At 41.7% G+C, this 144,179-nt stretch overlaps 1 protein-coding gene across 1 annotated transcript; it reads left to right on the top strand.

Annotated features, from left to right (window-relative positions):
* The first annotated feature begins 26,121 nt into the window (after positions 1 to 26,121).
* ercc6l2 (excision repair cross-complementation group 6-like 2) lies at positions 26,122 to 119,539 on the top strand. Its single transcript, XM_087997350.1, has 20 exons — positions 26,122 to 26,168; positions 32,549 to 32,628; positions 32,754 to 33,181; positions 35,534 to 35,653; positions 38,030 to 38,223; positions 39,458 to 39,619; positions 40,617 to 40,824; positions 41,415 to 41,555; positions 44,021 to 44,137; positions 48,304 to 48,423; positions 67,013 to 67,084; positions 81,038 to 81,183; positions 81,318 to 81,413; positions 82,599 to 82,698; positions 87,183 to 87,335; positions 89,036 to 89,116; positions 92,232 to 93,450; positions 98,474 to 98,628; positions 106,382 to 106,566; positions 114,759 to 119,539. Exons 2-20 carry the CDS (start codon positions 32,580 to 32,582, stop codon positions 115,702 to 115,704), a joined length of 4,692 nt encoding a protein of 1,563 aa, XP_087853476.1. The 5' UTR covers positions 26,122 to 26,168; positions 32,549 to 32,579; the 3' UTR covers positions 115,705 to 119,539.
* The last annotated feature ends 24,640 nt before the right edge of the window (positions 119,540 to 144,179 follow it).

The following is a 144,179-nucleotide window of genomic DNA, read 5'->3' as shown; positions in this document are numbered from 1 at the left end:
ATCAATGACTGTTCTATAACAGTCATAGAGTCATAAAGCAAGGAAATAGACCCTTCAAATTGATCATTTTTCTTCTTTTTCTTCTCTCTCAAGTTCAAGTTTTTATATTTCCAATTCTCTTTCTTGCTTTTTCTTTTCCTTTCTATTTCACACTTGCTTGCAAATCAACTTTTTGCCAACTGAAATAAATACACATTTTGAGTTGGTTCTTCTAATTTCAAATGTTGTGTTATTCTCTCAATTATGCATCCTTACTAACCCCCTACTCTAATGCTAACCCACAAGTCAATACATGATGTGGAGGTGCCAGTGTTGGACTGGGGTTGATACAGTTAAAAATCACACAACACCAGGTTATAGTCCAACAGGTTTATTTGGAAGTACAAGCTTTCAGGACACTGCTCCTTCATCAGGCAGCTAATAGGGCAAGATCATAAGACACATATCCTATAATCCTGCCCCACTAGCTACCTGACAAATGAGCAGTGCTCTGAAAGCTTGTATTTCCAAATAGACCTTGGACTATAACCTGGTGTTGTGTCATTTTAAACAGGCCAATAAAATTAGCCTAAGCTTGGTTATGTTTTGCAAATAACACCGGGATTAAGCTTCCAACTCATCGGAAATTCTTAGCAATTCCTTAAGCCCTCATAATAATGCATATTTCCTCCTACCCCTTTCCAATTATTAGCACTCAAATTCCAAGGGAGCAATGTCCTCATTAATCATCTCAAACAAGCCCATACTTTGTAATATGACCATGGCTGAAGTAGTGCCCATCACTCCAGTCGAAATTGTGGTGCTGGAAAAGCAGAGCAGGTCAGGCAGCATCCGAGGAACAGGAGAATCGATGTTTCCGTCATATGCCTTTCATCATTCCTGACCTGCTGTGATTTTCCAACTGCACACTCTCGATTCTGATCTCCAGCATCTGCAGTCCTCACTTTCTCCCATCACTCTAGTCTCATTACTCCATGAGTTACAACATAAAATAAAAATAATTCTTTGGCTGTCAAAGTCTCCAATTAAAGACCTTATCCAAATCAGGTTTTAAACAAATAAGTTTACTGATCAGATTATGTTTATCATCAAAACAAAAACACATTTTAAAAAGTTGAATATTTAGCTGACACATACTTGTATATGACTGACTGTGTTACTGCTTACGTTGCTAAGTAGCCCCAAAGCACATGCTCTTCCGAAAAACAATTGCTGTGCAAAGATTACAGTTAAAAATCACACAACAGGTTATAGTCCAACAGGTTTATTTGGAAGCACTAGCTTTCGGAGTGCCACTCCTTCATCAGGCGGTTGTGGAGGTTAAAATCATGGTTACAGAATTTATAGCTAAAGGAGTCATGAAGATGTGATACAGTAAAGATTAGCTTACTGGAAAAAAAACATTTTGACCAAGGGCTATTCTGAAAGGCAAAAGGGTAAAGTACAGAATTTTCTAGAGTCTGTTGCTCTGAAAAATGTGATCAAGTCACTAATCATGCACAGTTTTCCCTTAAATCTTGCAAATACAACTTGCTCAGGAAACGCAATTTTGAGTGATCTTCCATTCATCCTCTCAAAAGAAAAAATAACCTTCACTTAAACTTATGTAAAAAGGTTTTATTTTCAGAATGGTGGCGTTCATTTGGGCAGATTGTTCTTAGCAGGCTTCCCTCCAATTCAGCCAAATTAATCAAGAACCTCACAAAGCCAGTCACTAGTGAAAGACCGCCAAGCAGAGTCTATAGCAAAGCAAGCAGTTGTCACCAGCTATAAGATTTCTAGGAAGCCTTGTTTAAAACAAAGTCTCCAATTTCTACTGTGAACTTGCAATGACCTATTAAAGGTACATATAAAAAATTCTGAAATAAATTTATAATCCTTCAAACATTAAATCCTCCAAACAATATTAAAGATAAAGCGTTTTGTAACAGTATATGGTTTTTTTTTTAGTAAATTGAAGCTACAAATAGATATTTATATCTGGAGTTGACTGGACTGGCAGAACAGAAACCTAAACAGTACTATTAGAGAAAAAATGCTTACAAATGCAGCTCTTCAAAGGACTTCAGAGTATAGAGGAGAATTTGGATTTCTCTGGAGTACTTCAACTTGATGCATCGATTAAACCAGATTACTGTGGATTAGCTTATTCAACAGACATTGGGCAGCCTTATCCACTTTATCATCATCGTTTCTGCTTGAACTTATCACCTCCTACTCAGATCTTACTCAATTCAGTTGCAGATGCTTCAATTGTTTTGAATGGGGTATCCTGTTTGGGATTTCCACTTGTCACAGATCTCCACTCTTACAGTGCAGGGAGAGCAAGACCACATGTGGAAAGCCCATTGCATGGAGAGACTGCAGGCTATTGAAGGACTGTAATGTTTATCTTTTAACTTTATTTCTTTATCTTCCTAATTTATTTGATGAAGAACTGTAATGTAGAATTTTTAGCTTTTCTCTACATTTCCCTATTTCAGTACTTCAGGCTGAGAGACTTCACTGAGGAGCATTCTGGGAGAAATTGGCTCAGTCACCATGACTGATCAGTGGAGTGGATGGAGTGGAAAGAACCCGGTGTCAAGGAACAGGAAGCCCCAAACATTACATTATTGTAGTGTTTCCATCCTCCCTCCTTCTCTAGCCAAGAAGAGGAACGAGAGTGAGAGTGAGAGAGAGAGAGGGGCAGGCTGTTGGGAAACTTGTTGTATTGTAGTTTACGGAACCAAATAGTGCTGCTTGTTGGTATAAGTGTGGGCTTAGGAGAATACTTAGGAGAACAAAGGGGTTCAGTGAGTAGGGCAAGTGAGGTAAGATTCTTAGTATAAAGTTGCAGAGATGATAGTTAGGATAGTGGTGTTCTCCTCCTGCCAGAAGTGGAAGATCAAGGAGTAGTCTCATGTCCCAGATGACTATGTCCACAGTAAGTGTGACCAACTGCAGATCCTCATGGACTGCGTTGTTTGGTTGGAGTAGCAGTTGAATACACTGAGAAGAATACAGGAGGCAGAGAGTGTGATAGACACTAGCTAGAAGGATGAAAAGTGTGGTGTTGGAAAAATATAGCAGGTCAGGCAGCATCCAAGTTACAGGGAGATGATCACTCCATGGGTTCTGTTAAGTAGATGTGTGACCGCCAGGACAAGCAGGCAGGTAGCGGAATCTCCTGTGGCTATTCCCCTCTCTAACAGGTATACTGTTTGGATACTGTTACGGGGGACAGCCTTTCAGGGGAGTATAACAGCAGTAACCTTGCCTGTGGCACCACAACTGGCTGTAGAGCCAGGTTGGGAAAGTTGGTAGGAGACTCGCTAGGGGCACAGGTGTTTCTGTGGCCTCATATGAGACTCTAGGATGGTGTACTGCATCCCTGGTGTCAGGCTCGAGGACATCTCTGAGCAGCTGCATGAAATTCTCAAAGGGGAGGGTGAGCAGCCAGAAGTCATTGTGCACATTGATACCAATGACATGGGTAGAAAAACGGATGAGGTACTGCAGAATGAGTACAGAGAGTTAGGAAATAAGCTGGAAAGCTGGACCTCGAGGGTAATGATCCCTGGGTTACTACCAATGCTAATGAGGCAAGGAATAGAAAGAGAGGAGAGATGAATGCTTGGCTAAGGAACTGGTGCAGGTGGCAGGGTTTCAGGTTCTTGGATCATTGGGACCTCTTCTGGGGCAGGGGTGACCTGTACAAGAGAGACGGGTCGCACCTAAGCTGGAGGGGAACCAATATTCTCACAAGAGGGTTCACTAGTGCTACTCTGGAGGGTTTAAACAGCATGGCAGGGGGCTGGGAAACAGAGCAGTAGATTAAGGGGAAGGTACATGTTAGGACCCAGTAAATCAGAAAGAAAGGACAGGCAGACGGTACTAATGGGCTCAAGTGTGTTTATTTCAATACAAGGAGAATTAAATGCAAGGCAGAAAAAGTTACAGCCTGGTCAGTACAGGGAAATACAATGTTGTGGCCATTACAGAGACTTAGTTGAAAGAGGGGCAAGACTGGCTGCTCAGCGTTCCAGGGTTTCATTGTTATGGATGAAATAGACAGGAAGATAAAAGAGGTAGAGGAGTTACATTACTAATCGGGGAAAATGTCACATCTGCACTCGGAAAGGATATACTGGCAATAGGGATAGAGCTCGAAAATAAGATGATAGGATTATACAACTGGCCCCGCAAACAGCCACCAAACCACTGAGAAACAAGTATGCAGAAAGATGCAATAAAAACAGAGTATTCATAGTAGGTGACTTAACTTCTCTGTGACTCCATTACAGCAAGAGGCTTTGATGGGGCAGAATTTGTAAGTGCATCAAAGAAGGTTTCTTGAAACAATATGTGGATAGTCCAACTGGAGGGGTGGCATAGTGGCTGTGGTTAGCAATGCTGCCTCACAGCACCAGGGACCCATGTTCGATTCCAGCCTTGGGCGACTGTCTGTGTGGAGTTTGCACATTCTCCCCGCGTCTGCATGGGTTTCCTCCCACAGTCCAAAAATGTGCAGGTCAGGTGAATTGGCCAAGCTAAATTGCCCATAGCATTAAGTGCATTAGCCAGAGAGAAATTGGTCTGGGTGGGTTACTCTTCGGAGGGTCAGTGTGGTCTTGTTGGGCCGAAGGACTTGTTTCCACATTGTAGGGAATCTAACCTAGAGGAGGGATCATACTGGACCTTGTACTGGCTAATGAACCTGGTCAGGTGATTGCAGTGGGAGAGCATTTTGAAAACAGTGATCACAATTCCTTAAGTTTTAAGATAGCTAGGAATAGGAAAACTCAGGACCTTGTGGCAAGGTACTAAATTTATGGGCTGCACGGTAGCACAGTGGTTAGCACTGCTGCCTCACAGCGCCGGAGACCCGGGTTCAATTCCCGTTTCAGGCGACTGACTGTGTGGAGTTTGCACGTTCTCCCTGTGTCTGCGTGAGTTTCCTCCGGGTGCTCCGGTTTCCTCCCACAGTCCAAAGAGGTGCAGGTCAGGTGAATTGGCCATGCTTAATTGCCCGTAGAGTTAGGTAAGGGGTAAATGTAGGGGTATGGGTGGGTTGCGCTTCGGCGGGTCGGTGTGGACTTGTTGGGCCGAAGGGCCTGTTTCTACACTGTAAGTAATCTAATCTAAAAAAAAATTCGGGGAGGGCAAATTACATCAGTGTTAGGCAGTAACTACAGAGTGTTAATTAGGAGGAGCTGTTATCAGGCAAGCCCACATTTGACACGTGGGAATTGTTTAAAGACATGCTGATGAGAGTTCAGTACCGGCATGTTCTAGTAAGGAGTAAGGACAAGGATTGCAAGGGAAGGGACCTTTGGATAAAAAGGATGGTTATGAATTTGGTCAAAAGGAAAAAAGAAGCATATGTAAGGTTTAAGAAGCTAAAATCAGAGAGGGCCTATGAGAAATATAAAGAAAGCAGGAAAGAATTCAAGCAGGGAATTAGGAGAGCAAGAAGTGGCAATGAGGTGACCTTGGCAAGTACAATTAAAGACAATTCAAAGGCTTTCTATAAACATATTTTTAAAAAGACAATTAACTAGAAGGTAGGACTACTCAAGGATAAAGGGGGACCTTGTTCTTGGAGACAGAGGATGTGGGTGAAATCCTAAATGAGTACTTAATGTCATTGTTCGCTCAGGAGAAGGACATGGAGTATAGTGAGATTAGTGTGGAGCATGCCAATATGCTGGGGCATTTTGAGATCAAGACAGAGGTGTTGGGTCTCTTGAGGGCATTAAGGTGCATGAACTTGATTTAGTTTTTTGAAGAAATAACAAAAAGGATTGATGAGAGCAGAGGAGTTGACATGATCTATATGGACTTCAGTAAGGCGTTCAACAAGATTCCTCGTGGGAGATTGGTTAGCAAGGTTAGATCTCCTGGAATACAGGAAGAACTAGCCATTTGGATACAGAACTAGCTCAAAGGTAGAAGGCAGAGCGTGGTGGTGGAGGGTTACTTTTCAGACTGGGGGCCTGTGACCAGTGGTGTACCACAAGGATCGGTGCTGGGTCCACTGCTTTCATCATTTATATAAATGATTTGGATGTGAACATAGGAGTTGTAGTTAGTAAGTTTGCAGATGACACCAAAATTGGAGGTGTAGTGGACAGTGAAGAAGGTTACCTCAGAGAACAATGGGATCTTGATCAGATGGACCAATGGGCTGAGGAGTGGCAGATGGAGTTTAATTCAGATAAATGTATGGTCCTGCATTTTGCAAAAGCAAATCAGAACAGGACTAATACACTTAATGGTAAGATCCTATGGAGTGTTGCTGACCAAAGAGACCTTGGAGTGCAGGTTTACAGTACCTTGAAAGTAGAGTCGCAGGTAGATAGGATAGTGAAGAAGTCATTTGGCATGCTTTCCTTTACTGGTCAGAGCATTGAGTATCGGAGTTGGGAGGTCATGTTGCAGCCTGTACAGTACATTGTTTAGGCTGTTTTTGGAATATTATGTGCAATTCTGGTCTTCTTCCTATCGGAAGAATGTTGTGAAACTTGAAAGGATTCAGAAAAGATTTACAAGGGTGTTGCCAAATTTGAGCTATAGGGAGAGGCTGAATACGCTGGGGCTGTTATCCCTGGAGCATCGGAGGTGACCTTTACAGATGTTTATAAAATCATGAAGGGCATGGATAGGATAAAGTGACAAGGTCTTTTCCCTGGGGTGGGGCAGTCCAGAACTAGAGGGCATACATTCAGGGTGAGAGGAAAGAAATAAAAGGGACCTAAGGGGCAGTTTTTTTCATGCAGAGGGTGGTGCGTGTAGGGAATGAGCTGCCAGAGGAAGTGGTGGAGACCGATATAATTACACCATTTAAAAGGCATCTGGATAGGTAATATGAATAGGAAGGGTTTGGAGGGATATGGGCCAAGTGCTGGCAAATGGGACTAGATTAGGTTATAATATCTGAGTGGCATGGACAGGTTGAACTGAAGGGTCTGTTTACATGCTGTACATCTCTATGACTCAATGACTCTAAGGTGGATAGGTCCCCAGGGCCTGATGGTTTCTACCCCAGATTATTGAGACAGGCAAGACAGGAGATCGCTGTGGCCTTGACCAAGATCTTTGCAACGTCATTAGGTATTGGAGATATCCTGGAGGACTAGCGAGTAGCTAATATTGTTCCTCTGTTCAAGAGGAGAAACAGGGACAATCAGGAAACTATAGACTGGTGACTCTCACATCAGTGAGCTACTGGGAAGCTACTGGAAAGGATTCTTCGGGATAGAATTTACACACATTTAGGAAACATGGCCTAATTTAGAGACAGTCATTGAGTCTTAGAGATGTACAGCATGGAAACAGACCCTTCGGTCCAACCCGTCCATGCCAACCAGATATCCCAAACCAATCTAGTCCCTCCTGCCATCACCTGGCCCATATCTCTCGAAACCTTTCCTATTCATATACCCATCCAAATGCCTCTTAAATGTTGCATTTGTACCAGCCTCCACCACTTCCTCTGGCAGCTCATTCCATACATGTACTACACTCTGTGTGAAAATGTTGCCCCGTAGATTTCTTTTATATCTTTCCCCTCTCACCCTAAACCTATGCCTCATGTGACTTTAAAGAATTGGTTTGTCTAAAATTGGATTGTCCAAAATCTGGAGAAACTCAAGTAAGACAATATTTTAAGTGATACAAAAGTAAGATGCTGGTGCAGGTGGTTACAAATATATTACAAGCAGTGCTAGAGCTAAGAGCAAACTGAATTTATGTGTTGCAAGTATCACAGATCACTTTTATTAACTTATGAATTTTCTGTTATAAATTATTACTGATCCGCCAAACAAATAATTCACTAAACTACTCACATTTGATCTTTGATTCCAGGAAAAGGTCCCCACTACCAGTGAAGTGTCTGTGCAGCATAAGATGTGGTAGAGCTTAGTAAAAAACATAATAGGGTGATCTCATTGGTGCTCCAACCATTTATCACCTTGGAAAGATGGTCCATGTGCCAGGAGTGAAGAAGTTGCAATGTAGTCATCTCTCTACCCAACTTTGTTAGAAATTATTGTGGCTTTGTGCAGATCAGGTCATATCTTACTAACTTGATTGAATTTTTCGAGGAGAAAGTGAGGTCTGCAGATGCTAGAGATCAGAGCTGAAAATGTGTTGCTGGAAAAGTGCAGCAAGTCAGGCAGCATCCAGGGAACAGGAGACTCGACGTTTCGGGCATACTTGCCTGACCTGCTGCGCTTTTCCAGCAACACATTATCAGCTCTGAATTTTTCAAGGATGTGACAAAGGTGATTGATGAGGGTAGAGCAGTGGGTGTTGTCAACATGGATTTTAGTAAGGTTTTTGACAAGCTCCCTCATGGTAGGCTCACCCAGAAGATGAAAATGATGGGATCCAGGTGAATTGGCTGCATGGATTCAGACTTGGCTTGGCTATAGAAGGCAGAGGTAATGGTGGAACGTTATTTTTCTGGCTCGAGGTCCATAACTGTTGGTGTTCCTCAGGTATCCATAGATTAGATTAGATTACTTACAGTGTGGAAACAGGCCCTTCGGCCCAACAAGTCCACACCGACCCGCCGAAGCGTAACCCACCCAGACCCATTCTCCTACATTTACCCCTTCACCTAACACTACGGGCAATTTAGCATGGCCAATTCACCTAACCCCTGCACATTTTTGGATTGTGGGAGGAAACCGGAGCACCCGGAGGAAACCCACGCAGACACGGGGAGAATGTGCAAACTCCACACAGAGAGTCGCCTGAGGCGGGAATTGAACCCGGGTCTCTGGCGCTGTGAAGCAGCAGTGCTAACCACTGTGCTACCGTGCCGCCCATACTGGGGCCTCTACTGTATGTGATATATATAAATGACTTGGATGAAAATGTAGATGGGTGGGTTACTAAGTTTGCAGATGCTACAAAGATCGGTGGAGTTGTGGATAGTATAGAAGGTTGTCAAAGGATACAGCGGGATATAGATCAGTTGCAGATATGGGCAGAGAAATGACAGTTGGAGATTAATCTGGGTAAGGCAAAGTATACAATTGATGTCAGGACCCTGAATAGCATTGACATACAGAGGGATTTTGGTATTCAAGTCCATAACTCCCTGAAAGTGGCCATGCAAGTTGGTTAAGAAGGTGTATGGCATGCTTGTCTTTATTGGTTGGGGAATTGAGTGCAAGAGTCAGGATGTAATGCTACAGCTTTATAAGACATGGTTAGGCCACATATAGAGTACTGTGATCAATTCTGGTCACCACATTACAGGAAGGATGTGGAGGCATCGGAGTGGGTGCAGAAGAGGTTTATCTGGATGCTACTTATAAAAGTTTATAAAACTATGAGACGCATAGATAGGGTTGACAGTCAGAATCTTTTTCCCACAGTTGAAATGCCTAATACTAGGGGGCATGCATTTAAGGAGAAAGTGAGGTCTGCAGATGCTGGAAATCAGAGCTGAAAATGTGTTGCTGGAAAAGCGAAGCAGGTCAGGCAGCATCCAGGGAACAGGAGAATCGACGTTTCGGGCATAAGCCCTTCTTCCTGAAGAAGGGCTTATGCCTGAAACGTCGATTCTCCTGTTCCCCGGATGCTGCCTGACCTGCTGTGCTTTTCCAGCAACACATTTTCAGCGGCATGCATTTAAGGTGACAAGGGGAACGTTTAAAGGACATGTGAAGAGCAAGCTTTTTACACAGAATGATAAGAGTGTAGAAAACACTGCCAGGGTAGTGGTGGAGGCAAATATGATAGGGGCATTTAAGAAACTTTTAAATAAGCAAGTGAATATGCAAGAAATGGAGGGATATGGGCCAAGGGCAGGCAGAAAGGATTAGTTTAATTTAGTGGCCTGTTCCTATGCTGTACAGTTCTACGCTCTAAGATTTGTTTTTAAGATAGCACCTTGTGGGGCGACATCGAACACATTTCATTGTATTCCTGTACTTTGTACTTGAGTTCACGTGACAATAAACCTAATTCTATTCTATTGCAGCAATGAGATTTTCCTAACTTTCACAGCATTCATGGAGGATTTCCAGCCTTTTGCAGATATAACGGAGTCTCCCAAGAAATTTTGGTGTTAGAACAGAATCATTCACTTCTTTAAATTACCCAATGCTTATCTGCTTTAAATGAATGAGTTCATGATTTCCACGGTGCTCTGCTCTCATGTTATGGTGAATTTCTCTCTTGACCCTGCTAACTTTGTTTCTCTTAGTTGTGCCTCTTGATATCTGTGCGCAATAGCAGAGACACCCAATCTGAACAGCCATTCATTTTTAAAACTCTCATACGTTCATTCTGAACTGTTTAACATTTCCTCTTTGTATCAGCGATTTTAGTTTTGACTCATTTAATTTCTGATGTCTGTTTACACACTGGCTGAATTCAGACTATTAGGTCACTGCTTCGTGATACAGCCTGCACCTCTGCCTTGGATCTGCAGATGTCTTGTTTTCCAGTATATCTCTTGAGATCTGAAATGTTTTCTGTTACTCTATGAAGTATTCTTCAGTTTTGAGTATTGAAATATGGCCTTTTAGGATTCACTGGCCTCAGAAATAAGCAGTATTTGTTTTCCTTGAAATTCTGGGTTACCAGCATGTTCGCCTTATTGGGTACTGCTGAATTAAATCTTCAGATTCCATGCTGATCAACACACTGCGAGTCACTATTTGTATCTTCTAAATTGGTGAGTTCATTATGGGGCTTACATACTCTTGTGTACATGAGGGTAGCCACTTTCTGGTCTAACAAGATGTTATAAGAATGGCTTCCACATTACTACAAATCCTGTTTTTACAACATCACACATGCTCAAGTACCTTGCTGATGTGGCTGTGACACGTAAGAGCCATGCAGTGACCTGTATTAGGCTATTCAAAATTGCCCTTAATGAATATTTATGTAAGTCACTCTAAGAAAGGATTACTGAATAACAGTCAGCAGTTTGAAACTTTGCAATTAACACTATACAGTACTACAACATTGTAAATTGAAGCTAATTATAGTGCCTCTACTATCAGCCTGATTAGGGCTGTGATTAGAGTCAAGATTAGAGTGGTGCTGGAAATGCACAGCAGGTCAGGCAGCATCCAAGAAGCAGGAAAATCGATGTTTCGGGCAGGAGCTGTTCATCAGGAATGAGACTGGAATCTTCGGGGGTCGAGAGATAAATGGGAGGGGCTGAGGAGAAGCTGGGTGTGCAACAGATGGATGGAGGAAGGTCAGAGAGGAGGTTGGAGCGGATAGGTGGAAAGGAAGATTGACAGGTGGGACAGGTCATGAGGATGGTGCTGAGCTGGAGGTTTGGAACTGGGCTAAGGTGAGGGGAGGGGAAATGAGGAAACTGGTGAAGTCCACATTGATGCCCTGGGGCTGAAGGGTTCCTAAGCGGAAGATGAGGCGTTCTTCCTCCAGGTGTTGGGTGGTGAGGGAGTGGCGGTGGAGGACCCCCAGGACCTGCATGTCCTCGGTAGAGAGGGAGGGAGAGTTGAAACGTTCCGCCACAGGGTGGTGGGGTTGATTGGTGTGGGTGTCACAGAGATGTTCCCTGAAGCGCTCTGCAAGAAGGCGTCCAGTCTCCCCAAAGTAAAGGAGACCGCATTGTGAGCTACGGATTCAATAAATGACATTTGTGGAAGGATAGATGTGGAAGGCTCCTTTGGGGCCTTGGATGGAGGTGAGGAGGGAGTTGTGGGCGCAGGTTTTGCGATACCTGCGGTGGGAGGGGAAGGTGTGGGAGGGGAGGGTAGGTTGTTGATGGGCGTGGACCTGACCAGGTAGTCACGGAGGAATCGGTCTTTGCGGAAAGCAGATAGGGGTGGGGAGGGAAATATATCCCTGGTGGTGGGGTCCATTTGTAGGTGGCAGAAATATCAGCGGATGATGTGGTTTATGCGGAGGTTGGTGGGGTGGAAAGTGAGGACCGGGGGTTCCGTCCTTGTTGCGGTTGGAGGGGTGGGGTTTGAGGGCGGAGGTGCGAAACGTAGATGGAGGACATCTTCGACCATGTGGATGGGGAAATTATGGTCTTTAAAGAAGGAGGCCATCTTTTGTGTTCTGTGGTGGAATTGGTCCTCCTGGGAGCAGATATGGCGCAGGCGAAGGAATTGGGAATAGGGGATAGTATTTTTGCAGGAGGTAGGGTGGGAGGAGGTGTAATCCAGGTAGCTGTGGGAGTCGGTGGTTTTGTAAAAAATGTCAGTGTTGAGTTGGTCGTCATTGACGGAGATGGAGAAGTCCAGGAAGGGGAGGGAGGTGTCAGAAATGGTCCATGTGAATTTAAGGTCGGGGTGGAATGTGTTGGCGAAATTGATGAACTGCTCAACCTGCATGAGGTGGCACCGATGCAGTCATCAATGTAGCGGAGGAAAAGGTGGGGAGTGGTGCGGGTGTAACTACGGAAGACATGGCTGGGGCCCATGCGGAGGAAGTGGGAGGATTCGAAAGAGAAATTGTTGGAGGGTGAGGACCAGTTCAGCCAAACGAATGAGAGTGTTAGTGGAAGGGTACTGGTGGAGACATCGGGAGAGAACGAAACAGAGGGCTTGAAGGCCCTGGTCATGGTGGATGGAGGTGTAGAGGGACTGGATGTCCTTGGTGAAGATGAGGCATTGGGGGCCGGGGAAACAGAAGTCTTGGAAGAGGTGGAGGGTGTGGGTGGTGTCCCGAACGTATGTGGGAGTTCCTGGACTAGGGACTGGCTGTGATTAGCTAATCCATCTAGAATATGGATTGAACCTATGACTCGCCTATCTGATGATTCAGCTATTTACAAGACAAACCGAACCATGCTCAGTGGTGTTCATGAGTACTGTGTTAAACAGCAACATGTGTGAGTATTATAAAACTATTTATACCACCTTCTAGGTGATTGAATCTAAAGCTCTGCACTTGTATTGCACAGAACTTACCATATAGGGGTCCTCCACCTGCTGATGAGATTCTAATGACAAGTTAAGGTCAGTTGTAGCACTTTCATTCTGAAGAAGGCTCACTGGACCCAAAACAATAACTCTGTTTTCTCTCCACAGATGCTACCAGATCTGCTAAGTTTCTCCAGCAATTTGTTTTTGTTTCTTTACTTTTTGTTATTGTATCAAGTCCACAGTTGTTCTGACTAGCACAACATAAACCAGGGGTCAAACTGTGAACTGCCTAGTCTTTGTGCTTCGTGTTCCAGCATATATGTATTTACCTGCTAGAAGTCCATTATGAAGTTTCTACAACAAGCATCAAATTATAGAAAGTGCTTGAGAAATTCAACAGTATTGATAGCATCTGTAGAGAGAGAAATAATTACTATTTTGAACTCAATGTGGCTTCTTCAAATCAATTCAGAAGAAGAGTCATTGGACTCAAAACATTGACTCTGTTTCTCTCTAAGATGGCAATAATGGGTGACTTCTTCTCAGCCTTTATCCAAATATGGATAAAAGAACTGAACTCAAGGGATGAGGTGAATCTGACTGCCATCAAAGTGGCATTTGATCAGGTACAGCATCAGGGAGTCCTGGCAAAACTAAAATTAATGGGAACAGGGGGGCAGCTCCCCACTTGTTAAAGCTGTAACACAAAGGAAAATAGTTATTTTTTTGGTGGTCAAACATCTAAACCCCAGGACATCACCACAAGAATTCTTCACTGTTGTGCCATAGACCCGGACACTTTCATTTGCTTTATCAATTATTCTTTTCCGATCATGAGATATACCTCTAAGTCTTTAATTTGATTCATGTGTTTCAAAAGGTATATCAGGAAGGTATTGAAAAGTTTGAGATAAAGTTAGCGATTGTGTATTTTCTCTGCTGCCTTTCATTAGATCAGAAATTCACTTTATTTGTCTGAAAGAACTTATGGTGATATAACTGCAGGGATGCGTGGGAAACTTCGATTGCCTCTACCTCTCCGTCTTTCACATCTGGATAGGTGACAGTATTAATTCTCTGAGAGAACAGTAATGTTATTTATCCATATGTCACTTCTCTTCCTATAGAAAAAATTTCTTCTTTTGCAGTATTGACATGTTCTTCAAGATTCTATTCCCAGTCATGAAAGTACAAGACAAGATCACAGCAAATAGACTGGATGAGAATATAGAAGGCATGGTTAGGACATTTGATGATGACACCAAAATTGGTGGCATAGTAGATAGTGAAGAAGGTTATCTAAGATTTTAATCAAATGGGTCAATGAGCTGAAAAATGGCAGATGGAGTTCAATCTGGAGAAAAGCAAGGTAATGTATTTTGGTATAACAAACAAAGGGTTATACAATTAATGGTAGGGCCTTGGGTAGTGTTTTACAACAGAGTGACCTAGGTATATAATTCTTTGAAGTTAGTGACACTGAAGATCTGGACCCCCGGGTGGTTGGGGAATGGGGTGGTTCTATCTGTTCTGTGATTGTTCAATAAGCACTCACAATCAATCTGGTTCTTTAAGACTTCGTTCTTTATTTCTTCATATGGCCAAGTACAGAGTATCCAGAAACACAGTGGTTGTGTACATCTGTATTCCTTGGAGGAGCTGCACACATGGCTTAAAACAAAGACATTTTTATACTTTTCTTAAAAAAAGGCTATGCCCGCATGGCACATTCAGACAATTACCAATCAATACATGATTCTGCTTTATTTGAAGTTATTTGGTCCAATGATATTTCCTGGGAACCAACTTTGTTTTCAAACACTCAGGCCACCCTTATCTCACTAACCGAGTCTTTGCACCTGCATCTGAAGGTCAGTTAGGATGGCCAATAATGTCTTATCCAGTCTAGTTATTTCAATGCTGTAAAGGGAGCATTGTCTGCTAACCTCTATTGAAGCAGACCGTGGTTAGTTAATTATACAGCAATAGCAGAATTAAAAGCCATTTTATGCAGCTTTCAGCAGAATTGTCAATTTGCAGCCTAGAAGCCATTTTGTCTTTTTTTTGCATCAAGAAGCCATTTTATTGCCACTTAAGTTATTAAGAACATCTGTTAAACGGTTGTTCTTGACAACAACTAGTTACCTCAGCCTGTATTCAGGTTTCAGATCCTCAACATGTATGGACAAGATGGTTAAAAAGGCGTTTGGTACACTTGCCTTCATTGTTCAATCCTTTTGATAAGTCATGTTGAGGTTGTATAGGATATTGGTGAAGTCTCTTCTGGAGCACTGTGCCCAGTTCTGGTCGCCCAGTTATAGAAAGGATATTATTAAGAAGATTATTAGGATGTTGATGGGTTTGAGTTATAAAAAAAGGCGGGATAGGCTAGGACTTATTTCACTGGAGTGAAGGAATTGACAGATGACCTGATAGAAGTTTATAAAATAATGAGTGGTGTAGATATAGTTAATGCTGGTTATCTTTTCCCTAGGATGGTGGATTTCAAGACTAGGGGGCACATTTTTTAGGGGAGAGGACAGACATTTAAAAAAGACATGAGGGGCAAATGTTTTACACAAAAGGTGGTGCGCGTGTGAAATGAACATCCTGAGCAAGTAGTCGGTGTGGGAACAATTACAATGTTTAAAAGACATTTGGATAGGGACATGAATAAGAAAGGTCTGGAGGGATATGGGGCAGGAGCAGGCAGGTGGGATTATGCTTGGTATGGAGTGATTGGACTGAAGGGTCTGTTTCCATGCTGTATGACTCTATGACACTGTAAGTAAACCATTGCTGCATTGTGACATTATTGGTAGAATGCTGGACAGTTTTGATTTCACAGACATGGGGCTTTGGAACCTGTGATAAAGATTGATTAGGATTTCATGATTAAAGTTTTTACAGTACATTGCTCAGATGAGAGGTATGTTTTCTCTGGTCAAATGGTTCCTTACAGTTTAAGTAGTCAACACACTGTAGAATGTTCTGAATTAAATGAAACTTTTGCTGTGCAATGTTTTTGAACAATTTTCTAAACTCTGTGTACACTGCTATTTGGACTGGATTAGAGTGGTGCTGGAAAAGCACAGCAAGTGAGACTGCATCCAAGGAGTAGGAAAATCGACATTTCGGGCAAAAGCCTTTGCCCAAAACATTGATTTTCCTGCTCCTCAGGTGCTGCCTGACCTGCTGTGCTTTTCCAGCACCACTCTAATCTTGACTCTAATCTCCAGCATTTGCAGTACCCACCTCCGCCTGCTATTTGGACTGTTCATTCCAGAGTTAGATTATCTTTCAATTGAAGAAGTTCAGTGCCTGATCCTTCTAAGAGACCAAATTTATTGTTGCTTCCATTGAAACATGGTTTAGTAAGTTGACACAATCTATAGGCTCTTCTTGGAGTTAATAAAAGCAATTGAAGCATGATCTCACCAGTGTCTTATTTGTTCTTGAAGTAAAGTATTGATCAAAAACTGTTAAAAGGTTGTCAGATATAATTTGTTTCTCATGATCTCTTGTTGTCTGTGTGACTCATGGTCTGATGTTCTTTCTATATAGCAGAAAAGCATACTGACTTTCGTATTTAATCACAAAGTTATTTGAAATCTTGGGAATTGTGCTTTTCACATCTGCCAATTCATTGAGCTGTCAAATTGACTTGAAAGCTTAAATGTTTTGCAGTGGATAGATTGGTATTGGTAAATTTTGTTGTGTGGTTTGATTGTTGATAGGAAATTCAAGTAGATGAGTATTTTCTTGATTTGGAAGATCATTGTTTGGATTTTGATCTTCATGTACTGCCCTCATTTTATTGACTTGTGGCATTCTTGTTGGTTAAAGCTTGTAAAACTAAAACTGAAAGCTGTTAAAATTTCTGCTGTTCTAGATGCAATGTAGAGTATGGTTGTCCTTAACCAATATGGTATCTTCACCGCAATGAATGAAACTAATTCCTTTTTGAAGCTGGCTGAAGGATTTCCAAAAGACTTTCTCAAAATATCTTCCCAGAATACAATTCAATGATATTTTGACTGTATCTAACTGGTATCATGATGTCATTTGCGCCAATTCTCTTTTCTGCGTGAGATTATATACCTAATTTGAGGTGTACAAAGTTATGTGAGACATAGATAGGGTAGGAAAGGAGAAACTTTTCCTCTTAGCAGAGGGGTCAAAAATCAGGAGTCACAGTTTCAAGGTAAGGCGTCGGATGTTTGAGCAGATTTGAGGAAATATTTTTTCACCCAGACAGCAGTAGGTATTTGGAACTCACTGTCTAAAAGGATGATAGAGGCAGGAACCCTCAAGATATTACAAAGTATTTAGATGAGCATTGGAAATGCCATATGTCTATGGGCCAAATGGTGAAAAGTAGGGTTAGGATAGATGCTTGATGTCCAGTGCAGATATGACAAATCAAAGAGTCATTTTCAATGCTGTATAAACTCTGTGGCTCAATTTTAATGACCCTTGGAAATGCCACTGTATTCCTCCATTTTCAGAAAAAGAAAAATGATGATTATTTCCTTTTTTTGAATTGACAGTGCCTCAGTTTTATTTCAGTTATTTCATGTGCTTCAGTTTTATTAACTAGCTGTTTATATAGCACATTATCAAAGACATTATTTAAATCATGAAGAGAACTCAAAGTTAACATTTTGGGGCCGGTGAACCTTCCTCAATTCTGAGGAAGGATCACTGGCCCTGAATCGTTAACTCTGATTTTTCTTTACAGATGCTGCCAGACCTGCTGAGCTTTTCCAGCAACTTCTGTTTTTGTTTCTGATTTACAGCTCCACAGTTCTTTCGGGTTTTACATTATTTAAATCCATGTGGGTAACATCCATTGCATTCCTTTCAACAATTTCCTTTCTACGTCATCAAAACATTTGATTAGATATGTCTAAACTGATCTGTTTTTTACAATTCAGTCTTGATTAGCACAAACTTCTTCAAGTGTCTGTTGCAATTTCATTGATAATTTCTAAAATTTTACCCACCATTGATGTTAAACAGACCAACCTGCAGTTGCTAGAACTTTTCTTATACCCTTGAATAAAACTGTCACATTTGCCAGTGTCCAATTGTTCTGATATATTAGGGAAGATTGAAGCTTATGGTAAGTCCTTCCATTCTCACTTCGTTTAGCAACCTGGAATAAATCCAACCTGACCTGATGACTTATCTACTTTTCGCACAGTCAGCTTTTCCAGTACATCCTGCAATAATTTTCATCCCATCCATAAGCTTTATGTCCACTTCTATGATGTTGGGATGAAGTTTCCTAAGCTGTGCTACTGCTGGCATCTATAGTTATCTGCTGAGCCTGTGTGATTCAATGGCGGGACTCTGGGTGGGATAATGACAGCGCTGGTCAATTAAGAGGCCGATACTACACTGCTACCCAATTATGGACAGTGGTCATCTCTCAGGGGTGTTGGCCTTATTAGAGGGCAGGTATACCTTTAGTCTCAGGGTCAATCAGGCACGGTGCAGGAATCTAAGGGTAAACCCTCAGCTGGAAGCATCGCAGCTAAACAGGAAGTCGTTGCTGTAATATCCCCTCGAGGGCCATGAAGTAACCCTGAAGGAAAGCTTCTCTTTCTCTGCCAGAAGCCCAATGATAAACAGCCAGTTTAACTAGCAAGAATCTGTCTTAAGGCTGGTAAAATAGCTTAAGAATGGGGTGTGGTCATTAATGAGCTACAGATTGAGTTGGCTATTCTCCTCCAGTTGATCGTGGGCCTTGCCACTGTCATTCTCATGGTTGGGAATATCCCACGTTCAAGGTTTGTGTAAAGATTTGTAGCTCGTTTGCAGTTGTTGCACGTATGCTCGCTGAGGTGGGAATTTGGTTTCTAGGTGACAGCCTCAGTGCTGTGGTGCCTCTTGTGAAGCGCTGCTGTACTGTGCCGGTTGAAAACCAGATTCCCAGCTCAGCAAACATATCCACAGCATATTCCATGGTGGCAGAAGACAACGCCATGTAACAAGGTTTCCACCTCCCAACCCATCTCCAGAGAATTTTGATATGACTCTGGACAAAAAGGTGTGCAGAGAAAAATTACAGAGATGCCAACCGTAGAGTGGTTACAAATAGGGATGTCAACTACTCAAAAATAGACTGGAAAGGTAGTGGCATAAAGGGCAGATAGCACAAATGTTCCAAGACCAGGGTCAGGAAAATTTCCTACACCAGTATGTGTCCAGTCCAACTCTTCGATCTGATTCTTGGGAATGAGGTGCAGCAAGTAAAGTTGTGAATATTCAGGATATAGTGATTGTTGTATAATAAAGTTTTGGATATTGATTAAAAAGGACAATAGCAACCAGAACAAGAATAATTAACTGCAGAAAAGCTGATTTCAAAAAGGCAATGGCAGAGCTGACCCACTGAGCCTGGAACAAAAGGTTGATGGGAAAAACAAAGGGCTACCTTCAATGAGATAGTTCATGTACAGTCAGGGTAAAGGTAAGGCTGCCATAATCCCAGAGGACCATAGAGCTGGTCTCTCACTAGGAAGAGATGACTGGTGGTGGTTTAACCTGAGGGTCACCATGCCTCAGGTAAGGGGCAAGGTTGGGAAACATAGTCCTTCATGGTGATCTCAGTCAGTACAGGAATTGAAACTGTGCTGTTGGTGTCACTCTGCATTACAAATCAGCCATCCAGCCAACTGAGCTAACCTGGAAGCTTAACAATTTGGGCTATTCCATTCTAAATCATAACAAACTGACAACCCTTAAGCAAAATCTGGGTGCAACAACTCTCTGCATCCTGTTAACCAGCCAATCTTCTATCCATGACCATCTGTTGCCTCCATCACCATGACTATTTTTTCCCACAATAATCTTGATGTGGCAGCTTGTCAAATGCCTTCTGGAATACCTTCATTAACATCTAGTGGTGAGTTTCTGAGAAATGCATAGATCTATCTCGATTATTTTTGTTATACTAATGTGCAGTAAGGTGTTCAATTACAGTCTGTTATCCATATTTAGTACATTAATCCCAAACACTGGAAATAAGTCGCACATGTATCGTAGATTATATCACTGTTCTAACAATATAAAATCTCCCTATTTGTTCAAAAGTTAGGGAATCTCGCAGCTTTATTCTCTTTGTAATTCTCCTGAATCTCACTCTTCATCTGCATTGAAAGAAATAATACTGGTCCCTAGCCAGATCGTAACAAATTTGGGTGGCCTTCTGAGTCGATAATAGTATCTTCTTGAGCTATAACAATGGCATGATGACATTACATTTCATCATTATATGCAATGGAATAGAAAATAATATTATGATGTTAAATGAAAAAGCTTTTTTGGTATTATAATACCTGAAGTCTGTTGAATTTGAAGTATTTTTCTAATGGATTTTATACTTTAAACCTTCAATGTATTAATTTTATGTGGTTCGGGTAATAGTGTTGTTGTTGAGGCACAGGTTGTGTGTTCAAGTCCCACTGCAGAAACTGAATACAGAAATAAAGCCTGACATACCAGTGCAAGCCTGAAGGACTGCCAGACTGCTGCACTATCGGACTGCTAACCTTCAGATTAAATAGTAAACTGAAACTCTGTCTGATCTGTCAGGTGGATGCGAAAAATTTCATGATATTCTTACAAAGAAAACTAGGGAAGTTATCCCTAGCATTGCAGCTACCATTTATAGAGTCATAGAAATGTACAGCATGGAAACAGACCCTTCGGTCCAATCTGTCCATGCTGACCAGATATCTCAACCCAATCTAGTCCCACCTGTCAGTACCTGGCCCATATCCCTCCAAACCCTTCCTATTCATATACTCATCCAAATGCCTCTTAAATGTTGCAATTGTACCAGCCTCCACCACTTCCTCTGGCAGCTTATTCCATACCTGTATCACCCTCTGTGTGAAAAAGTTGCCCCTTAGGTCTCTTTTATATCTTTCCCCTCTCACCCTAAACCTATGCCCTCTATTTCTGGACTCCCCAACCCCAGGGAAAAGACTATTTACCCTACCATCCCCCTCATAATTTTGTAAACCTCTATAAGGTCACCCCTTAGCTTCCGGCGCTCCAGGGAAAACAGCCCCAAGTCTGTTCAGCCTCTCCCTATATCTCAAACCCTCCAACCCAGGCAACATCCTTGTAAATCTTTTCTGAACCCTTTCATGTTTCACGACATCTTTCCAATATGAAGGAGACCAGAATTGCATGCAATATTCCAACAGTGACCTAACCAATATCCTTACAGCTGCAACATGATGTCTAACAATAAAAGTTCTGCTTGGTAATTATCACATTACTGTCCATGGAAGCTTGCTATGTGAAAACTGATGTCCTACATGCCCTATACAACAGTATACTATCTTCACTACTCCATTTGCTGTGAAATGCTTTGGGACAACAGGTAGGAATCAATGGATCTCTTTCTTTTATGGTCTTGTTGCCACCTTTCAATGGAAGTGATACAGTCCTTGACATTACATTGTTTCTGCTATAAAGTGGAATGTTTAATGTGAAAAGTTTAAACGTGAAATACAATTGCTAAACTGCTGACCCCATCTTGAATGCCTTCCACTTTTTAACAACTCGCATTTATAAAAGCAGCACCTTCATGGGAAGTCTTTCAATGGTGACCTCAATCATTTCTGGAAGTGAATCCACACTATTGGCATCACTCTACATCTTAAATCAGACATCCAGCCAACTGAGATAACTGACCCTTTGTAATGGTAATGGAAATGTCACTGGACTAATAATCCAGGAACTCAGGTTAATGTTCTGAGGTCATGGGTTTGAATCCCACCAAAGCAGATGGTAAAGTTTGAATTCAATGAAATCTGTAATTTTAAACTCTAGATTAATGATGACTATGTAAATACTGCCAGTTATTGTAAAAATCCATCTGGCTCACTAGTTATTTAGGGAATAAAATCTACATTCCTTATCTCATCTGGCCCATATGGGACTCCAGACCTGCATCAGTTTGGTTGACTCATAACTGTCCTTCAGACAATTAGGGATGGACAATAATGCTGGCCTTGTCATAGTCAGTGATGCTCTTGCCCATGTATGAATGAATAAACTGCAATAAAATATCCCAATTTGTTTTTTATGAGCATTGTGAAACAAAATTTGATACCAAGTCAAAAGAGATATTAAGCCAAATGACCAAAAGCTTGGCTACAAAAATGCTTTAAGACATGTTTTAAAGGAAGAAAAGGAAGCAAAGTAGGAGAAATATATGAAGGGAATTCCAAGGCTCAGGGACAAGGCAGATTAAGCTAGAGTTGCCAATGGATGAGAGATTAAAATCAGGGATGCCTAATAGGCCAGAATTTGAGGAAGGAAAGAGATTAATGTAGAATTGATGGCTGAAGAAGATGGAAGATATGGATGAATGAGGTTGCAGAGAAATTTTAAAAGAAGGATGAAAATAGTTGTTTTGCAGCACAGAACCTGTAGCAAGAGACATGCAGTTGAAGCTGTTCATCTTGCACATCTTGTACACCAAGACAGATCCATGCCAAATTTCAAAGGGAGCACCCATTTACACTGCAGGAGAAAATGGTGTTGATTGGTTAGCAAGCGTGGCTTTTGCCATGGAGAAAAGACCTACAAATTTTTAATTTTTAAAAATGTGAGATCTATGACTTGTTCATTTTCTGCAGACACCGGTCCTCATGATGCTGTTAAACTAGACTATCAGCCCTTTGACTGGTCGATAGCTCTCACAGGCAGGGCTTGAAGTCTTGTCCAGTACCAACTAACAACCCCATAGCTGTTAACTCACTGCATAATAATCCAGCCAAGTAGAAACAAACTCACCAGAAACTTTTCAGCTGTGTGGTCAAGGCCACTGCTTCTACATGAATTTCAAGCCTTGATGTGGATACATGAACAGCAGAATTTTGGACGATCTCTACCTTAACGGAAAACTAGCCAATGGTGTGTTGAAATTGTCAAGACCAAGAAATCACAAAGGCATGAAAGATGGTTTCAGAAGCAAATCAGTTAAAGCAAAGCCAGATGATATTACAGAGGTGGAATTAAGAGTTCTTGATATGGGGTGGATATGTGATGGGAAGCTTGTTTTGGGAACAAATATGTCACCAAGGCTGTGAACAGTCTGGTGTTCATTTTTAAATGTTCATCTTTGTATCTAAATCCATCCAATGGTCTCAACCTATCACTGTAATTACCTTCCTCCTTGATTTCAATACACTACCCCAATCCATGTGCTTTTATTTTACATAATAAACTCTTATGTGGGAATTTGTCAAAAGTTTTTTTAAAGTCCAAATAAACCACATCCACTAGCTACCCTTCATCAACTCTTCTAGTTATAATCCTCAAAGAATTTCAGTACATTTGTCTAGCATGATTACCCTTTTGTAAATCCATGCTGACTGACCTATCCTGCCTGTTTTCCAAATGCTCAGCTGTTAAATGTTTTATAATGGACTTCAGAAATTTCCATATTGCCTACGCCAGACTGACTGGTACATAATTACTGGTTTTACTCTGCCTCCCTTTTTAAATATAGTGGTTACATTAGATACCCTCCAATCTATTCAAACTGCTCCAGAGTCCACATAGAACCTTGGAAGTTGACCACAAATGCATCCACTATTTCTAGGACCACTTCCTTTCGTATCTTGGGATATAGATTATCAGGCCCTGGGGATTTATCTGCCTTCAATCCCAATTTCTCCCAATACCATTCTCTTACTAATATTGTTTGCCTCCAGTTCATCCCTCTCACTAAATCCTGTGTTGCCCAACATTTCTGACACGTTATTTTCTTTGTTCCCCCCCATTATAAATTCTGCAGTTTCTGACTATAACGGGCCTACAAATCTCTTCACATACTTATTGAAGTTTTTGCACTCAGTTTCTATGTTCCATGCAAGCTTACTTTTATACCCTATTTACCCTTAATCAATTCCTTTGTCTTCCTTTGCTAAATTCTAAACTGTCCCCACTCTTCAGTTTTTTCCTGGACAATTTGTATGACTATTCTCTGGATCTAATAGTAGCTCTAATTTCCCTTGGAAGCCATGGTTTGGCCACCTTTCCTATTTGACTTTTGTGCCAGACAAGAATGAAAAATTGTTGCATTTTACCCATGTGCTCTTTGGGACATTTGGCATTCCACTATCATCCCTTTGAGTAACGCTTCTCAAATTATCTGAGCCAACTCATGCCTAATACTATCATAGTTTCTGCCATTTATATTCAGGACCTTAGTCTCAAAATCAACTATATCACTCTCCATCTTGATGGGGAATTCTACCGTAAAATAGTCACTTATCCCAAGGGCATATAGCTGAAATACCTATAATTCCTTTCTCACTATACTATACACAGTAGGGGATGGCATGTTTGCTAGTTGGTTCCTCAAAGTATTGATCTAGAAAGCCATCCTGTATACACTTCAGGAATTGCTCCTCCATGATATTATTGCTGATCTGCTTTGCCCTTTTAAAATTCTACCAGCTGTCATGGTGGGATTGGAACCCATGTCACTTGGACTTGGACATGATTTGCATGTGAACGTAGGAAGTATGGTTAGTAAGTCTGCAGACAACACCAAAACTAGTGATGTATTGGACAGCAAAGAATGTTTCCTCAGAGTACAATGGAACCTTGATCAGGTGGGCAGAGAGGAGTGGCAGATGGAGTCCAATTTTGATAAACGTGAGGTGCTGCATTTTGGGAGGGCAAATCACGGCAGGACTTATATACTTAATGTTAAGGTCCCGGGGAATGTTGTCAAACAAAGAGACTTTGGAGTACAGGTTCATAGTTTGTTGAAAGTGGAGTCACTATAAGATAGTGAAGAAGGTGTTCTTTTTGATTGCCTTGGTCGAGTACATGAATAGGAAAGGCTTAGGGAAATATGGGCCAAATGGGACGAGATTGATTCAGGATATCTGGTCGGCATGGATGAGTTAGACTCAAGAATCTGTTTTGTGCCATACATCTTCATGACTCTATTTGGATTACTAGTCCAGTGACATCAAAACTTTACCATCACCTTCCCTAAGATCTTAAAACATCTTGAACAACACTTTTTGTCATCTGAGTTATTATTTCAATTTCTGTTTTGGTGTTGTATTTTGACTTATAATGCTCCTGTGATGCATTTTGTGTCTGTTTTATTACATTAATACTCAATATAAGCTGCTGTTGATTTAGCAAGAGACAATTCCCAAGGAAAGACAGTCATTTGTAGCTAAGGTGGAAAGTTTTTGGCAGGTTTGAAGGTTTCAGTAACAAATAAAGAACAATAGAACCTCCAACCTTTGAATTCTGAAGTCAGATCAGATTCAAAACATTAATTCTGATTTCTTACCACAGATGCTGCCAGACTTTGGGTGCCACAGTGGTTAGCACTACTGCCTCACAGCACCAGAGACCCAGGTTCAATTCCCACCTCAGGCAACTGACCGTGTCGAGTTTGCACATTCTCCCCCTGTCTGTGTGGGTATCCTCCGGGTGCTTGGGTTTCCTCCCACAGTCCAAAAATGTGTGGGTTAGGTGAATTGGCTGTGTTAAATTGCCCGTAGTGTTAGGGGAATGGGTCTGGGTGGGTTGCACTTCGGTGGGTTGGTGTGAACTTGTTGGGCTGAAGGGCCTGTTTCCACACAGTAAGTAATCTAATCACTTGCTGGGTTTTTCTAGAATTTTGTATTTGTTTCAGATTTTCTGCATCCATAGCATTTTGCTTTTGTTCTGAAAATTTCAGTCTTCCCCATATTTAACTGGAAGGAATTTCTCAACATTAAAAGATGTAAAAGTGAATATAAGATCATAGGGGTAGGAGAAATGTTTCAAAACCAGTCAGACTTTGATGGCAGGTTAGGCAAGAAGGACCAGTTTTCCTGATAATGTTAGTACTGGGTATTGCGCAGTGGGCAGTGTAAAGCGGTAAGTTTGAGCTGGGTTTCTTAAGTGTACATAAAGACGGGGGTGGGGGGAAGCTGTTGTGGTGCAGTGGTATCGTCCCTACCTTTGGACCAGAAGCCTATTCTCAAGTCCCACCTACTTCAAGGCATGTCGTAAATGACATCATTGCCACAGGCTGATTAAAAGAAAAACTCAGAAAAGAAGCTTGTTGAGAGAATAACTCATCTTTCAGACTGCTTCTACCTCCCGCCTCGGAAACGTCACGAGACAGTTAACCGCACCTTCTCGGAGGCAGCCAGCGAGTGCCGTTATTGGGACATGCAGCGCCTGTCACGTGACCATGTCATGTCGATACCACTTCCGGGTGGAAGGTGCCTGAGAGGCGGTTGGAGCTGTTGATAGGTGCGTGTGTCGGGAGGGGGGGGGAGACGGGGATGGGGTTAATGTGGCTGTGATACCGATAACCGCTGGTGAGTGAAGTGCCCTCCGTTCCCTTCTGGGGGTGTTGTCAGTGATCGGATAGAAAATCGATGAGGCAAAACCTTAACACTGTCTTATTCATTGGTCCTTACGTCCTGTTAGTTTACCCCCCCGGGTAGTCAGTAATCTAAACCACTGTGTGCAAGATTGCGTTCAATAAATTAGTGAAAGAGGGGGGGAAAGAGTTGTTGGAGGTGCCTTCAGTAATCTTGGTCCGTTCTGTAACTCTAGCTTTGATAGTAAGATGAAGAGGAGTTGAAGTAATGATTTAACTTCCCAGATACGGTGTTCGCAGGATTCGGGATGCAGTGTAAAAGGAGGACAAAATAACTAAGGAGGTGTGGAGATGCACTGGGGAAAGAATAAGGGCGAAGATTGGAAGTTAAGGAGGGAAAGGAATAATGAGAGGCTGATTAGAACGTGTGAAAGATTTGCTTTTCATAACCACAGGATGTTTTAAAAAAATGCTTTAAAGCTGATGAAAGAAGCAAAGCTGTGCATAACAAACACCCATAAACAGTACAGATTTGAATTTGATTTATTGCTGTCATGTACTGAGATATAGGGTATCAGAACAGAGTGCAGAATATATGGCTGCAGAGAAGGTGCAGAGACAGATCAAAATTAACATTTGAGGGGTTTGGTCAAAAGTCTGATAACTGGGTAAGAAGCTGTTCTTGAATCTACTCATACGTATATTCCAACTTTTATATATTCAGCCTGATGGAAGAGGGTATAACTTGGGTGGGGTGGGGTCTTTGATTATGTTGGTTGCTTTCCCAAGGTAGCGGGAAGTAGAGATGGAGTCAGTGGATGGAAGGCTGATTTGTGTGATGGACTGGAAGGTGTACACAACACTGTGTAGTTTCATGTGGTATTAGGAAGAGCAGTTGTCATACAATGCTATGGTAAATCTATAAAAGTTGGTAAGAGTCTTTATGCACTTTCTGTTTCCTGAAGAAGGGCTTATGCCCGTAACGTTGATTCTCTTGCTACGTTGATTCTCTTGCTCCTTTGATGCTGCCTGACCTGGTGCGCTTTTCCAGCAACACATTTTTAAGCTCTGATCTCTAGCATCTGCAGTCCTCACTTTTTCCAAGAGTCTTTATGTACTTGCTGAATTTCCTTAGCCTCCTGAGGAAGTAGGGGTGTTTTTGTGCTTTCTTGACCGTCTCGTTGATGTGGGTGAATGAAGACAGATTGCTGATCATCACTCCCAGAAACTTGACGCTCTCTACCATCTCCACTTTAGCACAAGGAGTGTGGCCTTCATTCCACTTCTTGACATCAGTGACCAGTTTCACTGTTTTGCTGACCTTGATGCAGAGATTGTTGTCTTTACACCGTGACACTAAGCACTCAGACTGTTTCTTGTATTCTGTCACATTGTTGTTTGAGATCTGACCTACAAAGTTGGGATGGCAGTTGGCCATATAGGTGTGAATATATAAGGAATATAGCAGGGGGCTGAGTGTGCAGCCTTGCAGGGCACTGGTGTTGAGGATTATAGTGGAGGGGGTGTTGCCTATTCATACTGACTGTGGTCTATGGCTTGGGAAGGCAAAGAACAGGTTAGAGAGGCGGGACCGAGATCTAGATTTGTTAATGTTAACTTATGTCTGATTAACTTGATTTAATTATTTAACAAAAAGAGTTGATCAGTGTAGTGCAATAGATGTTAACATATTTGAACTACTGTGGCAGTTTGTCAAATACTTGTTGTAGGTGGCTGATTTAGAAGATGGAAGTCTATACATTTAAGGAGACTATGGCCATGTGGATACAAAATTGATCAGAGACAGAAAGCAAGGTGGTAATGAATGGATTATTGTGATCTAGTTTACAGTGGTGTTCCCAAATTGTCAGTTTTGAGTCAGTTTATTCTTAGATCTAATTTGAATTGCCCATACTTGGTTGTGAGGAGCACTCAGTGAATTTGCAGATTATGCGACAGTTGGCAAAGTAGTAGATCATGATGAGGATAGGGAATAGAATGACATGGACAGAATGGTGTTATGGCCAGAAGGAGTTCATTGCACAGAAATTTGAAATGTACTTTGGGAGCACAGTCTTGTTATCCATACAGTATGCATAAATGCCTAATAGTGGCAGAGTAAAATAATATCTTAGTCAAAAAGGTATATGGCTTTCCTGAGTGTCAGCAACTAGAAGTCACAGATCCTAAATTATTGGGATAAGAATCTAAAGGAGAGATGAATGGGAATATTTTCACTTGGGTTGTTCTCAAGATTTAGAATGTGCCACCTAAAAAGATGGGAGCAATTTTATTAATCATTTTGAAAAGGAGTTGAACTTGAGAAACTTAGAGGCAGAAAGTGTGGAGATACAGTACTAAACATGACTGCTGTTTCTGAAGTGCTAGCACAGATACGATTAGCAGAATGATTTTCAAGCGCTTTAGGTTTCTATGATTTTATGATTCCAAAAGGATCTTAAAGTCTGATGCTCTGAATTGTTTTGGTCTTAATATTGAATGTTTGTTTATAAAACATGATGCTGGTTGTTGGCTCTCTTTCTATATTTTCCATGTATATTTAGATGAATAGTTGAAACCCCATTGCATACAAAGCTATAATCTAAGTACTGGAAAATGGGATTAGAGGGGGTTTAATCTAGCTCAGCAGGGGGATAGAAACCTGAGGTGTAGTTCCAGTGGACAGAGGATGAGAGTTAGGAGGGCATGGACAGGATTTCACGGTCGCAGGAATGTGCTGGCAAATAGCAAACTGGTTTGAAGTGTGTCTATTTCTAGTATCTGAAATAAGGTAGGTGAGCTTGCAGCATGGATAGGTACCTGGGACTTTAATGTTGTGGCCATTTTAGAGACATGGATAGAGCAGGGTCAACAATGGGTGTTGCAGGTTCCAGGGTTTAGATCTTTCATTAAGAACAGGGAAAGCGGTAAAAGAAGGGGAGGTGTGGCCTTGTTAGTCAAGGATAATGGTGGCTGAAAGAACCTTTGACAAGGACTCTTCTACTAAAATAGTATGGACTGAGGTTAGAGACAGGAGAGGAGAGGTCACATTGCTGGGAGTTTTTTATAGGCCTTCGCAGAGTTCCAGGGATGTGGAGGAGAGGATCGGCAAAACAATTCCAGATAGGAGTGTAAGAAACAGGGTGTTGGGGGATTTTAACTTCCCCAACATTGACTGGAAATGCTATAACTCTAGTACATTGGATGGATCAGTTTTTGTCCAATGTATGCAGGAGGGTTTCCTTACACAGTATGCCGAAGGGCCAACAAGAGGGGAGGCCGCACTGGATGTGGTACTTGGTAATGAACCAGGCCAGGTGTTTGATTTAGTGGTAGGTGAGCATTTTGGAGAGAGTGACTATAATTCAGTTACGTTTAGTTTAGCGATGGAAAGGAATAGGTACATGCAAGGCAAGAGTTATCGATGGGGCAAGGACAATTATAATGCAATTAGGCAAGACTTAGGATGCATAGAACGGGGTAGCAAAATGCAGGGGATGGGGATAGTCGAAATGTGGAGCTGGTTTAAGGAACAGATATTGCATGTCCTTAATAGGTATGTCCCTGTCAGGCCGGGAGGAAGCGATTAAAGTAAGGGAACCGTGGTTTACTATAAAAATTGCATCTCTTGTTAAGCGGAAGCAGGGGGCTTATGTGACGATGAGGTGAGATGGTTCAGATGAGTCGATGGAGAGTTACAGATTAGCTAGAAAGGATTTAAAGAGAGAGTTAAGAAGAGCAAGGAGAGGACATGAGCAGTCTTTAGCAGGTAGAATTAAGGAGAATCCTAAAGCTTTCTTTAGGTATGTGAGGAATAAAAGGATGACTAGGGTAGGAATAGGGCCAGTCAAGGACAGAAGTGGGAAGTTGAGTGGAGACCCTGTGGAGATCGCTGAGGTACTAAACAAATATTTCTCATCTATTTTCACTTGGAAAAAGGAGAATATTGTAGAGGAGAAGAATGAGATACGAAATATTATACGAGAAAGGATTGAGGTTAGTAAGGAACAGGTGTTATCAATTCTTGAAAGAGTGAAGGTAGACACTTCCCCTGCACTAGATGGAATTTATCCGAGGATTCTCTGGGATGCTGGGGAGGAGGTGTTGGAGCCTTTGGCTTTGATCTTTTGAGTTGTCATTGTCTGTAGGTTTCATACCAGAGGATGGAGGATTGCAAATGTTGTGCCCTTGGTCAAGAAGGGCAGTAGAGATGACCCAGGTAATTATAGAACAGTGAGCCTTATGTCTATTCTAAGAAACATTTTGGAAAGAATTATAAGAGATAGGGTTTATAATCATCTAGCAAGCAACAATTTGATTGCAGATAGTCAACATGGTTTCGCCAAGGGCAGGTCATGTCTCACAAACCTCATTAAAGTTTTTGAGAAGGTGACTAAACCTGTAAATGAGGGTAGGGCAGTTGATGTGGTGTACATGGATTTCAGTAAAACCTTTGATAAGATTCCACATGGTAGGCTGATGGAGAAAATGCAGAGGCATGGCACTGAGAGTGATTTAGCAGTTTGGATTAGAAACTGGCTTTCTGCAAGAAGGCAGCGAGTGGTGGTTGATGGAAAATATTCAGTCTTGAGTCCAGTTACTAGCGGTGTGCCACAAGCATCTGTTAAGGGACCACTGCTGTTTGTCATTTTTATAAATGACTAGGATACAGGCATAGGTGGATGGGTCAGTAGGTTTGCAGATGACACTAAAGTGTGGAAGAATGTTGCAGGGGGATTTGGATAAACTGCAGAATAGGGCTGGGAGATGGCAGATGGAGTTCAATGCAGATATGTGTGGTGATTCACTTTATTAAGAATAACAGGAAAGCAGAGTACTGGGTCAATGGAAATATTCTTGGTAATGTGGATGTGCAGAGGGATCTTGGAGTCCATGTACATAGATCCCTGAAAGTTGCCACCCAAGTTGATAGTGCTGTTAAAAAGGCATACACTGTGTTTGTTTGGTTTTACTGGTAGAGGGATTAAGTTCCAGAATTGTAGTGTCCTGCTGCTACTATACAAAACGCTAATGTGGCTGCACTTGAAATTTTTGAGGAGAAAGTGAGGTCTGCAGATGCTGGAGATCAGAGCTGAAAATGTGTTGCTGTTCCCTTATGAAACAGGTAAGGAAGAAGGGCTTATGCCCGAAACGTTGATTCTCCTGTTCCCTGGATGCTGCCTGACCTGCTGCGCTTTTCCAGCAACACATTTTCAGCTCTGCACTTGAAATTTGCGTACAGTTCTGGTCGCCCCATTATAGGAAGGATGTGGAAGCACTGGAAAAGATGCAGAGCAGATTTACCAGGATGTTGCCTGGTCTGGAGGGAAGGTCTTATGAAGAAGGGCTGAGAGACTTGTGTCTGTTCTCATCGGAGAGAAGAAGGCGAAGAGGGGATTTGATAGAGATATACAAGATGATCAGAGGATTAGATAGGGTAGAGAGTGAAAGTCTTTTTCCTAGGAGGATGACGTCAGATTGTACGATGGGGCATAGCTACAAATTGAGGGGTGATAGATTTAAGACAGATGTCAGAGGCAGGCTCTTCACTCAGAGAGTGGTAAGGGCGTGGAATGCCCTGCCTGCCAATGTAGTTAACTCAGCCACATTAGGGAGATTTAAACAATCCTTGGATACGCACATGGATGATGATGGGATAGTTAGGGGGATGGGCTTAGACTAGTTCACAGATCAGTGCAACATCAAGGGCCGAAGGGCCAGTTCTGCGCTGTTATATTCTATGAATAAGTAGATGCTCGATGTTCAGCCTTGACGTGATTGGCTGAAAGGCCTCTTTTCATGCTGTAATAACTTTGACTCAATGTTCTGATTCAACTTTGAACAAATAAGATTTGTTTTTAGATTTCGAATGCATCAAGAGGTATTGGGAGGAAGTGGGACTATGGTATTGAGACAAAGGATTAGCCGTGACATTTTGAATGGCATAAGAAGCACACTGGCCCTTCTACTCCTAGTTTATATGCAAAGAGATCTGAGGAACCAGTGTTCTGTGTGCTGCTGTAGTAGTTTACATAAATGACCTTTCTCATTCCAAACCTCCTCATTGTGCAGATGATACCTGATAAAGAAGGGCTGCACACAAAAACAAAATGGAATTCTTAAAATTATAAACCTTCCTTACAGTGGGGAGTTGGACAGGCCAAAGATTTGAGGGAATTGGTGTCATGGGTTAGTGAGATCATTGTCAGAGTGTGTGGTAACAGCAGAGAGAAAAAAAAAAGGATCTTAGTCGACATAAGTCAAATTTTATGAATTTCAAGGTTTTGGCTATTTTTATTTTTCTCAGATTTGAAACACATTGAAACATCCTTTCACAAATGGAGCTAAGTGCCTCAACTTCTGAATCAAATATTGGTACAGGAGCAGGTATGCATGACAACCCTTGAATAGTTGAAAAATAATTTTGTTTGCAATTTGCTTCTGATTGCGCTGGCTACAATTTCTGACATTTTGCTCTCATTTGCTTATGTTGTGGATTACTTTGTTTTCAGAAAACTGGTTCGTTGGAGATTGGGTTTTTGCCCCTTTTTCTGGAGATGATAAGCTACATGAGGCTATGATAAAATCAATATCCACAGATGAAGATGGCAAAACTATGGCAGTTGTAAGATTTTCCAACTTTAATGAAGCTACTGATACTGTGGCACTGAACTCACTAAAAAGGAAAAGCAACCGCGAATGTTGGAAAGGTTTTATATTTGATGATGATAATCTGGAGAAGCCCTTCTTTCGTGACAAAAAGGCACCAGGCCCCAAGATCTCTTTGAAATTGTCTGAAGACAGTATATGTGTGCCATATACTATAAATAGATACTTGCGAGACTATCAAAAAGATGGAGTAAAGTTCATTTTTAGGCATTATTTATGTGGCAGAGGATGTATCCTTGGTGATGACATGGGGCTTGGAAAAACTGTTCAGGTAATCTTATGAATATCACTTGCCAGCTTCGTGCTTAGTCTTCAGCTCATCACAATATAGCTCAAAGTCATATTGTTTTATTATCTTGTTTGCATTGATAAAGCTTTTCTGGAACAAAAGCAAACTGTGACAGCATTACCTTTTCTGAGAATTTCAGTTTTGAAAACACTAGAAGATGACTCCTTGATTATTTCTGCATGAAAAATTTATTTCATGATGGGAAAAAATGGACAGAACAAGGAAAAGTGAGCAGACTCTGATAACAAAAGAGTAAAATCAGTGTTGAGACATTGTTAAATAAAAAAAAACTAATGAAATATTATGGAGTATGTAACTTTTGAAATTATGAAACAGGTAATAGGGAAGGCAAATAGAATATTGGTCGTATTTTGAAGGGAATGGAATGTAAAAATAAGGAGTCCTTGCTAAAAATATACAGGGCACTTGTATAGCTGGACTACTGTGAACAGTTTTGGTCCCCTCATCTAAACAAAGATGTCCCGGCATTGGAGGCAATCCAGGGTTTGAAGGGACTGTTTTATGTTGAAAGGTTGAGTAGGTTGGCATTTACTTACCATAGTTGAGAAGAATGAAGGTTAACCTTATCGAAACAATAATGATTCTTAGGGGTAGATGCGGAGAGGCTGTTTCCTCTTTTAGGAGTAGAAAACTAGAGGGAATATCTCAGTGTAAGAAGTCACTCTCAAAGGGTGATGAATCTGTGGAATTCTTTACTGTAAAGGGCTGTCAAAGCTGTGTCATTAAGAATATTCAAAGAGAGACAGATTTTTATTCCATAAGTGAATCAATGGTTATGGCGAAAAAGCAGGAAAGTCTTAACTGAGGATTATCAGATGAGCCATGACATTATTGAATGGTGGAGCAGACACAATGGGACAAACGAATTACTTATTCTCCTATGTCTTTTGGTCTTGTGTAACATTAAATTGATTATGGATAGTTTGCCTTAGGCTAGTTACGTGGAGCATAAGGGTGCAGCACAAGTGCAGCAAAGAAAGTAAGTTCTGGGCCTCCAGGATGCATTTTACTATTTGATATTCTCAACAGCACAATTGCTTTGCTAGAGCAAACATTTGACACTTCCTTGAGGATTCTACAATTGAAATAGTTTGACTTCCCTGAAATGTTGTGCAGGATATATTTAATCAGTCATTGAGCTGTATAGCATGAAAACAGATCCTTCTGTCCAACTCGTCCATGCAGAACAGATAGCCTAAATAAATCTAGTCCCATTTGCCAGCATTTGGCTCATACCCCTTTAAACCCTTCCTATTCATATATCCATCCAGGTGCCTTTTAAATGTTATACTTGTGCCAGCCTCCTCCACTTCTAACAGCTCATTCTGTATAAGCAACTCCCCAACCCCCCCCCCCCCCCCCCGACATGAAAAAGTGGCCCCTTTGTCTCTTTTGAACCTTTCCCCTCTCACATTAAACCGATGTCCTCTAGTTTTGGCCTTTCCCGGCCTGGGGAAAAATCCTTGTCTATTCACACTATCCATATCCCTCACCCCTCAGCCACTGATGCTCCAGAAAAAATAGCTCAGTCTATTCAGCCTCTCCATATAGCTCAACCCATCCAATCCTCATTCAGGAGGGTGAGGCAGATGAGAGCTGTTGAGTGGAAATGATGCATGCAATCATGAGAGTTCTCGTATATGAGCCTTATTGCAATGAATACCCAGGTTTGTTTGGGCTAATAATGTAGTCTCCTGTGTTAGTCAGCTGAAAAAAGGACTGGCCTTTTCACCATCTGCCTTGTCCACAATGCAGGGTGTGGGTTTTCTTTTGTTTTTGTTCTGAATCTAAGATAGACAAACAGGAGGCTGGAAGAGCGCAGCAAGCCAGGCAACATCAGGAAGTGGAGAAGTCAACATTTTGGGTGTAACCCTTCTTCAGGGCTGAATGTAGACACTTAAAACAACTGTGTGAGAGGTTGTTCCTGGCTTGCAGTATCTGAAGTGGTGTGTAGAATGGCTTTACATATGGTGTTAACGGTATGAAAGCTAAATGGTTCCAGCAACAGAAAGCACTTAGACTATAAGACCATTATACAGAGTGATGCAGAAATTATGCAGAAGCTGTCAACTTTCAAGTAAGTACAAAGTGATTTAGTGCAAAGAAAGTGAGTTCAGAGCCATAAGGTGAATTCTATGCCGATGTATGAGGTGCTCATGTGCCTTGTGTATAAAGTGTCTTGGCCATTATTTGAACTGGATTTAATTGAGAAACACACAAATGAAACTTTGCAGAGATGAGCTTAGTGAATACCGAAGAGGAAATGTGAGGAAGCTATGAAACAATATAATCTGTTAATGATGCTTTTCACAGGTTATTTCCTTTCTAGCAGCTGTACTTCATAAAACAGGAACCAGCGAGGATATTGAGAATAACATGCCTAAGTTTGTCCTGAAGACCATGAGAAAGGAATCGAAAAGACATGATGACAAAGTAATCCTTTTTGGCCTGTATCTTTTTGCAAATCTTCCTTTACCAGAAATGTGATGTTTTGTTTTAATGCTGGAAAATTGTTCATTGAACCTTAAAATAACTTACCAATAATAATATTTATTCACTATTAACATTAGCTAGCAGGTCTTGTGATGCAGTGGTGACAGCTGTATCTCGGGGCCAGAAGCTCCAGGTTCATAGCAAGATCAGTTTTTTAAAAATAATTAATGATTGGCTTTCAAATATTGTACATTCTTTTAAGGGAGAGATACCTGACAGGAAAGGTAAGGAAGCCATGGTTAATAAGAGAAAATAAAAATAGTATTAGATTAAAGAAAAAGGCTTTATAAAGTTGTCAGAAGAGTTGTAAGCCTTAGAATTCTGCAAAGGAGTACCATGGAATTGATAGAGAAATATAATTTGAATGTAAAATGGAAAGAAAAAATTGGATTGCAAAAGCTTCTTAACTTATCTTTTTAATTTTAACAAAGGTAAAGACAAATGTAGCTCCATTGTGGGCAGAGATATGAGAATTTATGATAAGAAATGGAAAAATGGCAGAGAAGCCAAATAAGAAATTTTTGTGTCATCACACTAGAAGGCACAAGATCGCCTGAGATAGAGAAGATGCAAGAGTCTCATGACAGTGTGGCATGGAAAGAAATTAGTTTAAAAAGTAGTATTCAAGAAATTAACAGGACTGAAAGTTGACAGATCCCAATGGACTCAATGATCTTCATCCTATAGAGAGGGAGCTTCAGGATGCATTAGTGATCAGCTTTCAAAATTCTGTATTAATTTTGCAGCAATGCCAGCAGTTGAAATGATGTCAATGTAACCCCACTGTTTAAGAAATAAAAAAGGGAGAAACCAGATAACGTCAAACAGGTTAGCCTGACATAATACTAGAATCTGTTATGCAGGATCTGACTACTGAATCTTTAGATAAGAATTCTCAGAAAAAGTCAAGAGGAAGTCAAGGATTTGTCAAGGGGAAGTGTCTTTTACAAACCTGTTAAGAGTTTGAGGTTGTTACCAGTAGAGTCAGTTAAGGGGAATTGGCGCATGTGGTATATTCGGATTTTCATAAAGCTTTTGATAAAGTCCGACACAGGAGTTTAGTAAACAAAGCTAAATTATAAGAAATTAGGTGTAATATGATCATGGATTGAGAATAGGTTAACTGTCAGAAACAGCATAGGAATAATTGGCTCATTGTCGTGACTAGTAGGTTACCATAATGATCTGTGCTTGGACCCTATCTGTTCAAAGTCCATTTCCTGGGAAGTGGAAGTGTGCTTTCCTCCAGACCACCAGGTTTCTCAACATCGCTCTGTACTTGTGGGATCAGACCTACCTGACCCTACAATCTGTTCTAGTGCACTGCATTTGACTAAACCAAGCCTGTCAAGCTAACTAAGTCCAAGATTGAGAATCCATTTGTTAAGACTAAATGTTGTACAGAAAAATTCAGTCTCTAGATTTACCATCTGAAACTTCCCTGTCTCATCCTCTCAACGCCGTCTACCTAACCGTTCGCACCCCTGACAGTACAGCCAAAATTTACGTAATCTCTCAACATACCTTGTATCTTTTCTTATGCAAGTCATCTTTTCTTTGTTATCCTAGCCAGTCATCACTGGACTTCCTCCAAAACCAGTATATCCTTACAAAGATTGATTCAAAAGATGTCCTATCTGAACACTAAATTCCAAATTCCATCTAGTTAAAAATTTGATTGCTGTTCTTTTATATGGCACGATAACTGGTGGTATCAGCAATCTATTAGTTCTGATGAAGAGTCACTGAACTCAACGTTAATGCTGCTTTCTTCTCACATTTGCTGCCAGATGTGCTGAGTTTCGCCAGCAATTTCTGTTTTGCTTTCACATCTTCGGCATCCACAATTCGTCGTCATATATCTACCTGTAATTTAATTTATCAATATTTTCTCTTCACAATTTACCAAAACTAGTAATGTAACATAATCTGAAAACCTGTGTTCCCCTCATTTTGCCAAGTCCAGCTCATTTTAATGTAGAATGAAAAGAAGAAGCTCCAGCACTGATCTCTGAAGATGTCAATTGTCGCTGTCAAGCTACAAAGGTCACTTTTATCCAAAGTTGTTCTGTTTACTAACCAGGGTGCTACCCATGCTGTAATATTGTCTCCAAATTTGCATGCATTATCCTATACTTTGAATATCCTCTGTCCATCAAATTGGTGAGTCTGTTGAAAAAAACTCTTATCGTCCGATTAGTTAGATAAAACTTACTTTCCATGATATACGATGACTCTCCTTAATCAGCCTATTGTTTACTATGTGTCAACTTGTCTACATTGGACCTAAAAGCAGTCTTCTTGCTTCTTTTGAAGGTTTTTCTCATCATTGCTCCTTTGTCTGTGCTGTACAACTGGAAGGATGAATTGGAAACCTGGGGTTATTTTAGAGTTTATATTTTGCATGGTAACCAAAAAGACCATACTCTCAGTTGTATTCGACGCAAGAAGTGTGAGATTGCTCTCACAACCTATGAAACAGTCCGCCTGTGTTTGGATGATATCAATTGGTAATTAGATTTTCATTATAATGTATTAAGGTCGAATTGCATTGAAAGATGTTACTTATGGCATTTAGTTGTTAGTTTTGGACATATTAAATGTAGAGTGGTTTGAAAAATCCCATCTACTTCCAGAACTTGATGCAGAGGCTGATCCACACAATGTCCAATTTATGCATGTACAGACCACCTTTTCCTTAGTAGTCCAGTGGGATTAAAACTTTAATAACTGAAAGTTATTGTTTTGTTAAGAAAATATTTTAACTCCAATGTAAAAGCAGTGTTGTAGAATGCAGTGCCATCTGAGTGATATGAGGATGCATTGTGATTCCTAGTCCCTACCTGATAATGAATACTGCAGTAGGTATTGCCTGTACTTGTATTTGCCAGCTCTTTGTGATCCATTCTATCGTGAAATATTAAAATGAATTTAGATCAGCATTGTAAAATGTGAGATTAAAAATAGAAAATGCTAGAAGTATTCAGCCGGTCAGTTAACATCTGTGGAGAGGAAATTGATTAATATTCAAGTCAAAGACCTTTGAGAAAAAAATAGGAATTTGATAGTTTGTAAGCAAATTAAAGAAGAGGTAGGAGAATGATGAATAGCTGGTAGTCCATGTTTTAAACAATTCGCTGACAAATTTGAGTTACTGCAAGTGTCCTGGAGTATTATTACTTACTTACTAAAAGACTGAAAAATGCCTTTCCAGTTAAGGTAATCTAGCTTTAAATCTTGGTGTCATTGCACACTTTTTTGAGGAACTAATTATTCTGAGTAGATGCCATCCTCAAATTAAGATATAGCTGATGATTCATGGCAATCTATATATAAACATTTGGTAATTTATTGAAATTGAACAATAACAGAAGAAGTGATTTTAAAATCTCTTGGCCACAGATATAGTGAGAAAAGAAGTGGAGGAAGACAGAAACTGCGTCCCACAGAGCAATTTGTTATTGTTAAGCAAACACAATGTGCATATATATGTGTTTTATTTGGGAAAAGTTGGCCCCTTAGCATGTTTTAGTGTCCTGAAAGAAAGCAAAATATTGAACATTTCATTAGATCTGACTTCAGTAGCAGAAGTATTTACTGCAGCAACAATGCACAGCTATATTGTTATTGTTCTGAAATTTCTTACTTACAGGTCAGTAGATTATCAATAGTGCTGTCAAAGAGACCAAGTAAACCTTGAGAATTACAGTATAATGTGTGCTTAATTTTTCATTTCTTAAACAGCATTGAGTGGTCTGCTGTGTTTGTGGATGAAGCTCATAAGATAAAGAATCCTAAAGCTCAGATTACACAGGCTTTAAAGGCATTGAAGTGCAAGATTAGAATTGGCCTAACTGGAACCATTTTACAGAACAACATGTATGAACTTTGGTGTGTCATGGACTGGTAAGTTGTAATTATACTTATTTTAGAAGTGGCTAATTATTTCAGATGATGAAATATCTAAGCATAAGTAGATGCAAGGAATATGTCAGTTTGTCATTAACAATGTGGTTGACTAGTCTGCTTGCATTATGTTTCATCCTAGTGTCAATAGGTCAGACCAAAAGACAACTGTTAGGAGGATAAACGACTCCAGAGTTTGACCTTGGTTGTTGCCTGGTGCAGAGAAACATGTGAGAAAGTTTTGTGTTGGCATTTTCAGCGTTAAAACTGTGAGCCACCTGTTCCCATTTTGTTTGCCAGTAGTTGTAAGTAGTTTCCCATGGCCTACAGACTCCCCAAATAATCCTGAGTTAACAAGCAATAGTGGAACTTCTTACAGGAGACAGAATTCCAAGAGATTTTATCACTTGAATTTGTGCCTGCACTTTTGAACTGATGTCGAATATTATGCTGCACCTGCAGCAGCTCCAGATTAACTGGCTGCTGATCTCATTACGATGCTGGTCAGCACCTATCTCTCAGGCAAATGGTCATCCTGTTAGATGCTGGTGCTCTCAACTATGGTATAAAGGAATAATCGAGTAGTGTAAGAAAAAGGCATGGAGGTGGATGATCAGCCATGATCAGATTGAATAACAGAGCAAGCTTGATGAGCTGATTGGTCTACTCCTACTGCTGTGTTCTATGGGTTTCTTCTTGCCCATCAAAGATAAAAACATCTGTCCTCCTCCACCAAGACTTCAGGTGCAGAGTTAGAAAATTTTGAAACATGTACACCCACAGCTTTTGCTGTTGGTTAAAATATTAGAATCTTGCTGAGGTGTACGGCATGGAAACAGACCGTTTGGTCCAACTTGTCAATGCCTATCAGATATCCTAAATTAATCAAGTCCCGTTTGCCAGCATTTGGCCCATATTCCTCTGAATCCTTCCTATTCCTGTACCCATCCAGATTGAAAGAAATGTTGAAATGATCTTCAATTCTTTGTACTTATAGGGCAATACCAGGTTGCCTTGGCAGCAGAGATCATTTTAAGGAAGAGTTCTGCAATCCAATTGAATTTGGTCAGAGACACACAGCATCCAAAAGAGAACTGGCTGTTGGGCGAAAGGCTATGAGACAGTTGGCAAAACGGTTGTCATTTTGGTTTCTGAGGCGTACTAAGGCTCTCATCAGCGATCAGCTACCAAAGAAAAACGATCGGGTAATAAAATGCTGTCTGGCAGTGTTTCTGTATTCCTGATTAAAAATACAAGACCAACAAACTTTTCATTCTCAGAATTGTAGCAAATTAAGTTATCAGTTCCACAAACGTTCATTGTGAACTAGACTTGGCTCAAGATCCCAAACTCTTTGTGATGATTCCCTGCTGACCATTCATAGTGTGCTTCTGGCTCTGGTATAGAAATATTCCAACAAAATACCAGTTGTGCCATGTGAATTCAGCTGTCATATTGCGAAAAGAAACTGGACAGGCGGCTACTTTAGCCAGAGCTCTCCCTTCATTCAGTGACATATTTCAACTGTTATATGGGTTTGGTAGAAACCTAATCAAGTCCACCCCTTTCCTCATACAGTAACTTTAATTGAAATTTGCTATCACTGTAATTGATCTTGGCTATTCGTATCCCATGTTTCAGTTGATTCTGAGAGACAATAACATAGGCTGTCCTCTTATTATTTACTGACTTTATTGTTTGTTTACTAAAGCTAGCTATTGGTAGCCTGACTGGTCATCAGTAAATGGAAAGAAAGCTTTGAATTCCCTACTTTAAAATATATTGTTATTTTCAGGTGATATACTGTTCTTTGACTGAGTTTCAGAAGGCAATATATAAGGCAGTACTGGAGACAGAGGATTTAAAACTGGTACTGCGTGGCTGGGATGCTTGTGATTGCAACAGTGGCCGAAAAAGAAAAAGCTGCTGTTACAAGGTAAGTTGCATCACAGCACATGTAGAGGTTCTTCTTGGGGAAAAATTCAAAGGCTAGAACGTTGTGTTCAGTAAACATGAGTTACATCTTATTAAGATGGCAGCAGAGAAAAATTCTCCAGCTGGATCTCCTCTGCTCGCCAGCTCCTTTTTCCTTTTATTTTCCTCTTATGGAGAACAGAGTCAGAGACCTGCCCAGCATTAGAGACGACTTGCAGCAGAGGGTGTGTGGCTTGAGTTCCAGTAGCGAGTCGCAGCTAGAGCAGAATGAACGCAGGCCAAGTCCCAGAAACACATTGTGGCTGGAGCCTGGAATGGCAGCCGAGTGAGCGCGAGATGAGTCCTGCAAGTGATTTGTGGCTGGAGCGGCAGTGGAGTGAGTGGGGGCTGAGCTGGGACACAAGTCTTGGACAGATGCCAGCGCGTGGAGGCAGCATGTCCTTGTGTTCTGAAGCTCATGGGCATGAACCTGGTGGAAAAGGGCTATAACTTGAGTACTTTAAAGGTGCTCTTTATTCTCACTCTGGACTTTTTAAACCCTATTACCTATATTTTTAAACTCTGCTAGTCTTTTTTTTAACTATTTCAATTCTGCAACAACTTAAAAGTATCTATACCTAGGTACCCTGTACCTAAGATGGCACCAAGCGGCAACATTATAAACTTTTCATTCGAGCGCATGTGACAATGAAGGCTATTCTATTCAGTAAAATGAGTACATAGAACATAGAAGAACATAGAAGAATACAGCGCAGTACAGGCCCTTTGGCCCTCGATGTTGCGCCAATCCAAGCCCACCTAACCTATACTAACCCACTATCCTCCATATACCTATCCAATGCCCGCTTAAATGCCCATAAAGAGGGAGAGTCCACCACTGAGAGTAGGAAACTTTTTTAAAATTAAATTTACATTTTCCATTTTATTTCTGTGTTTGATCTGTTTGTTCACATGGCATTTATTTTGAAAAGGGAAACTTATAGCTGATTTTAATCTGTTCGAAATCTAGCCACAGTGTTAAAACCAGAGCTTTTTTGTCTGAAACTAGCTTGCTCTGTAAGCACAATGTTAAGACAAGTGCTCTCACTTATTGTATACTTCACTTGAGAGGTGATGAGTGCTACAATTGTAACAATGAATAAAAGTAATCAGGAACAGTAGCACATATTCTGTTCAGAGTTCAGTGTACTGTGTTGAATTGTGAACTGTTCATTTGTTTCTTTAGGACATTAAAAGTAGTGAATGTATCAGAAGGTGACCGCTTCGTGGCAATTGCTTAAAATTCTGACCTTGCTACTTTTTGTTAAAGTAGATAAATACCGCTGGTTTTGATATGTATATTTTTGGCTGAACTTTTCTGCTTATCAAGGCAAGGGGTGTCAATGCTACTGAATGGAACACTTTTGAACTTTTGACAGCCAGTGAGAGAATTAACTCTGGTTTGTGAATAGCACATACTTATTTCAGAGTAAAACTTCATCCTGTTAAACTCCGATGCAGTTTAACCCTACACTAGTGCCTTATGAACTTTCATTTCTTACCCATTTTGTGATCTCTGCAATTTTAGTACATAGTTGTGAGCTGTTTGGTGTTGTGACCAGGGCCTGACAGAGATATGATTGAGATTGTCCAGACCCATTTTATGTGGGAGCCTTAAAACTGACAGAGAAAATACTTCAATCTGGCTGGATTCAGACTCCATATAGGTGAAAGGGCAGTATATTAACTCAATGAATTCTACATGAAAAATATCAGTAAAGATCAGTTTTAATCGCTGTCATTTTGAGTTTGAGGCATTTACTTCACGCCCAACCCAGGCACTGAGCATGTTGTCTAGTCAGACACTCCTATACTGATGGAATGTTCTTTGAAAGTGGCATATTTATGATGAGGTAATGAGCTGTTTGCCTGTCTTTGCAAAGGTGGACAATTAATAATCTCATGACTTTATTCAAGTTCTGGTGACCTAGCCAAAGTTCTTCCCTCAAATAATGCCATCAAAAGAGATTTGTTGACTCTTGAGTTATGGGACTGTTCACTGCCAAAATCCACTGCTCCATTATATTACATCACCACATTTCCAAGTAGTTTCCTTTCGTGCAAAATGTCCAGAAATGTGATCGACATGATTAAGTCTTTTTCTTAATTGTGGGAGCGTGTCAGTTTTGAAAGATGTTGCATTATGTTAATTGGAAGAGCAGAGATGGGCAAATGTAAAATGAAAGTGCAGAAAGGAATACAATTTTCATCTCTTTTAGAGAACAACAGCCACGTATGTGCAAAATTGTTTTTAAAAATAAATTCAAAATATGTATTTGCAAGAGTGGAAGTCTCCAAGATAAAGTTTAAGTTTGAAAATGTGATTACAATATTGAGGTCCCAAATTATGTTAAATCTAGAACTGGAATCATTCAGTCTACTTACTTTTAGATGTATTGAATTTTTAAAAATGCTTTTACTTTTCAGCAAAATCAGGAAGGGACTACTGTACGGCAAATTTATTTTAGTTATTTGGCCATCCTCCGTAAAGTATCCAACCATGTTGCACTCCTGCAGCCTGATGAAAGCACAAGCAAGATGCAGGTAATTCTTTGATCTTATTGTATTGAGAAATTAATGTTATTTTAGATTCATTCACTAGCACACTTGCTTCTTCAGTCAGAACTTTGTCGGCTAAAGCCCCACATCAGAAATTTGAACACAATTGATGTTGACATTTCTGTGCAATGCCGATGGAGCTGCAGTCTTTCAATGAGGTGTTAAACCAAAGTTGCATCTGTCATCTTGAATAAATGTAAAATGTCCATAGCATAATCAAAGGAATGTTAGGGTATCTTGAACAATATTTGGTCTACAATCAAGGCTTTATTTATTATTCTTTCTTGGATTTTCCTGTGCATATATAGATTGATTTTCTTTTTTTCCTCCTACATTACAAGGGTGATTACACTTTCAATGTACTTATTTGACTGGAAACCTCCTTGGGTCATATATCATGAAAGGTGCTATGTAAATGCAAGTTCTTGTAAGGCTTCCCTGATAGCAAGCTAATAGCTCTCTCTGTTGGACCCTTATCCACAATGGCATTCATCTTTTCACATACTGTTAAAGTATTATTTGCAAGAAGGTTTGCATAACCAATGATGGTATTCTTCTGTTATAAGGGATTTCACTTAATCTCGTGTTGTCTCTCCATGAACTAAAGGCTGGCCTTATGGTTTGCTTTGAATCCAGAAAGCTAGTGATCTAAAACATCAATTCAAATATTCCCTGTCTCCTGTTTAGAAAATGTATAAATTGAATTAAAGGCAAGATGTCTGTTTACAAAGGTGTTAGCAGTCCCTTGCCATGAGGTATGGGTCTGAAAAAGATTGTTCTTAAAGCATACACAAGGGAGGACATTCAAAAGATCAGAAAGCAGCAGTTTGACTGAGAACTTTCAAATAGCAAGCCATTGGGTACAGATCCAAATGCAAAAAAGTTTCATAAAGAAAAGCAAATGAACTGATTAGGAATAGTGTAAGGAGACTAGCGGTGTTTTTAACCTTGCAGAAATTTTGAATGACTGTAGTATGTCTCAAATACCCAATTAATTATTTTCATTGGTCCATGTATAAAGGTAGAATCGTGGTAGAATCGTGCTCCAGTCGGGGCTCATTTGATATCTGAATTATTCTAGCTACATCACTTTCCTTTCTCCCTCATTTTCCTCCTTTTTAAGGTCCCCTTAAAACTGGTCTCCTTGATCAGCATTTTAGACCTAATATCTCCTTATGCGCTCCTTTATCACATTCCTTTTTATAGATCTAAAACTGGTTTGGAACATGATTGAATTGTATGAGAATAAAAATAAGTACTTTTTCCATGCCGTGACAACTACTCTACTCTTGAGCTGTGTAAGCTATGTTTAAAAACTCATTATTTTGAATTGTTGTACTGCCCATAGTTAAATATGATAAAATGGCAATAAGGGGTTTTCATTTTTACCTGACACAATTGAAGGAAATTGTAGTAGATGTAGTATTTCATACAGCTCAAATCATGGCCTTCACAGACTGACAACAAAATACCTATAGTCTTAGTAAGATGGGACTAGAATGCAAACGGTAATACTCTGCTAATCTGATGAAAGTTATCTGATTTGAAATTTCCTGTTTTTATATGAAATAGTAAGAGAAAACTTGACCTACTCGATCAGGCTTTTTAAATAATTATAATTACATACAAGAGTAGACACGTTGTTTAAATTTATTAGATGTTAGGTAATTAAGTTTCTGAAGGCAGTTATCATGCAGAGGCACCCTGAAAGAAACTTTTTTCTCTGTCAGCAAGAAGATTAGGACAACAAAAAGGTACAAATTAGATAACCTTGTATGAGTACTTAGAGACAAATATCGTAAGGGGGTCAGAAACAGTTTTGAGACATGGTCATTCTGACCTTGAGAAAATAACTGCCATTTTGCAAATTTGATAAGAGGGAAACTATTCCCAAAATTGTTAGCTTTGTCACAGAATCATAGTGTTAGGTTTAACTATATATAACTTTATATTAGAGCTTCAAATATTATAACAGTAAGTAGAAATTAGCATCCTTATTAATTTTCAGTACTAAGGTCAGCAAGGGATATGTTTTGCATAGCTGAATTTGATCTATGTGGACTTCAGTAAGGCATTTGACAAGATTCGTCATGGTAGACTGGTTAGCAAGGTTAGATCACAGAATACAGGGAGAACTAGCCAGATGAATACAGAACTGGCTCAAAGGTAGAAGAAAATCACAACACCAGGTTATAGTCCAACAAGTTTATTTGGAAGTACGAGCTTTCAGAGCGATGCTCTTCATCAGTTGAGCTACCTGATGAAGGAGCAGCATTCTGAAAGCTAGTACGTCCAAATAAACTTGTTGGTCTTTAACCTTGTGCTGTGATTTTTAACTTTGTCCAGCCCAGTCCAAAACCAGCATCTCCGCATCAAAGGTAGAAGACCGATGGTGGTGGAGGGTAGCTTTTCAGGTGGGAGGCCTATGGGTGATGCTTGGTCCATTGCTTTCCATCATTTATATAAATGATTTGGATGTGAACATGGGTATGATTGTAAGTTTGCAGATGACACCCAAAATTGTTGATATAGTGGACAGCAAAGAAGGTTACCTGAGAGTACAATGGGACTTTGATCAGATAGACCAACGGGCCGAGGAGTGGTAGATGGAGTTTAATTTAAAAAGATGCGAGGTGCTGCGTTTTGGAAAGGCAAATCAGGGCAGGAGTTATATATTTAACGGTAAGGTCCTGGGGAGTGTTGCTGAACAAAGAGATCTTTGTTCCTTGAAAGTAGAGTCCCAGGTAGACAGGATAATGATGGAGGAGTTTGGTATGCTTGCCTTTATTAGTCAGTACATTGAGTATAGAAGTTGAGAAGTCATGTTGTGGCTGTATTGGGCATTGGTTAGGCCCCCTTTGGAATACTGCATGCAATTCTGGTCTGTCTGCTATAGGAAGGATGTTATTGTGAAACTTAAAGGGTTCAGAAAAGATTTACAAGCATGTTGCCAGGGTCGGACGGTTTGAGCTATAGGGAGAAACTGAATAGACTGGGGCTATTTTCCATGGAGTGTCAGGGGCTGAAGGGTGACCTTTATAGAAGTTTTATAAAATCATGAGGGGCATGGATAGGGTAAATAGAAAAGGTATTTTCCCTTGGGTGGGGGAGTCCAAAATTAGAGGGCACAGGTTTAAGATGAGAGGGGCAAGATTTAAAAGGGACCTAAGTGGCAACATTTTCATGCAGAAGGTGGTGCGTGTTTGGAATGAGCTGCCAGAGAAAGTGGTGGAAGCTGGTACAGTTACAAGATTTAAAAGGAATCAGGATCGTTGTATAAATAGGAAGGGTTGAGAGGGATATGGGCTGAATGCTGGCAAATGGGACTAGGTTTATTGAGGATATCTGTATGAATTGGACTGAAGGGTCTATTCCCATGCTGTACAGCTCTATGACTCTATTTGAAAAGTCATTAATAATAAGCACATACATGATGCAGCTGGAAAATATCTAGGAAGGATACAACAATCGGTGTGGAAATGTAGACGACAATCATAAGAGCCCAGGGGCAGGTGATAAGTGGTCTAGCAAATGTCATGCAATGATGAGAGGACATAAAGTGGACTATGAAGTTGTCCATCATTGATGGTGCATTTACAGCATTGGGTGTATAGATTAGAGGGAATATGGCAAACACTGATGTCAATGTTGCATATAACCATTGTAATGCGGTATGTATAAATATTCTGCAATTTAAGGGGAAATGTAGAGTGTCACTGACCTCCAATCTGAGCTGTAATTAAGAGGGCAACTGGGCCCCAGCTGAAAGCCAGATCCAGAGCGGTTTCTTGCCCCTTCTTACAAATGTGGTAAAGGTGTTCCAAAAAAAGAAGAATCGATTGGTGCTACTGAATGTGGCACTGAGACTCCTCTTTAAAATCCCTTTCCACCATGAATATTTTTTGTTAAAAATTTACATTCATATCTGGGAATTTCATTTGCATGTTCTCTGAAGTCTGGAATGAGTTTACATATTCTACCTTGGGAGACTTTTCTGTGATTTATAACCATCTCCGGGAGCTTAAAATAGGAGTCAGCTTGATGGAACATGTTCCTTCTCATATTCTATACTTGAATTAATGCTGTGTGATGTTTAATAGTATTTTAATCTCAGCTTAATTAAAGTTTTTGATAATTGTCTTTGATTTGAGGCATCCACTGTCAGAAGAATCTGTGAGCGTGTGTTTTGCAAGTTTCCAGAGTTTTTACAACAGAGCAAAGAGGAAGCTTTTATCACCATTTCTGATCCTAAATACAGTGGGAAAATGAAGGTAAGACTTGGGGTAAATATTCCTTGAATAGATCCAATGATGTAATATTTGTTGAGCCGAAATATAAACATTCCTAATAATCTTCAGTTGTAACACCAAATTAAACTTGTGACACCTTTTAAATATGGAGTGCTTCATAGAGACAATACAGTCAGAAATTAGGACATTGATCGTTACTTTAAAACCCTCTTCCTCCAAAGACATAGCTCTTTAGGTGGCTTTTGAAGGATAGCGATAGCAAAGTAGAGAGTCTTAAGGCAGATATAGAATTGAAAACCTTGGAGGTTGTGGAACAAAAAGTGGATTGAGGAGAGGGGAATAGAAGTTGAAGAGAAGGCAAAGTGTAAAGAAACATTAGAGCTGAATCAGGCTACAGGAAAGTTGGACTAAGGAGTAATCAAAAATATCTTGAAACTATGACATGAGAATAGGGAACCAGCGAAGATTGATCAAAGAGATAGTAAGAGAATGAGTGTGATTGGACATATTTCGGGTAAATTAGTCTCTCCTTTACAATGTCAATGAGACTGGCCCAAGTGCCAATGACTCCCATGACTTGGTTCTCTCCTTTACAGTGGCAATCTATTGCTACTTCTGCATCTAGTGCAAACAAATACTGTCCAACAGGTTCAATTCCCACTCCGGCAACTGACTGTGTAGAGTTTGCACATTCTCCCTGTGTCTGCGTGGGTTTCCTCTGGGTGCTCTGGTTTCCTCCCACAGTCCAAAAATGTGTAGGTTAGGTGAATTGGCCATGCTAAATTGCCCGTAGTGGTAGAGGAATGGGTCTGGGTGGTTTGCTCTTCGGAGGGTCGGTGTGGACCTGTTGGGCCAAAGGGCCTGTTTCCACACTGTAAGAAATCTAATCTAATCTAAATTACTTTGTTATAGTCAAGCCTCTTTCCCCAATGCTCATTCTCATTTCCAATATACTCACTAATTGTATTTTGCATGATTCCTCTGTTCCCAGAGGCATGAGAGGAAATAGAGAGAGACAGTGTGTAAACTATTAGGTGAGAGGAAAGTAAATAACAGAAAAAAGATATTTCTGTTATTCAAAAACCCAGGGAGGAGCTGTTTGGAGGAACTGGAATAAAGATTCTTTCTCCGTCTTCAGTTACAGGTGCATTGTTGCTTTCCCTGGGTCTTCCTTTATGTAGCATTCTGGCATTGCATTTTGGATAACTTGACTGCACGAATCATAGAGTTAATTCTTCCGTGCATTTCACTCTGCATGTAAGAAGTGGAGAATAACTTCTTTTGCACAAAATTGCCAATGGGCTTGAATCAGACTATTAATGGCTTATTGCCTTTTTGCAAGGCCCAAAGGCACACTCCGGTCTCTAAGTTACATGGATATTCCCAGTGGCCATAGTGCCAAGCACACAAAGGTAAACAAGAGAGTGGGGTTTGTTGGGTGGGGTGCATGCAAGAGGTAACAAGGTGGGAGGGACAAATTGCAAGACTCAAATAGAGAGCTTGACTGGTTTTTCTACCCACGTCATTATTCTTTGGCAATTGCACCTGAGGCTACTGTATGTCTTAAAACAATTCTGAGTAGAGAAGACTTGACCTTTGCTTTATACATTGCAATTTCCTAAACTGGTCCTAAACCCGTCCTTAAACCCCCTCATGGCCAACACACCTAACCTAAGCATCCCTGAACACTATGGATAGTTTAGCATGGCCAATCCACCTAACTTGCACATCTTTGGATTGTGGGAGGAAACCGGAGCACCCAGTAGAAGCCCACGTAGACACTGGGAGAACTTGCAAACTGCATAGTCCCCTGAGGGTGGGATTGAACCTGGGTCCCTGGCACTGTGAGGCAGCAGTGCTAACTACTGAGTCATTGTGCACACAGTCCCCATGGCAAGACCTGTAAGTTGCAAGGCCTTGCAGAATTATTTCACAATCACTGTTGACCTGCTGCTAAGCTTCCCCTTGATCTTCTATTGTAGTCCAGGCTGGACTACTTGTTCTGAGGCAGCAAACTAATACAGTTTTAGAGTTCGATTTGGATTTTGTTTGAGTTGTATCGCTCAGGATCACGTCAAATGTTGCATTTTCTAATTGAGCCACTAGTGGAGACCGAGTTGACTATCACTAGGCAAAATGGTTTCTGCAACCTTTTACCTGCCAGTCTCCAAATGAACACCTATGGATGACTGAAGGATGGGCAGAAGATATCACTAAACAAATATTTTCAAGTGCTTTAAATCAAATACATAATCTGTGTTTCTATTATAGTAGACTGTAATTTATTTGGATGTAAAGTTAGTGACTGCGTGTATTTTATTGCTTGTTCTGCTTGTTTAAATGCACACAGCTTGTCACTATATTTTAAAGCGGTAAATTTGAATGTGCGGCTAAGTTGATGTTTGTCCGCTGATTTTGAAAAATTTTCTAAGTATTGAAATGCACATCAGTAGTTGTAATATTTTATTACTGAATGAATGAAAGCAGTGGACATGGTGCAAAAAATTCCTCATTTCCCTTTGGTGCATTTCATCTTCTGTATAGTCCATTCAGTCTGTCACTGCCAGACATAGACATGCTTCCCTTGAAAATAACAGTCTGGCCATTGTACACAAGGCATTAGTTATTTGCTTCCCCAAACCACGGAACATCTTGCGAATCAGATTATCAGCAGGTCCACATCTGTATACACTCTGGGTTAGGCCTGGCCTACTGTAAACAGAGCAACACAGGAGCACCCCTGGGCATCTGACTGATTATTTAGAGAAGAGAGTTCCAACAAGATATTGAGTAAAGTCTATGGTTTAGAAATATTCAGATAGACGATCTCTATGCAGACCAATTCCAACAGGCATTTATTGATTTTTTTTTTATTTCAATGAATGATTTTATTGAATTCCCTAAGTCCAGGTAGAAATATGTTGTGTGAGCTCACAGTTAAGTTTTTATTAATACATTAGGTTGTCCATCTTTCAAGAATGTGCTTCTATGCATTTGTTAAATGCATAAAGTTTGAGTAAACCAAGATGGTTGTTCCCTGCTTTTGTTTTTTTTAATGAATTCAATTTTCCTACATGGTTATAAGGAGATAGATAAATATGTAGATTCAATCCTGAAAATGAATTGAGTATACACAAAATGGTCAACTATTGTATAAGAATTGCAAATTTTAATCAACTATCAATGTACTGCAAGTATTTAGAGTTAAAAGACTCATTATAAAAATAGATGCACTACTGCTCTGCATAAACCTAGGTGGTAAATTGGGACAAATATATTTCAAACTACAAAATGCTGAGGGGGAGAAGTGGGCAGGATAGCTGGACTTGGCCTTTACTTCTCAAATACATTAATGTCTTGCACATTTACTTTCAAATTTGATAAATAAATACAAACTCCAAGGTAAGCCCTACTGGTTCGTACAGCCCTGAAAACCATCATTCTCTTCTCAAAAGCTGGGTTTTAAGAAAAATAACAAGGATCAGGATATCTTGTTCAGCATGGTTCTTTAATGCTATCTCCTGCTACACTAAATTTGAGGTATAAATCTGTTTTTCTATCCAAAGAGGTTTTTATAAAACAAAACTGTTGCACCACTTCACAAATCCTAAGAAGTTGCAGCAGTATGAGCCTATTCTATTGTTCAACAAGATTATGTCCATCATCTTGTGCTGTTAATTTCACTTCCCTGCCAAACCCTCCCGTCTACAACCCATAATTCCCTTCTATTTAAAAAAAATTGTTTAAATCAGTCTTGAGTACATTAGTGGCTCAGCCTTTGCTGCTCAAAGAAGAGAATTCCAAAGATTAACAAGCTTATCAGAAAGGAAATTTTACCTATGTTTCTGTTTTAAATTGGAGACCTGTTATTCTTAAACTGCACTGTCCAGATCTAAATCACCTTTTGAAGGAATGTACTCTCTCAGCATCTTCACTATCTAGCTCCTTCAGAATCTTGTACGTTTCATTAAGATCATCTGTCATTCTTCTAAATTTCAATGAGCTATGCCCAACCAACTTAGCCTTTCATATCTTTATTCAAAGAATCAGCTCCTGAGCCTTGACCCGCTTCCAATACAAATGTGTCCCTTAAATAGGACACCAAAACTCATCCCTATATATAGTGTCACCAATGTCCTGTTTAGTTGTAGCAGGACTTACTGTCCTTTACACTCGATCCTCTTCATTAAATGCCAATATTCTGTTTACCTCTCTTTACCTTGATGACTAACTTCTCGTCATTCAGGGTTGACAGATATGTAAAACATATAGCTAAGTTTGGAAGTTAGGATGTTGTATCTCAGGTGGGAATACATTGGAATAATCAAACTTAAAGATAACAAAGGCATGAACGAGAGTTTCAGCAATAGTTGAGCTGAGATAGTGAGAGGTTGGGTGATATTAAAAGTGAAAATTGATGACTTTAGTGATGTGATAAATTTGAGATTGGAAGCTAATCTTGTGGTAAAATGTAACACTATGGGTTGATTTTTCCCTTTTGTAGAGTGTGGGGCTGAATGTATATAGCTGGTAACTAATATGCCACCCCACAGGTGAGAGAACCCACCCAATCACCTACAAATCTCTGTCACTGTCACTGTCACTGGACTAGTATCTGGACTCCTAGATTAATGTCTTCATGACATGTGTTTGAATGCCATCATGACAGGCAGTGAAATTTGAATTCAGTAAAAAGTCTGGGGCAGAAAGATAGTCTAATGGAAATAATTTAACCACTGTTGATTGTTATAAAAACTCTTCTGGTTGGTTGATGTTCTTTTAGGTAAGGAAATTGGCGATCCTTACTTAGTGTGGCCTACGTGTGGTTGATTCTTAACTGTCCTCTGAATAGTTAGGGATGATGTGGAGGTGCCAGTGTTGGACTGGGTTGCACAAAGTTAAAAATCACACAACATCAGGTAATTGTCAAACAGGTCTATTTGAAAGCACTAGCTTTCAGAGCACTGCTCCTTTATCAGGTAGCTGTGAAACAGAATCATAAAACACAGAATTTATAGTAAAAGGTTACAGTGTTATGCAACTGAAATGATATATTAAGCAAACCAAAATTACTGTTAAGTCTTTAATCTTTTAGAATGGGTTGCAGGTTTCAGTTCATTAATATGTAAATCCTAGAACTACTTTTAAGTCACGTTCTTGAGATAACTTAAGGTTTTATAAAATTAAAAAGTGACATCTCTGCTCAGACAGTGCATTAAAGATGTGAGGTTAGAGTCTATCTGTATCCCAATCTTGAGTCAGACTGGTTCTATTTCCAAAGTAGGAATTTATAAAATATTACACACATTGACAGCCTGCAGGTTGTTTTTTTTTAGCGCACCACAATGTATCTGCAAATATAATAATACAAATTCACCCCATAGACTTATGTTTGTGTGTGTGTTTGAGTGTGCACGTGCTTTGTTTGTGTGTGTGATGGAGTATAAACCAGTGAGTGAGTGTGTGTGTGTGTGTGTGTGTATATATGACAGAGGGTGTGTGTGTGTGTGTATGAAAGAGTGTATAGTGTGGTGGAGTCACGTGTAGTGTGACATGAACCCAGGGTCTCAGTTGAGGCCATCCTCATGGGTACCAAGTTTGACTATCAGCCTTTGTTCGGCCACACTGTGTTATTGTGTATCCCAAAGTCCATCTTGTAGGATGGTCACCCAATGTCCTGAGGTCGAATGTCCCTGACAGCTGAAGTGTTCCCTGACTGGGAGGGAACACACCCTGTCTGGTGATTGTTGTGTGGTGTCCATTCATCGTTGTCATAGTTCTTGCTTGGCCTCGCCAGTGCCTTAGGGCATCCTTGCCTGCAGCATATATGAGATAGACAATGTTGGCTGAGTTGCATGAGTACCTGCCGCGTACATGGTGGGTGGTGTCTCCACATGTAATGGTGGTATCAATGTCAACACTCTGACACGTCCTACAGTGGTTGCCATGGCAGGGTTGTGTGGTGTTGTGGTCCATATCCTGAAAGCTGGGCAGTTTTCTGCAAACAACGGTCTGTTTAAGACTTAGTGGTTGTTTCAAGGCGAAAAGTGGAGGCATAGGGGAGGTCTTGGCGAGATGCTCATCTTCATCAGTACTGAACTTCCTACATTTCTTCCACTTGAAATCTAAAATTGATTTGAGCTAAGAGATTCCAATTTTGAATCTGCCTCAGCTTTTTTTTCCCTGTGAAGCTCCTGTTTCCCATTTTGTAGGTAATTGCAATGATTTTGCAATGCAAACCTGTCTTGGCAATCTGTCATATTAAAGTAAGCAAGGATTAACTTGTCAAAAGGAAAGTAAACACTGAAGAACTATCTGCTTAATTTCCTAGGACGTTTGGACAAAAAACATTCTAATCTCATGTATCAGTAGAACCATTTTGTAAAAGCAACAATATATTCTAAATCAGAACTAAAAGCTATATCGCCTTAAGCCAAGGACTGACCAGGGACAGGTTGTGGAGCTGGAATTCATAGACACAGATACACACATACAGACATACACATTCCGTTTAAAAAGCTTTTGGAAATGCCTTACTGGGGCTGGTCTCACAGGGTTCGGGGGAGGCCAGGGTGCATAGAACAGTGGGTGTGGCAAAAGGAGAAATGTGAAGGGCCAAAGGCCTTGCAAAAGTGGGGGGGAATGCAGTATATGCTCGGGGAGCCTGTTAAAAGGCCAGTACCCTTTGCCTGCCACCATCCCATGTAGTGAAAGCTGTTGAGTTAAATACTTTGTTAAATCCCAGCATAAATTAGATGAAGTCCTCAGATGGCCATTAGTTGTCACACAAAAACCTCACTTTGAGGGACAGCCCACCACCTCCATTATTGCTGGTAAAATTGTGGCAAGGACAGTAGTGGGAGACTGTATTTTGAGTCGGAAGAGATAAGAGAGGTCTTGAATGAGTACTTCAGTATTTACAAATGAGAGGGACCGTATTGTTGGAGAGGAGAGTGTGAAACGGACTGGTAAACTAGAAGAGATACTTGTTAGGAAGGAAGATGTGTTGGACATTTTGAACAACTTGAGGACAGACAAGTCCCCTGGGCCTGACGGGATATATCCTAGGATTATGTGGGAAGCAAGAGAGGAAATTGCAGAACCGTTGGCAATGATCTTTTCGTCTTCACTGTCAACGGAGGTGGTACCAGAGGACTGGAGAGTGGCGAATTTTGTGCCCCTGTTCAAAAAAGGGAATAGGGATAACCCCGGGAATTACAGGCCAGTTAGTCTTACTTCAGTGGTAAGAGCTGAAAATGTGTTGCTGGAAAAGCGCAGCAGGTCAGGCAGCATCCAAGGAACAGGAGAATCGACGTTTCGGGCATAAGCCCTTCTTCAGAAATCCTGGTTCCTGAAGAAGGGCTTATGCCCGAAACGTCGATTCTCCTGTTCCTTGGATGCTGCCTGACCTGCTGCGCTTTTCCAGCAACACATTTTGAGCTCTGATCTCCAGCATCTGCAGTTCTCACTTTCTCCTCTTACTTTAGTGGTAGGCAAAGTAATGGAAAGGGTACTGAGGGATAGGATTTATGAGTTGAAAATGTGTTGCTGGAAAAGCACAGCAGGTCAGGCAGCATCCAAGGAACAGGAGAATCGACGTTTCGGGCATAAGCCCTTCTTCAGGAATGAGGAAAGCAGGCTAACGTAAAAGGTAGGGAGGAGGGACTTGGGGGAGGGGTATTGGAAATGCGATAGGTGGAAGGAGGTCAAGGTGAGGGTGATAAGCTGGAGTGGGGTGGGGGCGGAGAGGTCAGGAAGAAGATTGCAGGTTAGGAAGGTGGTGCTGAGCTCGAGGGATTTGACTGAGACAGGGTGGGGGAGGGGAAATGAGGAAACTGGAGAAATCTGTCATCCCTTGTGGTTGGAGGGTTCCTAGGCAGAAGATGAGGCGCTCTTCCTCCAACCATCGTGTTGCTATGGTCTGGTGATGGAGGAGTCCAAGGACCTGCATGTCCTTGGTGGAGTGGGAGGGGGAGTTGAAGTGTTGAGCCACAGGGTGGTTGGGTGGTTGGTCCGGGTGTCCCAGAGGTGTTCTCTGAAACGTTCCGCAAGTAGGCGGCCTGTCTCCCCAATATAGAGGAGGCCACATCGTGTGCAGTGGATGCAATAGATGATGTGTGTGGAGGTGCAGGTGAATTTGTGGCGGATATGGAAGCATCCCTTGGGGCCTTGGAGGTAAGTAAGGGGGGAGGTGTGGGCGCAAGTTTTGCATTTCTTGCGGTTGCAGGGGAAGGTGCCGGGAGTGGAGGTTGGGTTGGTGGGGGCTGTGGACCTGACAAGGGAGTCACGGAGCGAGTGGTCTTTTCGGAACGCTGATGAGGGAGGGGAGGGAAATATATCCCTGGTGGTGGGGTCCATTTAGAGGTGGCAGAAATGACGGCGGATGATACGCTGTACATGGAGGTTGGTGGGGTGGTAGGTGAGGACCAGTGGGGTTCTGTCCTGGTGGCGGTTGGAGGGGCGGGGCTCAAGGGCGGAGGAGTGGAAAGTGGAAGAGATGCGGTGGAGAGCATCGTCGACCACGTCTGGGAGGAAATTGCGGTCCTTGAAGAAGGAGGCCATCTGGGTTGCACGGATTTGGAACTGGTCCTCCTGGGAGCAGATGCGGCGGAGACGAAGGAATTGGGAATATTGGATGGCGTTTTTACAGGGGGCAGGGTGGGAGGAGGTGTAGTCTAGGTTGCTGTGGGAGTCAGTCAGTTTATAGTAAATGTCTGTGTTGATTCGGTCGCCCGAGATAGAAATGGAAAGGACTAGGAAGGGGAGGGAGGAGTCTGAGACGGTCCAGGTGAATTTGAGGTCGGGGTGGAAGGTGTTGGTAAAGTGGATGAACTGTTCAATTCCGTGTTGATTCGGTCGCCCGAGATAGAAATGGAAAAGTCTACTTCTTCAACCAAGATTCTCGCCCACCCTCTGATTAATGTCGCCGCCGCGACATTAACCGCCTCAACTTCTCCACCCCTCTCACCCACTCCAACCTCTCACCCTCGGAACGTGCAGCCCTCCACTCCCTCCGCTCCAATCCCAACCTCACTATCAAATCAGCAGACAAGGGAGGTGTGGTAGTAGTTTGGCGCACCGACCTTTACACCACTGAGGCTAAACGCCAGCTCGCGGACACCTCCTCCTACTGCCCCCTTGACCATGACCCCACCTCCCACCACCAAACCATCATTTCCCAGACCATCCATAACCTCATCACCTCAGGGGATCTCCCATCCACCGCCTCCAACCTCATAGTCCCACAGCCCCGCACCGCCCGTTTCTACCTCCTGCCCAAAATCCACAAACCTGACTGCCCCGGCCGACCCATTGTCTCAGCCTGCTCCTGCCCCACCGAACCCATCTCTGTATACCTCGACACGGTCCTGTCCCCCTTAGTCCAAGAACTCGCCACCTACGTTCGGGACACCACCCACGCCCTCCACCTCCTCCATGATTTTCGCTTCCCCGGTCCCCAACGCCTTATCTTCACCATGGACAACCAGTCCCTGTACACCTCCATCCCTCATCACGAAGGACTCAAAGCCCTCCGCTTCTTCCTTTCCCGCCGTACCAACCAGTACCCTTCCACTGACAACCTCCTTCGACTGACTGAACTGGTCCTCACCCTGAAAATCTCTTCCACTTCCCGCTCCTCCACCCTTGAGCCCCGCCCCTCCAACTGCCACCAGGACAGAATCCCACTGGTCCCCACCTACCACCCCACCAACCTCCATGTACAGTGTATCATCTGCCGTCATTTCCGCCACTTCCAAACGGACCTCACCACCAGGGATATATTTCCCTCCCCTCCCCTATCAGCGTTCTGAAAAGACCACTCCCTCCGTGACTCCCTCGTCAGGTCCACACCCCCCGCCAACCCAACCTCCACTCCCGGCACCTTCCCCTGCAACCGCAAGAAATGCAAAACTTGCGCCCACACCTCCCCCCTTACTTACCTCCAAGGCCCCAAGGGATACTTCCATATCCGCCACAAATTCACCTGCACCTCCACACACATTATCTATTGCATCCGCTGCACCCGATGTGGCCTCGATATTGGGGAGACAGGCCACCTACTTGCAGAACGTTTCAGAGAACACCTCTGGGACACCCGGACCAACCAACCCAACCACCCCGTGGTTCAACACTTCAACTCCCCCTCCCACTCCAACAAGGGCATGCAGGTCCTTGGACTCTTCCATCACCAGACCATAGCAACATGACGGTTGGAGGAAGAGCGCCTCATCTTCCGCCTAGGAACCCTCCAACCACAAGGGATGAACTCAGATTTCTCCAGTTTCCTCATTTCCCCTCCCCCACCTTGTCTCAGTCAAATCCCTCGAACTCAGCACCACCTTCCTAACCTGCAATCTTCATCCTGACCTCTCCGCCCCCACCCCACTCCGGCCTATCACCCTCACCTTGACCTCCTTCCACCTATTGCATTTCCAACGCCCCTTCCCCCAAGTCCCTCCTCCCTACCTTTTATCTTAGCCTGCTGGACACACTTTCCTCATTCCTGAAGAAGAGCTTATGCCCGAAACTTCGATTCTCCTGTTCCTTGGATGCTGCCTGACCTGCTGTGCTTTTCCAGCAACACATTTTCAGCTCTGATCTCCAGCATCTTCAGTCCTCACTTTCTCCTCCATAGGATTTATGAGTATCTGGAAAGACACTGCTTGATTAGGGACAGCCAGCACGGATTTGTGAAGGGTAGGTCTTGCCTTACAAGTCTTAGTGAATTCTTTGAGGAGGTGACCAAGCATGTGAATGAGGGTAGAGCAGTGGATGTAGTGTACATGGATTTTAGTAAGGCATTTGATAAGGTTCCCCATGGTAGGCTTATGCGGAAAGTCAGGAGGCATGGGATAGAGGGAAATTTGGCCAGTTGGATAGAAAACTGGCTAACCGGTCGAAGTCAGAGAGTGGTGGTAGATGGTAAATATTCAGCCTGGAGCCCAGTTACAAGTGGAGTTCCACAGGGATCAGTTCTGTGTCCTCTGCTGTTTGTAATTTTTATTAATGACTTGGAAGAGGGTGGTTCAGTAAATTTGCAGATGATACGAAGATTGGTGGAGTTGTGGATAGTGAGGAGGGCTGTTGTCGGCTGCAAAGGGACTTAGATATGATGCAGGCTGAAACTTTATTGCTGGAACAGCACAGCAGGTCAGGCAGCATCTAGGGAACAGAAGATTCGACGTTTCGGGCACATGCCCTTCTTCAGGAATGAGCAGAGAGTGTTCAGCAGGAGAAGATAAAAGGTAGGGAGGAGGGACTTGGAGGAGGGGCGTTGGAAATGTGATAGGTGGAAAGAGGTCAAGGTGAGGGTGATAGGTCGGAGTAGGGTGGAGGCGGAGAGGTCAAGAAGAAGACTGCAGGTCAGGAAGGCGGTGCCGGGCTGGAGGGATTCGGCTGAGACAAGGTGGGGGGAGGGGGGATGAAGAAACTGGTGAAGTCCAAGTTCATCCCCTGTGGTTGGAGGGTTCCCAGTCGGAAGATAAGACGCTCCTCCTCCGACCGTCGCGTTGTTGTGGTTTGGCGGTGGATGAGTCCAATGACCTGCATATCCTCGGTGGAGTGGGAGGGGGAGTTGAAATGCTGTGCTACAGGGTGATTGGGTTGGTTCGTCCGGGTGGCCCAGAGGTGCTCTCTGAATCGCTCCGCAAGTAGGCGGCCTGTCTCCCCAATATAGAGGAGGCCACACCGGCTGCAGCGGATGCAGTAGATAATGTGGGTGGAGGTGCAGGTGAATCTGTGGCGGATATGGAAGTTTCCTTTGGGGCCTTGGAGAGAAGTGAGGGGGGAGGTGTGGGCGCAAGTGTTGCACCTCCTGCGGTTGCAAGGGAAGGTGCCGGGAGTGGAGGTTGGGTTGGTGGGGGGTATGGATCTGACAAGGGAATCGCGGAGGGAGTGGTCTCTACGGAAAGCTGATAGAGGAGGGGAGGGAAATATATCCTTGGTGGTGGGGTCCGTTTGGAGGTGGCGGAAGTGACGGCGGATGATGCGCTGTACATGGAGATTGGTGGGGTGGTAGGTGAGGACCAGTGGGGTTCTGTCCTGGTGGCGGTTGGAGGGGCGGGGCTCAAGGGCGGAGGAGCGGGAAGTGGAGGAGATGCGGTGGAGGGCATCGTCGATCACGTCGGGGGGGAAATTGCGGTCCTTGAAGAAGGAGGCCGTCTGTGTTGTGCGTATTTTGAACTGGTCCTCCTGGGAGCAGATGCGGCGGAGACGAAGGAATTGGGAGAATGGGATGGCGTTTTTACAGGGGGCGGGGTGGGAGGAGGTGTAGTCCAGGTAGCTGTGGGAGTCGGTCGGTTTGTAGTAGATGTCCGTGTTGATTCGGTCGTCTGAGATAGAAACAGAAAGGTCTAGGAAGGGGAGGGAGGAGTCCGAGACTGTCCAGGTGAATTTGAGGTCGGGGTGGAAGGTGTTAGTGTAGTGGATGAACTGTTCAACCTCCTCGTGGGAGCACGAGGTAGCGCCGATACAGTCATCAATGTAGCGGAGGAAAAGATGGGGGGTGGGGCCAGTGTAGTTGCGGAAGATGGATTGTTCCACATACCCTACGAAGAGGCAGGCATAGCTGGGGCCCATGCGGGTGCCCATGGCTACTCCTTTTGTTTGGAGAAAGTGGGAGGATTGGAAAGAAAAGTTGTTCAGGGTGAGGACCAGTTCAGTCAGTCGAAGGAGGGTGTCGGTGGAAGGGTACTGGGTGGTACGGCGGGAAAGGAAGAAGCGGAGTGCTTTGAGTCCTTCGTGATGGGGGATGGAGGTGTACAGGGACTGGATGTCCATGGTGAAGATGAGGCGTTGGGGACCGGGGAAGCGGAAATCCTGGAGGAGGTGGAGGGCGTGGGTGGTGTCACGGACGTAGGTGGGGAGTTCTTGGACTAATGGGACAGGACCGTGTCGAGGTAGGAGGAGATGAGTTCGGTGGGGCAGGAGCAGGCTGAGACGATGGGTCGTCCGGGGCATGATGCAGAGCTGGGCGGAGGAGTGGCAGATGGAGTTCAACCATGTCAAGTGTGAGGTTGTCCATTTTGGAAGGACAAATAAGAATGCGGAATACAGGGTTAACGGTAGGGTTCTTAGTAAGGTGGAGGAGCAGAGGGATCTTGGGGTCTATGTTCATAGATCTTTGAAAGTTGCCACTCAGTTGGATAGAGCTTGTAAGAAGGCCTATGTTGTATTTGCGTTCATTAGCAGAGGGATTGAATTCAAGACTCGTGAGGTGATGTTGCAGCTGTACAGGACCTTGGTTAGGCCACATTTGGGGTACTGTGTGCAGTTCTGGTCGCCTCACTTTAGGAAAGATGTGGAAGCTTTGGAGAGGGTGCAGAGAAGATTTACCAGGATGTTGCCTGGAATGGAGAATAGGTTGTACGAGGATAGGTTGAGAGTGCTAGGCCTTTTCTCATTGGAACGGCGAAGGATGAGGGGTGACTTGATAGAGGTTTATAAAATGATCAGAGGAATAGATAGAGTAGACAGTCAGAAACTTTTTCCCCGGGTACAATAGAGTGTTACAAGGGGACATAAATTTAACATGAAGGGTGGAAGGTATAGGGGGGATGTCAGGGGTAGGTTCTTTACCCAGAGAGTGGTGGGGGCATGGAATACGCTGCCTGTGGGAATGGCAGAGTCAGAATCATTGGCGACCTTTAAGCGGCAATTGGATAGGTACATGGATGGGTGCTTAAGCTAGGACAAATGTTCGGCACAACATCGTGGGCCGAAGGGCCTGTTCTGTGCTGTATTGTTCTATGTTCTAAGGCGGGTGCAGGTGAGTAGGTGGCAGATTGTGCCCATGGTGCTCAGTATTACCATGGCGTTGTTTGCCAACATACCGGAAGGGGGTGTAAAATCGACCCTGTGATGTGAGACAAATTTTGTTACATTTTTATGTTGACACTTCTAACTTAAACTCCTTATCTGACTACTTGCAATTGAAATTTCTCATTAAAACATTTTCCTGTGATTGTGACTGCAGGTATCTTAACATTGGTGCTACGCCACATGCTCATTTGCATCTTCCCACACTGACCCACTCCAATCCTTTGTCCACTCAGTGGTTAGTAGGATATATGTCTTTTCACCAGAAATGATTTCTTACAATCCTTAGAATTTCCTCCTTCATGCAGTAAAGAGGTTTATTCATCTGTCATAATCCATTGGCACGATAGGGCAGGAAGTTGAACAAAAGCTCTTCCATCAGATTTTGTGCCATGTTTGTCGTGGAGTCGCCTTAAGCAATTTAAACATGCTCCATGATGATGGTGATGCACAAAGTCTGGTATTAAACCTCGCCTGTACATTTATCAGTTGTTTGTACAGCTAATTTCATGATGTTAAATTTTTGTCCAGTGTAATTGACTTTACAATACCAGGTTGTAGTCCAACAGGTTTAATTGGAAGCACTAGCTTTTGAACCGCTGCTCCTTCAAGTGGTTATCCTGATGACTACCTGATGAAGGAGCAGCACTCCGAAAGCTAATGCTTCCAATTAAACCTGTTGGGTTATAACCTGGTGTTGTGTGATTTTTAACTTTGTACACCCCAGTCCATCACAGGCATCTTCAAATCATGAATTTACAATCGGATAGTTTCTGAAGTATTAAGCTAGGGATCAGATGAAAATGATGCATTGTTAAGACACCAAGTTTTGAAGGTAACATTTAAGGGAGTACAAGTAACATGAATTCTTGATACGTGATTTAGAATAAAGTACTAAGTTGAAGTGAAAGAAATAGATTAAAAGGTGATATAAACAAAATTAAATAATACCTTTATTAAGTTAGAATTTCACGCTATTGAAAGCATTTTGACAATGATATAGTTGCTTCATAAATAATACTTTTTCAAACAAATGAATAGCAGAGAACATTTCAGCAGCACTTCTCAAGGAACCATTGTTTTTAGGATCTTTCCACCAAAGTATGACAAACTTACTTAATAGGATTGGCTATGACATTCATAGGTACTTCAATAGGTGGGCAATAATAGTTCTACTAAAGATGCATGCAATTTGACTATATGGTTGCATCTTTTAGTGTCTTAAGTGAAGATATTTGTTTCCCGAAACTTTATGCCAACTTTTGAAGTTCCAGTATCCTAAATTAATAAAGAAATGTTAGAAATCTTATCTTATATAGCTTTGGGAGCACAGTTTTAATATCAAGCACCTTAAAGTCCAATTCGCTGGTGGAGAGCAATTTTGGAATGTCACCTTAAATCTGAATTAGGAGCTAGATGTTCTTATGTACCCCAACAGTTTGGTCAGGATTTCTGCAGTCAGAGCCAGGTAAGGTTTTATTTTGCTTCTTTTATATCAAGTGACCATATCAGCCATGTCCAGTCCATATTCCTTTGAGGCTTGTCCATATGTTCTGGGAAAGATTGAAACTTGTTTAAGATGTTGGGCTGGAGATAGTTTGTTTATTTGGGAGGATATTTTCTTTCCAAGCTTTTCTCCCGGTTTTATGAGTTTTGTAGAGTTGGAGATGTTTGATTCATTCCCAGAAAGCGTTTCATAGACCGTAACACCATACTAAGAAATAAGATTAAATGATTAGGTGCACGGAGCCTGCTCTACCACACAATAGGAATGTGGCTGATCTGACATTGCTCACTTCCCTTTTCCCCAAAACCCTTCATTCACCTCTTGGTCAAGAATGTCTTTCTCAACTTAAATATACACAAGATCTCTGCCTCCACAGCTCTCTGCGACAAGTAGTTTGAGACTCCCAAGCCTCTGAGAGAAGAAATTCCTTTTTATCTCAAACTTAAATTGGCAGCCTATTATTCTGAGATTATGCTCTCTGGTCTTAGATGCTCCCATGAGGGGAAGCATCCTCTTAACATTTACCCTGTCAAGCCCTTGAGAGGAATCCTTTTTGTTTCAATGAGATCACTCCTCATTCTTCTAAAGTCTAGACAATCTATCCATACCAGGGATCATCCTAGTGAATCTCTCTGTGCTGCTTCCAATGAAACAATAGCTTTCCTTAAATAAGAGGACCAAACCTGCAGTCACTACTCCAGACATGGTGACAGCATTCCAGATGTGGTCTCAGCAACACCGTGTATAGTTGCAGTCAGACTTCCCTACTCTTTTACTCCAACTCTCTTGATATAAGGACCACCATTCCATTAGCCTTCCTGATTACCTGCTGCATATGTGTTTTGTGCACTAGTATGCTCAAGTCCCTTTGAGTTGCAGCCTTCTGCAATTTTTCTCAATTTAAATAGTGTTCTTTTGATCTCTGTTCCAGAATGAACAACTTCGCTTCTTCCTACATTGTAATGCCCTTGTTAACTTTTTGCCAACTTACTCAATCCATCAATATCATTCTATGATTTGTTTGTATCTCTTTAGAACCTGTCTTTTCACCTATTTTTGTGCTGTCTACACATCTAGCTACAGTATATACACTTCCTTCCTTCAAGGCATTAAAATATATGGCAAACGTGAACTGCAGTGGTAAAAAGAAGCAGCTTACTGTCACCTACTCAAGGGTGACTAGGGATAGGCAATAAATTCTGGCCAGCCATGACACCAGAGTCCTACAAGTGAATAAAAAAAAATCATTCCAGCACTGATCTCTATGGAACTCCACTCATTCCAGGTTGCCAACCTGAAAAAGAGCCCTTTATCTCCACTTGCTGTTTCCTGCCCATTAGCCAGTTCTCTATCCACACCAGTGTATTTCCTCCAACATCATGGGCTTTTATCTTATGACTTAATCTTTGGTGAGGTACCTTTTTGAACACCTTTTAGCAGCTCAAATTCAACACACCTACTAGTTCCTCTCTATCCAGTCTGGTTGGGACTTCCTTGCTAAAACCCTAATAAATTAGTCAGACATAATTTCCCCTTTTATGAAGCCATGCTGACTCTGCCTGATTAGAGTATGATTTTCCAAGTGGAGAGATGAGGAGTTTTGAAATCTTTGTGAATGATGATTTAAAAATGGTTACTGATGAGAGTTATTTCTCTGTATGTTGCACCTTTAAATGGAAAAGAGTGATATTTGAGAAGATGGCTATCCCCTAAACTGGAGTTGATCTAAAGAGTTACAGAAATTATCCTAATGAGGTTAGTGTGATGACTGAAGGTCTATTTGGATGCGTACTACTCACTCATCAAGAAGACTAGAGCTGTGACAGAAGTACAAATGATGGCGGTTTTTTTGCAGCCCAGCTTGTTCCAGCAAGCATGCAACAGATAGGAATATCAGCATGGTGTCTTCTCTGCAGTTTGACATAAATGGCCGAGCAAGCCACTCAGGTCAGAGGATGATCTTATCAACGTGCAATGTTATAAGAACTGGTCAGAGGCTAGGAATTCTAGAGTGAGTAACTCCTTCCTGACTCCCCAAAACCTGTCCACAATTGATAAGGCGCAAATCAGGAGTGTAATGGACATCTATGCACTTGAGTGGATGTCTGCAGCTCCAACAACACTGAATAAGCTTGATACTGTCTAGGATCAAACAGCCTTCCTGATTCGCATCCCATTCGGCATCTTTAACATTCACGTCCTTCACCACTAACATGCAGTGGCAACTGTAAATACCATCTACAAAGTGCACTGCTGTAAGTTACCCAGCCTCCTCTGACAGAAATCTTTCAAACTGCAGATTCTACCACCTAGAGGATCAAGAGCAGCAGACATGTGAGAACACCACCATCCAGAAGTTCCCCCCCCCCCAAGCAACACATCATCCTGACTTTGGGCATTACTGAATAGGCATTTACCAAGTCCCATGAACAAGTCAACCACATTGTGTTGGGTTTGTGGTCACATGGAAGGCGTAGAGAGTAAAGACAGGAAATTCTTTCTGAACATTATTAAACTGGATGGGCATTTAGAATAATCTAATAATTTCACAATCACCTGTAGAATCTTAGAATCCCTACACAGTGTGGAAGGTGGTTATTTGGTCTATTAAGTCCATATAGATCCTCTGAAGAGCATCCAGCTGAGATATAGCACCTCTACTGTATCCCATAACTCCATGTCTACCCTGGCTAATCCACCTAGTCTGCACATCCATGAACACTATGGACAATTTCAGCATGGCCAATCCATCTAACCTGCATATCTTTGGACTGTGGGAGGAAACTGGAGCTGACCCTGGGAGAATATGCAAATTCCATACAAACTGAGGCTGGAATCGAACCTGGGTACCTGGCTCTGTGAGGCAACATTGCTAACCACCAAAACTTTGTTTTCTTTCAGGCTTACCATTTTATTGAATTTAAATTCGACTAGCTGCTGTGGTGTGATTTGAACATTTGGCTCCAGAGCATTGGTCCCAGACTCTGGGTTACTGGCCTAATATGTTACCTCTGTGCTGTTGTCCCATTTGACTTGGAGCTATACTATATTTCCATCACTTTAGCTAGGCAAAAACCTGGAACTCCTTTGAATGTGGGTGTGATCTACATCACATAGACTGCAGCAGTTAAAAAGGAAGCTTAACACCATTTTCTCTAGGGCAGTTAGGGATGTGTCTTTGCCAGTAATGGCCCATCCATGAAAGAATTTTTTATAAGTGCCTGTTGTGACTTGTGCATCCATAAGCAGATGTTGAAATATCAATATGTCCATCTCTGCTTTCAGGTTCTTCAGCAGCTTTTGAACCACTGCAGAAAGAGCCAGGAAAAGGTTCTGCTGTTCTCCCTCTCAACCAAGGTGGGTAACCATATTCAAATATGATGTGTAAGTCAGATAATTTTTCACAACTGTGCAGAATAAAATTTGAGACACTAATTGGAATTCATGTAGAAGTGTTGCATTTTTTAAAAAAGCAGAATACTCCAGTTACTGGAAATCTGAAATAAAAACAGAAAAATGTTAGAAATACTCAGGGCAAGTAAAATATGTAGAGTGAGAACAAGAGTTCATGTTTCAGTTTGATGATGATTCATGAAACCATTCTGATGAAAGGTCAATCCTTTCAAATATTAATCCCTGAGGGATCCAAAGTTTGTCCATAACGCCATCTTCAACAGTCTCTTCCTTCACTGCTGATGCACCGTGGCAGCAGGCATGCCATCCATGAGATACACGACAGTCCCTTATTAAGGTATTTTCAATAGCAGCTTCCGAACCTGCAATCTCTGCTGCTCAGATGGCAGGGGAAGCAGAAACTCCATCACCTGCAAGTTCTCCCTCAAGACTCGCACCAGCCTAATTTGGAAATAAATCATTGTTTTTAACTACCACTACCGGAATTGCTCTCCTAACCTACAGGGGACTGCAAAAGTTCAAGAAGGCAGCTCACCACCTCAAGGATGAACAATAAATGCTGGCATAGCCAGCAACACCTGCATCCTATGAATAAATGTTTAAAAACATGCGTACACAATTCTAGTGCAAAACCAGATGCCATTTTCATAAAGTGGTTAAAGCACATGTGCATTGAAAAATCACTGGACATGGTGGAGGAAGATCATGATTACAATATTGTTTCAATGTCAGGTATGTGGTTTTGGAGTTCTGCTCTCTAATCAATACTTTACTCCAAAACGATGAATATTGGTTAAGCAGCATGAAGGATATTTAAAAGGATCATCTGCTACTAATAGATTTACGGTATATACTTGAGCAATAGTCAAACTTTTTTGACCACTTCTTAATGTTAAATTTGTGGGATCGACTATTACATGGATACTACTTTTGAGGGGCTGAAATTCATGCCCGTCAAAATTCATACCATATCATTAGCAGAAGCCCAGATGATCTCTAAATGCATAAAGGAAATATAACAAATTACAGTAATTCTGAAAACCTGGAGTGGAACACAACAGCCAGTGGACTGTAAGTGGCACGTAGCAATTGGCAGACTGGAAAGTTGGAGTGGGATGCGACGGCTGGCACACTGACTCATAAATATTGATCTGTTACCTGTGAAGAACTATGGTCAACTTTTGCACAAGATATATGGAAAATGTTAGGTTATTTAGCCAAAAATGGGGGGTGGACTTTTACATGAGATTAACTATTACTTGAGTACATATGGTGGTTACCGATTTTTTTTTTTTTTCTTCTGGCGTTTTATTGCAATTCTACATGCTTTTAATGCTTTCCACACTTGTTTCAAGTTTTAAATGTCTATTGGGTAAACATGACAGTATGGCCTAGTTATTTTGTTCCAAAGATTTCAAAGCTTCACTCCCAGATAAAGGTGCACTAGAATACACTTTCCTTGAAATTGACAAATGACTGTAAATATGAGCAGAGGACAAACTGCAAGAAGAGGAAGCAAAAGGAATTTGATTAGGCAACTATATCTGTTCATGATGAGCTCTTCTACCAGGAAGGAAAAATATGTGAGGCATCTGTGCTTCACTAAGGAGGATCATCAATGAATCTGCCCTTTGCTGCAGTCATAATCCTCAGCAGGACAAGAACAGCATTGCCAGTCATTGTAAAGGTGAAAATGGATGTGAACTTTTATACATCTTCTTCCTTCAGGCTGATACTGGAGAGATTTTTAACATCTTGCAAAAGGGCAGGCACACAGGGTCTGTAATAAAAAATGCACTTTCCAGACTTCAATGTTCCGTGGCATTTTGCAGCGAATATTGTGCTTTCAATATGTTGCAATTGCAGATCAGATGCAGCAAACTCTCAAAACAATACCTCCCAGCCTTGATCTGTCCATCCCTCCGGGGACTCAGTGGTTAGCACTGCTGCTTCACAGCATCAGGGACCCAGGTTCGATTCCAGCCTCTGACAGCTGTCTGTGTGGAGTTTGCACATTCTCCGGTTTCCTCCCACAGTCCAGAGATGTGCAGGTAAGGTGAAATGACTATGCTAAATTGCCCATAGTGTTCAGGGATGTGTAGGTTAGGTGCATTAGTCAGGAGTAAATATAGGATTGGGGGGAATGGATCTGGATGGGTTATTCTTGGGAGGGTTGATGTGGACTATTTGGTGTGGACTATTTGTTTCCACATTGTAGGGATTCTTTGATTCTTTAACATGCTTCCACAGATCCACGTTGTGCTTAAATACTTTCACTCCCAAAACCGTGACCTCGCTTGTTGATCTATTTGATATGTTGACAGCATAGTAACTTTATTTAATTGAGCCTCAGACATCAAAATGGTTTGGTGTTCTTACTGATAACACAGCGGCACGGTGGTACAGTGGTTAGCACTGCTGCCTCACAGCGCCAGAGACCCGGGTTCAATTCCTGCCTCAGGCGACTGACTCTGTGGATTTTCACGTTCTCCCCGTGTCTGCGTGGGTTTCCTCCGGGTGCTCCGGTTTCCTCCCACAGTTCAAAGATGTGCAGGTCAGGTGAATTGGCCATGCTAAATTGCCCGTAGTGTTAGGTAAGGGGTAAATGTAGGGGTATGGGTGGGTTGCGCTTCAGCGGGGCGGTGTGGACTTGTTGGGCCGAAGGGCCTGTTTCCACACTGTAAGTAATCTAATCTAATCTAAAAAAAAACATTACAATTGCTGTGTCCAAAACTGAGGCTTAGATTTCTTTAAAAGCAAGTTTTGGAATCCAGCTTGCGTCAATTAACATATATTTCTTATGAAAATGAGTGATGTCCTACATAATTGATTGTGAATAATGGTGGTCAGCATTAAAGTGCTTTTACCCACATTTCTCTTGTGCACTGTGTCCCAGCCTGATCATACTTTATCAGGACTGCTATGTTATTTTTGTTTTCAATTTTCTGTTGCTGTCGGAGCTCCACATATAGATAACCACTAATAATAAGCATGCATCATGTATCCAGTCTTAGATCTAACCTGTTCATTCTGTTGCACTAGCTGTTAGCTGCATCGGGGTTATCAACCATGATTGGAACCTGGCCTACTGCAATCAGTCTCACAACTCAAAAGGTCCTTCAAATGTGAACATTCAATGGTCATTAAAGCATCCTTCTCCTGCCTTTGGTTGCACTTTGGAAAGTAGGTGTCTTCATTCACTTGTTCTGCTCGTGAAAAATATTGCTTTGTGTGCTATGTAGGCAAATCATACCATACGTGATTACATCAGGGTAATAGAACAGAATGGCAGAATATAGTGTTACAGCTGCAGAGAAAGACCAACTTTAATATATGAGAGGTTCGTTCAAAAGTCTGAAAACAGCGGAGAAAAAGCTGTTCTTGAATCTCTTGTTGACTATTTTCAAACTCTTGTATCTTCTGCCCGATGGCAATAAACTTGAGCATGAGGAAAAGGTTATTTACCTTCCAAAACAATCCTGAGTCTTGGATCACTTTCCTTGAGCCAAAATGCTATGGAGCACTGAGGCTAGTTTCATTCGCGACCCTAATATTTAAACCTGGTTATCTGTCCGTTTTTTTGAAGGCTCGTCAGTGTGTTGTTTATCCTATTGGTGAGCTGTGGGGTGGGGTCAAACTCCCTCTTTTGGTAGGTGTTGGTATCTGCAAGTAGTTGTGCTTTTTGGATGTAGTCTGCTTTGCCCAGGATGACCGTCATTCTGCCTTTATCTGCTGGTAGTATGATTATGTTCTTATCGTTTCTTAGTGATTTTAGTGCTTCCCTCTCCTTGGTGTTGAGGTTGTGTTTGTCTTTTCCTACAAAAAAACGGACAGATAACCAGGTTTGACCTACAAAGAATGAAACCTGAAAGCAACAACACCCCCAGATTCTATGGACTACCCAAAGTGCACAAACCAGACATCCCACTCTGACCAGGGACACCATCACACAAACTGGCTAAAGAACTGCAGCAGAAACTGAAACACCTGATCAGCGGATCCAGACACTCTATACAATCAACACAGGAATTCTTGGACATCATCAGAAATATACACATAGACAAGGAAGAAACCATGGTTTCATTTTCTGTAACGGCACTATTCACCTCTATCGACAAAACCCTAGCCAGAGAAACAATATGTAGATAGGCCAACAAGAGGTGAGGCCATACTGGATTTGGTTCTGGGTAACGAACCAGGCCAGGTGTTAGAATTGGAGGTAGGTGAGCACTTTGGGGACAGTGACCACAATTCGGTGACTTTTACTCTAGTGATGGAGAGGAATAAGTGTGCACTGCAGGGCAAGAGTTATAGCTGGGGGCAGGGAAATTATGATGCGGTGAGGCACGACTTAGGATGCATGGCTTGGAAAAGTAGGCTTCAAGGCATGGGCACAATTGATATGTGAAGCTTGTTCAAGGAGCAACTATTGAGTGTCCTTGATAAGTATGTACCTGTCAGGCAGGAAGGAAAAGGTCGTGTGAGGGAGCCGTGGTTTAGTAAGGAATTGGGATCCCTTGTTAAATGGAAGAGAACGGCCTATGTAAAGATGAGGCATGAAGGTTCAATTGGGGCGATTGAGAGTTATAAGGTAGCCAGGAAGGATCTGACGAGAGAGCTAAGAGCAGCAAGGAGGGGACATGAAAAGTCCTTAGTTGGTAGGATTAGGGAAAACCCTAAGGCTTTCTATAGGTATATCAGGAATAAAAGAATGACTAGGGTAGGAATAGGTCCAGTCAAGGATAGTAGTGGGAAGTTGCGTGTGGAGGCTGAAGAGATTGGGGAGACACTGAATGAATACTTTTCGTCAGTATTCACTCGGGAACAGACATTGTTGCTGATGTAAATATTGAGTCACAATTAATTAGAATGGACGGCTTTGAGGTATGTAGGGAAGAGGTGTTGGAAATTCTGGAAAGGGTGAAAATAGATAAGTCCCCTGGGCCTGATGGAATTTATCCTAGGATTCTCTGGGAAGCAAGGGAGGAGATTGCAGAGCCATTGGCCTTGATTTTTATGTCCTCGTTGTCTACAGGAATAGTGCCAGAAGACTGGAGGCTAGCAAATGTGGTTCCCTTGTTCAAGAAGGGGAGTAGCGATAACCCTAGTAACTATAAGCCGGTAAGTCTCACTTCTGTTGTGGGCAAAGTCTTAGAGAGAATTGTAAGGGATAGGATTTATGAACATCTGGATAGGAATAATGTGATCAAGGATAGTCAGCATGGTTTTGTGAAGGGCAGGTCGTGCCTCACAAACCTTATTGAATTCTTTGAGAAGGTGACTAAGGAGGTAGACGAGGGTAAAGTGGTAGATGTGGTGTATATGGATTTTAGTAAGGCGTTTGATAAGGTTCCCCATGGTAGGCTACTGCAAAAAATACGGAGGTATGGCATTGAGGGTGAGTTGGAGGTTTGGATTAGGAATTGGCTGGCTGGAAGAAGACAGAGGGTAGTAGTTGATGGTAAAGGTTCATCTTGGAGTGCACTTACTAGTGGTGTTCCGCAAGGATCTGTTTTGGGACCATTGCTGTTTGTCATTTTTATAAATGACCTGGAGGAGGGGCTAGAAGGTTGGGTGAGCAAGTTTGCGGATGATACGAAAGTCGGTGGAGTTGTTGACAGTGAGGAAAGATGTGTCAGGTTGCAGCGGGATATAGATAAGTTGCAGAGCTGGGCAGAAAGGTGGCAAATGCAGTTCAATGTAGGTAAGTGTGAGGTGATTCACTTTGGTAAGAGTAACAAGAAGATGGAGTACTGGGCTAATGGTCGGATACTTGGTAGTGTGGATGAGCAGAGGGATCTTGGTGTTCATGTACACAGATCTCTGAAAGTTGCCACCCAGGTAAATAGTGCGGTGAAGAAGGCATATGGCGTACTGGCTTTTAATGGTAGAGGAATTGAGTTCCGGAGCCCTGAGGTCATGTTGCAGTTGTATAAGACTCTGGTGCGGCCGCATCTAGAGTATTGTGTGCAGTTTTGGTCGCCATACTATAGGAAGGATGTGGAGGCACTGGAACGGGTGCAGAGAAGGTTTACCAGGATGTTGCCTGGTATGGTAGGAAGATCGTATGAGGAAAGGCTGAGGCACTTGGGGCTGTTTTCATTGGAGAAAAGAAGGTTTAGGGGTGACTTGATAGAGGTGTACAAGATGATTAGGGGTTTAGATAGGGTTGACCATGAGAACCTTTTTCCACGTATGGAGTCAGCTATTATGAGGGGGCATAGCTTTAAATTAAGGGGTGGTAGGTATAGAACAGATATTAGGGGTATATTCTTTACTCAGCAAGTCGTGAGTTCATGGAATGCCCTGCCAGTAGCAGTGGTGGACTCTCCCTCTTTATGGGCATTTAAACAGGCATTGGATAAGCATATGGAGGATAGTGGGCTAGTGTAGGTTAGGTGGGCTTGGATCGGCGCAACATCGAGGGCCAAAGGGCCTGTACTGTGCTGTATTTTTCTATGTTCTAGCCAACCTGCTGGACATACAGAACAGACCACAAGACGGTGAACCTATCAACAAAGATGACATACTCAAACTACTGGACCTGTGCCTCAACACACTTCACATTCAACAACCAAGCATATGAACAAATCAACGGCACACCCATGGGCTCACCCATCTCTGGACTCATAGCAGAAGCGGTAATGCAAAGATTAGAACAAATAGTCTTACCACAAATTCAACCCAAACTCTGGGTCAGATATGTAGATGACACCTTTGAAATCATTAAAAACACAGAAATAGAGAACACACACTGGATCATCAACGCCACACTCACAGGAATCCGATTCACTAGAGAGGAAGAAAAGGACAACCAACTCCCATTCCTAGACGTGATGGTACAGAGAACACCTAACGGAGAATTCACCACAAAGGTATACAGGAAAGCCACACACACAGACCAAGTCCTAAACTACAAAAGCAACCACCCCAACACCCACAAAAGAAGTTGCATCAAGACACTATTCAAAAGAGCCACAACACACTGCAGTACACCAGAACTGCAAAAAGAGGAAGAAGAACACCTATACAATGTATTCGCCAAAAATGGATACCCCCACAATTTCATCAACAGATGCCTAAGGAAAAGACAACGGAACGAGGACATGCCACAACCCAAAGGACTAGCCACACTACCATACATCAAGAGCATTTCCGAACTGACAGCCAACTGACCGATCACTAGAACTCATAACAGCACACAAACCAACAGCCACTCTCAGACAACAACAACTCACCAGAACGAAGGACCCGATACCCAGCATGAGCAAAGCCAATGTAGTGTACAAAATCCCATGCAAGGACGGTACAAAACACTACATAGGACAAACAGGAAGACAGCTAACGATCCGCATCCATGAACACCAACTAGCCACGAAACGACACGACCAGCTATCCTTAGTAGCCACACACGCAGATGACAAGCAACATGAATTCGACTGGGACAACACTATTATAGGACAAGCCAGACAGAGAACAGCCAGGGAATTCCTAGAGGCATGGCACTCATCCACAGATTCAATCAATAAGCACATCGATCTGGACCCAATATACCGACCACTGCAGCTGGAGCTGACAACCGGAAGCGGCAGATTCAAACCACTACAAGTGCCGGAGGAAAGATCACAGAAGCGCTTCACAGGAAGCTCCCAAGCACTGAGGATGTCACCTAGACAGGGGACGAAACGTCTGCAACACAAATTCCCAGCTCAGCATTTAAAGCAAGACCACTGCATCTGGCAACTATATCCACCTACGGTGAATTTACAATACCTTTTTCCAATTTTTCGCCCCATGAAATACATGTGTGCTAACAAGGTGAGTTATTTAAAAGTATTACCATTCAGGTAGGGTGTATTGCCAAGATGCTGGATTTATATTATTTATTCATAGGATATAGGCATCACTGGATGGGCCAGCATTTACTGCCCATGCCTACTTGCCCTTGAGAAAATATTGGTGAGCAGTTGTCTTGATCCACTGCAGTCTATTTGCTGCCATTACACACACACACACTGCCATTAGGGAGGGAGTCTGAGGTTTTGACCCAGCAACATGAAAGAAACATCAATATATTTAAGTCAGGACGGCGAGTGACTTGGGGGGGAATCTTGCAGATGATGGAGTTTCCATGTATCAGCTACCCTAGTCCTTCACGATGGTAGTGATTATCACTTTGGAAAGTGCTGTCTATGGACCCTTGGTGATATATACTGGTATGTACCAAATTTGGTTAATCAAAATTGCCTTTGCTTTCCAGTATTGTGAGATCATGGTTTTGCTTCTAAAGTTAAATGGCTAAGGAGCAGATCATTTTAAAATTGGGGGATGGTTGGTGAGAACTCATGATCAGAAGGGAGACTGTTGACGGGGAGAAATGAAAATGAACCACATTAACTGACTGTTGCTCTCATTAATGCGAAGTTATTTTAAGCATGTGGTCATCCATTCACTTCAGATACTTTTAAAAACAGTCTTAGTTACACTTCTCAAATGAAATACTGTGTTTTTTAAAGAGATATCTTATGTATTTATCAGCAACATATGTCAGCAGACAGACCTTCATAGTCAAGCAGCAATTGGGCTGCAGATTATAGTTCCAATTTATGTAAGAGTTTATATGCATCTAATGCATACAGTCTATAAGCATATTATCAGGCCATTTGGTCCAGTTGGTCTATGGTAGTGCTTGTCATCCCCATAAGTCCTCCTTTGTCCCCCACTTTAATTACTCGTACCAGTCTTACCTCATTCCTTTATTCCATTCCACCTCAAACGTGCATCATCAAACTTAATGTTTTGAAGTCATCCATATGCTTACTATTCATTTTGTAAAGAAATTTCTCCTAAGACCTTTATTTGAACAACTTGCATTTATGGTCCATTCTTCTAGACTGATCCACAAGTGGAAGCAATTTCTTAAAATAAAACCTGTTCCCGGTCATTAAATTTCAGCTTTTGTATCTTCAATTACACTTGACAACTGGTCCTTGCAAAGTGATACTGGTTTCAAAGGAAGCACGGTCTCCATTGACCATTTCCCAAATCAGTCTTTATGTGCTAACGTGAATTAAGCTAAATGTCTGCTTTGCCAAAATAATTTGCTCGTTTATGGCATAAGAATTTCAGAATTTTACAGCAGGCTTTTTGCTTATTCCTTTAATTTTGTGGTTGCAATTTATTTTAAGATTTTACATACTCTCTGACTCAATTTCTTTAGTCAAAAGTGTTTGGTATAGCAATGTAATCTATAGCACTATGCTTTTTCGTTTGCCATAGCCATATGATCTGTACCACAAGGCACTAACTGGGGGCTGTCATCATGTAGGCAATTTCAGTGAAGTCACAGTACAAGTCTTGACTTTTGTCTTGGGTGCTTGAAACATGGTATTAAAGGTGAAGCAGAGATCAGCTGTTGAAGAGCTATGAAAAAAGCACAATCACTGACAAAGAGTTAGAAGTATTAAGAGCTGTGAAAGCTGCTACAAGAACTGAAAGAAACCAAGGGAAAAAAACACAATGAAATACCAGCCCAGACAGTGGTTGCAATTTTTCATCACTGCTCCAGTCAAAAAGAAGGATAATATGAAACAAAATTAGCAGTTTTTATATGTGCAATGGCAAAATTAAGAAACTGCAGCAGAGTTGCTTAAGCCGGAATGTTGGGAAAATAATGTATTCCTCCTTTTAAATCTTTTGAATAATGGAAAGAATACAGATGGCAGAACTGTTTAAAAACACAACATCATGCTTGGGTATTCAAAGTTGAATAGTTTAATTTGGGATTCAGGTCAGCATGGACTGTTGAACTGAAGGGTCTGTTTCTATGCTGCATGACTCTGCCAGGGAGATGAAATGCAGAGTGGAAGTACAATATGGGTAATTGCACAGGTAAGTGTAGCAGAAGTGCCAAGACAGTCTGGCAGGCAGGGCAGTTGTAGTCAATTGAAGGCACAAGAGAGGATGGCACAATCAGATGACATTTATTTTAACAGAGCTTTTGAAGGAGTTTTGCGAGAAAGGCAAATGAGTTGAAGTTATTGATTTACACATGGGAATGATATCATTCAGGGACAGGCAGGACTGGAGGATTGGCAGCTCAATATTGTAGGGTATAGAAGCTTCAGGCAAGATGAGGAGGGGTTTGAGTGTTGGAAGAGGAGGTAGGGTTGCAATATTGGTCACAGAATCAATTTATTAAAATAAGGAGAGATGACATTTTAAAACATTCCTCTGATTAGGCAATATAGGTAGAACATAAAAACAAAGGAGCATCACATTGCTGAGAGTGTATTATCGAACTCCAAATACCAGTGAAAAGTAAAGGGTGGATATTTAGGCAAAATTCTTGGAAATATAGAATATCAATGTAATAATAAGGGATTTCAACTTCCTTCATATTAACTGAGGTAGACAAAGTGTGAAAGGAGGTGGAATTCTTAAACATTTTTTTAAGCCAGCACACTGTTCCTCTCTTGAAGAATTTTCAGTGGTGGATCTAATTTTAAGGACTAAAGCAAGCAAATGGTAAAAGTATCATTGGAGGAATATTTTGTTGATAGGCACCATACTTCAGTAATGATTTGGAGATGCCGGTGTTAGACTGGGATGTACAAAGTTACAAATCACACAACACCAGGTTATAATCCAACAGCTTTTTAATTGAAAGCACTAGCTTTCAGAGCACCGCTCCTTCATCAGTTGGTTGTGGAGTGCACAATTGTAACACACAGAATTTATAGAAAATTTATAGCAATTTTGCTATAAATTCTGTGTTACAATTGTGCACTCCACAGCACTCCGAAAGCTAGTGCTTCCAATTAAACCTGTTGGACTATAACCTGGTGTTGTGTGATTTGTAACTTTATACTTCAGTAAGACTTGGTAGTTATTGAAAGGGACACAGATGATCTGAAAGTAAAGGTTCTGAATTCAGATAAGACCAAAGATAAGGCAGGATCTGGCCAAAGTTGGCTGGAAGCAGCAACTTGTAGGAAACTCAAAATCAGAAAATAGTGAGTCATTCAAAAAGGAAATAGAGTGTAGGGCCATCGTGTTCCTGTACAGATGAAAGGGTAGGTAGAACAAACAAGTCCAAAGAACCTCTGGTGTCAAAGGATGTACAGGATTGGATAAATATACAGCAGATACTGAGACTCAAATAATGGATATCCTGGAGGAATATAGAAAATGCAGAGGATTTATTAAAACACTTCATTTAAAAAAAGTTAGAGTGAAGAAAGGGCATGAGAAAACATTAGTGAGTAAAATAAAGGAAAACCTAATAAGTATATTTGAGACAAGTGGATAAACAGGAAAAGAGTAAGGGCCCATTGGGATCTAAAGTGGCAAGCTGCCTGTGGAGCTGGAAGGCATGGCTGAGGTTTTAACTGCGCACTGTTGAAGGATAACGTAGGTAAAGGGATTATGAAGGAATCTGCAACAAATTAGCATTAAGAGCTAAGAGATCTTAGTGTTTTTAGTGGGCTTAAAAGGGGATAAATCCTCAGGCCCCAATGAAATATATCCTAAACTGCCGTGGGAGGCAGGGGAAGAAATTGCCAGGATTTTAACATTAAATTTTAAATCTTCTCTGGCCATAGGAAGGGTGCTAGAGGACTGGGAGGCAGCTAATGTGGTATCACTATTCAAGGCTACAGGCCAATAAGCCTAATATGAGTAGTAGGGAAAGTATTAGAAAAAAAATTGAGGAGCAGAATTAGTTTTGAGTTGGAGAAGCAAGGATAAATGAATAATAGTCAGCTTGGCTTTGTCAGGGGATAGGTCATGTTGAACAAATCTGAGTTTCTTGAGGCAACTAGATGTTAAGAAGAGGGTGGTGCAATTGGTGTTGTCTACATGGATTTCAGTGCAACATTTAACAAATTATTAAGTGGGAGAGTAGATGCCAAGAGCCCATGCAATCTAGAACCAATTCGGATCAAATTGGATCCAAAATTGGTCTAATGGTAGGAAATGGATAGCATTAATTGATTATTTTTTGTGACTGGAAGCAACCGTCCCCTGTTGTGCCAAATGGTTTGGTGCTGGGTCCCTTGCTGATTGTTATGTGCATTCATGATTTAGTTTTGAATATAGGAAGCATGATCTGTAAGTGCACAGATGACATGAATATTGTGTTGTAGTAATGGCAAGGAGGAAAGCCTTAGACTACAGGAAGATGTAGACGTGCTAACAGGTGGGCAGAACAGTGACAAATAAAGGTTAATCCTGAAAAGTTTGAGGTGATGGGTTTTTGAAGTACTTGGAAGGTAAAGAAATGCCCAATGAATGGTAGGGCCCTAAGAGTACAGTGAATCAGGTGGCCTTGGTGCACATACCAATAGATCCTTGAAGGCAGTTGGGTGGGTAGATAGCGGCACGGTGGCTCGGTACTTAGCATGCTGCCTCACAGCGCCAGGGATCCGGGTGCGATTCCAGCCTCTGGCGACTGTGTGGAGTTTGCACATTCTCCCCATGTCTGCGAGGGTTTCCTTCGGGTGCTCCGGTTTCCTCCCACAGTCTAAAGATGTGCAAATTAGGTAATTGGCCATGCTAAATTGCCCACAGTGTTCTGGAATTTGTAGGTTAGGTGCATTAGTCAGTGGAAATGTTAAGTAATAGGGTAGGAGAATGGGTCTGGGTAGGATACTTTTCGGAGGGTTGTTTCCACACTAGGGATTCTTTGAGCATCTATAAGATAGTTAAGAAGCCATATGGGATACTTGCCTTTATTAGTCAAGTTATTGAATATAAGAGTAAGGAGATTATGATGGAGCTATATGAAATGTTCGCTAGGCCACAGGTGGAGTACCGTATGCGTTCTGTTCGCCATGCTATACGAAGGATGCAGCTGTTCTAGAAGAGGTTCACTGGACTGTTGCCTGGACTGGAGCAATTCAGGTGTGAAGAGAGGCTAGAATGGTGTCTCCCATAGAGCATAGATGGCTGAGGGGTCCCCAGATTAAGGTGTACAAAATTAATAGTGACAAAGATAGGATTTGGGGAAATCTTCCCCTTAATAGAGGGGTCATTAGCTATGGGACATAGATTCAGGGTAAGGGACAGGAAGATAAAAGGGGATTGAGGAAATTTTTTTCATCGAGAAGGTGGAACCCTCACAACGTTTAAGTATTTAGAGGAACAATTGAAGTGCCATAGCATACAAGACTACAAGCCATGTTCTGGAAAATGGGATTAAAGTAGATAGGTGCTTGGTGACTGATGGGAACATGTTGGAGTGCTGTGAAACTCTGACTCTCTAACTACCTTCAATCAAATGGAGATGTTGATGTGGCAGTAAAGTTGCCAATAGAAACATAAAGAAATTGAGAAAATCCTGCACAGATACATGAGAAAGCAAGGACGCTCACTTCAGTTACAGAGTTTTTACCGAATGAAGGCATAGCTGATTTTTCTCTAATATCCACTCTAAATTTTACTTGGCTGAAGTGGCACTATATGAGCCAACTAATACCACTCTCCCTTGTTTCCTTTTCCATTATGCCTGGGTGCAATGGAAATGGCTCACAAATCTTTGAGAAGAACAGGATTCACAAAGAAAATCAATCTCTGCCACTAGCCGAATAAATGAATGAAGCCACTTACTTTCCAGAGTGCAACCAAAGCAGGAGAATAATGCTTTAATGATAAATGAATGTTAACATTTGAAGGACTTTTTGAAAGGACAATGTTTATGTACCTTGGGGATCAACATAACTCAATCTCAACTATATTGTGGAATTGGAAATACAAAATGGTTGTAACGTAGAATTTAATTCTGTCTTTGGTTTGAAGTAAAACAGTGGAGAGACACCTCAGTCTAAGTAGGAAGACAATGTATGGAATTCACTGAATTTGCTTCATCTTTGTGTAAAAATGTTTGTACTCCATCAGCTTTTGGACGTGCTGGAGAAATACTGTATGGCAACTGGACTAGATTACCAACGACTTGATGGAAAAACCAAAACCGAGGAGAGGGTCAAAATAGTGAAGGAATTCAACAGCACACGAAACATCAACATTTGCTTGGTGTCCACAATGTAAGATGTATAGAATTTGCAATTTGTGGAATGTTCTCGGTTACTTTTCTTTAAATTGCTGTACTAGAATATACAAAATATCACTACACTACATCTTGTAATTTGGCTATATATGTGTTTTTGTCTCATCACAGTGCTGGTGGGTTAGGACTAAATTTTGTTGGAGCTAATATTGTTGTGATATTTGACCCAACATGGAATCCAGCTAATGATCTGCAAGCTATTGACAGGTATGCAATTTACTTATTTTTCCTAAGGCCACTCCTCCTAAATTACATAAAACTTCTAGTGACCACGTAGTTGTGGCACAAGCTTACTTATTCCAGTCAGTAGCAACAATTAACCATGGTGCCTTGATGATTTTTGTATGTATATTTCGTGAAGTAATCATCTTCAGTCCACAAACAAAATTGTCTTGGATCAGTATTTTTTCAAATTCTTCTGTCCAGCGCCACCTACCTCCCTACTTGGTAAATATTGACATGTTCACATGAATCCAGTTTTCAAACTTAAAAGTCAGTATGAGCTATTCAAAGAAAATGTATTTCATTGGTATACATAATGTATATATACTAATGTCGGTAATTCAATAAATGCTCAGAAATTCAGAAATTTCACCATCTCTGGGATAGGATCAACCTCTCTGGGGTCCCCTTTTGGACCTCTGGTTGTAAGGGGACAGCAAATTGAACAAATTTCATAGGGGAAGGTTTTAATCTGCCAGGCCCTACAAAATTTTAACTACACAGCTGCATAATTATATCAGAAAACATGCCACCCAGTCTGTACCCACTACTTCCTTAAATAATTTATTTGTTTAGGAGATCAAATCATCTGCTTCAGGTAGCAGTCTCATTTTTCTACATGAAAACTGGGAGTTGATAAACCATCAACTAAGCATAGCATTCATCGCAGTTGTTTCCTCCGTGAAATGTGGTCTACAGGACAAAGAGGCCTCTGCTACCCTGCCTTGAACTCCTCTAATTCATGAGATCCTGTTGAAAATCCTCCATTATTTACCAGAGCACAAGCAGGCAGGCTCCAAGCTGCCTGGTGTTTGCCACCAACACAGACTATTTCTTTTTTCTGCCTGATTCAAGCACACGAGATAGGTGAATGTTGCCCTGTGCTTTTTATGTTTTGCTTCAGTTTTCCAGCATACTTTCCAACTTGTCATTTTCACAAGTTGCAGGTTTATTTTAAGTTCGGCCTGATACTTGTAAATAATATTTGTGGCTTCACTCACTTGTTCTGCTTGTGGCAGAGACTAATTTTATTTGTGATTTTTTTTTCTGATATAAAGATAGGTGAAGCTCCTGTTACCTCACAATCCTATATATGTATACCCATGACTAGTTATCAGTGGTGATATTAAATTTCTATCTTCAACAAATCAATTTTTTCTACCTCTGTAGAGCATACCGTATTGGTCAGTGCAGAGATGTTAAAGTGTTCAGACTGATTTCATTGGGAACAGTTGAGGAAATCATGTATTTGCGCCAGCTTTATAAACAGGTACGTGCTCAGTATTTCTGGACTTGTCATCTGCTACTAACAATTCATTATTTTTGAGAATTCTCTAAACAGGCTTTATAAATTATCGATTTGGCAATTACACTTATCCCTCATATGTTCTAAGTCAAGCAAAACAATCTCTGGTAACCCTGTAAAATAAATTTTTTTTGGTTTGATTTATTGTGATGAGTAAACTAATTTCAATGTTTAAGCATTTTTCAAGATACCGGGTACTATGCTATTTCTCCCTCAGCGACTGTTGTGATAAATTGCTTTTCATTTTCTAAAACTGACAACAAAACCACTTTTGAATTTAACTGAGGTTTACATTGTAATGCTTTTGCTTTTATTATTTAATGAAAAAAAATGCTATTGCAACACAACTGCTGATGACAATCTTGTGTTCAGTGTTCTAGCAAACAAGGTTGCACTGTTGCTTTTGAGGACTGCAGAATCTACATGGAGGTGTACTATTTCCAGAAGTAAAACTCATTGAATCCCAACAGGGTTGAAAGAGGCCATTCCGCCCATACAGTCCACACTGACCCTCTGGAGAGCATCCCACCCAGGCACCTACCCTATAGGTAGCTCACTTAACCTGCACCTCTCTGGATACTATGGGATAATTTAGAATGGCTAATCCACATATTCCGCACATTTTTGGACTGTGGGAGGAAACCGGAATATTTTAAGGTAACCCACACAGACACTGGGAGAATGTGGAAACTCCCTGTAGACAGTCACCCAAGGCCAGAAGTGAACCTGGATCCCTGGTGCTGTGAGGCAGCAGTGTTAACCATTAGACCCAATGTCATCTCTTTTTAAAAAGTATCCTGCTTTACAGTTCTTATAACCAAAGTGAAAACCATTACATTTCCCCACAGGTTGAAAAAAATTAGGAGAGATATTTTGGCTGACTCTTTCCCTATCAGTAATCTCTTTCAGCTCCAGAATCTTCCAGGATATCTATGCTGCTTTAATTATGGCTTATTGAGCACCCCTGATTTTAATCACTATACTACTGGCGTTTGTGCCTTAAACTACCAAGGCCCTGAGCTCTAGAATTGCCTCCCTAAAAACTTCTGTGCCTTTTATACCTTCCCTTCCTCTTTTTTTTAATTCGCTTGTGGGACATGGCATAACAAGACTCACGATACCATATGAGAGAGTTCCAGGGTTTTGACCCAGCGACACTGAAGCAATGACAATATATTGTCAAATCAAGATGGTGAGTGGCTTGGAGGGGAACTTGCAAGTTGTGCTGTCCCCGTGTGTTTGTTGCATTTGTCCTTCTAGATGGAAGTGATTATGAGTTCGGAAGGTTCTGTCTAAGGACCTTTTGGCAAATTTTTGCAGAGCATCTTGTAGATAGCACACACTGCTTCCTACTGAGCGTTGATAGTGGAAGGACTGTATGCTTGTCGATGTGATGCTGATGAAGTAGACTGCTTTGCCCTGGATGGTGTCAAGCTTCTTGTGTTGTTGGAACTGCCCCCATCCAGGCAAGTGGGGACTATTCCATCACACTCCTGACTTATGCCTTGTAGACGCTAGACAGGCTTTGGGGTGTCAGAAGGTGAATTACTTGCTGAATATTCCTAGTCTCAGACCTGCTCTTCTATCTACTGTTTGTATGGTGAGTTCATTTGAGTTTCTGGTCAAAGGTACATCCTCAGGATGTTGATAAGGGAGGATTCAATGACGGTAATGCTGTTGACTGTTTAAGGTTCAGTGGTTAGATTGTCTTTTATTGAAGATAGTTATTGCCTGGCATTTTTATATGGTGCAAATGTTACTTGCCACTTTTCTGCCCAAGCCTGGATGTTATCTAAGTTTTATTTCATTTTGACATGATCTGCTTCAGTGTCTGAGGAATTTTGAATGATGCTGAAAGTTGTGAAATTGTCAGTGAATAGCCCAACTCTGGTCATATGATGGAATGGTCATTGGTGAAGCAGTTGAAGATGGTTGGGCCTATGGCACTACCCTAAGGAACTCTGATGTCGTGGAGCTGAGATGACAGACCTCCAACACCCACAACCATCTTTCCTTTTCTAGCTGTGATTCTGATAAGTGGAGAGTTTTCCCCCGATTCCCATTGACTCCAGTTTTGTGAGGGTTCCTTGATGCCACCCTGTCAAATATAACCTTGGTTTTAAGACACTTACTAAAACTGTGACCAAGCTGTTGGTCATCTGCCCTGATAGTCCCTTGTATGGTTCAGTGTTTTATAATTTCCCTCTGAAGAATGAAACAAAACACTGTATAAATACAACTTGTTGCAGGGTTAAAGTGGTCAAGGCTATGGTTTATTGCCTAGCACTTTCTCAAGGAGTGGATGGATATGTGTGACTGAGTGATCATGGAGTAATGACTCATGTTGGTCAAAGAACTTGCTGCTGACATTCGGTTTCAAGGTTCACCTATCATTTGGGTGTTGTAAAACTTGAAAGGATTCAGAAAAGATTTACATGAATATTGCCAGCTTTGGAGGGCTTAAGTTATAGGGAGAGGCTGAATAGGTTGGGGCTATTTTTCCTGGAGTGTCAGAGGCTGAGGGGTGACCTTACAGAGGTTTATAAAATCATGAAGGGCAATGATAGGGTGAACAGCCAAGGTCATTTCCCTGGGGTAGGGGTGCCCAAACTAAAGGGCTTAAGATTTCCCAAACTATAGGTTTAAGATGAGAGAGGAAAGATTTAAAAGGAACCTAAAGGGACAACGTTTTTATGTAGAGATGGTGTGTATGGAATGAGTTGCCACCAGAAGAAGTGGTGGAAACTGATACAATAACAACACTTAAAAGATATCTGGATGGGTTTATGAATAGGAAGGAATTAGAGTGATATGGGCCAAGTGCTGGCAAAGGGGACACGATTAATTTAGAATATCAGGTCGGCATGGACAAGTTGGACAAGAAGGATCTGTTTCCATGCTGTGCATCTCCGACTCTCTTTAGCTCAGTTAGCTTGATGGTTTGTTTGTAATGCAGTGTTTTTCCAATAGCACAAGTTCATTCTTGCAACTGGCTGAGATCCCAGGGATCTCAGAAGTTCCCAATTTCTAAAACTTGCCTGAGGCATAGTGACCTTCAGGTTAAATTTACCACCAGTTGTCTCTTTCTAGTGAGAGAGCAGCCCCATGGTCCTCTGGAACAACTGCAACTTTACCTTTCTTACCTTTTACATTTGCTTTCCTAACCGTTTGCTGTAGTTCCATGCTAATTTTCTTTTATATTTGTATGCATACACCTAGGTCTGTTCACAAGTTAACATTGGCAAGTCTTGTATCTTTTAAAAGATGTTCTGCTTTTCTATTTGTATAACCAAAGTGAAAAGCCTCACTCTTCCCCACTCTAGTCTCTATCTAACATGTTGTTAGAAGTCGCACGAAACCAGGTTATAGTCCAAAGTATTTATTTGAAATCACAAGCCTTCAGACCACTGCTCCTTTGTCACATGTTGTCTTCACCTGATGAAGGAGCAGCACTCCAAAAGCTTATGATTCCAAATAAACCTGTTGGTCTATAACCTGGTGTCGTGTGGCTTTTGACTTTGTCCACCCAGTCCAACACCACGGCATCACCACATTATGGCTACCGTATTGACCTGTCTATCTTTTTGCAGCCTCTGTTTCATTCTCACAGCTTGCATTCTCACTTAGCTTTGTCTCATCAGCAAATTTGATGTAATACTCTGGCATTTTGTCTAAGGTGTTAATGTACTTTGTATATAGCTGAGAGTCTAAAAGTGATCCTTTATGGCATTCCCAACAGTCATAGTTTACCAACGTGAAAATGCACCATCTCTACACTCTGCTTTCTGTCGATTAACCAATCCTCTGTCAGTGTATATTGCCCACAAATCCACACTCCATTAACTCCATGGAATATTGTCTAATGCTGTTTTGAAGTTCAAGTATTCTGCATGTGCAGATCTACCCAACTAGCTGCATCCTCAAAAAATCTTTAATAAATTTGTTAAATAAGATTTCCTTTTGTAAGATATTGTTGAGTTGTTTTGATTGTACAGTGCTTTTCTAATTGCAATGTTAAGACTCCTTCATAATAGATCAATACTTCCCAAATGACTAACGTTAGACTAACTAGCTTGTAGTTCCCTATTTTCTGTCTCCTTTCTCAAATTATTCATCTGTGGGTCAAACGCAGGCAAGTGGGACTAGTTTTAGTCAAAAAACCTTATCAGCAAGGATGAATTAGACTGAAGGGTCTGTTTCCATGCTGTGTAACTCTATGACTCGACTCCAAATGTGAAAATGCATGTTTTATATTTTCATGTTTATAGGGAAGCAAAAATGTAGTATGTGATTAATACACAGAATTAAAGCATTCTAAATCAACTGGAAAATTTTGTAACTATTCACTAGATCCAGGCAGGTCAACATCTAACAATGACTGCATGTATTTTGTGAAAGCCATGACACACATTACTGAATCTGGCATTCTGCTCTCTCCATTGTCTTAGCAACTACATTGTGCTGTTGTTGGAAGTGAAAATGCAAAGCGCTACTTCAATGCAGTGCAAGGATCAAAGGAGCACCATGGGGAGTTGTTTGGAGTCCAGAATCTATTTGGCCTTCGCTCAGAGGGATCTTGTTTGACCCGAGATATCATTCAGGTAAAGAACTCTGCAGTGAACTTGCAGAGCATGGATTGAAGCGATTTTGGATGGAATGTGCTGCATTTTATATTTTACTTTTCTAGTTCCACGTTCTCTCTCTAAATCTCACACTTCTCGCAACAGCCATTCCCCTTTCTTCAATCTCATACCCTCCCACATTTTCATTTTATATTACAGTGTAAATTACTGTGAATCTGCTGCTCACATGTTTCAAGCCACAGCCAGTAATGTCTTTTTACAGAAGTCCGGGATGCATATTTATGGAGCTTAAAGGTGCTTCCTGCATAACATTTCAAGCTTTAAAGGAGATGGATATTTGCAGAAATATATTTTGTGTAACATTTTATTTAAAAGTGTTGGAGATGATGAAAACTTTCACCCATTGGATTATACTGTGGACCACTAAATGTGGCTCTGGTCTGTTTATTATTGCTCTTGCATGATGAAACTCTTCCAGCTTTGAGCCTCCAGCGAATTCCTGGGAAGATTGGACTGACTGTAATTGAACTGCGTCAAACAAACATGGAAAATACTGAGAAAATCAGTAGATGTGGCAGCATCTGTGGGAAGAGAAGCACTGTTAATGTTTCAAATCCACTGACCCTTCAAAACTGAAAGGTGTTGGAAAATGGGGTCCTTTTCATACTTTTGACAGATCAGAGGAGGAGCAAGAAGGTAGATGATATAAAGGCCCAGGGTGAAAGACAAAGGGGTTATTAATAGTGGAGAATGAAGAAAAGAGATATAAAAGGATGTAAATTAAGATGTGAAAGGGAGAGAATTGGCCCTTTCTACTAAATATATTGACGAAGTAAATAAGATGCGACAGAGCTACAGGGCAGTAGAGTAAAATGTGAGAAAAGTGGATAGCAGGTGTAATGAATTCAGTTTCTGATCTTATTAAATTCATTAAATTATCTAAATAGAAAGCAAGATTTTGTGCTTCATTGGAGCATTGCGGTAGGCCCAGGACAGAAACGTTAGCATGACAGCAAGGTGGCGATTTGAAATAGCAAGTAATTGGAAGTCAGGGCCTCCACAAAATAGTTATTCAGACTGGCAAGACTAAACACAATGTAAGGGAGATTGCATAGTGAGCAGCAAATGCAGTAGACTAGATTGAAAGAAGTACAAATAAAACATAGCTTCACCTTGAAGGTGTGTTTGTGTCCTTGGATCTTGAGGAGGGAGGAATAATGGGAAGGTGCAATGGGACAGTGAGGACGCATTAAGAGTGATGTAGGAGTGGACCAGGATGTCTCAGAGGCAATGGTCTCTGTGGAATACTGACAGTGGAGGAAGAGATATTTTTGGTGATGGCGTTGGTGGAAATAGTGGAGGATGATCCTTTGAATGCAGAGACTAATGGGGTGGACATTAAGGTCAAGAACAACTCTTGTTCTGAGAAGGGGTGAGGGCAGAAATGCAGGAGATAGGTCAGACATGGCTGAAAACCCTGTCAACCATAGGGTTGTGGGGACAATTTAAATGTCAGAGAATAACTTCCTGAAATCTACTCAGTTTCCTTTGGTTCAGTTGGAAGTTAAATGTTTCGGGAGGTCATTGTAAAATAAATCAAATGGTTTAGATTGATTGTGACTCTAGATTCTTTTTTATCATAACATGCAAAAATTGTCAAAGAGTACTTGTTAACAATTGAATATATTTCTATTTTTAACATGTATGTTTTATTGCAGAGAACAGGTCAAGTGGAAGCAGGAGTGATGACAGCTGCTACACAGTTGAGAGAAGAACCTCCAGCACCAAGACTGGAAACAGTGAGTTTTTCATCATCTCACATAAGCATGAAATGCTACACCTTGAAATTCATGGAGAGTACAGGGAGCATTTAAGAACTCCTCGTCACTGATGCACTGCTTTCCCCCTCTGTTTTCTCCATCACATCCTCCCTTAGATTTCAACTGTTCAACTGAGAATCTCATAACAACAAAATATTTTAAAAGATTAAAATCAGGATTACTGCTGTATGTGGTGCACTGTGTTATAATAGTGTGCCCAGGCTCATTTAAGTATCTCAGTTCTTTTTAGCTGATTAGTTAGCATTAGTCATCGGCTCAGCTTTGGATGAGTAGATTGCCCCATCCTTAATCTGCATATGAACAGCTAAGGTATAAGAAACTTTTGAATTTCCTCTTCTGTTCCTAGCGAATAAATGTTATCTTATCAATTATTGATATTTAATTTAAAAATAAGACATTTTCAAATCAAATGGTTTGGAGATGTTCTTACACATCCCTGGAGCAGGTGGGATTTGAACCAGAAGGCCACAACACTGCATCGTGAAAGCCCTGTTACTGGTTCAGAAAATAGCTTTAAATATAATTCAGCTACAAAGAAGTAGCATTAGAGAACATAATCTTGGAAAAAGAAAGCCTTGTGTACTGCAGCCCCCTTTGGTTATTTAGGGTCACAGTCAGAACCTGTTCAAGCTACTTTTATCCCTCTCTGCTCAAATCTCACCAAATACTACTGACCTGAGAATTTAGCAATTCCTTTTCTAAATTCTTCAACCCATGTCCTAGTTCATTCCAGAATAATTCTCCATGCTGATCTTTAAAGCCAAAAATCACACAACACCTCCACATCAGAACTTTAAAGAGAACCGGCAGTTTGAACAGGTATTAGAGTCTGAGGCATTCAAAAATCAGCACTGATGGTAAGTTACCTTAGCACATTTCAACAAGGTTCATGGAAGCTAGCTGATGCACATACAGATTTGAATAATGTCATTTGAATAATAGCTAATAAGCAATCCATGTCCAATGAAATAAACCCCTTACTCACCTTACAATAATGTGGATCTTGGTCCCTCAATGTAAATAAGGCCTTTATCTATCACAAATAAGACAGTTCTGTTCACAATGTGGCCCGTCTATACTGGGGAGACAAAGCGCAGACTAGGCGACCACTTTGCAGAGCACTTATGTTTTACTGCAAAATTGAGCCTGAGCTCTGGATGCCTGCCATTTCAACACACCACAGTGTTTCCTGGCCAACATCTCTCTCTTTGGCTTGCTGCTGTGCTCCAGTGAAGCTCGGTGCAAGCTGGAAGAACAAGATCTCATTATCTGCTTGGGAACCCTGCAACCTTCTGTATTCTGTATCGAGTTCAGTAATTTTAGAGGCTGAGCACTTTCCCCCATTTCCTTACCCTAACCCGACACACCAGATCTTGTTATCACATGGGTTGTTACCCTTAAGAACTCATTATTAGCCACTAACAGTCCCCATTTGCGGCTATTCAGTATCCCAGGCTGATCCTTACCCATTCCTTTGTCTGCCCAACTGTATTTTTCTCGTGCTCTCTGCTTTTTCTGCACTTATCATTTACAGCTTTCCCCCTACCCAATCTTCAGCATATGCAGAGGAACCTCGATTATCCGGCATTTGATAATCCAAGTATCGGATTATCCAACAACATCACAAGTTCCCGATGCTTGACTAAACTGTTATCCAGCATTCTATTATCCAACCTTTTCCTAGCTATAATCTAGTTCTGAAGGAGGGTCACCGGCCACTAAACATTAACTCTGCTTTGTCTCCACAAAGGCTGCCAAACCTGCTGAATTTTTCCAACAATCTTTGATTTTCTTTCGGATTTTCAACATCTATAGTTTTTGTTTTGAAATTTTGACAAATGTACCTGTTTAAAAATCAGCAGTATCGCTGCTGGAGGTGGATTGTATTCTTCAGTGTGAATACTCCCCTCTCAACAGCGATTCAAGCCACCATGGCAATGGTGAATTGTGAATCATCTGGTAACAGCTGAATTTATTCTTTAGGTGGATCCATGCAAGTATATGTGCAAGTCCATGGCTGCATGTCCTGTCCCAGACTTTCTCAGAAATAGAGATCCTCTGATAAATTGTTCTCTTGCATTTTCAGTGACATATACTGTACAAGTGAAACTTCAGGAAGACTGAAAGGGGATATAAATTATTTGGAGCAAAGTCACAATCTTGACTTTGGATTCTGGAATGCACTACCTGAAAGAGTAGTGGAAGCCAGTTTAATTTGAGACATTGCAGAAGGCATTCAATTATTATTTCATTAAAAACTATAGTAATGATTATGAGAAAAAGGCAGTAGAATGGTACTGAATCATAATGCTCATTCAGAGAGACAATGTTGATATGGTGGGACAAGTGTGCTCTTCCTGCACTGTAACAATTCTGTGAATCTATAATTCTGTGAAGTTTAAAAAAAAACTAGACTGACAGGCAAAGCTCCTCAGCACCTTCCAAACCAATGACCACTCCCATCAAAAGGACAAGGACAGCAGATATATGGAAACACCACCGCCTTCAGGTTCCCCTGCAAGCCACTCACTATCCTGATTTAGAAATATATTGCTGTTACTTCACTGTCACTGGGTCAAAATCCTGGAATTCCCTCCCTAATGGCATTGTGGGTCAACCCACAGTAGATGGTCTGCAGTGGTTCAGAAGGTAGCTCACTGCCACCTTCTCGAGGAGGAAGTGAGGACTGCAAATGCTGGAGATCAGAGTTTTATCGGCTTTTGCCTGAAACATGGATTCTCCTGCTCCTTGGATGCTGCCTGGCCTGCTATGCTTTTCCGAAACTACACTCATGACCATCTTCTCAAGGGCAACTAAGGCTGGGCAATAAATGCTAGCCAGCCAATGATGCCCACATCCCACAAATGAGATTTAAAAAAAATTTTGCTGTGCAATTTTATGACCCCCCCCCCCCCCCCCTGCCATCTGCCCTGACTAGGGAATTCTTTTTTCATTATTATGTGGATCATTAACTCTGTGTTTCACTTTGTCAAAAGCTGCATGATCTCTTTGAGCATTTTGCTAGTTTTCTGTTTGGCATAGATGTCCATGTAATGTTTTCTTCAATATTTAGAACGTGGACACAGAGAAGACAGTGGAAGAAGAGAATAAGGGCTTGTTGGAGCAATCTGCTATCGGACAAAAGCCATCTAAAAGAAACTCAGAACAATTTTTTGACTTTAGTAGTGAAAGCGAGTCAGAACCTTCGAGTATGACAAAAATCAAGAATAGTAGAGGTAGTGCAGTACCTGCCAATAATAATGCTGACAGCCATGGACAGCTCACATTAGCCCAGTATGGGTTTTCTAAATTCCTTGATAGGCAAACATGCACAAGACAAGATTGCAGTGAGGGTGACTCCGGCTCTGATGATGATATATTAGAGAATCGATGCTCCGAAGAAAGCTCAAGCAGCGATTTAAGTTCCCCTGTACCTAAGGCAAATGATAGGACCATCAACCTGGTCTCAAAGGCCCGATCAAATGCTCATTCTATAAAAAGGAATGGGCGTGTTCAGCAAGTTAGAGAAAGACTTTGTCAATACTGGAGCACTTCTAGTGAATCAGAGGGAGAGGCTGAATTAAGAAAAAAATGCAAGTATCATGGAACTTCAGTAAACGCTGCTCTTCCCATGGGAGCCAACAGCAGTGCAGAAGAAAATGATGATGCCATCCCTCCTTCACAAGTGTTGGGACAAAAGAAGAAAGTAGCTACCAAGAAGAAATCTAAATCTAAATTCCTGTTAAAAGATTCCGAGGAGTCAAATGACAAAAACTTCACAAATATTTCCTGTAGAGAAAAGGCATTGTTGTCCTGTAAACAATCAGGATTTCCTGGTGTTAAACCATGCATAATTGGTAATTGTCCCACTGTAACAAAGGGGAATCCCTTGAGCTATTCTGCCAAATTGAAAGAACCAGGCAACATCAGTGATGAATCAGATGACATTGAAATATCTGCAAGCCCACCAGGGAGAACATCCAATCAACTGGAACATCAGGGAGAAAAAGGCAAAAAAAGCCCTTGCAACAAATCTCCAATCCTTTTTAAAAAAGAGACTGAAGACGACGACATTGAGCAATTTCCATCCTCTGGAGATGATGTACCCATCAAACAAATGCGGTACAATGTCAGCAGAGAGGTGGGCAAGAATAATATTAAGCCATTGTGCAGCGTTCAACTTGGACACATGCATAAGCCCATCGGAATTGATAAAGATGAAGGTATACCAGAGAAGAAGAAACAGAGCCAGAGTCATGAGGAGCAGCTTGCAACAATGGACAGATTGCTAGGTAACTGCAAATTTGCTTTTACAGTGGAATGCAAATTCAGGATGTTTGTTGTCTCTTAAAGCTTTGAAAGTGTATAAGTTAAAAATGTTATATTCCCACTTCACAAAACAACTGTTGGGGCGAAACTGATAACCTCTTCGCACTAGCACTAAACCTTAAGTGTAAATCAAGATTAAAAGTCAAGCAGACTTCAAAGTGAAATAGTACAAGCCTCTCATCCTGAGACTACATTAACTGTATTTATTCTTTGGGACAATATATGCGTAGTACTGTTTAAATGTAAAAGAAATTGAAAGGAAACCATTTAAATGAGAGAGAACCTGCACCCAGTCAACACTGAACACAGGCTGCTAAAATCATGTAGACTACTGTTTAGGAATATCAGACTGCCACTTATTAAAGTGGCAGAGAGCTGAGCCCAATTCACAATTCAACAGCAGCCCCTGTTGCCACATAATGAAGAACATTTATAGAGTCCAAGAGTCATAGGGATGTACAGCATGGAAACAGACCCTTGAGTCCAACCCGTCCATGCCAACCAGATATCCCAACCCAATCTAGTCCCACCTGCCAGCACCCGGCCCATATCCCTCCAAACCCTTCCTATTCATATGCCCATCCAAATGCCTCTTAAATGTTGTAATTGTACCAGCCTCCACCACATCCTCTGGCAGCTCATTCCATACACGTACCACCCTCTGCGTGAAAAAGTTGCCCCTTAGGTCTCTTTTATATCTTGCCCCTCTCACCCTAAATCTGTGCCCTCTAGTTTTGGACTCCCCGACCCCAGGGAAAAGACTTTGTCTATTTATCCTATCCATGCCCTTCATAATTTTGTAAACCTCTATAAGGTCACCCCTCAGCCTCCGCTCCAGAGAAAACAGCCCCAGCCTGTTCAGCCTCTTCTCCAACCCTGGCAACATCCTTGTAAATCTTTTCTGAACCCTTTCAACATCTTTCCGATAGGAAGGAGACCAGAATTGCACGCAATATTCCAACAGTGGCCTAACCAATGTCCTGTACAGCCGCAACATGACTTCCCAACTCCTGTACTCAATACTCTGACCAATAAAGGAATGCATACCAAACGCCGCCTTCACTATCCTATCTACCTGCGACTCCACTTTCAAGGAGCTATGAACCTGCACTCCAAGGTCTCTTTGTTCAGCAACACTCCCTAGGACCTTACCATTAGGTGTAGAAGTCCTGCTAAGATTTGCTTTCCCAAAATGCAGCACCGCGCATTTATCTGAATTAAACTCCATCTGCCACTTCTCAGTCCATTGGCCCATCTGGTCCAGATCCTGTTGTAATCTGAGGTAACCCTCTTCGCTGTCCACTACACCTCCAACTTTGGTGTCATCTGCAAACTTACTAACTGTACCTCTTATGCTCGCATCCAAATCATTTATATAAATGACAAAAAGTAGAGGGCCCAGCACCCATCCTTGTGGCACTCCACTGGTCACAGGCCTCCAGTCTGAAAAACAACCCTCCACCACCACCCTCTGTCTTCTACCTTTGAGCCAGTTCTGTATCCAAATGGCTAGTTCTCCCTGTATTCCATGATTTCTAACATTGCTAATCAGTCTCCTATGGGGAACCTTCTCGAACGCCTTACTGAAGTCCATATAGATCACATCTACTGCTCTGCCCTCCATCAATCTTTTTTGTTACTTCTTCAAAAAAACTCAATCAAAGCCATGTTGACTATCCCGAATCAGTCGTTGCCTTTCCAAATACATGTACATCCTGTCCCTCAGGATTCCCTCCAACAACTTGCCCACCACCGAGGTCAGGCTCTTTTATAAAGTTTTCTGGAACAGTGGGAATGCCCCCACTGTTTATCCCCATTGACCTGGTGATTAATATGAAAACTGGTCTTTGCACCACCTGCAAAGTGGCCAACTCTGACTGGACATAATCCTAGAGATCTCATCATATGACCTCTTGTCTCCAACCAATCTATTCAAACATTTTGGTCAAAATTTTTATAATTAATAAAAATCTTCAAAGTAATTTATTTTTAACATTTTTTATATTTTGTCTCCAGGATTGCTCATGGCAGTGTCCAGGAGATTAATCTTAACTTCTGAAGTCTCCAAGAATTAATGTAGATAAGGACCAGTTCTAGGCTAATCTCAGTCATCTAATTTCAGGCACTTCAGTGCATTACCATCACCACATCTGGGCCTAAAATCTGTCCCTATAATTGCAAAGTCACTGTAAAGCAAACTTAATACCATTACTGCAATGTAAATGTGCCAGAATTAAGGTCTGCAATGTTGAATTTGTATGATGATAAAGAAGCAGTTTGCTGTGCCAAAGTTTAAAACAAATTGCTTCCGTAATTTGGGTGCATGCTTCTCTTCAATTGCAGCTGATGCTAGGAATCAGTCAAATCAGATCTGAAATAAACTATGTTAAAAGTGAAAAAGATTTAAAACAATATTTCTATCAAGTGGTGGTGAACAAGCCGTACTCTTGCATAATAATAAATAATATTTTGATTACAATTAGATTGAATAATCAAGTGAAAGATTCCTCACTGGTTGGAGTTATACCCAAAAGAAGATGGCTGTGGTTATTGGAGGTCAATCACCTCCGCTCCTGGACACCTCTGTAGAGGTCGTCAGGGTAATGTCTTACACCAACTATCTTCAGCTGCTTTCTCAGTTATTCCATCCCCCCCCCCCCCCCACCCCCCACCCCCCACCCCCCATTATAATGTTAGAAGTGGGGATCTTCCTTGATGATTGCACAATATTCAGCACATTTATAATTCCTCAGATACTGAAGCAGTTCATGCCCAAATACAGCAAGATCTGGACAACAATCTGGCTTGAGATGCTGAGTGGCAAGTAACTTTCACAGCATGTAAGTGCCAGGCAATGACCACCTCGTACTAGAGAATTTATGTTCAATGGCATTACTATCACTGAATCCACTACTGTCAACATCCTGGCTATAACCTGTTATCAGAAACTGAATTAGACCATCCATTTAAATACTGTGGTTACCAGAGTAGGATCGAGCTTATGAATTTTAACAACACTTAAGGTTGGCATTATCCACAATGAAGCTGCCTACTTGATTGCAAACCCATCCACTATCTTTGGCATTTACTTCCTACACCTCTGACACACAGTAGCAGCAGTACGTACCATCTCCAAGATCCATTACAGTAACGTATGGGTCCTTCAACAACCCGTTCCAAGCCCACCATTTCTACAGGGTAGAAGGACAAAGGCAACTTTTACACAAGATGACCATGACCTGCAAGTTCTCATCCAAGTCACACACTTGACTAGGAACTATATTGGAGAATCGACGTTTCCGGCATAAGCCCTTCTTCAGAAATGAAGAAGGGCTTATGCCCGAAACGTTGATTCTCCTGTTCCTTTGATGCTGCCTGACCTGCTGCGCTTTTCCAGCAACACATTTTTAAGCTCTGATCTCCAGCGTCTGCAGTCCTCACTTTCTCCTAGGAACTATATTGGTGAACATTTATTGTTGCTGGGTCAAATTCCTGGAGCTCCTTTACTAACCGCACCCAAAGAGTCATAGAGATGTACAGCATAGAAACAGACCCTTCAGTCCAACCCGTCCATGCTGACCAGATATCCCAACCCAATCTAGTCCCACCTGCCAGCACCCGGCCCATATCCCTCCAAACCCTTCCTATTCATATACCCATCCAAATGCCTCTTAAATGTTGCAATTGTACCAGCCTCCACCACATTCTCTGGCAGCTCATTCTATACACGTACCACCCTCTGACACAAATTCAAAAACAGCAAAGGCAGTAACTGTGCAGGTTCTCTCTCTGTCTCTCTCCTGCACTGTCCTCACCATGTGCTTCCTTTGTCTGCTCTTCTCCCTTTTAAACTAGTCCTTTTGGTTGTGGTATGTCCTCGTTCTGTGGTCTTTCTCTTAGGCATCTGTTGATGAAGTTGCACGGGTATCCGTTTTTGGCGAATACCTTGTATAGGTGTTCCTCTTCTTCTTTTTGCAGTCCTGGTGTACTGCAGTGTGTTGTGGCCCTTCTGAATAGTGTCCTGATGCAGCTTCGTTTGTGTGTTGTTTTGACTTTTTTTTCCAAAGTTCCAAAACAATGCAACAGCATATAAAACAGTAATTGCTGCCAAAACCTAAAATACCTCAAAAAAAAAAGGAGTAGCTCTTACAGCCAGAAATTTTTCCCGTCCTCCATCTTGGATTACCCAGAATCCTTGGGGAGTGCAACTCATCAAGAATGAGCAATAAATGCCCACAAACCCAATGAGCACATGTTTTTAAAAATTGAACAATTTCTCAATAAATTAAAGGGTGTTAGGTATCTAGTTTAATCATGGAAAGTAGGATTCTTCAAGTCCAGGATACATCTTGGATAATAAACAAGAACTTGCTGCATGGTATTCTAACCCTTTAAGTCTATTCTCAATTAACTGAGGAACACCACAGTGCATTTTTGTTAATAATTGTTTTACCTGTGATAAGTGGATTTGAATTTAACCCAACTCGATGAAAAAGGTACACCAGAAAAGTTCAAAGTTGATATGAAACTGTTGTGAATGATATGTGACTTGATCTGCTGTAACATACTTCTTTAAAATTGTTTTAAGTAGGAAAGTTGATGGCCTAGTGGTGTTGTCAATAAACCATTAATCTAGTTAATGTTCTGCGAATCTAGATTCAAATCCTGCCATGGCAGATGGTGGAATTGAAATTCAGTAAAAATCTAGAATTAAGAGCCCAATAACGATCATGAAACCATTGCCTATTGTTGGCAAAAATCCAAGTGGTTCACTAACGTCCTTTAGGGAAACTTATCTGCCATCCTTAGTCAGTCTGGTCTACATATGACTCTAGACCCACTACAGTGTAGTTGACCCTTAACTGTTCTCTGGGCAATTAAGGAAGGGTAATAAATGCAAGCCTACCTAGCAACACCATGTCCTGTGAATAGATTAAGAAAGTGACAGGATTGTTGCTAATTAATATCTGATGTTTCAATTATTAGGTGATGTACAGGAAGTGGCTTTCATTCATTCAAATCAACATGTGATTGGATCCAGCAAGGCTGAAAATCAAATGAGTTATACTGCAATTCGTGATGTATTTGAACTAAAACAGTATTCCCAGATTCCTGCCAATGTAGCCATCCACACTAGTCAGGTAAAGTCGCAATCGAACAGCATTGATTCATGCATATAAATAACACCATTTTAAAAATTTTATTCATAAGTTTGTAGAATCTGGTTCTCAGAATGACTCCAACTACAGTAGGGAGATAATGCTATTTCTGAGATGATTTGTTGACTTGGATTTTGCAGTCAGCAGGGAAGAAAGGGCAGTCATCACTGACGTTGAAAATTTCACTGAAACGTCTACTAACATCTGGTAAGAATTTTACCTCATACACCATGTTGCAATTTGCAGCATTCTTTAATGGGGATTCCCAGCAGGGTGTAAAAATGATTATACCAAGCTGTCCAATCTATCGAAATCATTTAGAAACTTCTTAGTCATTCAACCAGGAAATGAAAAGTGCTGAAATCAATCACCTTATCAAAATTATATACACAGCAAAATAAGGCTTATGTATGTTTCTGAAGTGTCATGGAAAAATAAACTTCTTAAAATTTTTGAAAAATCCTTATTTAAATATCTAATAATGTACTTTTGTGCTTAACAACACAAAATGATCTTTATCAGGGCCAAATCTGTTGGAAGAGGTCAGCCATTGCTTGGTGGATGTTGAAGCTCAGTTATATATCATAGGATAAAATATAACCTCGTAATGGATTTTTAACATCAGTGTGGGGGCAGAAAATTGAATATTCTCACATCAACTGATTTCATTGATGACTCTGTGGAGGAGTGCACTTTGCATGAGGTAAATTTAGGCTCAGTTTCTTCAATCTCTCCTCAAAGGTCAATCTCACCATTCCCATAAGTCAGTTGACAAAACCTTCATTGCAGTCCCTTTATGGCAAAATTACCCTTCCTGAGAAAAACTGTACACCATACTAGAAGAGTGGTCTCCAATTGCAGAAAGACACCTTTACATAGATACTGAAACCCTTTTGCCAACACAGTACTTGCCTTCCTAATTAATAAAGTTAAAAATCACGTGACACCAGGTTATAGTCCAACAGGTTTATTTGACAATACAAATTTTTGGAGCACTGCTCCTTCGTCAGGTAGTAAGTGGGGCAGGATACATAGGAATTTATAAGAAAAAGATCAAATTGTCATACAACCGATGCGATGTATTATACAAACCCAGATGGCTGTTAAGTCTGTAATCACTTAGAATGGCGATGCAGGTTTGATTGCTTAATGTGTAATTTACTGCCTCGAGATAACTTAACATTTTATCAGTATATTTTTTAAAAAGTGATCTCTCAGCTCAGACAATGCATTAAAGGTGTGAAGTTAGAGTCTCTCTTGTCCCAATCTGGAATCAGACTGCCGTTATTTCCAAAACAGGAATTTACAAAATGTCACAATGACTGACTGCCTACACATTGTGTGCTTTTTGAACAAAATAGAATGTATCTGCAAATACAAATGTGTAAATGTAAATTCACCCCATTGACTTATATATGTTTGTGTGAGGGAGAGGGACAGTGTGTGTGCTTGAGAGAGTGTGTGCACGAGTGTGATGAAATATTTCCCTGTGAGAAAGAGAGCATGTATATGAGAAAGAGAGAGAGAGAGTGTGTGTGATGGGGTCATGTGTAGTGTGACATGAACCCAAGGTCCTGGTTCAGGCTGATAGCCAAGTTCATTACACATTAGGAAGACCTCATCCGGGATGTTGGGTTCATGCATAGAATCATAGAGGTGTACAGCATGTAAACAACCTTCAGTCCAACTCAGCCATGCTGACCAGATATCGAACCTAATTGAGAACCATTTGCCAGCACTTGGTCTATATCCCTCTAAACCCTTCCTATTCATATACCCATCCAAATACCTTTTAAACGCTGTAATTGTACCAGCCTCCACCACTTCCACTGGCAGCTCATTCCAAACATACACCACCTTTATATGTGAAAAAGTTGCCCATTAGGTCATTTTTATATTTTTCCCCTCTCACCCCAACCCTATGCAGTTTAGTTCTGGACTCCCCCACCCCAGAGAAATGCCCTTCATGATTTTATAAATATCTATAAGATCACCCTTCAGCCTCCAATGCTCCAGGGAAAACAGTCCCAGCCTGTTCAGCCTGTCCGTATAGCTCAAACCCTCCAACCCTGGCAACATCCTTGTAAATCTTTTGTGAACCCTTTTCAGGTTTCACAACATCCTTCCAATAGGAAGAAGACCAGAATTATGTGCAGTATTCCAAAAGTGGCCTAACCAACGTCCTGTACAGCCGCAACATGACCTCCCAAATCCTATAACTCAATGCTCTGACCAATAAAGGAAAGCACACTAAACACCTTCTTCACTATCCTATCTACTTGCAACTCTACTTTCAAGGAACTATGAACTTGCACTCCAAGTCTCTTTGTTCAGCAACACTCCCTAGAACCTTTTCGTTAAGTGTACAAGTCCTGCTAAGATTTGCTTTCCCAAAATGCAGCACCTCTCATTTATCTAAATTCAACTCCATCTGCCATTCCTCAGCCCATTGGCCTGTCTGATCAAGATCCCATTGTACTCTGAGGTAACCCTCTTCGCTGTCCACTACACCAGCAATTTTGGTGTCATCTGCAAATTTACTAACTATACCTCTTATGCTCGCATCCAAATCATTTATATAAATGAAGAAAAGTAATGGACCCCCAGTACCGATCCTTGTGGCACACCACTGGTCACAGGCCTCCAGTCTGAAAAGGAACCCTCCATCACCACCATCTTCTACCATTGAGCCAGTTCTGTGACCTCAGGTGACCCCACCAGACACACTCGCTCTCTCTCTCTCGCGCTCTCGCTCTCTCTCTCTCGCGCTCTCTCTCTCTCTCTCTCTCGCGCTCTCTCTCTCTCTCTCGCGCTCTCTCTCTCTCTCTCGCGCTCTCTCTCTCTTGCGCTCTCTCTCTCTCGCGCGCTCTCTCTCTCGCGCTCTCTCTCTCTCTCTCGCGCTCTCTCTCTCTCTCTCGCGCTCTCTCTCTCTCTCTCGCGCTCTCTCTCTCTCTCTCGCGCTCTCTCTCTCTCTCTCTCTCGCGCTCTCTCTCTCTCTCTCTCGCGCTCTCTCTCTCTCTCTCTCGCGCTCTCTCTCTCTCTCTCTCGCGCTCTCTCTCTCTCTCTCTCGCGCTCTCTCTCTCTCTCGCGCTCTCTCTCTCTCTCTCTCTCTCTCTCGCGCTCTCTCTCTCTCTCGCGCTCTCTCTCTCTCTCGCGCTCTCTCTCTCTCTTTCGCGCTCTCGCCCTCGCTCTCTCTCGCCCTCGCCCTCGCTCTCTCTCGCCCTCGCCCTCGCCCTCGCCCTCGCCCTCGCCCTCGCCCTCGCCCTCGCCCTCGCCCTCCCTCGCCCTCGCCCTCGCCCTCGCCCTCGCCCTCGCCCGCTCTCGCTCTCGCTCTCGCTCTCGCTCTCGCGCTCGCTCTCTCTCTCTCTCTCTCGCGCTCGCTCTCTCTCGCCCTCGCCCTCTCTCGCCCTCGCCCTCTCTCGCCCTCGCCCTCTCTCGCCCTCGCCCTCTCTCGCCCTCGCCCTCTCTCGCCCTCGCCCTCTCTCGCCCTCGCCCTCTCTCGCCCTCGCCCTCTCTCGCCCTCGCCCTCGCTCGCCCTCGCCCTCGCCCTCGCTCGCCCTCGCCCTCGCTCGCCCTCGCCCTCGCTCGCCCTCGCCCTCGCTCGCCCTCGCCCTCGCTCGCCCTCGCCCTCGCTCGCCCTCGCCCTCGCTCGCCCTCGCCCTCGCTCGCCCTCGCCCTCGCTCGCGCTCGCCCTCGCTCTCGCTCGCTCTCTCTCGCTCTCTCGCTCGCACTCTCTCTCTCTCTCATATACCCTGTATACACGCTGTTTCTCTCTTTCCCATACAATCAACTCCATCAAGCTCATTCTCCCTCTCATGCACTCACTCAATGTGACATTTGTTATTTCCGAAGCAGGATTTTAAAACACTCCTGGCTGCCCCACACCTTTAATACATTCTGTAAGTTGAGATGTCACCTTTCTTTATATACTGATAAAACATTATCTTGGGGCAGAAAATTCTTGTATTTACATATTAATCAATGAAAAACCTGCATCACCATCCTAAGTGATTGCAGACTTAACCGCCATCTAGGTTTGTCTAATACAGTGCATCAGTTATATGTCAATATGATTCTTTTCTTATATGATTATGATGTTATTACCATGTTGTTATGTATGGGAACTTGAGCTGTGCTGTGCACAAGAGATTGTATAGATTTATTGGATCTATTGTAAGTACCTAGATCCATTCCCCTACCCTATTACTCTACATTTACCGCTGACTAATGCACCTAACCCACACATCCCTGAACACTGTGGGCAATTTAGCATGCCAGTTCACCTAAACTGCACATCTTTGATTGTGGGAAGAAACTGGAACACCCGGAGGAAACCCATGCAGACACTGAGAATGTGCAAACTCGACACAGACAGTTATCCAAGGTTTGAATTGAACCCGGGTCCCTGGTGCTGTGAAGCAGCAGTGCTAACCACTGAGCCACCATGCCCATAACCCTTGAAATCCTCCCTATTCATAGACCCATGCAAATGCCTTTTAAATGTTATAATTGTACCAGCCTGCACCACTTCCTCTGGCAACTCATTCCATACATTGCACCCCATTCTGTGTGAAAAAGTTGCCCCTTAGGTCCATTTTAAATCTTTCCCCTCTCACCTTAAATCTATGCCCTCTAGTTTTAGACTCCCCCACAGTGGGGTAAAGACTTTGTCTATTTACCCTATTATAAGACCATAAGACATAGGAGTGGAAGTAAGGCCATTCGGCCCATCGAGTCCACTCCGCCATTCAATCATGGCTGATGCGCATTTCAGCTCCACTTACCAGCATTCTCCCCGTAGCCCTTAATTCCTCTAGACAACAAGAATCTATCAATCTCGGCCTTGAAGACATTTAGCGTCCCGGCTTCCACTGCACTCCGTGGCAATGAATTCCACAGGCCCACCACTCTCTGGCTGAAGAAATGTCTCCGCATTTCTGTTCTGAAATGACCCCCTCTAATTCTAAGGCTGTGTCCACGGGTCCTAGTCTCCTCGTTTAACTGAAACAATTTCCTAGCATCCACCTTTTCCAAGCCATGTATTATTTTGTATGTCTCTATTAAGTCTCCCCTTAATCTTCTAAACTCCAACGAATACAATCCCAGTATCCTCAGCCATTCCTCATATGTTAAAGAATCGAACACGGGTCCCTGGCGCTGTGAGGCAGTGGTGCTAACCACTGAGCCACCATGCCGCCCCATTCATGATCTTCCTGATTTTATAAACGTTTAAGATCACCCCTCAGCTTCTGATACTTAAGGAGAAAATAGCCGCAGACTGTTCGGCCTCCCCCTATAGCTCAAACCATCCAACCCTGGCAACTTCCTTGTAAATTTTTTCTGAACCCTTTCAAGTTTCACAACGTCCTTCCTATAGCAGGGCAACCGGAATTGCATGCAGAATTCCAAAAGTGGCCTAGCCAATGTCCTGTCCAGCTGCAACATGACCTCCCAACTCCTATAGTTAATGCACTGACTAATAAAGGAAAGTATGTCAAACCCCACCTTCACAAGATGTCTACCTGCAACTTCACTTTCAAGGAGCTATGAACCTGCATGCCAAGGTTTTTGTTCAGTGACATTCCCCAGGATCTTACCATTAAGTATATAAGTCTTGCCCTGATTTTCCTATCCAAAATACAGCACCTCACATTTATCTAAATTATTCTCCATCTGCCACTCCTCAGCCCATCTGATCACAATCCAGTTGTACTCTGAGGTAGCCTTCTTTACTGTCCACTACACCACCTATTCTAGTGTCATCTGCAAACTTACTAACCATACCTCCATGTTCACATCCAAATCATGTCTATAAATAATGAAAAGCAGTGGATCCTTGTGGCACACCACTAGTCACAGGCCTCTAGTCTGAAAAGCAACCATCCACCATCATCCTCTGTCTTCTGCCTTTGAACCAGTTCTGGATGCAAATGGCTTATTATCCCTGTATTCCATGCGATCTAACTTTGCTAACCAGCCTCCCATGAGGAACCTTGTTGAATGCCTTACTGAAGTCCTGTTTGTTGACTACCCCCAATCAGTCCTTGTGTTTCCAAATACATGTAATTTCTGTCCTTCAGGATTCCCTCCAACACCTTGCCCACCACCAATGTCAGGCTCACTGGTCTATAGTTCCCTGACTTTTCCTTATCATCCTTTTTAAATAGTGGCACCACGATGCAAATATCTTGGCAAGAGCCCTTCTATGGTACACCTGATCAGGTCTTCACCATCCAGCACCACCATTTCTGTAATATGGACATGTTTCATGATATTACTATTTATTTTCCCACATTCTATATCTTCCATGTCCTTCTCCATAGTAAACACTGATACAAAATACTTATTTATATCTCTCCCATTTCCTGCAGTTCCACACATCGGTGGCCTTGCTGATCTTTAAGGAGACCTATCCTCTCCCTAGTTATCTTTTTGTCCTTAATGTATTTGTAGAATCCCGTTGGATTCTCCTTAACCCTATTTCCAAAAGCTATTTCATATCCCCTTTTTGCCTTCCTGATTTCTGCCTTAAGTAGACTACTCCTTTCTTTATACTCTTCTCGGGATTCACTCGATCTCTGCTGTCTATACCTGACGTACGCTTCCTTCTTTTTCTTGACCAAAACCTTAATTTCTTTAGTCATCCAGCAATCCTTATACCTACTAGCCTTGCCCTTCACCCTAACAAGAACATCCTGTCTCTAGAATCTCGTTATCTCATTTTTTAAGACTTCCCATTTTGCATCTGTCCCTTTACTTGCAAACATCTGCCCCCAATCAACTTTTGAAAATTCTTGCCTAATATCTTCAAAATTGACCTTCCTCCAATTTAGAACTTTAACTTTTAAATCCAGTCTATCCTCTTCCATCACTGTTTTTAATTTATTAGAATTATGGTCAGTGGCACCAGTGCTTTCTCACTGACACCTCAGTCATTTGCCCTACCTTATTTTCCAGGAATATGTGAAGTTTTGCACCTTCTGTACATCCACATGCTGAATCAGAATTTCTTTTCTGCACACTTAACGAATCATGTCCTTAAATGTTTTTACTTCCACCCAAGACGGAGCCTACATTTAACATTTCACCTGGCAATCCATTTGCTATTAATTTGATAGTACAGCCACCTTAACAAGTAAAAACTTTGCAAAATTGTCAGTATTTGTATCGATAACCAGAATTAAGATGTCATTTGGCAATGCCAGTGTTCCAATATAGTAAGAATAAAACTATATTAGTCAAGGCATCAGCTAGTATCTTCTATGATTAATCGTTCATTGAGCAACTGAGTAAATAGCAGAAAATTCTAAACATGACTATAATTTTGTACAACTGCAACTACATAATGCTAAGCTTAGTGGCCTGTGTGCAGTGATCCTAAAGGCGGAGGGGTGCTGGAAAGTCAAGTATTGATTTAAAGGTAGATTGGAAGGACCTAAAGAGAAATGTCAGTGATAAATGGTAAGTTTCTGAGGGTGGTTTCAAAGTGGAGGAGAGCATCTGGAAGTAAAACATACAAGAGGATGTATTTGTATCCAGTGTGCAGATCATTAGCGGAAACTAAATGGGTTAAATTTTATTTCAAGTATTTAATTAAGGAATTCTGTGCCATATTAGGTGAATAGAAAGGGAGTTTAGAAGTCAGTCACTATTTTAGTTGGAGTTGACAGCACATTGAATGTGTATATTCTAAGACCCCATCTTTGAAAGGATTTAAATTCTGTTTTTATTTTAGATACTTCAAAAAACTGACAGCTTGCTTGGTCTTCCTCAGAAGTCCTTGCAGCAACACCAAATAAATGAAAGCCAAACGTTACCTCCTCTCTCACTTGTGCATCCTGTCACACAGACAATGAGGAAGGTCCACCGAGCAGGCAGAACTACTTTCCTGATTGGACAAACACCCAAAGGAATCTGTCGGTGAGTACATAGGTCAGACATCAAAAGGGCCCCACTTCATTGTTGTACAGCTGGTTATACTCATTCTCTCTCTTGTTGGTTATATAATGTTTTTAACTGAAGGTGACGCTTCAGTGGCTTTTTCTTTGTGCGAGTACCTGAAAGTAAATCAGATACATTGGTAATGTGATCATATCAGCTTAGACTATTTTCAGTAAGTATTAATATAATGTATCTACCAAACAATGGGACAATTGTAAAATAGATGGGATACATAAATACTGGAAATGCTTAACCAAAATTCATGAGGGGCATGGATAGGCTAAGTAGACAAGATCTTTTCCATGGGGTGGGGGAGTCCAGAATTAGAGGGCATAGGTTTAGGTGAGAGAGGAAAAATTTAAAAGGGACCCAAGGGTAACTTTTTCGCGCAGAGGGCGGTGCATGTATGGAATGAGCAGACTGGTACAATTACAACATTTAAAAGGCATCTAGATTTGTATATGAATAGGAAGGAGGGATATGGCCCAAGTGCTAGCAAATGAGACTAGATTATGCGACGATATCTGGTCAGCATGGACAAATTAGACCGAAGGGTCTGTTTCTGTGCTATACATCTCTATGACTCTACTATTCCACTTACCATTTTGAAGGCTAAAACCTTTTTATATGGTGGGAGACACAGCAGAGGACAAGGCCTGACAAAGATAGTTATGCCAATAGCCAGGCAAGGGAAGCAGATGGAATAGCAAGTTTGTTTATTTTGAGGAATAAACAAGAATATTTGCAGAAGCGATTATGCCTGCCTGTTCTTTCTGATTACATTGTCATACTGCGTTCTCTTTTAATGTAATTCTTTTCAGCAGCTTTGTGTGATTTGGAGCTCTCCCTGGATTGCTGATTCTCACAACCTTGTTATGACAGCCATCATTATAATATGATAGTTGATCAATAATGGAAGAGAAAATGTTAATTAATTATATGATAAATGTCAATTGAGCCTTTATTTGTAGCCATTGATAAGTTTAAAGGCCACGTGTGCTGTTCAGTTTTATTTCTATTCAGTGATGCTGTGCTGAAGAATGCATGCAGCCAGCACAGGTTCTGAAGGCAGGTGTGCAAATACAGCAGTCTCTACATGAAGAGTCGAGATGTGGTGCGAGAAAAGCACAGCAGGTCAGCCAGACAGCAACCGAGGAGCAGGAGAATTGACGCTTTTGCCCAAAACGTCGATTCTCCTGGTCCTGGGATGCTGCCTGACCTGCTGTGCTTTTCCAGCACCACACTCTCGACTCTAATCTCTAGCATCTGCAGTCCTCACTTTTGCCTAGTCTCTTCATGCAACCCAGTGATGCATCTATACAAGCAATCCCCAGCAAATAATATTTTTCTCACACACCGTCACAGAAGGAGCGTGTAAATAGGATTACTAATGATGTGAAAATAATGCTGAAATATTAAACTGGTAGAAATTGACAAGAAAACGTTCTTCTTATTTCTGTGTGGCTATTAGCAATTTAAGAGGTGATAGAAGAATTTTTAAACTGCACATTACAGATGACAGTACAGAGCACTGTATCTTACTTCTGAGTGGCAGCTGAGTCAGCTGAAAAGAGGGCTTGGGGAATGGAGGGAGAGAGAAAGGGAAAGAAGGAAGTATCCATAAAAATCTAACATTTTGTTTTTGTTGTGTATATATTGGTAAAGTGACTTCTTGCATCCTACTTAGACAAACATATTCTTGCTTATAAACACATTGTTTTACTTTACTATGAATTTTAGGAGAACAAAAGAATGCATAACATTTACAACACATAGACAAGCCATTCAGTCCATCTCATCTTTGTTGGTGTTTGAGACAGCCTCCTCACACCTTGCAGCATCTAACCCTATTGGCATAATCATTGCTTTCTTTCTGCCTTATGTCGTGACCTAAAATATTTAGTCTTGCCTCAGTCCTAAATTATGATGCACCTGGTCATATCCTTAACTTGCACTTTATGTAAGTGGCTTGTGGAACATTTTTAATAAATATTAATCTTTTATCTTTTACATCCAAAGGATTTGAGTAGGATTACAAATCACAAGTTTGAACCTGGAATGTTCTCTGATTTGTTCCTTTAAACAAGATTAAAGTACAGTCGGTTCTGCTATTATGTATGTTTCTTCAACACAAATTGATTTTAACACGATTGAAGAATTTAGACTATTATTTGTGGAGCACGAACTTACTTTACCTGTAATGGCTATAACAAGATTCCAACCACATTAGTTTAAATGGCGTGGCTATTGCTTGATTTTCTTAGTTCGGTTTTCGTACAATCAAGTTATATAAGAATCAACTGTATAGATCTCTTGCTGAGTTTTTGCTGTACTTTTTTTTACTTACAATATGGATGCACAACTTGTATAATGAATGCTTAGAGGCTGCTTTGAAATGTAAAATAACTAAAAGAGATATTATCACCTTGTAATATTAATCATTCTAAATAATGAAATATTAATAGAGGACACAGAATTTACTCTATATTTGGAAAGCAAAGTAGAACTGAATATTAATTAAATGGAGAAAGACTGCAGAAAGCATCAGTATGGAAGGATTTGGAAGTCTTCGGGCATAAATCACAAAAAGCTAACATCTGAGTTTGGCGTGTAAGAGGGAAGGCAAATAGAATCCTGGCTTTTATTTCAACAGGAATGAGTCATAGCGTCCTACAACATGGAGGCAGATGCTTGGCCCAAATTGGTCCATGCTGACCAAAATGTCCATCTGCACTAACCCCATTTCCCTAAACTTGGCCCATATCCTTCTAATCCTTTCCTATCCATATATTTGTCCTTTTAAGTGTTGTTAGTGTATCTGCCCCAACCATTTCTATTGGCAGCTTATTCGTATGTGTACCACTCTGTGTTTTAAAAAAAAAGTTGTCCCTCATGTTCCCTTTTATTCTTTTCCCTCTCACCTTAAATTAATGCCCTCTAGTCCTCTATTGCCCCAACCCTGGGAAAAAAACTGAGTCCATTCACCCTATCCATGCTTCTCATGATCTTATACACTTCTATAAGATCCCCACCCTCAGTGTCCTCCACTCTCAAGAAAAAGTCCTAACTTGTCCAACCTCTCCCTATAACTCCTGGCAACATCCTTGTAAATTTCTTCTGCACACTCTCCAGTTTAATAACATGCTTCCTGTAGCAAGCTGACTAAAACTGAACAGAATGCTCCATGTATGGCCTCACCAATGTCCTGTACAACTACAACAAAACTTCCCAACTTGTAGACTTAATGCCCTGACTGATGAAGACCCGTGTGCCAAATGCCTCCTTCATTGCTCTGTGCTACGTGTGACTCCACTTTCAGAGAACTGTGAACCTGAACTCCAAGGTCCCTCTATTCCACTACACTCCAGAAGGGCCTACCATTCACCCTGAAATTCCTGCCTTGATTTGACTTTCCAAAATGCAAGACCTCACACTTATCTACAGAGGAACCTCGATTATCCGGCAAGATTGCAAGGTACCGATGCTTGGCCAAACTTATTCGGTATTCGATTATCTGGAATTTGATTAACCGAACAAAATGCTCCCCACCCGTGTCCTTTGGATAACCGAGGTTCTTCTGTATATTAAACTCCATTTGCCATTTCTCAGCCCACTTTCCCAGCTGATCAAGATCATGCTGCAATATCTGATAAAGTTCCTCACTGCCTATGTTACCACCTATTTTAGTGTCCTTTGCAAACTTGCTAATCATGCCTTGTACATTCTCATCCAAATCATTGATATAGATAACAAACAGCAAAGGGCCCAGCACTGAGTGACTCCTGAGGCACTCCACTAGTCACAGGCCTGCAGTCCAATAAGCATCCTCCCACTATTACCCACTATTATGCCACTATTCCTCCCATCAAGCCCTCCAATTTGCCAGCTCTCCTTGGATTCTATACGGTCTAACCATCCAGAGCAGCCTACCATGCCTTACTGAAATCCATACAGACTATGTCTACTGCTCTGCCCTCGTCAACCTTCCTGGTCACTTCATCAAAGAACTGTAACAAATTTGTGAGACATGATCCCCCACGCACAAAGCCACACTGACTACTCCTAATCAAACCCTGTCTTTCCAAATGCACGTATATCTTATCTATCAGAATCTTCTCAAGTAACTTACCCACCATAGATGTGAGGCTTACTGGTCTATAGTTCCCAGGCTTTTCTTTGCAGCCCTTCTTGAATAACGGTACTTTTTCTACCCTCCAGTCTTCCAGGACTTCACCCCTTGCTAGCAATAATGCAAAAATATCAGCCTCATCCAGTGTTCTTGGATATATCTGGTCAGGACCAGGAGATTTATCCAAGTTCATACATTCTAATACATCCAACACCTCCACTACTGTGATATGGACTGTCCCCAAAATATGACCACTAACTTCCCCAAGTTCCCAAGTCTCATGTCTTTCTCCATGGAGAAAGGAGAAATAGTCATTGAGGACATTGCCCATCTCCTGTGATTCTCCACATACATGTCCACTTTGGTCTTTAAAGAGTCCTATTCTCTCTCTAGTTATTCTCTTTCCTTTAATATACTTAAAGAACCTCTTTGGATTCACCCTAATCTTCTCAGCTAAGGCTCTTTCATTCCCCCCTTCCACCCTCCTGATTTCCTATTTCAGTAAACTCCTGTATCCATTGTATACCTCCATGGATTTTCTCCCCCTTTTCTGGTCAAAGCCTCAATATTTCTTGTCACCAGTGGTTCCTTATTCCTGTCAACCTTGCCCTACATCCACACAGGAACATACAGACCTTGAACTCTAGCTATCTCACTTTTAATGGCATCCCACTTGACAGCAGTCCCTTTACCTGCAAACAAATAACTCCAATGGAGTATAAAAATAGGAAAGTCTTGCTAAAACTAAAGACTGAAATAACTCCATGAAGGCTGGAATTCCATCACTAAGTCACTCTTTATTTACATATGCATAGTAGATGACATTAACCCAGCTGGCACAGAACCAGTTCAAAGAGCCCCTGACATCCTTGTTTACATCTGTCAGCCAGGACCCCTGATTGGGACTGTTAACCCGGTCCAATCAGGGATCTCATTCTGAGATCCATCTGGCTTACCTCATTCCAATCACTACATCCCTCCACCTCTGATTTTGGTGACATTGGCCCTTTTTTCTGTAGCTTTTCCTGGGGTGTTTTCACACCTGCTCCAGTACCTCTGGCTCGATGTGAGTTGTTTATACAGACCATAGCCCACCTTTTGCTTCTGGAGCATCTTGGCCAAAACTTATCATTTTCAGGCAATAACGGCATTGGGGCTGCAACATTTGCTGTGTCCATCTCATCCTCAGAGGTTTCTTTGGTGCTTTGTGGAGGGGAAGAACCCACGGGTTCTGACAGCATTGGCAGATTTCTGAGGGACTGATTATGTTTTGCTCCTGCCCCCTTTGCAAGATTACAGCTGTCATGTGGTCCATGTGCTTGTTCAGGACTGCCTCACCTACCTGAACTTTGTACTTCATGGGACCTGGCCTCACATCGACCATGTGTCTTACCCGAGTGAGATCATTCCCATGGTTTCGACACCAAACTTCGTCCCCTGATGTAAACTGTCTTTCTTCAATGTGAAGCAGCACAGCCTCATCCTCTTTGAGTAGCCCTAGCATGGGTTTGTGGTCCGCTACTTTTAGGAGAAAGTGAGAACTGCAGATGCTGGAGATCAGAGCTGAAAATGTGTTGCTGGAAAAGTGCAGCAGGTCAGGCAGCATCCAAAGAGCAGGAGAATCGACGTTTCGGGCATGAGCCCTTCTTCAGGAATGAGGAGAGTGTGCCAAGCAGCTAAGATAAAAGGTAGGGAGGAGGGACTTGGGGGAGGGGCATTGGAAATGCGATTGGTGGAAGGAGGTTAAGGTGAGGGTGATACACTGGCACCAACCTCCACCTTTTCCTCTGCTACATCGATGACTGTATCAGCGCTGCCTCGTGCTCCCACAAGGAGGTTGAACACTTCATCCACTTTACTAACACCTTCCACCCCGACCTCAAATTTACCTGGACCATCTCAGACTCCTCCCTCCCCTTCCTAGACCTCTCCATTTCTATCTCGGGCAACCGAATCAACACGGACATTTACTATAAACCGACCGACTCCCACAGCTACCTAGACTACACCTCCTCCCACCCTGCCCCCTGTAAAAACGCCATCCCATATTCCCAATTCCTTTGTTTCCGCCGCATCTGCTCCCAGTTCCAATACCAAACAACCCAGATGGCCTCTTTCTTCAAAGACCTCAATTTCCCCCCAGACGTGGTCGACGATGCTCTCCACCGCATCTCCTCCACTTCCCGCTCCTCCGCCCTTGAGCCCCACCCCTCCAATCGCCACCAGGACAAAACCCCACTGGTCCTCACCTACCACCCCACCAACCTCCATATACATCGTATCATCTGTCGTCATTTCCGATACCTCCAAACGGACCCCACCACCAGGGATATATTTCTCTCCCCTCCCCTATCAGCGTTCCGAAAAGACCACTCCCTCCGTGACTCCCATGTCAGGTCCATACCCCCCCCCGCCACCATCCCAACCTCCACTCCCGGCACCTTCCCCTGCAACCGCAAGAAATGCAAAACTTGCACCCACACCTCCCTCCTTATTTCCCTCCAAGGCCCCAAGGGATCCTTCCATATCCGCCACAAATTCACCTGCACCTCCACACACATCATTTACTGCATCCGCTGCACCCCCCGATGTGGCCTCCTCTATATTGGGGAGACAGGCCGCCTACTTGCAGAACATTTTCAGAGAACACCTCTGGGACACCCGGACCAACCAACCCAACCACCCCGTGGCTCATCACTTCAACTCCCCCTCCCACTCCGCTAAGGACATGCAGGTCCTTGGACTCCTCCATCGCCAGACCATAGCAACACGACGGCTGGAGGAAGAGCGCCTCATCTTCCGCCTAGGAACCCTCCAACCACAAGGGATGAACTCAGATTTCTCCAGTTTCCTCATTTTCCCCCCCCCCCCCCACCTTGTCTCAGTCCCAACCCTCGAACTCAGCACCTTCCTAACCTGTAATCTTCTTCCTGACCTCTCCGCCCCCACCCCCACTCCGGCCTATCACCCTCACCTTAACTTCCTTCCACCTATCGCATTTCCAACGCCCCTCCCCCAAGTCCCTCCTCCCTACCTTTTATCTTAGCCTGCTTGGCACACTTTCCTCATTCCTGAAGAAGGGTTCATGCCCGAAACGTCGATTCTCCTGCTCCTTGGATGCTGCCTGACCTGCTACGCTTTTCCAGCAACACATTTTCAGGTCCATTACTTTTACCAATTCATGTCCGTAAAGGCATTGGTGGAACTTTCTCGTACCAAAGATAACTGTCAAACCTTTCTTCTTTATCTGGATATATCTTTGTTTGGCATCAGCCAAAGTCCAAGAAGCATATACGATTCAGCATTCCTGTTCATTGGGCCACTGGTGAGCCAACATTACTCTGATACTGTACAAGGAGGCATCACACATCAGCACCACATCTTCCTTGGGATCATTGTGTGATGCCACCTTAAGATGACAATAGCTGCTAGATAGATGTCACATGCTCTGAAAGAACTCCGGTTTCTCAATCTTCCACCCATCCCATGTCTCCAACAGCAAACAAATGTTGATAAGCAATTTATTTCATAGAACTATTCTGATTTGAATCTGTTTCTAATTCCCACAGCAAATGCACCTATGAGGTTAGGTAGGTGTTGATATAGTATTCCACTAGTCTCATCACTATTTCGTTAGTACTTTCTAATGTAAAAAGGATCAAAATGTTAAATTTCAGGAATCCAACACAAACCCTCACTTATCAGTTTGCCAGACAAACATTCAGCAATTCTCAATCTGTACTGAATTGGAAATTATTTTTGGAACAATGTCCACGCATAATAGGAATTGTGTTGATCGAGGCACATAATATTTTACACCATTGTTGACACAAGCTGCATGCTACTTCAGAATCTTACTATTGTGATATCTAATTCTGGGGTGGAAATGGGGTAAGAGAACAAAATGTGTACCCAATGATTTAAATAGTGTTGTCGCTTCAGAGATTTAAAAGAACTCGTATCCTTTCATTTTACCAGTATTAATTATTAATAGTGTTTTTTTTTCAAACTAAAGAAGAAATCTATTGTCTTTCTGTTACAGAAAACAACTCTTTGATATGGCTGAGTATTTCAACATGGCCTCTGTGGAAGAATTGGCAAAACATGTTTTAAATAGCACCTCGCAGCACCGGCTGACAATGCTTAGGAAGTTTTACACATCCCAGTATCCAGAATTGAAAGACATCTTGCCAGTTGGGCCTCCAGAATCTGCACTTGAAGATGATGTCACATTGAGGAGTTCACAAGATTGTATGACCACACACTGTGCTGACAGTAGGGATAAAAATCAAATCAATTCTTCTTTGATCCAAGCAGTATCAGGTGGCAAAAAACGTTTTAAGAAAAAGCATCTAAAAAAGATTGCATGTTTTAAAACACAAAATTATGTTGTATCAGAAAATCGTGACTATAAATCAAGAATAACTCATGTAAGAAATAGAGTATTGGCAGACACATCGTTTTCTAGTGATTCTGCTGAAGATGTTGACAGTAGCGTTGGTATGGATTTTTCAAGTTCTTCAACTACTCCATTCTCAAAGAGTACACCACACAAGGATGAAACCACTTCCAGAAGAGCTGTCAAACAGCAGCAACACGATGAAGAGGTAGGGCCACTGGCAGAAAGGTTAAAGTGCAAGTCAAATCAGAACCAAAAATCAGCACTGTCAAAAGCTGCCTCAATCACAGAGCTGCTTGGTGACACTTCAGTACTGGCTGCATTGTTTGAGAGAAAAAAACCCATTACTGAGCAGCCAATAAAGGCGACAGGACATGTGCCAAAAGGAAAAAGCAAATCAAAGGATTTCTGGGATTTTCTCAATCTCAACAACAATGAGTATGCTAGTACACTAACTGATTTATCTGTGATTGAGAAGTTGTGTGAAAGTGCACCTTTGAAGTCAAAGAACAGTGAAAAAGAACCGGATGACACCTTTTGGAAAAAAAATGAGAAGTTTTTATGGAAAAGTGATTCAAAAAGTAACTAGTGTGCCTCAACATCTGGAACATTTTTGCCGAGTTAACTGTGAAAATCAAACTTTCGAGTGCTGGATGGGAGGAGTAACAGAAGCCTGTATAAAAATAAATAATTAATTGAACGAAGTATAATAATTATAAAACTTCTAAAGTCTGTAGTATGTAGAAGAATTTATTTGATTGTTTCTAAAACAAAAGTATCTGAATTTCAGAGGGTGGCAGGTATTGGGTTATGGAAAGGAGACTCTGTAATATAATTAGAGTTACCATTTGGGGCATTTTTGTAGCTGATGTTCAGGTCAGATTGTCATCATGATGCAGATGTCTGCCATGGATACAGTGGCAAAACTCTCCAAAAATGAGAAGTTTAGCCTTGGATATGTATAGAAACATAGAAAATAAGAGCAAACATTGGCCATTCAGTGTCTCAAGTCTACTTTTGCTATTCAGTAAGATAATGGCTGATGGTTTGTTTTGCAAATTCTACACTCCCATCTGCCACCAACAACGTTTGATTATCTTATCTAACAAAAAGCTTTCCATGTCTTAAAAGTATTCACTGACCCAACTTCCACCTCTTTCTGAAGCAGAGGTCCAAGGTTGCAAACTCCTCTGAGAGAATAAAGCTTCTTTTCATTGTGCTTCTAAAATGACAACCCCTTATTTTTAAAACACTGTCCTCGAATTCTGGAGTTCACCCAGAGGAGAAAACATACTTTTCACATCCACCTTGTCAAGATCATTCAGGATCTTGGACACTTCAATCTTGTACCCTTTCCTATTCTAAGCTACAATGGAAACAAGCCCAGTCCTATTCTTATCAGAGAACTGTTATGGTGCATAAGGAGGTCATTGTCGTGCTGGTGTCTACATAATCGTTATGACTTTGTGCTAATTTCTTGCATTTTATCATACCATTGCAAATTGTTTCTCTTCAAATAATCATCCAATGCTCTCTTGAATGTCAAGGTTAAACCTGCTTCCATACTTCCTGGCAGTGCATTCTTGATGTGAATCACCTATGGTGTGAAAATGTTTTCTCTTAAATCTCACGTGCAACTTTGGCAAAACATTTTAAAACTGTGCCCTCTTGTTCTTGATCCTTTTACAAGTGCGAACTGTTTTTTTTTTCTACCTCCTCTGTCCAGACCCTCATTATTTGGATCATTCCAGGTATCAATCTTGTGTCGAATCATTCAGCATAGAAACAGGCCTTTTGGCCTAATCCCATTTGCCTGAATGTGGTCCATAGTCTACTATGCCCTGGCATTTTAATTGCTTATCCAGATGCTTCTTAAATGTTACACGAATACCTACTATTACTACTGCTACCCTGTCAAGCAGTATATTCTATATTTCTATCTTCCCCGGGCGAAAACCCATTTCCTCTGATCTCTTCTAAATCACTTACTCTTCATCTTAAACTGTGCTATCAGATTTTACACACGTCTATGCCTCTCATAATGTTTGTGTACCTCATTCTAATCCCTTCTCAGCCTCCTCTGCTCCAAAGAAACAAAGCCAGCCCATCCAGTATCTCCTTAGACTGAGACATGTCATCTCTGGCAACATCCTGGTGAATTTCCTCTGAGCCTTCTCTACTGAAATGACATCCTTCTGATAGATGGAATGTTGTGTGCAGTCCTGACCGCCACACTGTGGCCTAACCAATGCTTTATAAAGCTGTTACAAGTTGATCCTTGCTGCTGTATTCTACACCCATCCAATAAGGGAAAGCATCCATATGCTGCTTTACCATCTTCTCTACGTTTGCTGACATCTTCAGGGATCTATGCAGGTGGTATGGTGGCAGAATGATTAACACTACTGACTCACATTGCCACAGACCTGAGTTGGATTCCAGCCTTGGGTGACTGTTTGTTTGAGTGGAGTTTCATGTTCTCCTGTGTATTTGTAGGTTTCCACTGGGTGCTCTGGTTTCGTCCCACGGTTCAAAGATATCCAGGTCAGATGGATTGGTCATGCTGATTCTTCCCAGTTACCTTGAGATTTTGTGGATGTGCAACTTTTAATGATCAATTCTAACACCCTCTATATAACTGGCATTAAACTAACTGTCCTATAGTTTTCCTATTCTTTGCTTCTCTCTTGAATAAATGGATTTTATTTGCTATTTTCCAGTCTAATGGTGAAGATCCTTACTTGAATCTAGGGAATTTTGGAAAATTAACATTAATGATCAGCAATTTCATTAGTCATTACTTTTAAGACCTTATGATGAAGTCCATCAGATTCCTTGTCAGCCTGCAGCTGCCATCAGCTTGCTCACTACCTACTGCATGTAATTTCACTCAGAACCTCTCTCCGCTCCTTGTCCTGATTTACAGCAATTTATGAAATGGTTATTGCATCCTCTTATAGAGAAAACAGAACAAAATACTTGTTAATGTCAACTGCTATTTTCTTTTCTACTATTAACTCCCCATTCTCACTCCATGGGTATAGAGTAAAAGGTGACAGGGAAGACGACATTAAGTTGGCATTTGAGCATTAAGTTGGGATTGGGACTTCTAAGTGCCTTGAGGATCAGTAGATTCATGTCTTGGGGTTTGGGGACCATGAGCATGAATACAGGGGCATATGGTGATATGGAGCTTTTGATGGGTTGTGCAATTGGGATTTTTTTCTTATTCACGGGATGAGGGTACTGCTATCTAGGCCAGCATTTATTGCCCATCCCTAATTGGCCAGAGGGCAGTTGAATCAGCGAAATTGCTCTGAATAAGGAGTCATATGTAAGGTAGACCAGATATGGATGTCAAATTTCTGTTCCTAAAGGGTATTGGTGAACCACATGGGTTTTTACAACAGTTGACAATGCTTACATAGTCATTGGCTGAATTGTTAAAAAATTTCAGATTTTTATTGAATTCACATTTCACCAGCTGCATTAGTGGGATTGGAATCTGTGTTCCCAGAGCATTAACCTGAAGTTCTGGAAAATAGCCCAGTGACATTACCATTACAGCACTGTCTCCCCCCATAAAGCGCAAGGTATGAGGGGAAAAGGAGAGTGCTGTGCACAGGTGCGTTGTGTGGCATGGAGAATGTAAGAGGTTCTGAGTATGGAAACAGAGCCACAGGCAGCATGCAAGATGTGGAGGTTACTATGGATGGGACATGGTACAAAATGTATGAGGAGTGAGGTGGTTTTTTTAGTTATTTTTATTTATTAAATATGTAACTTCCAGGATTACTTAGCAAGGTATTGACTGTACTCAACCATCCTATCATTTGCTCAGTAATTCTGTGTGTATGAATAATTGTACTAACACCCTACTTAGCATTGTCAGTTAGGCTGATGGTGTAGTGTACTTGCATGTATTAGTTATCTATGACTCTAATAGGCAAGGCCCTGTTCTTTGCAGACAGAAAAAATATGTATAATCATTGCACCGGTTTCAATGCAACAAAGTAGATGATGGCCATTGTTTTGCTTCATTTATCAACATAATGCCTCAACCAGACTCAGCATTTCTCGGTTAAAATGTAAACAAAGTTTGGCAATTAATTAAATCATCATTAACTGGTCCATTCTCCATGGCAACATCTCAATCATTCAGAGTCCACTTGCTAATTACTAAGTTCTTATACAGTCTAAAATGTTGTTTTCCTTTTACTTTGGTATTTCTTATGAATTGTCCTGAAGGGTACAAAATGAAAAGTTTCAACAAACCATCATCTTCAGCGATACTCAAATTCTGTACAATCAAATAACTAGTTTTATTATTGCCACAGTTTTCATTGTTGGAAAATAATGCAACATCAACATCTTCTAATCTCTATTTAAATCAAGCTTCAAATAATAATAAACCGTTGTTTTTATTTTTGTTGGCTGCTTATTGCTCTGTCTTTGCATTTGGGTCATTTTTTGCATCATGGCTTTGTCTACAGAATATATCAGTTGTGCCTTGCTTTAGGCCCCTTGAAACACAAGGAGATTGTAGTGAACTAGAAACTTGACATTTTTTTCTCTTGATTCTGATCATAACCAAAGCTCATCCAATATATACACAAATATAAGTAGGAGACAGCAATGAGGTTAATCCAGTTAAGAAAAAAGCTATCACACCTCATCCTATTTGACCTGCAGCATTTTTAACAATGAAGACTAGTGCAAGCTGTTTAATACTTTTATTTATTGTACATTCCCACATTGATGTCCCACTTGTAGAAACTCCAGAGAAAAGCCAAATACTTTCCCTCAAACTAAACAGGGTATTTGTGAGTAAGGCATATTCACCATGTAGCAGCTGAATGAAGAATGCACTGGAAAACTCTTGGAAGAAGGTCATTTACCCGCTCTTGTGTTTGGGAATGATGTGTGACAAGTTATCTAAAGGAGAATAAATTCTGTGTTAGCTTGTGGAGATTGTTCCAAAAAACATTCTATACACGCCAAATAAAAAAAGTTCCTGTCATTTTCGATTACATTGGAAGAGAATTGCATGAGAACTGCTTTAATGAATTTTCTTGGCCTCGTCTATCTTATTAGAGGTCACACCCATATGTAAGCGCTCATTGTGAAAACTGATCCAACAAATCCCCATGTCATTTTTTGACATTACTAGGCTCAAACGTTGTAAGGCAGAGTTATTTTTTTTTTTCCTAAGCATCAGGTTTTATCTGTGGAGCCCCAAAACTCTCCAGCATTTAACAGAAGTCATCTTTAAACACTTAGCTTTTCCTATTGAACCCTCCAATGGAATATATAAAATGTGAAAAACCAAATACAATTAATGACTTGCCTGTCCATGTGCTTTCACTGTGCTCTTACCATAATTTTTTGCTTACAATTTCCTGGCAATTTTTTAATTGGATGAAGAAAATAAGGCCAAATTCATCTTATTTCCAATCTGAAGCCTGCCAGTCCCACTCATATAACTAAGAATCAGATTTGCAGCACAGTGTTTTTTCTGGCAATCAAAAACTGGATAATTCCTATCAAAAAAGGTCACAGTCAGCTGTGTACATTAATACCCTATGTATGGAATAATATTGCCCAATCTTCAGCAAAAACTAGACCCCCCACGACGATGAGCATTTTTTTTGTAAAAACTAAGCTGCACAGGTCAGCACAAACATTCATTCTTTTCTGTATTGAGCTCTATAAGAAGACTATATCATGCTTGAACATGTTAACAAAACAAAGCAAAATGGATGGCTTCAGTGTTTTTAGGGCTTAGCTTGTTTATCAAACAACCATGCAGAAACCTGTCAGTTGATGAGCGAATAATCCATGCCTCCTTAAACTGTAGAACAACATTTTTTTTTTCGTTGACTTGTTTATGTTTCTCTAAAACATATTGGGGAAAGTTCTGCAATCAGCTTTATTCATAATGTATTTTTTTTAGCTGCAGATAATATGTTTTTGTCTGTTTCCACCACCCCACCTTGAGGTAGATGCAAAAAAAGGACATGATTATAAATAGTATTTAGGAATAAGCATACTGCAGCTAAATTTGTTGAAAAATAACTGAACATTTGTGCACTGATAATAATGAACTAATCTAACTTGAGGGTTGGAATGAACCCTGACTTGGCCCATGTTGCTGGATGAGTTGCACCACTCTGATGTTAGTTTCATTAATTTGGCTTCCCATGCTTAATCTCCCTGTGATTTTCATGAAGTTGCTGCATTTGCACATTAATTATGCAGGAAACATAACATTTTCATTGTTGTACTTCCTTCATTGCCATTCGCTTTGGCTTTGCATTACTAACCCTTTTGTCATTTAATCTCTCATGTCTTCCACCCTATCTCCAGGTTCCCTCTTTCATTTGTATAAAATGTGTCACACTTTTACCAAACCTGGTAATTATCAACTTCAACTATTGAGGTGAATTTTTCTGGGAAAGCTGAAATTCCTCAGCTGGTGCTGAAAATGGGACTGACTGGAATCCAACAGGTGGTGGGATGCTGATGAATAATTGAAGATGACAGGCTGCCCACTAGAACTGCTTAATCCCATTGGACCACAACCATGATCATTGAGAAGGACCAGAACAGCAGATGTATGGAAGCACCATTATCTAAAATTCTCCTGCAAGCCACACACTAACCTGATTTGGAATGAAGGCTAGGAATTGTGTAATGAGAAAGAATAATTGGCAATCTAGCTGTGTGAGACCCTTGGGGAAGAGTGACCATAATATGTTAGAACTTTTCATTTAGATGAAGAATAAAATAGTTGATTCTGAGACTAGGATCCTTAATCTAAATACAGGAATCTTCAATGGTATTAGGCAAAAGATGGCTATGACAACTCAGAAATGTTATTTAAAACAATGATGGGGGATAAGCAATGGCAAATATTGAAATATACAAAGGAACTGCAAGGGTTGTTCAATTCCATCAGGCACAAAAATAAACTACAAAAAGTGACCATTGTTAATAAGGGGAATTAGAGATAGTATTAGATCCAAAGAAGGGACATACACAATTGGCCAAGTAAAGCATCAGACCTGAGGATTAGAAGCAGAGAGGACAAAGAGATTGATTAAGAGGGGGAGAAAGGAATATGAAATTGCAGAGAAGATGCAAACCAATTGCAAAAGCTTCTATAGGTATGTGCAGATTAAAAAGAAGACAACCATAGGTCAGAAACAGGGTAAGTTAATGGAGAACAAAGACATGACAAACAATTTAAATGGTTAATTTGGTTCTGTCATCACAAAAGAGGACACAATGTGCCAAAAACATTGGGGAACACGGTCACGTAAGAGGAAGAAATTGAAGAAAATCAATTTTTCATATGAAAATGGTGTGGAGAAATTGATGGGACTAAAGGCCAATAAATCCCGAAAGTACACAATAATCTATATCCCAGAGTTCTTAAGGAAGTGGTCCAGGAAGTACTGGATACATTAGTGGTCAACTTTCATGAACGTGCAGACTCCAAAATAGTTTTAATGGATTGGAGGGTAGCAAATGCAAATCCCACTATTCAAAGAGGTAGAGGGCAACAGGGAATTATAGACTGGTTAGCCTGACATTAGAAGTGGGGAACTTTCTAGAGTCCAGTATGTAATAGCATAGCACTTAGAGTCATACAGATGTACAGCACAGAAACAGACGCTTCGATCCAACTCATCCATCCCGACCAGGTATTGTAATTTAATTTAGTCCTATTTGCCATCACTTGGCCTATATCCCTCTAAATCCTTCCTATTCATATACACATCGAGATGCCTTTTAACTATTGTAATTATAACAGCCTCTACCATTTCCTTTGGCAGCTCATTCCATACACGGAACCCACTCTACGTGAAAAAGTTGCCACTTAGATCCCTTTTAATTTTTTTCCCCTCTCACCCAAATTCATACACTCTAGTTCTGGACTCCCCCACTCCAGGGAAAAGACCTTGCCTATTTACCCTATCCAATCCCCTTATCATCTTATAAACCTCTATAAGGTCACCCCTCAGCCTTGAACGTTCCAGGGAAAACAGCCCCAGCCTATTCAGCCTCTTCCTCAACCGCAAATCCTCCAACCCTGACAACATCCTTGTAAATCTTTTCTGAACCCTTTCAAGTTTCACAACATCCTTCCAATGAGAGGTAGACTAGAATTGCACGCAATATTCCAAAAGTGACCTAACCAATGTCCTGTACAGCTGCAGCATGACCTTCCAACTCCTGTACTCAATGCTCTGACCAATAAAGGAAAGCATACCAAACGTCTCCACTTTCAAGGAGCTATGAACCTGCACTCCAAGGTGTCTTTGTTCAGCAACACTCCCTAGGACCTTCCCATTATGTATATAAGTCCTGCCCTTTTACAAAATGCAGCACTTCACATTTATCAAAATTAAACTCCATCTGCCACTTCTCAGCCCATTCTCCCATCTGATCAAGATCCCATTGTACTCTGAGGTAACCTTTTTCGCTGTCCAATTTTGACGTCTTCTGCAAACTTACTAACTATATCTCCTATGTTCATATCAAAATCATCCATTTAGATGACAAAAGGCAGTGGACCCAGCACCAATCCTTGTGGCACACCACTGGTCATAGACATCCAGTCTGAAAAGCAACCGTCTATAACCACCCTTTATCTTCTACCTCTGAGCCAGCTCTGTATCCAAATAGCTATTTCTCCCTGTATTCCATGAGATCTAACTTTGCTAACCAGTCTACCATAAGGAACCTTGTCAAACGCCTTACTGAAGTCCAAATACATCACATATACTACTCTGCCCTCATCAATCCTCTTTGTTCCTTCTTCAAAAAACTCAATCAAGTTCATGAGACATGATTTCCCATGCATAAAGCCATGCTGACTATCCCTAATCAGTCCATGCCTTTCCAAATACATGTAAATCCTGCCCCTCAGGATTCCCTCCAAAAACTTGCCCACCACTGATGTCAGGCTCACCGGTCTATAGTTCCCTGACTTTTTCCTACCACTTTTCTTAAATATTGGCACCACATTAGCCAATCTCCAGTCTTCTGGCACCTCACCTGTGACTATTGACGATACAAATATCTCAGCAAGGGGCCCAGCAATCACTTCCCTAGCATCCCACAGAGTTCCAGGGTACACCTAATCAGGTCCTGGGGATTTATCCATTTTTCTGCATTTAAAGGCATCCAGTACCTCCTCCTCTGTAATATGGATATTTTTCAAGATGTCACCATCTACTTCCCCACATTCTACATCTTCCATGTCCTTCTCCATAGTAAATACTGATGCTAAATACTCATTTAGTACCTCCCCCACATTGGCTCAGTGGTTAGCACTGCTGCCTCACAACATTAGGATCCAAGGTTCAATTCCAGCCTCGGGTAACTGTCTGTGTGGAATTTGCCCATTATCCCCGTGTCTGCATGGGTTTCCTCCAGGTGCTCCGGTTTCTTTCCACAGTCCAAAGATGTGCAAGTCAGGTGAATTGGCCATGCTAAATTGCCCACAATGTTAGGTACATTAGTTAGAGGGAAATGAGTCTGGATGGTATCCTCTTCAGAAGGTTGGTGTGGACTTGGGCTGAAGGGCCTGTTTCTGCGCTGTAGGGAATCTAATCTAATCTCATCATTTTCTGCAGTTCCACACATAGGCTACCTTGCTGATCTTTGAGAGGCCCTATTCTCTCCCTAGTCACCCTTTTGTTCTTAATGTATTTGTAAAAACCCTTTGGAGTCTCCTTAACCCTATTTGCCAAAGATACCTCATGTCCCCTTTTTGCCCTCTTAAGTATGCTCCTACTGATTTCCCTCTTAAGTATGCTCCTACTGCCTTTATACTCTTCTAGGGATTCACTTGATCTCTCGTCTCTATACCTAACAAATGTTTCCTTCTTATTTTTGACCAAAACTTCAATTTCTCTCATCATCCAGCATTCCACATACCTACCAGACTTGCCCTTCACCCTAACAGGAACATCTGCTGCACAAGGTCAAGAGCTGAGCCTCCTCTATTGCTATGTTCAGGATCCCTCTACTGCCTCACTTGTTGTCACACCCTCCTCTACAGGCCAAATTTGAAATATTTAAGCTACAAGGTGTGACTGCCAGGAACGTAGCGTCAAGATAACTCTCCCCATCCTGGATGTGCTGCTGTGTCTGAAGTTTGGATTCCAGCTCATTAACTTTGAGGTAAAGTTGCTCGAGTTGCAGGTGCTTATTGCAGATGTGGTCACTGTGGCTTGCAATGGAATCCACCCAGCTCCCGCATCATGCAGAACAATACTTGTACTGCCATTTCTAATTTTATTTACTGTGAAAAAATATTCTCAGAAAGCCCCTAAATTATTATACTCCTTTTTTTAACCAACTATTATTTAAGGCTTCTATATGATTCACTTTCAGCTCCTGTTTCCCCACTCAAGCTAGTCTGGACACATTCTGTACTCCTTTCCAGACTGCTTCACTGTGATGCCAACTAGAATGAACTGCCAAAGGAAGTGGTAGATGCAGGTATAGTTACAACATGTAAAAGACATTTGGATAGGTACATGAATAGGAAAGGTTTAGAGGAATGTGGGCCAAATGCAGGAAATTAGGACTAGTTTAGTCCAGGAAACTTGATCAGAATGGACAGATTGGACCAAAAGGTCTACTGCAGTGCATCTCACAGATGGCACTCTCTGCAGCTTTTGTTCATCCATGGTGAACTATCACCATGATTTGGGCTTTTCCTCCAATGGGTTATTTATACTTCATCTGGGAACACTTATTCTAGCTCCTGTGACATAAAACTACATATGGATGAAATGGCATTGAAATATTCAACAGAATCTTATTAAAGATCTTGAAATATACAAATAAAACAATCACAGACATTCCAGTGTCATATTAATATTAAGATATTCAATTACAAACAGTAGCTTTAAGTGTTATGCTTCAAGTGGCCCCAGTTAAGATGGAGTCTGAAACCTTTACACAGTCAGATCACACGCCATGATGCAGTAATGAAATAATGAATGTGCCTTTTAAAGATATACTGTGTGCGCTAACTGTGAGACATCTCTATGACTCTACATACCATAACAGGTGATGAAGGGTTCCTTAAAATGTACAATGGGATTGGTGAGTGTAAGGAGAGTCACTCTTACAATTCTTTATCCTGCAATTAATTATTATGTAGTTCTCAGGGCTCTTTTAGTCCAACAGCAGTTTTATCCCACTAATTAAAATCAGCTTTCTCTCTGATCTACTAATAACCAATACTGCTTATAACTGCTGCTAACTACTGCGAGTCTTCTAATGTAATTTGACAGAATTGTCAGAGTTAGCAAAAGGGTTACAGTAAGATTCGTGAACAAAAAGACTGAAAAGGAACAAAATCAAATTTAACCCACATAACAAAGTCCATTTTTAGGAATACTTTTTTTTAAGAAAGGCGAGCTTTTAAAACCAAAATATCCATGACCTGCTTCAATGAACGAAACTTGACAAGGTCTTATTTATACTTAAGATGATGTTCCAGCAACCTGGGTGGCCTAAATCAGTAAGCGTAGTAACCAGCAAAGCTTCACAGTAATTAGAAGAAGTACAAATAAAATGATGTTAGCATTTGTATTTCGTTCTCTTTTAAAGGATGAAGTCACAGTCATGCTTTTTTTGCTTACATCAGTGAAAGAGAATCCAACTTCTTTTTCATCTTGCTTGCTTTGTAATTCATTGAGAGCCAGTTTAATTGTTGAATTTTAGGTAGTGTAGACCGTTCAATAATAAGCAAGGTCTTTACCAAAACTATGACTTCTGGCTCAGCTGCCACCTATTGTGGAACTGATCCACACAGACCAGGCAAGTTTCATTGAGCCAGCTGATGGACTGCAGGATTGGCCTCAGTTTTCTCTTGACTGATACTGAGTCCCTTTTGTTGGTGAGAAACTTGAATTTGAAATTGCAGGTATGCACACTAAGACAAGCCAGGATCAAATTTAGCTCTGGTGCCTTATGATCAAGTAACTTATGAAAATGACTACCTAAGCACATAACTGAAGGTCACTGGAACAAGACAAACAGGGAGGATACCAAATCCATTTCCCAGAAATGGGTAGAATTTAGTAGAGTCAAAGCGGAAGGCATTGTTTTAAGGATTCTTATTCTAATCATATCTGCAAAAAGTGGTTCTACATTTACAGATTTAACAATTTCAAATGGGTGATCGAATTGTGTGTGACATTGTTGATATTAGCTTTCCTCCAGATTTGCTGAATCCAAAGTGAGGTCCATAAATGCTGCCATTTAATTCTGACCACGCAACCAAAAGCCACATGCCAAACAAAGCATGCCAGATTATGATAAGAAACATGCAGTTTTCCCTTTTCCCTTTGACCAGTTCAATATTTCAGTGACCTAATTTTGCAAGATGCTTGACCCTCTTGTTAGTATACAGCTTGAAACTTGATCACATTCCACCTTCCTTCAATGTGTGCAGCTCTCTCTCTCAGGTAGAAAACATTGTTGTCTCTGCTAATGTTTCTGAAAATCAAAGAAACAAATTGTTGTGCTTAAAAAGGTTTAGCCTGTCATTCATAACCAGTTTGGTTTTAAGAAAGTGACACAAATCAAGCAATGAAAAAGCTCTGTGTGTGGCCCAGTGACTTCATTCTCTTTTTGGAATACACCCACCTGAGCACTGTCCAAACTAGATCTATGCTTGGATTAAGGGGAACAGAAGCTGTTATGCAAACAGAGAGGCAGTTGCATAATGTTTAATGGATTTTAAATGTCCTGTAGTCACCCTTTATGTTCTATTATCTGCTATCTAAACAAGCTAAGTTCGTTCAACCAGCCAGACCTACAAGAGCAAGAATGTATTGAAAAGAAAATAACAGTACCAGGAAACAAACTGCAAGCATTAAAATATGCATTGCCATTCAGTTCTGCGAGTCTGGAAATGCTTTACCCATTCATTCATTTCAATGAGTCAACAGACCCACATTTTTGACTCTCTACTGGCCTCTAGAGGAAATACAAAAGAAATGTTAGTCATTGAGATGTAATATAACTACAACCAGGTGTACTCCACAACCACCTGATAAAGGAGCAGCGAAAGATAGAAAGCTAGTGCTTCCAATTAAACCTGTTGGACTATAATCTGGTGTTGTGTGATTTTTAACTTGGTACACCCCAGTCCAACACCGGCATCTCCAAATCAAGATAAATAGAAACGGACAAAGAAACATTTTTTTATATACGTATAGAGCATTAATGTGTACCTTTGATCACATATCTCACATTACTATTAGATTCATAGAAAGCAGATAGATGGATCAGAATAAAGGCCAGTATTCAATAGGGACAATAGTAACAATTGGAACAGTGGTGATGATGAGAAAGTGACAGTGATTTAATTAAGTATAGTGTTGTTGATGAAATTTGTGACCACTTTAAACACAAAACTCAGAAGTAAATTATGACAGTGCTTTTTGTTGCACAGTTTTGAGGCACAAAATATGCCGTCAGCTTACTTGGGTGTGATTATGTTTCTCACATCCTCCTTCCACCTTATTTTAGCTTTATGCCTCTCAGAAGCCTTATGACTGCCAATTGTTTTATTATTTAATCCTGTAAGAAGTCTTTTAATTGCTGCTATATCTTAGCTTCTGTGTTGGGAAGCAGGCTGATATTTGGTTTCATCTCAATAGCAGGACAGGGCTTATATCTTACTAAGTCGTGAACTTTAAGTAAAAATATCATAAGTCTACCTCCAGGCTATTTAAATTGCAGATATGTACTCACATAAATTTTTTGCTTTTGGTCTTCTGAATCTTTGTGATCCAGGATTAAGAACACAAGAAATAGGAGCAGCAGTAGGCCATTTGGCCCCTCAAGCCTGTCCCATTATTCAACAAGATCATGGTCAAAATTCCATTTACCGTCTTAATTACTTTCTGCATCTCCTTGCTAATTCTTTGTGTTTCATGCAGAAAAGCTCACAGATCGTTCTGTGCTGCACTTTTTTTAAGAGTGTCTCTCTAATTAAATAGCAGTCTGCCTTTTAATTCTTCCAAATTGCATGGTCACACTTTCCTAATGAAACTGCATCTTCTAAGTTATTGCCCATTCACTCAGCCTATCTATATCTCTTTTCAGATTTCTTATGCCCTCATCGCAGCAGACCCTCACACCCAATTTTGTTTCATCAGCAAATTCTTCCCTATCTCCAAGTCATTACTATAGATTACAATTAGGGACTGTGCAATCTTGAAGCTTCACTGGAACAATATTAGCTACTGGGAGCATCAAATCATACTTGTGGACAGAATGGAGTATTCTGTAAAGCTGTCACTCAATCTACACTGTCAACAAATACAGAAGACTAGATTGAAAGAAGTATATGTAAATTACTGCTTTACCAGAAAAGTGTTTTTGGGGCCTTGGAGGGTGAAGTGAGAGAAGGCAGGAGCAGTGGTGTAATTGCCCCTGCATTTCAATGCAAGGGGATGGGTGTTTGAGGTGACTAAGGAGAGAATTAAGATATTGCTAAGTTAACTGTCCCTGTGGCATGTTTAAAATGAAGGGGAAAATGTGGTGACATCATTTGGTGGAATTAGCAGAAAATAAGCTATTAATACATCAAAACCAAATGCCTCAACTGCTCTTTGTGGTAGCAAAGTTCAAATCTGTGCTTAAGAGAAAACGTTGGATGTCAAATGTTTTCTAATTTTCAAAAGTTTATTAGAAATTGGAGGATTGGTAAGTCAGAGGGAATAATTTTGGACTACAGGATTGATTTGGTATTGAGCATTCACTAGAATTTAGAAGGTTAAGATGTGATTTGATTGAAGTCTTCAAGACATTAACAGGAAAAGACAGGGTGGATAAAAGCAATCTATTTGCACTGGATGGGGATTCTAGAACTAGGGCGCATAGTCAAAAACTTAGGGGCAGATGTTAAGAAGCTCTTCGATAAACAAAGAGATATTTGGAACTCTCTTTCATGAAGTGCAGTGAATGCTAGATCAGTTGTTAATTTTTAATCTGAGATATATAAATTATTATTGAGTAAATGTATTAAGTGATACAGGCCAAAGGCAGGTTTATGGAGTTACATCACAGATCAGCCATGATCTCATTGAATGGTGAAACAGGCTTGAGGTGTTGAAAGGTCTACTCCTGTACCTATGTTCCAATTGTGCCTGCATAACATGTCAAATCATTATGGTGCAATACAAAATTAAAATAATGAATGAATCCCCCACTATCAACATTTTGACGGTTATAATTGACTAGAAGCTGAAATCGACTACTCTATATTGGCCTCCTCTATACTGGGGAGACAGGCCTCCTCTATATTGGGGAGATAGGCCGCCTACTTGCGGAGCATTTCAGAGAACACCTCTGGGACACCCGGACCAACCAACCCAACCACCCTGTGGCTCAACACTTTAACTCCCCCTCCCACTCCACCAAGGATATGCAGGTCTTTGGACTCCTCCATCGCCAGACCACAACAACACGACGGTTGGAGGAAGAGCGCCTCATCTTCCGCCTAGGAACCCTCCAACCACAAGGGATGAACTCGGATTTCACCAGTTTCCTCATTTCCCCTCCCCCCACCTTGTCTCAGTCAAATCCATCGAATTCAGCACCGCCTTCCTAACCTGCAATCTTCTTCCTGACCTCTCCGCCCCCACCCCAGTCTGACCTATCACCCTCACCTTGACCTCTTTCCACCTATCACATTTCCGACGCCCCTCCCCCAAGTCCATCCTCCCTACGTTTTATCTTAGCCTGCTGGACAAACTTTCCTCATTCCTGAAGAAGGGCTTATGCCCGAAACGTCGATTCTCCTGTTCCCTGGATGCTGCCTGATCTGCTGGGCTTTTCCAGCAACACATTTTCAGCTCTGATCTCCAGCATCTGCAGACCTCACTTTCTCCCCACTGAAATCGACTATCCATATATGGGCAGCGGCTTCAAGAGCAGGCCAGACGCTAGGAATATTACAGTTAATAATTCACCTCCTGACTCCTCAGAGCTTGTTCACCATCTAAAAGGCATAATCCCTGCTTGCCAAGATGATGACTGATCCAATAACATGCAAGAAGCTTTACACCATCCAGGACAATCCTGCTTGACTGGCACAATATCAAAAAATGACCACCCCCTCCACCACCAATACTTGGTCACAGCAGTGTGTACCATCTACAAGATACACTGCAGAAAAACACCAAAAGTCCTCACACACCAGCTTCCAAAGTCATCACCATTTCCCTTTGAAGGACCAGGCAGTAAATGGGAACACCAACACATGCAACTTCCCCTCCAAGACACTCACCATCCAAAATTTGGAAATATATCACTGTTTCCTTCAGCATCACTGGTTCAAAATCCTGAATATCCCTCCCTAACATGAATTTATGTCCAAGTACAGCAATATCAAGAAGACAGCACAGCAACACTACCTTCTGAAGGGAAACTAAGAACATAAAACAGTACAGCACAGTACAAGCCCTTTGATTATCGATGTTGTGCTGATCTTTTATCCTACTCTAAGATTAACCTAACCTACAAATCCTACATTTTACTATCATCCATGTGCCTATCCAAGAGTCATTTAAATGTCCCTAATGCCTCTGACACTATTACCACTGCTGGCAGTGCATTCCATGCACCCACAACTCTGTGTAAAAAATCTTCCTCTGACATCTCCCCTAAACCTTCCTCCAATCACCTTAAAATTATGCCCCCTCATTATAACCATTTCTGCCGTGGGAAAAGTTCTCTGGCTATCCACTCTATGCCTCTCGTCATCTTGTACACCTTGACCAAGTCACCTCTCATTCTGCAGCATAACCTCACAGCTCTTAAACTCAATCCCCCTGCTAATGAAAGTGGAAAAACCACATGCCTTCTGAACAACCCTATCAACTTGGGTGGCAACTTTGAGGAATCAATAAACATGGACCCCAAGATCCCTCTGTTTCTTCATACTGCCAAGAATCTTGCCTTTAACCCTGTAATCTGCATTCAAATTCATCCTTCCCAAATGAATCATTTCACGCTTTTCACACATGACTGACTCTTATTGCTCACTCAAGGGCAATAAAAGAAGAGCAACAAATGCTGGCCCAGGCAGAGACCCCCATTCCTGGGATATATCAACCAAAACAAAACTGGGATATATCAACCAAAAGGTTCCAGTTGTAAATCTGACCAGCGCTGACTCAACAGTTAGAAACGACATCATAATAGAGTTCTAAACTCTTCTTTCAAGGCCCTGAAATAAGAAAGGAACAAATAGCCATTAGCTTTTGCTCAAAGGTACAAGGCCAGACAAGGGTATAATTGAGCTCAGCTCTGTTTCTTTCTTCATCTGAGTACTTTGTCATCTGTCCTGTTAAGTTTCACATATGAATGATGGCAATGTGGATAAAGTTTCAGTGGACTAGTGACACCTGGAGAGTAATACCTCAATAAGGACATAGCACCTTCAACAGAGAATATCGAGTCAGTGAAAGGGTGTCTGTAAGTTAATTATCACTGTGACAGTGAAGAGAAAAGTCTGGAGTACTCTGATTTTGGATCTTAACATGCATTGCCTCAGAAAGAGGTTGAGAGATGGATCATTATACCTTTAATGGTAAATCAACATACTTCTGATGAAAAGAAAAATGCAAATTTGTGAGAACAAGAAACTAAAACTAATTTTCAATGGCTGTAGAAAAAGAACTAGTACAGCCATAATGAGTATAACGGACTTATTCTCTTCTGTGAGGTGTAGAAAACAGTGAAGAAAAACAAATTATATATTAATATAATTCACATTTTGTTCTTGCAGTAAAGCCTTCCGTTACATGATGAGATTTTTAAAAAGAGCAGTTGTAGACCATTTAGTCCCTTGAGCCAGGTCTACCATTCAGTAAGATTCTGTCCTTTGAGGTGAAGGTGATGTCCTTTGATGTTCATTGTCTGGTGTGTTTGGTAGGGTTCCACTGGGAATTTAGGTAACTGCTTTGGCCAGTCTGCACTCAGTATGTCTGTTGCAAATTGGATAGTATACCATAAGTGAATGAGTGCTATTTCAATTTACTGGTTTGGGATTTTCTCTCCTTTTTTTGTCTCGCTGCCTCTGTTGTATGCTTGCATTTGAAAGTACAGTATCATTTTATATTCAGTTAGAAGGGTGATTAGCCAGATGCAGTCCTCCTGGGCGATTTTCTTCCAGGAATTAAAATTGATACCTGAACTCCTCAGTGAAGTCATCAGTGCCCTTGTAGCGGTTCCATTGATTGCCAACTGCATGAGTCCCATCAACAGAAGATTTACTTTGGTTACTGAATGTCATGTGGTCTGAGTTTACGCCCAGCCCAACTCAGTTGTTACTGTCTCAATGTGGTGTAGATGTTTAGCATATTGGCTCAGCTAAATACGTTAATAACTGATATTTTGCTCTGTCAGCAAAGTCAGCTGGTCTATTGCTCCAAAGACTCTCAGTTTGTTGGAACACCTGTTCCTCTTCATTCTGAGACTGATTTTCAAAGTTTGCCAAAAGCTACACTTTATTTGTTAATTATTGGACGTGCCTGATCATCAATATAGACAGATCAATAAATTATGCTACTGAGATGGGTGAGCTGAACTACTGCTGACAGTATTGTTAACAATCCCTTTGTCTGAATACTTTTCTCTCTGTCTCCCTTTGTCTCTCGCCATTTTCTCTTTGTCTTCTGTCTCTCTGGGCTCCTACTTCACCTATTCGCTCACTCCTTTCCCACTCACTCCTTGTCATCAGCATTAACACTACCTTTTCTGGCTGCTATCAGTTCTGAAGAGTCATTGAACGCAAAACATTAAATCTGTTTTCTCTACACAGATGCTGCCAGATCTGTTGAATCTCTCCAGCAGTTTTTGTATTGTCTGAATCATAGTTTTATGTTTTTGATATTAGTGCAAATGTGCTGCCGGTGAATGCTCTAAGGAATATGGTAAGTTTATGAGAGAATGTGCAAAAAGCCTTAATCAGGAGAAAAACGAGGGTGGAGTAAAACCTGAAAGAGAAGGTATACGTGTATCTATGTATGCATTGAAGGTTTCTGCTGCATCTAACTTAACCATGCAGGCACTGTTAGCCTGAAATCCAAACCTGTGTCAAATTGAAATAATCACTTTACAAATCTGCAAAGGTTAGTCAAAAATAGGTCAGAATATTTGTCAGATATTAAGAAGCAGCAAAGAATGACCAAAACAAAACTGAAGAGGGAGAAATTAGAATATGATGGAAAGCTAGCTAGTGTTGCAAAAAAGAGTAAGAGTTTCTGGAAGTATCTAAGTAGAAGAGTAATTAAAGCAAGTCTTAGTCCATAGAGAGTGGAACTGGAGAATTGAGCATGGAAAACAACAAAAAGGTAGAGGCATAGCTATCTTGGTCAGTCTTCTTTATAAAAGACCTACAAACCTTCTCAAAAATACTTGAAAATAAGGAGATGAAAAGGAGGGAGGAACAATTGCCATCACCAAGAAAAATGTACTCAAAGAACTATTAGATCTTAAGGCGGACAAGTCCCTAGAACCAGATAACCTACATCTTAGGGTCTTAAAATGAATAGTTGTAGATATTGTGGAAGTTTTGGTTAAATTCCTTCGATTCAGGAAAGGGCCCCAGTGGATGGGAAAAAATTGAATGCAACATCTTTCTTCAATAAAAGGTGACAGAATGCAGAAAACCAAGGACCAGTTAGCCTATGGTCATAGAAAAATTCCTGGAAACGTTATTAAGGATGCTCTAGCAGGATCCTTGGTAAACAAAGACATGATCAGTTAGAGTCAAAATGGGTTTGCAAAGGGGAAGTTTTTGCAAAAAGAGTTTTTTTGAGGGAGTAATACGAAGGTGGATAAAGACTGTGGGTATGGTGTATGTGTTTTTACAAAAGGCCTTTCCTGAGTTGCCACCACAAAAGTCACTGCACAAGATATGATCACTTGGTAGAAGATAACTGAAATAACCTAATGGAAGCCAGTCACCCTTTGTTTACTCGTGCACAGCTGCGGCTGGCCAGCCAGCTCAGAGTCACTCCTCAACTGAGGAGATTATAATTCTCCTGGTTATATATTTTTTCTTTTTTTTAGATTTTTTTTCTCTTAACTGCTGTAGTGCTTATATTTTCCCTGGCACCTATGTTGTGTGTGTGTAGGTGTGAGACACAGTGAAAGACAACAGGAGTACAAATTTTCATTCAATTTCCACCACCAGGAAGAAAGGAAACACCAGAGTGGCCAGTGACAAGCAGTGCGCTTCTCAAAGGGCAATGCTGCGTGATCAAAAATATGAAGGGGAGGGCAGGGATTAAACCAAAAGAGTTGGAGGGGGAAATAATGCACTCCGCTCCCTGTGGTGCCCATCTTTCCCTGAAAAATCTCAAGGTCGTTGGTGGACACCGTGTGCTCCTTCTCCAGAGACACCCAGGCTCTAACGTAACTGCAGAAGAGGGGCAGGCAATCGGCGCTAATGACCCCCTCCACAGCCTGCTGCCTGTTTATGGCCAGTTGGGTCAGGCCTAGGAGCAGATCATTTCCTGTTTTTTTTTTACTGAAAAAGATGTTTGAGACTCCAATTCTTTCTTTTTCCCTTTTTTTCATTACCCCTACACTACCACCTAACTGCAGTAGTGCTTATTTTTCCCCCGTACCCATACTGTGTGTGTATGCAGGTGTGAGACACAGTGAAAGACACAAGGTGCACAAATCTTTATTCAAATTTCCACCACCAGGAATAAAGGAAACACCCAAGTGGCCAGTGACAAACACTGCCCTTCACATCAAAGGGCAATGCTGTGTGATCAAACAGTGAAGGGGAAGGGTGGGATTAAATCAAAATAAAGTTGGAGGGGGAAATAATGCACTGCACTCCCTGCGGCGCCCACCTCTCCCTGAACAACTCCAGGGTGTTGTCCTTCTCCAAGGACACCCGGGCTCTAACGTAACCGCGGAAGAAGGGCAGGCAGTCAGCCCGAACAACCCCCTCCACCGCCCGCTGCCTCGACCTATTTATAGCCAGTTTGGCCAGGCCCAGGAGCAGGCCATCTCCTAGTTATAACAATTGTTTCCCTCCACAAATCTTTATTCAATTTCCACCACCAGGAAGAAAGAAAACACCCAACCAGCCAGTGACAAACAGTGCCCTTCACATCAAAGGGCAATGCTGTGTGATCATACAGTGAAGGGGAGGGCAGGAATTAAATCAAAATAGAGTTGGAAGGGGAAATAATACACTCCATGCCCTGCAGTGCCCACCTTTCCCTGAAAATCTCAAGGGCGTTGGTGGACACCGCATGCTCCTTCTCCAGAGTCACGCGGGCTCTAATGTAACTGCAGAAGAAGGGTAGGCAACCGGCCATAACAACCCCATCCACGGCCCGATGCTGGGACCTGTTTATGGCCGGTTCGGCCAGGCCCAGGAGCAGACCATCTCCTGGCTATATTGGTCAGCCCTGTTAACAATCCCAATCAAGAAGCTCAGAGTTAACAAGGTCTACCTGATTCCAAATCACTACCTCCCTCTCCCCCCAGGTCCAGGGATGTAGGCCTGCTCTGTCGCTTGTGGCTTCTCTTGCACACGGGTTCGGTTCCTCCAACTCTGACTCCGATACAGATGACATATACTGCATAGTGGCACATCTCTTGTATCTGGAACATCTCAGCAGAGCCTCCACCTCTTCTTCTGGCGGCAATGGTATGGAGGCTGCATCCATTTCAGACTCTGGAGGTTTGCTCAACACTAGATACATAGGGAGCACTTATGGTTTCAGCTGGGCTTTCTGGCTGTTCTGGGGGGCCAGATATGTTTTGCCCCTGCCCCATTTGCAAGGTAAAGGCTTTCAGCTGATCTGCGTGTTTGTTGCGAGCTATATCACCAATGCTAAATTTGTAAATCATGGGACCTGATCTCACGTTAACCTTGTACAGGGCCTTTTCTATGGTTCCGGTCCCAAACATCATCCCTCAAATTAAACTATATCTCTAGCTTTGAGGAAGAAGTATTTGGCAGGCATTGGTGTTCCTGCTGCTGATTCACATTTCCAGACTTCAGGGGAAGGATCAGGGAGTCTTCTCTCCATCATCAACTCTGCTGGAGCTATCCCTGTTGTCGGGTGCGAGGTGGTCCTATAATCAAACAGGAACAGGGACAGTTTAGTATCAAGTGATGCGTAGGCTGCTTCTTTAAGTCTGCCCTTTCTGCTAGATCATTGAATGACGACTGATTTAGAGCTGTTCTTATGTGCTGAATGACATTGGACTTTAAGAAATATTTGAATTCCTTGCTAGTAAATGACATCCCATTGTCTTTAACCAACACCTCTAAGCAGTCTGTGTATCATGAATGATGCTCTCAGCTTCTCAATCTTCATCCCCAAGTTTGCTGAATGAACTTTATTCACTTCCAATTACTTTGAATGAGCTTTCACAATGACCAGGAACACCAAGCTAATGAAAGGACCAGTATAGTTGACAGGCAACTGAGTCTGGGGTTTATCCAGCTAGTCCCATAAATGTGGGGTTGCTGCCGGTGGCAGTTTGTTTTCCTCCTTGTTGGCACTGCCTCATCAATGCAGCTATGTTGACACCCAACCCTGGCCTCCAGACATATCTTCTTGCCAGCATCATCAGCTTGGAAATCCCTGGATGATCTTGATGTTCAGTCAGTATCTGGTGGTAACCCTTAGTCTTTGCTTCTCCACAGTAATATACTGGGTCTGAAAAGGTTACAATCCTGGTTGCAGTGGCCCTTCTCTTTCTCCCATTAGCACCAACTGTTTCAGTTTCACTTGGACAGGATCCTTTTGTATCCACATTTGGATATTGTTTGCAGTAACTGGAAGGGTGTCCAGGAATTTTAAAATCAAAACAGATTCTTCCAGGGAAGGTGGAGCATCTGCCTGTGGGGGGCGGCTCAAGGTATCTGCATTAGCTACTTGGCTTCCTAGACAGTGTTCTAACCTGTACTTGCATGCACTGTGAATAAGTGCTCAAAGCTGAATTCTACCAGAATCTATGGGTGGTACCACCTTGTCCTCCTTCAGTAGCCCGAGCAGGGCTTTGTGATCTTCTACTATGACAAATTCCCATCCATAAAAGGTGCTGGTGAAACTTCCTCACGTCAAAGAGGACTGCCAAACCTTCCTTTTCTATCTGGGCATACTTGCATTTGGCATCAGCCAAAATCTGGGAAGCATACATGATCAGGCGTTCCTCTCTTTTGATCCACGGGTGAGCTGACACTACCCCGATACCATGCAGGGAAGCATGGCATGTCAGCACTGCTTCTCACTTCACATCATTGTGGGTCAACACCTTCGGTGATGATAGCTGCTTTTTCACTTCCCTGAGGCTACTTCTTGGCTTTGAAACCATTTCCAACAACAGGTGTAAGGTTGCCAAAATAGAGGCAAAGTTATATATGAATTTTCTGTAACAATTCACTGACCCAAGGAAAGACCTAAGCTCCAGTACAGATGTGGGGGCTGGGGCTCCTTTGATCTTCCTCACTTTCTCTTCCAATGGGTGTAGCCCTGTTTTGTCAGCTCTGTAACCCAAGTACATCTCTGAAACACATATTTTCCCATCTAAGGTGTATGGTGCCTGAGAGAAATGTTAATGCACCAAGGTCCAAATTGTCCAAGTGCTCTTTATTAGTCTTCCCTATTATTAGTACATCATCCAGATAAACACCAACCTGTGGTAGCCCTTGTAAGTGTTCTATATGATCCACTGGAAAAGAATGCAGGCTTATGATTCACCAAATGGTAATCTTGTATATTGATATAAACCCTTATAGATATAACTTGTGGCATACTTCTGGGACTCCTCATCCAGTTGCAATTGTAGGTAGGTGTGGCTTGTGTCCAGCTTCATAAAAGACAGGCCCCTGTCAACTTTGGATACAAGTCCTCTATGCAAGGGGTTGGGTATTTATCCACCTGTGAGAAGCAGTTTACCGTTTGGTTAAAAATCCCTGCAAAGGCAAACCGAACCATCAGCTTTCACAATCATACAACCAGTGCTGCCGTATCTGCAAACTGCACTGGTTTGGTCACACTGGATCTGGGGCTTCATAACAAATCAGGCCAAGTGTTTGATTTAGTGGTAGGGGAGCACTTTGAATTATGGTCAGCCTCTCCAGTTTCATTTAGTTTAGTGATGGAAAAGGATAGGTACATGCCAGGGCAAGAGTTATAGATGGGGGAAGGGCAATTATAGTGCGATTAGGCAAGACTTAGGATGCATAGAATGGGGACAATTGAAATGTGGAATTAGTTTAAGGAACAGATATTGCGTGTCCTTGATAGGTACGTCCCTGTAAGGCAGGGAGGAAGTGATAAGGTAAGGGAACTGTGGTTTAATAAAGAAATTGCACCACTTGTTAAGCAGGAGGCGGCTTATTTGATGTTGATACAAGATGGTTCAGATGAGGTGATGGAGAGTTGGAGATTAGCTAGGAAGGATTTAAATAGAGTTAGGAAGAGCAAGGAGAGGACATGAGCAGTCTTTAGCAGGTAGAATAAAGGAGAACCCTAAAGCTTTCTATAGGTATGTGAGGAATAAAAGGATGACGAGGGTAGGAATAGGGCCAGATAAAGACAGAAGTGGCAAGTTGTATGTGAACCCTGTGGAGATCACAGAGGTGCTAAACAAATATTTCTCATCGGTTTTCACTCAAGAAAAGGAGAACTTTGTAGAGGAGAGGAATGAGATACAGGATATTAGACTAGAAAGAATCAAGGTTAGTAAGGAAGAGGTGTTATCAATTTTAGAAAATAAACAAGTCCCTTGGGCCAGCTGGGATTTATCAGAGGATTCTCTAGGAAGCTAGGGAGGTGGTGTTGGAGCCTTTGGCCTTGATCTTTTAGTTGTCATTGTCTACAGGTTTAGAACCAGAGGACTGGAGGATTGCAAATGTGCCTTTGTTCAAGAAGGGTAGTAGAGATGATTATAGACTGGTGAGCCTTACATCTATTAGATTAGATTAGATTACATTACATTACATTACAGCATGGAAACAGGCCCTTCGGCCCAACAAGTCCACACCGACCCACCGAAGCGCAACCCACCCATACCCCTACATTTACCCCTTACCTAACACTACGGGCAATTTAACATGGCCAATTCACCTGACCTGCACATCTTTGGACTGTGGGAGGAAACCGGGGCACCCGGAGGAAACCCACGCAGACACGGGGAGAACGTGCAAACTCCACACAGTCAGTCGCCTGAGGCGGGAATTGAACCCGGGTCTCAGGTGCTGTGAGGCAGCAGTGCTAACCACTGTGCCACCGTGCTGCCCACTGTGCCACCGTGCCGCCCACTATTGTAGGAAAAGTTTTGGAAAGGATTATAAGAGATAGGATTTATAATCATCTAGCAAGCAATTTGATTGCAGATAGTCAACATGATTTTGTCAAGGGCAGATCATGTCTCACAAATCTCAGTTTTTTGAGAAGGTGACCAAGCATGTAGAGGAGGGTAGGACAGTTGACATGGTATAAATGGACTTCAGTAAAGCCTTTAATAAGGTTCCACATGGTAGGCTGTTGGAGAAAATGCAGAGGCATGGGATTGAGGGTGATTTAGCAGTGTGTATTAAAAACTGGCTTTTTGCAAGAAGGCAGCAAGTGGTGGTTGATGGAAAATATTCAGCCTGGAGTCCAGTCCAGTCCAGTCTAGGATCTCTGTTGGGACCACTGCTGTTTGCCATTTTTATAAGTGACTTGGACACAGGCATAGATGGATGGGTCAGTAAGTTTGTAGGTGACACTAAAGTCAGTTGAGTAGTGCTCAGTGTGGAAAAACTGCAGGTTGCACAGGGACTTGGATAAACTGCAGAATTGGGCTGAGAGGTGGCAAATGGAGTTCAATGCAAATAAATATGAGGTGTTCACTTTGGTAAGAATAACAGGTAGGTAGAATACTGGGTCAATGGAAAGATTCTTGGTAGTGTGGATGTGCAGACAGAGTTTGGGGTCTATGTTCATAGATCCCAGAAAGTTGCCACGCATGTTGATAGTGCTGTTAAAAAGGCATACAGTGTGTTAGGTTTTATTGGTAGAGGGATGGAGTTCTGGAGCCGTAATGTCATGCTGCAACTATACAAAACGCTAGTGTAGCCGCACTTGGAATATTGCGTACAGTTCTGGTTGCCCCATTATAGGAAGGATGTGGAAGCATTGGAAAAGGTGCATAGGAGATTTACCAGGATGTTGCCTGTTCTGAAGGGAAGGTCTTATGAGGAAAGGCTGAGAGACTTGGGTCTGTTCTCATTGGAGAGAAGAACATTAAGAGGGGATTTGATAGAGACATACAAGATTATCAGAGGATTAGATAGGTTAGACAGTGAAAGTCTTTTTCCTAGGATGACGATGTCAGCTTTTACGAGGGTACATAGCTACAAATTGAGGGGTGATAGATTTAAGACAGAGGTCAGAGGCAGGTTCTTTACTCAAAGTGGTAAGAGTATGGAATACCCTGCCTGCCAGTGTAGTTAACGCAGATGACAAGTAGGGGGATGGGCTTAAATTAGTTCACAGGTTGGCACAACATCGAGGGCGAAAGTGCCTGTTCTGCACTGTTTTGTTCTATATTTGATGATCCCTTCGGTCTCCAGCCCTCCTGATGTCTACGTCTCCTTTTGCCCGCAAGTCAAACGCATTGAGTGGGCCGAGCAAAATCTCAGACTTGCATCTTGGTCAACATGTAAATTGGCTTTGGCCCCTTTGATAGTCCCAAGCCCTTCTTGAAAAACCCCTGGGTATTTCATTGAGACAGCCATTTTCCAATTGAATAATGTAGAGCCAATCAAGGTGAATATTTCTCCACAAAATATGCCTCAATAGGCTTGGGCCCAAGCCATTCACTACCATCACTGGTAACTGCACCAACTGCTTCTCATAGGAGTCCAAAACCAAAGTCATCGTAGAATTTCTACAGTGTGAAAACAGGCCATTTGGCCCAACAAGTCCACACCAACCCTGCAAAGAATATCCCATCCAAACCCATTTCCCTACACTATTACTCTACATTTCCCATGACTAATGCACCTAACCTGCACATCCCTGAACATTATGGGCAATTTAGCATGGCCACGTCACCTAATCTGCACATCTTTGGTCTGTGGGAGAAAACTAGACCACAGAGAGGAAACCCACACAGACACAGGGAGAACGTCTGTATGAAGTTTGCACAGTCGCCTGAAGCTGGAATCAAACCCAGGTCACTGGTGCTGTGAGGCAACCACAGAGCCACCGTGCTGCCCTGTGCAGCTTAAGTCATACCCTTAATCTGCAAATGTTCTCTGTCTGGTAGAGGTCGTGAGCAGTCAAAGATTGGAATCCCAGTGAATCTTATAAAAGACAGATTCTGCAATCACAGATGTAGCTGCATTGGTATCGACCGCTATGGGAATTGGGTGACTATTTAACCAAACATTAATTTTAATTGGCTCCAATATGGGTGTCACTAATCAATTTAATTGTTCCAACCGACATGTAATGAAACTTTTCAGGTTGTACGCTCTCCAGCCTACAAGTTTTGATACTCAAGTCAGGCCTTGCAGGATTCCTTTGCTGTCTCGAGTCTGTACGCCAGCAGTAACTATAATGGCCCAGATCCTGAAAAACTATCTAGCCATATGGCTGAGACTTGGTTTTATTCTGGGGCTCTGCTGTTGGTTGGCTTAAGATCCCTCTGCTCAGGACATTGCCTTGTGTGAGGCTCTACGATTGCTTATTCTTGAGTGATGTTTCCCCAAGCTCCATTGGACAGGTGAGGGTGTCTACTTCCATTGGGATGTCCTGTAGTTTCCATGGTCTACTTGCAGCATTTTCTAATGACAGAGCCAGCTGCAGCATGTGTTTGAAGTTGGACTTCAGCTAGTAGGCACTTCAGCTAGTAGGCACTTCAGCTAGTAGGCACTTCAGCATGGTTACATCATTAATTCTACACATCAAATGGTCTCTCAGCATCTCATTCAGGGATAATGCAAAAATCACATGCCTCTGCCAGTTGTTGTATCCTCACCAAGAATCCAGTTACAGATTCCCCTGGTTCTCTAACAGCTGAATAAAACCAATAGCATTGCAGGATTAGAGAAGGTTTGGGACCATAATATTCCTTAACTAACTGTCAACGCTTGGAAGGTTTTACTGTCTGGTGCCTCTGGGAAAGTTAAACCCCTTACAACTGAAAATGCTGCAGGTCCACACAGTCAGAAGGATTACTTGTTACTTTTCATCTGCCCCAATGTCATTTGCCCAGAAATAATATCACATTCTTTACGCTTAGTGGGCCCAGTCTTTGCCAGCAGGGCCAAATGAGTCTCACTTCCCAAAATGAGGCATGATACCAGAAACTCTTACCCCCAACTCCAAGATGACAGTTGCGAGTGAAAGTTCTTCAGGCACATCCTGCTTTCCCCCATCACCACTGAAACAACTGCACAGAGGCCAGTGTTCCATCACCAAATCACCCTTCATTTGTGCACAGTACACTAGCTGTGGCCAGCCAGCTCGGAGTCAGTTCTCAACGGAGGGGATTCTAATCTCCTGGTTATATTTCTTTTTCTGCAACCCAGGAGAGTGTACAACCTGAAGAGTTTCATTACATGTTGGTCAGAACAATTAAGTTGCTTAGGTGACACCCAAATTGGAGCCAACTAAGATTAATGTTTGGTTAAATGGTCACCCAGTTCCCATAAAAAGGTCAATACCAATGCAGCTACATCTATGGTTATATTATGTTTTATTAAACTGTACAAAATACAAAACAGTCTAAGAAAACAGGTAACAAGTAGACAACAATTCACAGGGAAATGGGATGGCGCAACCAGACCCAAAACCATAACATTCAAGCAATTTACAGAGAACTGCGGATGATAATTGAACCCCAAATCCCAGCATAACTCCTCCAATAGAAAAAAATATATAAAAAAGACAAATTCAAACAAACAGTAGAGGCTGGGTCCATTCCCAACACAGAGTCAGCACCCAAACGTAGTAAATACACACCAAGGCACACATT

This window comes from Chiloscyllium plagiosum, unplaced genomic scaffold (assembly GCF_037043375.1).
Source record: "Chiloscyllium plagiosum isolate Xiang-an unplaced genomic scaffold, Cpla_swu_hap1 HiC_scaffold_2, whole genome shotgun sequence".
NCBI classification, from domain to species: Eukaryota; Metazoa; Chordata; class Chondrichthyes; order Orectolobiformes; family Hemiscylliidae; genus Chiloscyllium; species Chiloscyllium plagiosum.
The sequence above is the reverse complement of the archived record's forward strand: the minus strand, read 5'-3'. Positions and strand labels throughout refer to the sequence as shown.

Bases quoted from the DNA above. Each gene is read 5' to 3' on its own strand.
- ercc6l2 (XM_087997350.1), top strand. From the start codon at position 32,580: ATGGAGCTAAGTGCCTCAACTTCTGAATCAAATATTGGTACAGGAGCA. The intron at 38,224-39,457 runs GTAATTAGATTT...TTTCTTAAACAG, and splicing joins TGTTTGGATGATATCAATTG to CATTGAGTGGTCTGCTGTGT. The intron at 89,117-92,231 runs GTGAGTTTTTCA...TTCAATATTTAG, and splicing joins CAGCACCAAGACTGGAAACA to AACGTGGACACAGAGAAGAC.